This window comes from Hibiscus syriacus, unplaced genomic scaffold (assembly GCF_006381635.1).
Source record: "Hibiscus syriacus cultivar Baekdansim isolate YM2019G1 unplaced genomic scaffold, ASM638163v2 tig00111877_pilon, whole genome shotgun sequence".
In the NCBI taxonomy this organism is placed as follows: domain Eukaryota; kingdom Viridiplantae; phylum Streptophyta; class Magnoliopsida; order Malvales; family Malvaceae; genus Hibiscus; species Hibiscus syriacus.
In genome coordinates, this window is record NW_024063208.1 from 1669630 (window position 1) to 1781063 (window position 111434).

General features: G+C 32.7%; 4 protein-coding genes and 4 pseudogenes across 7 annotated transcripts; 3 read left to right on the plus strand and 5 right to left on the minus strand.

The window, feature by feature from the left end:
* Window positions 1–23625: 23625 nt before the first annotated feature.
* Window positions 23626–24465, plus strand: LOC120172651 (annotated as a pseudogene).
* Window positions 24466–29496: 5031 nt separating this feature from the next.
* LOC120172793 lies at window positions 29497–32120 on the minus strand. 4 transcript variants are annotated; one of them, XM_039180165.1, is made up of 5 exons: window positions 32035–32120; window positions 31069–31204; window positions 30824–30955; window positions 30338–30739; window positions 29507–29712 (listed from the first exon to the last, which is right to left on the minus strand). In XM_039180165.1, exons 2-5 carry the CDS (start codon window positions 31185–31187, stop codon window positions 29574–29576), a joined length of 792 nt encoding a protein of 263 aa, XP_039036096.1. In that variant the 5' UTR covers window positions 31188–31204; window positions 32035–32120; the 3' UTR covers window positions 29507–29573. The 4 variants fall into 4 exon arrangements, with proteins under 4 accessions (XP_039036097.1, XP_039036096.1, XP_039036095.1 ...); XM_039180164.1 differs by having other exon boundaries at window positions 29508–29712; window positions 31069–31253; window positions 32035–32115; XM_039180166.1 differs by having other exon boundaries at window positions 29497–29712; window positions 31093–32114.
* A 2036-nt stretch (window positions 32121–34156) lies between these two features.
* On the plus strand, window positions 34157–35884 carry LOC120172792 (annotated as a pseudogene).
* Window positions 35885–38900: 3016 nt separating this feature from the next.
* LOC120172762 lies at window positions 38901–51682 on the plus strand (annotated as a pseudogene).
* A 632-nt stretch (window positions 51683–52314) lies between these two features.
* Window positions 52315–57047, minus strand: LOC120172763 (annotated as a pseudogene).
* Window positions 57048–63892: 6845 nt separating this feature from the next.
* Window positions 63893–65150, minus strand: LOC120172764 (dof zinc finger protein DOF3.6-like). Its single transcript, XM_039180147.1, has 2 exons — window positions 65028–65150; window positions 63893–64867 (listed from the first exon to the last, which is right to left on the minus strand). The coding sequence occupies exons 1-2, from the start codon at window positions 65076–65078 to the stop codon at window positions 63893–63895; spliced, it is 1026 nt and encodes a 341-aa protein (XP_039036078.1). The 5' UTR covers window positions 65079–65150.
* Window positions 65151–79673: 14523 nt separating this feature from the next.
* LOC120172638 lies at window positions 79674–83998 on the minus strand. Its single transcript, XM_039180051.1, has 9 exons — window positions 83842–83998; window positions 83683–83744; window positions 82870–82960; window positions 82149–82235; window positions 81923–81976; window positions 81091–81275; window positions 80520–80602; window positions 80307–80407; window positions 79674–80071 (listed from the first exon to the last, which is right to left on the minus strand). Exons 1-9 carry the CDS (start codon window positions 83890–83892, stop codon window positions 79856–79858), a joined length of 930 nt encoding a protein of 309 aa, XP_039035982.1. The 5' UTR covers window positions 83893–83998; the 3' UTR covers window positions 79674–79855.
* A 2256-nt stretch (window positions 83999–86254) lies between these two features.
* Window positions 86255–86919, minus strand: LOC120172686. The gene has a single exon (XM_039180092.1). The coding sequence runs from the start codon at window positions 86860–86862 to the stop codon at window positions 86350–86352; it is 513 nt and encodes a 170-aa protein (XP_039036023.1). The 5' UTR covers window positions 86863–86919; the 3' UTR covers window positions 86255–86349.
* Window positions 86920–111434: the final 24515 nt, after the last annotated feature.

Sequence of the window (111434 nt, forward strand, 5' to 3'; positions counted from 1 at the left end):
CAAATTCTGTTATTATTAATATGATTTTTTTAGGTTAATTTGATTCTTTATTCTTAATGAGTATGTCTTTATAGTTATTTATATAACTTTGATATTGAACGCTATTGAGAGGTGTCAATAAAAAAACTTTAAACATGCGCAATTGGGTTGTTCAATATTTCATGTTGAGAGTGTATTAACAGGCTAGCTTACAGAATATACATTGTGGTAGGGTAATTGGGTAAAGGGTGGATCTTTTCAATTTGACTTTTGCGATACTTTAGTTGAATAGCTGTGAAAGAATGGTCAATGATCAATAGCAAAACTAAATTAACTTCAGTCCTTAGTTCCTTGTGTTGATTAAAATGCATGCTGCTTACAAAACTCGGTGCATAAATTTAATTTGAGCTTCTCACTGGATTTTCTAATTCCGCTGATTGATTTGTGTCAGGTGTTCCATTTATACTAAAGGCAGGGAAAGCTTTGAATTCAAGAAAGGCGGAGATACACATTCAATTTAAGGAGGTTCTTGGGGATATATTCCAATGTATGACAGTAGATCTATAAGATTATTTGGAACTTCATTTATATGATTGCTTGTTTCAGTAGAGTTGCAACTCTTTTGAAGTATTCTGACATTTTATTTAGGTCAAAAGCAAGGAAGAAATGAGTTTATCATACGCTTGCAACCTTATGAAGCGATGTACATGAAACTAACAGTGAGTTCGCTTAACTCATCGTATCCATCTGAAAGCTATTAGAGCTATAATTTCCATGTATGCAGAGTTTCCTGCTTGTAGAGTTTCCTTTATGCATCAAGAGAAATCAATAAGTTCTGCTATTTCTGTCCTAAATTTGAACATAATATATTTCAGAGCCAACAGTTACCTTTTCACATAATCATACATCTTCAGTTGTCGATCGTACATATGTTCTGATTCTCCTTGTGGAAACCTTTAGGCACTGTTGAGAACCAATCCTGAATACTTGATGTCCCTTCTTCATTTTATCATATTTTAGAAACATCCATATCGATGTTCTAGATTTTACTGATATTCGAAGTGGTGTTCTATGAAAACTGCTCATGCAGCTAACCATGAGTGTCAGGATCCTGCGTTTTTAGTTTAAGCTAGGAAACCGTTGCTATAATTTATTGCAAGATCTTTATGCATGTATGTTGATTTGCATTTTGCTTATGTTGTAGGTGAAGCAGCCTGGTCTGGAGTTCTCAATGGTGCAAAGTGAACTGGATTTTTCATACAGGCAACACTATCAAGGTGTTACGATCTCAGAAGCTTATGAACGTCTTATTCTTGACACGTACGATCCTTGCCTTTCCTGGTCGTCGAAATATTCTTATTCATAATCCTTTAATCTTCCTGCTTGAAACGAAATGCATCATTTTCATCTGAGCTTCAAACAATAGGGTTTAAGGTGCTGAAGTGATGATCGATGGAATCTGTTTATCGTTATGCAGGATAAGGGGTGATCAACAGCATTTTGTACGTAGAGACAAGTTAAAGGTAAGAATTTGTGATATGTATGCTTGGGAAGTTTAACCATTTGCGACCATTTTCATACTTGTGTTGGGATGTTGGTTGTATTTGATATGTTTAACCATCAGTTGAAGCTCTCTGTTATATGCATGTGAGCTTATTTGCAACTATTTGGTTTATATCTACCTGTAAATATTTGTTCCCTGTTATTATTGTATTTTACGTTTTCAACTTTGTTTTGACATGGCAACTCTCTTTTCTTGTGTTATAACTTTAATAATTCAATCAATATGTCTTTGACAGATACACCCAGTTATGCTAGATGTTGGTACTAACAATCTAAAGCTAATTGACAACCCACTTTGTGAGTAAAAAATGTATTTAATTACTTTGTTCTTATGTAGTTATTCCCTGCATAGACTGGAACATATGAAATGCTTTCTGTTACCTTTTTTAACAGATTGTTAAGATTTCTTTTGACTTTTTTTTGGGTTTGTACAGATTTAGGACTAAGACAACCTAGGTTAGAAGGGGAAAAGTATCTATCAATTATTGATGAGTTCATTGAAGCAGTTTTAACACGTTGGCCTAAGGCTATTATACAGGTTTCTTTCTTTCAGAAGTGAGGTTTTTATTTTATGCTTGTAGTGTGATGTTTATTTAATGGCTTCCCCATTCAGGATTCCACATTATAATCACTGTGTAGGAAGGCCATTTTAATCTAGGAAAACTTAGTTTAGATTTCTGGAACGATTTAATTGCTTAGGTATCCTATGCTTTGGCCTGCTCTGAATAGTACTCACAGTTTTGCATCAAAAATTGTGGGTTGATATCGAAAGTTATGGCGTTTAATTTGTATTTTCTCAAAACTTGTTCTTTTACCTTACAGTGTTAAATTTTGTTCACAGACACCATATTTGCTTATGGCGTGACAAGCAGTGGGAAGACTCATACGATGCATGTAAGAAACAATTTGATACTTCGTTATCTGTTTCAAGTGAAGCATTGAAGCGCGCAAGGAGTCTTCTTGGTGAACCGGAGCCAGGGGATTTATTTGGTGAATTTCTAGTGAATAGTATTTTTTTAATTGAAAGTGAAAGTAGCTAGACTAAATTCTAAAGAACAATATCAAACTACATTACTTTTAATTTTAATGTTTATAAATTTTAATTTATTTTGTTTAAATTTATGGTTGATGTCAATTAGATAAAGCTACATGATAATAAATTTAGGTGATGTAGAGAAGAAATGAAATATGCAAAATATAAATTAATCTTAGAACAAGAACGATAATTAGCGGCGTTTGCATCCAAAAACGCCGCTATAGATCTGAAATTTTACGGCGTTTATTCCAAAAACGCCGCTATAAATCTGACCTTTTGCAGCGTTTTCTCCAAAAACGCCGCTATAGATCTGACATTTTGCGGCGTTTTCATAGAAAACGCCGTTATAGATCTCGACCTATTGCGTCGTTTGTTCCAAAAACGCCGCTATAGATTTGACCTTTTGCGGCGTTTTCTCCGAAAACGCCGCTATAGAGCTCGACTTATTGCGGCGTTTTCTAAAAAAACGCCGCTATAGATTTAGACCGATTGCGGCATTTTTTTTCCACAAACGCCGCTAACTTTAGCGACGCTAGTATTGCCGGCGCTTCTTACGGCGTTTTTGCTATCGCCGCGTGTGCTTTTAGCGGCGCTTAAAAACACCGCTATAATACTTAAAAAACGCCGCTAAAGAACATTTTTGTTGTAGTGACTCAGTAAGAAGAATCAAATCCTGAACGTTTAATGATCTCATCAGAACGCACACAACTTATCCGCGGCTCCATGAGTGCAACAATATCCGGTTTGTGAAGTCTTAACAGTATTTTAAAGTAGCGATTAAAAGTAATGCCAAGAATGCCTTGTGTATTCCAAAATATAATTTTGACCATAAAAAATATTAAGGGAAAGATGCCAAAAAACTAGAAAGATCAAACCTTCCTGTCTCCTTTTGAAACTTCCTCAAAAGTTCTGTTTGCATGCTATTGAACTACTACATTCTCGGACAACTGTAGCTTCTGTGAAGAAACTTTACCGGGATCCGAGCTAGAACTTGCTTGATTAAGTTCATTAGTCAGTGAAGCAACCCAATCCGCCAGCACCCAGCAACGGTTTAATCGGTCTTTTATCCTCTCTTTTTCTTTGTTTTGAGGCCCATTTGGGCCAATCCTTTTGTTGCTGATATCGTTCGTGCCTCATTCTTCGAAGAAGATCTGTGTGAAGGTCCCAATAAGGACCGTCCATTATTGTCCTTTAAGGCTCTCCTATGTTTATCCGCTCCAATCTGTATAGCTATATGATTCCCTATATTCCCAATAGATCTGAGTTGAACAGACTTTTCCTTGGGTGCAATAATGGCCATTTCATGTTTACCTGCAAGGGAACTTCCTTCAACGTCCATCAAAGTGCGCGTCGCCTGACTTTCTTGCTTTACCTCGACATTCTCAACCTGGGTGCTCGAAGGAGCCTGGTCAGCTAAGTCGATTACCACAACGGTACTTTCCTTATCCTTCCTGCTTTTATCTGAAGCTCTTTTCGACAGGCTCTCCTTTATCCACAACGGGGCGCATATGGACTCCCTGTTGCGGAAGACGATTATCGGATAGAGCAAAATCGCAACTGATAATTTGATAAAATAAAAATGAAGATAAAAGAGACAAAATTTACATGAAAAACCCTTAAATAATATAGGATAAAAACCACGGGCAACGGTAGAAGAATTTCAATATGAGAAAATAGGAATTACAACTTCTCTCGATCTACCAAGGAGAAAACAATGATAATTCTCTCTTGATAAAAAAGAGAAAACAACTCTCAAGAAACTCTCTAAATTCTCTCTAGTATTGGAAGAAAGTTAGAATGTTTTGGGATGATTTTGAAGCTAAATGAGCTAGGGTATTTATAGTAGAAGCTTTAAGGACTAATCTTGAAAATACCTTAAATTACAATGACTAAATGTGAGATTTTGCCATGTCACTTTTCAACCATTATTAGTTACAACTATGAACCATTATTGTTGCCAACTTACAATGCATTATACAACTATTATTAGTTGCATGACAACTAATAATTTTGCATGACAACTAAAAATCTCCCACTTGAAGATTTGATTGGAACAATCATATCTTCACACCATTCTTTCTACCTTGTATCATCATGTTGCTTACGTCTCTGACAGGCCACAAGATGATCGACACCAGGTAAATTTATCAGCATTGATCGCTTTCGTCATGAAATCTGCTATATTGTCTTTTGTATGGATCTTCTGCATATCTGTCGTCCCTTCTTCCACCTTTTCACGAATGAAATGGTATTGAACTCGTATGTGCTTTGTCCTTGAATGAAATGATGTATTCCTTGCTAGATGCAAGGCGCTTTGACTATCACAAAACAGAGAGACATACTCTTGATTGTGCCCAAGCTCCTCCAATAGCATCTTCAATCAAATTGCTTCTTTACTGGCTTGTGTAGCTGCTACATATTCTGCTTCTGTTGTGGATGTAGCCACAACTGACTGCAACTTTGAAACCCAGCTTACAGCTCCACCAGCAACTTGAAACACATATCCTGTAGTAGTTTTGCTTTTATCCAAATCCCCTGTATAGTCATAATCAACATACCCATTGATAAGTAAATTTGATCCTCCGTAACATAATGCAACATTTGAGGTCCCTTTGATATATCTTAGGATCCTCTTTACTGTATTCCAATGCTCTTTGCCTGGATTCGCCATGTACCGACTAACCACTCCCACTGCTTGTGCAATGTTTGGTATTGTGCATATCATAGCGAACATTAAACTTCCCACTGCTGATGCATACGGTACTCGAGACATCTCCATCCTCTCTTCTTCACTGCTAGGACTCATACTGAAGGATAATTTGAAGTTAATAGGAAGAGGGGTAGAAATTAGCGTACAATCTTGCATGTTGAATCGTGACAAGATCTTCTTCAAATAATTCTTTTGTGAAAGCCAAATATTCCTATTACTTTTGTCTCGGTGAATTTGCATCCCTAGAATCTTGTTTGCTGATTCCAAGTCCTTCATTTCAAATTCCCTAGCTAGTTGTGCCTTCAATTCTTCAATATGATCTTTGTTGAGTCCTGCAACCAACATGTCATCCACATACAACAGTAATATAACAAAATTGTTATCACCAGACCTCTTGAAATAAGCACAAGGGTCTGCATTAAGTCTGTTGTATCCAAGGAACATAATGAAGGAATCAAATCTCTTATACTAACACCTCGGTGCCTACTTTAGATCGTACAGAGATTTGTTCAACCTGCAAACCAAGTTCTTCTTTTCTGTTTCTTCAAAACCTTCAGGCTGAAGAATGTAAATCTCTTATTCAAGATTTCCATGAAGAAAAGCTATTTTAACATCTAGCTGCTCTAGATGTAAGTTCAATGTAGCACACATTGCCAAAACTACTCGAACTGTTGTTAGTTGAACCACATGAGAAAATATTTCATTGAAATCAATACCTTCTTTTTGAGCATATCCTTTTGACCACCGGTCTTGCACGATACCTCTCAACTTGATCGTCACCATTTCGCTTGATTTTGAAGACCCATTTGTTACCAATTGGCTTCCTTCTTTGTGGTAGTGGCATAAGGTCCCATGTATTATTTTTATGAAGGGATTCAATTTCTTCTTGCATTGTCATCATCCACAGTGAAGCATCTGAGATGTTTATTGCCTCATGGTATATTGATGGCTCACCGTCTTATTAAAAGGCAATATGCAATATTACCTTCTATAACATAATTTGAGTGCCAATTGGGACGTCTTCTCACACGATCTGATTGACGAGTTGTTGGAACTTCAGAACTCTCTGGTTCTTGTTCATCATGTGTTGGTTTTGCTTCAGAAGAATCTCCTTGTTCAAACTTCTTTTCCACATGTATCTGTGTAGTCTCTGACTTTTCAGCGCTATCATTGTCTTCTTATCTTTGTAGCTTATCTTCTACAAAGATAATATCTCTGCTAATGATCACTTTGCGGGCAGTGGGATCCCACAAGCGATACCCCTTTACACCATCAACATACCCCAAGAATTTGCATTTCCTGGATTTTGGATCCAACTTTGAAATTTCTTGGGCGTTGTACATCACGTACACAATACTTCCAAATACATGGAGATTTGAATAATCAGTTGGTTTACCAGTCCACGTCTCCATTGGTGTCTTCAGCTCTATTGCAGTTGATGGAGCTCGATTCACCAAATAACAGGCGGTATTGACTGCTTCTACCCAGAATGATTTTTCTAGGCATGCATCCCTCAACATTGCTCTTGTTCTTTCTAACAAGGTTCTGTTCATCCGCTCTGTCACTTCATTTTGTTGAGGAGTGTTTGCCACTGTGAATTATCTTTTGATACCTTCTTTCTTGCAAAAGTCATCAAATTCTTCACTTGTGTATTCTCCTCCATTATCTGTTCTGAAACACTTGATCTTATTTCCATAATCAAGTTCCACCCGCGCTTTGAAGTTTTTGAAAGTGGAAAACACATCTGACTTCTTCTTAATAGGGTACACCCAACATCTCCTGGAGTAGTCATCAATAAATGAGACAAAGTATTTTGCTCCACCTACGGATGTAACTGGTGCTTGCCATACATCAGAGTGAACCAATTCTAGAACACTTTTGGCTCTAGAATTTGACGTGTTGAATTTCACCCGGTGCTGCTTACTTGATATGCAATGCTCACACAAAGGAAGTGATACCTTCATTAAGCCTAGAAGTAGCTTTTTCTTCACAAGGACTTTCATTCCTTGTTCTGACATGTGTCCAAGTTTCTGATGCCATAGCATTGCAGAATCTGAACTACATGAGGCAACAGAGGCTTCTTCTTCTAGCAAAGTTTCTCCCTTCAGCATGTACAAGTTTGCAGCTATCTTTTCGCCTTTCAGCACCACAAGCTCTCTACGGAACACCTTCATGATTCCTTTCTGTGTTTCAATCTTACTTACATTATTATCCAACAATCCATAAGATAATAAATTTTTCTTCAAGCCTTTCACGTGTTGCACATCTTGAACAACTTTAATTGTTTCATCATACATCTTCAATTTGATGGTTCCCACGCCAATGATCTTGAAGGCATGATCATTGCAACTATACACAGATCCTCCTGAGATAGGTTCATAATGATTAAACCATTATCTTCTTGAGGTCATGTGATATGTTGCTCCCGAATCAATGAGTCATATATCTGCAAATCTTTTTCTACCTTCCACGGTGGTTGACGCTTCACAGCATAAAGCATCTCCATCATCTGAAGTGTTTGCGGTATTGCCTTGTGGATTGGAGTTTTTATTTAGACTCTAACAATCCTTCTTCAAGTGACCCTTCTTTCCACAGTTGTAGCACTTTAAATTCTTCTTGCTTCTCGACTTCGATCTACCATGTTTGTGACTGCTGCTTTGGCTACGTTATGTTGATCTCACTCTCATCGTTGTCGACGCTTCTGCTTGTTGTAGATTTACTTGTCTGTCTTCCTTGTTCTTGCGCCAATTTTCTTCTTGTAGAACAGCAGCTGCAACGTCATCGAAGACTAGACTGGTGACATTACTGTTTGTCAAGTTGATGAAGAGTTGATCATACGAATCCGATAGACTTTGAAGTAGAAGTTCAACACGTTCTTGTTCTACTATTTTACAGCTTAAGGATTTAAGCTGAGAAAATAAAGTGTTCAGTGTGTTTAAATGCTCCGTCACTGAAGTAGATTCTGACATCTGGAGAGTGTATAATTTCTTCTTAAGGAAAAATTTATTGTGCAACGATGTGGCCTCGTACAATTTGGTGAGATGATCCCATATCTCCTTAGTTGTCTTCTTCTCCTCGATGCTTGAAATTACTTCATCTGCTAATGCTAGATGAAAGTTTGCCATAGCATTCCCGTCCATTTCGATCCATTTGTTGTCGTCTGTGAAATCTATCGGTCTTTCACTGATAGCTGCTAGACAACCGTCTTTCCTCAGGATGGCCTTCATCTTCAATTTCCACAATGAGAAATTTCTCCCATTAAATTTTTCAATATCAAATTTCGTTGCCATAGCTTCTATTATGTATAGCTCCCACTATTTCACTATCGTAAATAGTTCTCTGGACCTTCAAAGAATGGGCAATACCTTCTTATTTTCTTATGTTGGAGGATCCACCTTTTGGTGGCAACCACAAAGACAATAAGCATATATTACACACTCAAATCTGGCTCGGATACCAATTGTTGCGGAAGGCGGCTATCGGATAGAGAAAAATCGCAACTGATAATTTGATAAAATAAAAATGAAGATAAAAGAGACACAAAATTTACGTGGAAAACCCCTAAATGATATAGGGTAAAAACCACGGGCAACGGGAGAAGAATTTCACTATGAGAAAATAGGAATTACAACTTCTATCGATCTACCAAGGAGAAAACAATGATAATTCTCTCTTGATAAAAAGGAGAAAACAACTCTTAAGAAACTCTCTAAATTCTCTCTAGTATTGGAAGAAAGCTAGAATGCTTTGGGATGGTTTTGAAGCTAAATGAGCTAGGGTATTTATAGTATAAGCTTTAAGGACTAATCTTGAAAATACCCTAAATTACAATGATTAAATGTGAGATTTTGCCATGTCACTTTTCAACCATTATTAGTGACAACTATGAACCATTATTGTTGCCAACTTACAATGCATTATGAACCATTATTATGCATCATACAACTATTATAAGTTGCATAACAACTAATAATTTTGCATGACAACTAATACTCCCTTCAGTCCTTAAACCTTCCATCGTATTCCTTTCATTTCGAACCAAATTTTCCTCACGATCCACCACGGCAAAGGCCTCAAAACGAGAGCCACCAGCAAGGCTACCTTTCTTCTCACTATTGTTATTCGGAGACGCTTTCTTCTCCAATGCGGCCTTTTTCTTCGTTTGAGCCACTTGCATCCACGGTCCATAAGGTTCCTCCAGAATTGAATCTTCTCTTTGTTTAGCCGCATTAGCATCGACATGCTTAACTGCATTATCACAGGTTTCTTTTGCATGGTCATATTTTCTACAAGAATAACAGATGGTAAACCCTCATACTCAATACTTTGGTAAACCACATCGATCTATCATAATTCCTGGAACAAGTGATTTCTCTAAATTGATCACAACAGCCAATCGGGCGAACCGCCCCCTTTTTTCCTTCGGTAGTGTTGTAATCGATTTTAACTATTTGACCAAGTCTCCAGCGATTGCTCTAATCACGCTCTTGGTACTGTAACGATACGGCAATCCCGGTAACCGGACCCAAACTAGGATTGTCTTGGGTAGTCCTCAGAAGTAGAGAAATTCCTTGCCCGATGTTGAATCATAAGATAACTGTCGTACACCATCCATGGTCCCCCGCCTAAGACATTCAGATAGTCTTCCACCAAAGCAAATAGGACAAGGAAATACTCATTGTCCAGATCCACAAGTTGCATCTCCCCGTTCGGTCTCTATAGTGTTTGAATTCGATTTATTAGGGCTCTATATCCTATCTTCTTCCCGAGTAGGCGAACTATCACCAATTTTGAGAACTTTTCATCGATAGAACGATTGACTGTTTTTGAGAAACGTATCTCAAGTATCGCTCCATCCAGACCAATTTGGACGTCTCCCTCAAGCAATTCCACTTCAAGGTCACTAATAATGTTTTCTCTATTAGTGACAACAAACCTTCTAGCAACCATGTCTCTAAAGGACGGTTTCTCAGGAGCCAACCCTCTCGAAGCATCTTTTTCCTACCTCTTTCCAACCTGTTTTTGAGTTGTCGACCGACACATCATCCATTACTTCATCCATGTCACCCACATATTCTCCTTCCAGTCCGTGATCTGGTAAAGCAACGATATACCAGTATTTTAAAGCTCTTCCCTACCGCCGTCTCTTCTAAGGAGAGAACACCTCTGGTCGTTCCAGCACTATTGACCCACTAACAAGAGCTAACCCGTCTGGTGCCCGTCTCGAAGGATTGATCGCTAGAGATTCAGTAAGGTTTCCGAGATTCTCGGAGAGAATATTTTCCTTATCGTTTCTTCGATCATAATATTTTAATGGAACGACTTTGTGACTTAAATAATCATCTGATTAATAGACAAACAGTTTGAGCTTGATTACTTATTATTTTAGCTTATGTTGTATAAGTCTAAATAGTCCATTAGCTAGCTCAAATATAACTATTTTCATAAAAATACATGTTAAATTAAGACCATTAGACAGATTTTAGATGAGAAATAAATAATGAAAAATTACTTATTTAATGAAAATTTACACGTGTGAAAATCTTAAATACGAACACAATCAATGTGGCCTATAATGGCCTGCCAAGCGGTAGTGTCGGTGCTTTTATTGCGAAAGGGAAGTGTCATTAGTCTAAAATCATGATATATTCATCAATGACATTATTTAGTAAACTTGTTAATTAAGCAAAAACATTATATAATTAAAAGTTTATTTATTTATTTATTTTTATTTATAAAATAATAAAATTAGCATTGCAATCAATATTCTCATAAGCTAACTTGATAAGGGGAACCTCTTTGGCTTTTTGCTACCTAATTAACTATAAATTTTAGGTGCTTGAATTTACAATGAAAAGGGAAATGCATTGATTTTTCAAAAAAAAAATCAAATCATAATTTGAAGCTGGAGTGAGAATTCAATTAACTCAATTAAAAATTATTAAAATTATTTGATTAAGTCGGTGTTAATTTTGTTTTGAGTGTATGAACTTTGATAATACATGTATATGTTAGTCGAATAACCAGATTACGATAAATTAACAGATGTTATTGGAATGATGTTTTAGATATTTTTAATAAAATTTGAGGTTTGAATCTTGATATTAGTGATAGAGAAAATTGAATTGAGAGAATCATCTTATAATAAATTTTTGTGATATTCGATCTAGATTAATCGTTTAATGAATCATAAATTTGAGGGAAAATTGTTTTAGGCTCCATTGATTTTAGTTGTTATCAAGGGACATGTGAAAGTTGTATCCTATGAATGATTAAAGGCAATGCTGCCTGCCTTTTGAAGGAAACTACTTTAATGGGATGACTTATTGCTTTGCTTTACAACCCCAACCTACATGGAAAATGAGATTGGTATGCCTCAAATTTTATCATTGAAAACTCTGATTTCTTTTTTTTAGCAAGGGAGATTTATTTGCACGAATCAACTTATTTTAGTGGTTAAAGTAATTATTATTGTTCTTAGAGATCACGAGTTCGAACACCAGCGATTGTAACAGAATGATTGAACATTCATTGTCAAATAGTTTAGAGTATTTAAAACAAATGCTATTTTATAATCACCTACCTCAATAAAAGAATATTGATATATTAAATACGGATAATTAAACATAAAAAAAACTATATGTTAGACGAATATCATGTGAATTGATGTACGGGAATAATTTAAAAAGGTTTTTGGTACATAAAATTATAAATTAAAAATATGTTCGGCTGCTTAATAACTCCAACCTCATTTCCCCACATATAAATATATATATATATATATATATCCACTAAAAGTATTAATTTAATTGTTTCAAAATATGTATAACAAATATTAAAATACTATTTAAATATGCAGAGTTGTTTCCCAAAGTAATTTAAATAATAGAAAAGAACGGCAGTGTCCTACCTGGTAAATATTAAAAAAGATAGTAAAATATAAAATATAATAACAAAAAAATTATGCAAAAGTGGTATAGCCATAGCCCTCTTTTTGACCTTTTGAGATAATTCAAAATTTAATTTCATAATGGTAAACTATGTTTCTAGTGACTCAATTGTGTCTTTGTTTCTATTTTGATCAATCAATTTTAAAATTTCTAATTTAATCACTCAACTTTTAAATTTCTATTTTTTTTCTGGTTATCAAATGTTAAGTGTTTCACACTGGTTAGATTTTTGCAAAAAGAAAACCCTAAAACTTTTCTAATAAGCATGATTTTTTAACTCCTTTTGATTCATTAGTGTCAGAGTATTTTATTCGAAATCTGAATGGTGAAGAGATTGAAAATGGTAAAAAATATATATATCTCTCAATTTCGTGATGATCAAATGGTGATTATTGCATATCAGGCCAAGATAAGGCCATAACTTTGATTTGAGTTTTGTTAATTTTAAAAAAAAATCAAATTAAAAAAAGAGAGAAAAAAAGGAAATATTTTAGAATCAATTACGTCATAAATGATTATCGACAATAATCGGACAATTGTGGAAAAAATGTCAGTCGTGTGAATAAAATAATGGTAAAATATTAGGTTAATTTCATAAACAAAACTGCCCAAAATGCAACATTTTGCCATTTTTGTTAAATAATTGACACCGAACGGACATAAGATTTTAAATTAGGATGTAAACTTTAAGTTAGTGTGTAAATTTGAACTTATAAAATTTCAGGGGATGAATTTAAACTTATAAAATTTTGAGGTGTGAAAATAGATTTTCAATAAAGAAAATACGTAGAAAAAATCTAAAATCATAAAATTATTCTAAAGTATAAAGAAAAACAAAAGCAAAGTTGAGATTATTATTCCAAATTACAATTTTTGTAAGAATGATCTAAAATCTAAATTTGTCTTAATTTTTGAAAATGTATTAATTGCCCTTTAATGAGTCCTATGAATAAGTTTTTTCAATTAATCAAATACTATTTAAAACACGTGACAGTTACATGACAATTTATGTTTGGCGTTAGAAAATAATATTTTAAAAATTTAATATTATTATTTATATAAAAAAATAAGATTATTATTCTTTAACACGTTAAATATAAAATATTTATACAATGGTACATATATGTTGAAAACATTTTTATGTTTGGATATAATAAATTAATTGTTATTGGATTTTAAGATTTTATAATCATTTTTAAATGTATATTCGATTAAACCATTCGAATATCAAAATATTACTCCAAGTTTTTCAAATATCAAAAAGTGTAAAATTATGTTTCAATCTCAAAATATTTTTAAAACAAATATTACAAAGTATTTCGAGCCTAAATCGAGCAAAAAAAAATTTCAATAGAAGGGCTTTAAGAAAAAAAAAAACAGATTGCCCGGATGGTACCGATACCCCCCCAGATGGTACCGATACCCCATGCCAATTTTGGCTACGAGAAAAATAGAATGCTCGGATGGTACCGGTACCCCCCAGATGGTACTGATACCCCTAGTCACTTAACGGTCGAAATATTTGAATTTTACACTGCATGTACAGATACCCTATGGAGGGGTATCGATACCCCCACGCTCCTCAACTGTTTTATTAATTATTTTCACACAATAACGGCTCTATTGACTTCACCAATGATTCCCAACGTTCAGAAGTGATTCAAGGTGTATTTAAACAAGATTATGAGTCATTGATCAATAGCAATCAACAAGAATTGAGAGAGAATCAAAGAGAAAGCATCAAACCATAAGTTTGAGCATTTTCAAACCTATTTCATTCAATATTCATTTTGCTTTCAAGAACACTTATTGTGCTCAATTGTATTATTCTTGAGTGTTCTTTCTTTGTTCTAGAATTGTGCAAACATCTTGTCTTTTGAGGTTTTTCTGTAAGTTTGTGAAATTTGTATTGTTCTCTTTGAGAGAAAGTGTTCTCAAGAATTTGAGATATAATTCTTACGGGATTTGTAAGGTTACTCTTTGTCCTCAAAAGAAAGACAAATTAGTGAATTTGTGGAAAATCCTTAGTGTGGATAGCTAAGGTAGTGGACGTAGACTTTGGTTGAGAAAGTCAAACCACTCTAAATCGATGTGCAAATATTTTCTATTTTCTGCAAAAGCTTCCACCGAAATTTTTATTGCCAATTCACCCCCTCTTGGTCGATTCGTCGATCGATTAACTCAACAATTGGTATCAGAGTCTCGCTCATTTGAAGGTTTAATCACCTCTTGAGTCAATTCGGGAAGAGTTACATCGATATTCAAATCATCAATGGCCAGTACTTCAAACTTCGAACTTGTTCTCGATTCAATGCCCGTCAACAAGCCTCCTTTCTTCAATAGAGCTAATTATGCTTATTGGAAGAATAAAATGATGTACTTCATTCAAGCAAGTGACATGGGAGCATGGAATGTCATAGAAGATGGATACATCAAACCTTCCACTCATCCAAGATTGTGCAGTTAATGAGAGACAAGAATGTTCCACCTCAACTCAAAGGCCATCCATATTATATTTTGTGCTCTTGGACCGGATGAATACGGGAGAGTTTCATCTTGTACAACCGCCAAGGAAATATGGGATAAACTACAAGTCACTCATGAAGGCACAGACGAGGTAAAAGAATCTAAAATTAGTCTCCTAACTCATAGCTATGAAATTTTCAAGATAAAATCGGATGAAGATATCAAAGCTATGACGGATAGATTTTCAATGGCCTCAAATCATATGGAGAGATCATTACGAACAAGAAGCTTGTGAGGAAGTTAGTTTACCCTCTTCCAAAAGCTTGGCAATCAAAGAAAATGACAATAATCGAGGCCAATAACTTAAAGTCTTTAACTCTCGAAGAGTTAATTGGTTCACTCCTCACTCATGAAATGATGCTTCAAGATGAGGTAGACCTCGAGAAGATTAACGAGCCAAAGAATAAGACGGAGAAAAATAAGAACGTGGGAGTTGCTCTCAAATCCACAAGAGATGAGAGTGATTCGGATGAAGATGACGATGACGAGGAGATGACATTATTTGCCAAACGGTTCAGAAAATTGATGAAGCCCAACCGAGGAAGAAAATTCAAACGAAATGATGGCTTCAAAAACGAACCAAAGGAGAAAGACCCTATTATTTACTATGAATGCAAAAAGTCAGGTCATGTCAAATACGATTGCCCGCAATTAAAGAAAAAGGGCCAATCCAAGAAGAAGCACAATGCTCGTGTGGCTACATGGAGCGATAATGAAGGTTCCGATGAAGAGGAACAAGAAGTGGCAAACTTGTGGTTGATGGCCACCGGGGAAAACTCTCTGGTAACCTCTAACTCATCTAATTTTGAGGATTATTCTTTTGATGAGTTAGTAGAGGAATATACTGAGTTGGCTTCAGATTATGAGAAATTATTTTTAAAATAAAAAAATGATATTTCAAAATTAAAAAATAAAAATAATCTTATATCCAATACCAACAATGATCTTGAAAGTAAGATCAAAGAATTGCAAATCAAATTATATGAATTTGAAAAGAAAAAATACTGATTTGCATAACTTACTTTCAAGAGTAAATGTCGATCATCAAAAGAAAATTGATGATCTTAAAACTTATTTTGATAAAGTTGGAACAAAACGTTTTGAAAATGGAGAAAGATCAAAATCCAACTTTGTTAGAAAAAAGTTTTAAAAACTACAATCATGGAGGTCCCCGAAGAACCACTAATGGAAAAATCATTAAAAGTATATGGGTTCCTAAAGAACTCATTACTACTAAAGATAAGGATATCCTACACAAATGGATACCCAAGGGGACTAGAATTTTGGAGACTAATGAATATGGACCCAAAACAAATTGGGTACAAAAAAAATCAAAAATTAATCTATGTTTGTAGGGAAAGGAGCATTACTACAAGGCACGAGAAACAAGTTTAAACTTATGGTACCTTGATAGTAGATGCTGAAGACATATGACCGGAGACAAGACTCGATTCATTGAGCTTAACGACAAAAATGGAGGAGAAGTGACTTTTGGTGATAATTCAAAAGGTCACATTGAAGGTATAGGTACTATAGGTAATACCTCTTCCATACAAATTGAAAATGTTTTATATGTGAATGTGTTAAAGCATAATCTATTAAGTATTAGTTAATTTTGCGATAAGGGATTCAATGTCATATTTGAAACTAATGGTTGTAAAGTCATTGATATTGCATCTAATCGGATTATGCTTGTTGGTCATAGAATATGAAACATATACATGGTGCATTTAGATTCAATAAATATGAATAATTTATGCCTAGTTGCTAAGGATGAGCATGATAGTTGGTTATGGCATAGGAGACTAGGACATACTAGCATGAGTGTTTTAAAAAGACTAATTCAAGGAGATTTAGTAAGAGGGTTGCCAAAGCTAAAATTTGATAAAGATAAAATATGTGATGCATGTGCTAAAAGAAAACATCAAAGAGCTTCTTTTAAGTCCATTAATGATGTATCAACTAGTAGAGTATTGCAATTGATCCATATAGATCTTTTTGGGCCAATTAGAACTATTAGCTTGGGTCGAAAACAATATTACTTTGTATTGGTATATGACTATTCTAGATATAATTAAGTTCTATTTTTTACTAAATATGAAGCATTAGAAAAATTCATCACATTTTCAAAAGTAATCCAAAATGAAAAAGGTTACTCCATAACTAGTGTTAGGAGTGATCATGGTACTGAATTTGAAAATCTTGGATTTACTGATTTTTGTAATTCAAATGGTATTAGCCATAATTTTTCAGCACTTAGAACCCCTCAAAAATATGGAGTTGTTGAGAGGAAAAATCGAACTTTAGAAGAAATTGTTAGAACCATGCTTTATGAAAACAATTTGCCAAAATATTTTTGGACGGAAGCCACAAATACCGCTTGTTATGTTATAAATTGAGTAATGATTAGGCCAATTTTAAAGAAAACTCCATATGAAAAATTCAAAAATAAAAAGCCTAACATTAGCTATGTTCATCCTTTTGGATGTAAATGTTTTGTTTTAAACAATGGTAAAGAAAATCTTGGCAAATTTGATGCTAAAAGTGATGAAGGAATTTTTCTGGGTTATTCCTTAAATTCTAAAGCTTAGCAGGTATTTAATAAAAGAACTTTAGTGGTATAAGAGTCTATATATGTTGTTTTCGATGATAATCCCCTTCCGAGGAAGGATTATTGTGTGAATGATGATGTAGGTATTGTAAATGCAAATAACGTTAGACATGACGTTGTAGAACCATCATCAAAGGAAGACGTGAAAGATGAGGAAACTCATGATGTTCTCAAGAATCCAACCATTGAAGAAAAGGAAGTTTCTTACCCAAGAGAGTACAACTATGTCAAGGATGGTGAAATTATAGGTGATCCATCCAAAGGGGTAACAACTCGATCTTCTCTTAGAAATATGTGTAATTATGTTGCATTTATCTCATGCATAGAGCCTTAAAATATTAAAGAATCATTAATGATGAACATTGGATTATGGCTGTGCAAGAATAATTAAATCAATTTGACAGAAGTAAAGTATGAACATTAGTTGAAAGGCCTAATAATAAATCTACTGTAGATACTAGATGGGTATTTAGGAATAAGCTTGATGAAAGTGGTAATATAGTGAGGAACAAGGCTAGACTTGTTGCTCAAGGCTACACTCAAGAAGAGGGCATAGATTATGATGAAACATACCCTCCCGTAGCTAGAATGGAAGCAATTAGAATGTTATTAGCATTTGCATATTTCAGTGAATTTAAATTATATCAAATGGATATTAAAAGTGCATTTTTAAATGGTTTAATAAAAGAAGAAGTGTATGTGGAACAACCTCCTGGTTTTGAAGATTCAAAATTTTCAGATCATGTTTTCAAATTGACAAAAGCACTTTATGGTTTAAAACAAGCTCCTAGAGCTTGGTATGAAAGATTGTCAAATTTTTTAATCGAAAAAGATTTTTCGAAAGGGAACGTTGACAATACATTGTTTTTAAAGAGAAAAGGAAAAGATTTATTAGTAGTACAAATTTATGTTGATGATATAATATTTGGTTCTACTAATGATGCTCTTTGCCAAGAATTTGCTAAGCTAATGCAGAGTGAGTTCGAGATGAGCATGATAGGGGAGCTCTCATTTTTCTTGGGACTCCAAATCAAGCAAAATACGTCAAGGATATGCTCAAGATATTTGGATTGGAAAATGGGAAACCTCATGTCACTCCAATGAGCTCATCAACAAAGCTTGACAAAGATGAATGAGGTAAATGTGTGGATGTTAAAATGTATAGGTCAATGATTGACTCTTTACTTTATCTAACCGTAAGTAGACCAGGCATTATGTTTAGTGTTTGCTTATGTGCTAGATTTCAATCATGCCCTAAGGAATCACATTTACTAGCTATTAAGATAATCTTTAGATACCTTAAGGACACTCCTAGTTTAGGTCTTTGGTATCCTAGATACTCTAGCTTTAGCTTGTATGCCTTCTCTGATGCGAATTATAGAGGATGCAAAATAGATAGGAAAAACACCTCTGGTACTTTCCAATTCCTAGGAAATATGCTGATTTCATGGTTTTTAAAGAATCAAAATTGTGTTGCATTATCTATCACTAAAGTGGAATACATTTCAGTGGGTAGTTGTTGTGCACAAGTTTTATGGATGAAACAACAACTTTTAGATTATGGAATTGAAGTAGGTACCATACCTATCAAGTATGACAATACTAGAGCTATTTGTCTCGCTAAAAATCCCATCCAACACTCTAGAACTAAGCACATTAAAATAAAACATCATTTCATTAGAGATCATGTCACTAAAGGAGATATAGTTCTAGATTATGTTGATACTTTGCACCAATTAGCAGATATTTTTACAAAACCATTAGATAAAGAAAGATTTTGGACACTTAGGAGAGAATTAGGTTTAACTGACCTATCTTCACTTAGTGTTTAAAATAATTTTAACACTTTTAATTAGAATTGAAAAATGCTTATAAAAATAACTCTTTTGATTGCATTCTTTGCTAATAGTTAGGGGAGTTTATGATTCTTAGTGAAAATTAATTATATGTTCAAATTACGATTAAAGATAGATTTGATTGATTGAACATAGTTAATTTTCTTTATATGAGTTGTCAATACTATTAGAGCAAATTAATTTAGCATTTTGAGTGTTTAAATACAGATTTTTTTTAAATTTTCTACGTGCTAGGTATCGATACTCCCTTTGAATGGGTACCGATACTATCCTTGAACGGGTACCGATACCCCCCATGAGGGTATCGATACCCTCCACGGGTTCTGGTTATTAACGCCTAAAACCTTATTTTATTTCAAAACCCTCTTTTCTCTCTTCTCACATCGTGCACCTCCTCCTCTCACCCCTAATCTCTACATTGCCTCAAAATCAACGTTTCAAGTTGGATTTCACTTAGTTTTCAACTTCTAAACCTGCTAGCTTCATTAATTTTGTGCAAACAACATCAAAATCCACTCAATCTTCCAACTTCAAGGTAACTTTTCTAAAAACTCTATTTTATTAATTTTTGAACTTATGACTAGTTTTGATTAGTTCTAGGAAGAAATAATGATTGGGCATTACTTAGATTTTGGTTTAGAACAATAATCTACAACTAATTTCATCAAAAACACAAGATTTGATCAATTTATTTAAATTTTCGAAATAAAAAAATTTGTTTTGATTTTAAAATTGTTGTTTTTGATTTAATTATATTGTTTTGAAAACTACACATTGATTTTCAAACATTGTTTTCAAACATAGTTTTCAAAATTTTCCCATTAGAATTATTAGAGAACCTTGAAATATTGAGGACTCACTTGAGTTTTGGGAATTGATTATATTGCATACATATGTTTTAAATTTGTAGGTTACTCTTCTAATTTCTTAATCATGTCTCAAAAACGCCCTAGGACATCCTCTAGTCGTTCAAACCATCCACCTAACCCACCTCTCAATCCACCTCATATTCAATAAATTCCTAATCCCGATGAACCCGAAATGACTATTCGCAATTCGTGCTTTAACGAACCTGGTCGTAGACAAAATCTCTTCTTTAGGTATTCAAAGTATTTTTAGTCATACAAAATTCGGGAAGAACGTATTCATTCTCTTCGAGCTATGGATGCAATAAACTTTAGATATCTTCCTACTCTTCAAGAATAGAAATTTGATAAACTTTTTCATCTCGAATCAATAGTTTACCAACAACTCATTCGAATTTTCTATTCAAATGTCGTTTGTATTCAAAACCGAGCTAAAACCGAGACAATAGGAATTCAATCCTATCTTCTAGGTAGATTAATCCATATTAACTCGACCTACAATTCTAACGCATTTGGATTAGATAATGACGACTTATATAATGAAAAGGAAACAATAGGTTCTCCTTACAAGGTTAAGTCTAGTGCGAGTGTGCTAGATCACCAAGATCGTTTTCTTCATCTGATGATCTCTTGGTGGTTTAGACCATCTGGAGGCAAATACTTCACTTTTCGAGCCTTAGACCTTTGGTGGATACATTGTATCCAAAATAATAGGAAAATTAACCTACCTCATATTATATTTGCCGAACTCGTTGAAACTGTAAACCTTGTCCCTAATAAAAAACTTTATGAAACTCTGTTTACGGTTGTCTTCTGAGTAACTTGTTTATCAAAGTCGAGCTTAGAGTACAACTTGATGTAGCCTTCCCTCTCAAAAACTAAATTAACTTGACTTCTTTAAATAAATCGGGATGGAAAAATGAAACGGAAACAAACCAATGGGTTTGATCCCCTGAGAAAACACTGGGAGCTAGCTCCTCTCGAGCTCCACCTCCTCCTGCACCGGCAGCGAACAATGATCCAGAACTTCAGCAACTTATGTAAGATATCGACAATATTGACGATTAAGCACCCGAGGACGTGCCGACACAGCAAGAGGATCAAGTGCCTCCATATTTTGATCATTTATGGAGATATTTGATATGAGGTTCGTATTCATTGAGTCATATTTGATTGCTATGGGGGTTCAACAACGAGAGATGAACAAACGTTTAGACGCGCTCACACTTGAGATGCAGACACATTATCCTCATCCTCCTCCCGATCCTTCTATGGATTAGACATTTCCTTGCTTTGCTTTGTTTTTGTTTGGATTGAAATTAGGATTTATATGTTGGATTGTTAAAACCTTATGATGTTTTTGATTGGATGCTTGAATTTGTTTTGGATGATTTGGATATTTGAACTTACATGATTATCTTTATATTTTTGGTTTGAATTTTTAATTATTTTTTTGCATCATCTACATTTTAGATTAATATGACAAATTTACCATTGCACATTATTTATTAATATTGACTTATGAAACTAATGACTAATATTTCTCTTGATTGTGTTCTTAGCAGCTTAAGCTTTAAATTTTTAAATATCAATTGGCTAGATTTTTAAAAACCTTGTTTAAAAAATATTTATAGAGTCTTTTTGATTTAACAAAAAGGTGGAGTAATAATTTTTTCAAAACTTGATTTCAAAAATGCTTTTCAATTAGAAAATCTTAAAATTAATAAAATGTTTTGTTATATCAAAAAGGAGGAGATTGTTGAAAATATTTTTATGTTTCGATATAACAAATTAAATGTTATTGGATTTTAAGATTTTATAATCATTTTCAAATGTATATTCGATTAAACCATTCGAATATCAAAATATTACTCCAAGTTTTTCAAATGTCAAAAAGTGTAAAATTATGTTTTAATCTCAAAATATTTTTAAAATAAATATTACAAAGTATTTCGAGCCTAAATCGAGCAAAAAATAATTTTTAAATAGAAGGGCTTCAAGAAACAAAAAACAGATTGCCCGGATGGTACCGGTACCCCCTCAGATTGTACCGGTACCCCCCTCAGATGGTACTGATACCCCCATGCCAATTTTGGCTCCGAGAAAAACAGAATGCTCGGATGGTACCGGTACCCCCAGATGGTACCAATACCCCTAGTAACTTAACGGTCAAAATATTTGAATTTTACACTGCAGGTACATATACCCTATGGAGGGGTATCGATACCCCCACGCCCCTTAACTGTTTTATTAATTGTTTTCACACAATAACGACTCTATTGACTTCACCAATGATCCCCAATGTTCAGAAGTGAATCAAAGTGTATTTAAACAAGCTTAAGAGTCATTTATCAATAACAATCAACAAGAATTGAGAGAGAATCAAAGAGAAAGCATTAAACCCCAAGTTTGAGCATTTTCAAGCCTATTTCATTCAATATTCATTTTTGCTTTCAAGAACACTTATTGTGCTCAATTGTATTATTCTTGAGTGTTCTTTCTTTGTTCTAGAATTGTGCAAACATCTTGCATTGTGAGGTTTTTCTGTAAGTTTGCGAAATTTGTATTGTTCTCTTTGGGAGAGAGTGTTCTCATGAATTTGGGGTATAATTCTTGAGGGATTTGTAAGGTTACTCTTTTTCCTCAAAAGAAAGACAAATTAGTGAATTTGTGAAAAATATTTAGTGTGGATAGCTAAGATAGTGGACGTAGACTTTGGTTGAGAAAGCCGAACCACTCTAACTCGCTGTGCAAATATTTTTTATTTTCTACAAAAGCTTCCACTAAAATTTTTATTGTCAATTCACCCCCTCTTGGTCGATTTGTCAATCGATTAACTCAACAATATATATATATTAAAAACTTGATCAATATATTTTTATTAAATAATTAGAGATGAATGTAAAATATTTAATTAAAATAATATTTATCGGTAAATACTATCTCTTATGCTAATACAAATAAAATAAAGGGTAGATTTCACTTTTAGTATCTTAATTACTACTTTTGTTCTATTTTGATAACCTAACTATTTTTTTTCAAATCATATCTAATGATTAGTTTTAGATTCACTTTGGTTGTTGCTAAAAAATTAAGGATGATACTGACATGTCATCATAAGGTAATATTATATGATACTTAAAAAAATTAAAAATATCATGTCAGCAATTTTGCTAATTTTTTTAACAGTGAGTGATTAAAATGAAGCTAAAAAATTAAGGATGATACTGACATGTCATCATAAGGTAATATTATATGATACTTAAAAAAATTAAAAATATCATGTTAGCAATTTTGCTAATTTTTTTAACAGTGAGTGATTAAAATGAAATCAAAACGTAACATTATGTATGATTTTGAAAAAAAAAGTAGTTAGATGATTAAAATAAAACAAAAGTTAAAGTTGAAATACTAAATGTATAGTTTATTCTAAATAACTAACGACAATAAAGAAAAAACCAACAAACAAACTTCAGACCACCAAAAGAATTATTATTTTGTCATCACAGTCAAAGCAAAACCCTTTCTCCTCCACCAAACTTAGAAACCCGGAAAAAAGAAAGAAAATAAAAACAATGGAAGAAAAGAAGAAGAAAAAGAAGCAAAAACACCAACATCCAAATGGTCAAACACCAAAATCTGCAGCAGAGTTCTCGTTCAAGCCAAGCTCCGAGGTAAAAGGCCTAAGATTTGGCGGCCAGTTCATAGTGAAATCCTTCACAATCAGACGAGCAAAGCCACCGGAACTCGTCAAACTTCTCGATTTCCCACCATTCCCAAACAAATCAAGCAGCAACAACAATGTACCTTTCCCTTCGACGACGGCGTTTTTGCCGACGAATTTTACAATCTTAGCCCACCAGGCTTGGCACACACTCACTCTGGGCCTCGGCACCAGGAAATCGAAGGTACTCTTCTTCGTGTTCGAGTCGGAAACCATGAAGGTTGCCGTCGACGGGATCTGGCCGACCGAGATCCCGCTCGGGGAAGTCAATAAGAGGCTCATAAGAGGGCTGAAAGGGTGCGAAATGGCGAGGTTTAAGTTCAGGAAAGGGTGCTTAACGTTCTACGTTTATGCTGTTAGAGGTAATGGGAATCTGGGTTTTGTTGCGCCGATGAGCTGAGATTCGTTTGCAATCTGTTGTTGAACTCAAAGATTTCTTGGATCACACTGCCATGCTTGCTGTGCCTAATCAGAGAAGCATTAATTACAGTCATGATGTTGCAATGGCTCGCTAACTTTTTTTTTATCTTTTGAACTGATGAGGGAATTGGTTTATTTGTTGGATGATCCTTGTTCGTGTTAATCTTCTTCTTCTTTTCTTGAACAACTTTGCAGTAGCTTATATTTGTACCAGTTTGTTGTGATCTGCCATGGTTTGGATGATTTAAGCAAAACACCTATGAATTTTTATCAACCGAATATATATATATATATATATATATATTTAGATTAATCATCCTAATTTGATTAATCAACTGAATATATATATATATATATATATTGTTGGATTAATTCAAATCAATTATTACAAAAATTCATTGCAAGGATTATGATCCTTGTATTCTACTTTATTTTTTAAAATTCAATATATTAACTAACTAATTCAATTTTGTGACTCGGTCCGACCCGACAAGGTAAATTTTTTAGAAATTTCCCTGATTTTTTTAGATTCGAGTAGATAGGTCAACGGCTCGAGTATTTTTGCACACCTCTAGTATCCGCTGACCCGTCAACCCGGTTTCCCTTATTTTGTTATTACTATTTTTATTTTACATTTGATTTTTTTAATTTTAAAATTATTTTACTTTAACATTCTAAATTTATATATTTTTTAAATTATTTTACCTTAATATTTAAATTACTTTTTAAATTATTTATTTTAATATGAAATTATTTTAAATTTAGTTGTAATTTTATGATTTTATTTTTTATTTTTAATTTTTTTTAGATTATATAATATGAATTTATAAATTTTATATTTATTATGTATTATAAACTTTTAACTTTTATGTTTTTTATATGAATTTTACTAAAAAATTAATAAATTAAAAATAAAATAAATATTAATCGGGTAGTCATGACCTGAAAATATGGGTATCCAAGTTTTATGAGTACCCAATTTACGGGTCGGGTCATCGGTCAAATTTTTAACCGAAAGTCACGGTACCTTACTTTTCGAGTAACGAAAATATGGTTACTTGAATTGAAAACCTATACTTATAAAGACTCTAAATTAATTAAAAAAGTTAATTTATTAATTAGTTACATCAGAGATCTTTAAGTTATATTTTTAAATTAATATTTAATTTTTAGATATTTTAATTTCATTCTTAAACTATATACTTATTTTAAATTAATTTTTAAATTTTCTAAATTTCGATTTTAACTTAATATGATCCTTATTCTAAATAATCGTTAAAATTTTAAATGTTTTTATTTCATTTCAAACTTTTAAATGTTTTAATTTCATTCTAAATTACCTAAATGGTTAAAATAATTGTTGTTATTCTTAGAGGTATTCGATTCAAGCACCAACAACTGCAGCAATAATGATTGAACGTTCATTGTCAAATAATTAAAAATATTTAAATAAATACTATTTTTTGATCACCCTAACTTAATAAAAAAATAATAACATACTTACTTAACTCTCTTGTAATAATTGAAATCGGTTTTATAATAAATTTGGGTATAACAGAAAAAATTAGCAGTGTCAATAATCAGATGAATTTTAAAATTTGAGAAGTTAAGGTACTAAATTTTGTTAAATTTAAATAAGGAAATTAATTTTAAATGTACAAAGAGTATATGGATATTAAATTATATTTTACTTTTTATTATTTAAAAATGATTTTTAAAAAAGGCTAAATAATAGTTTATTAATTTCTACGAGGATTGAAAATTTAATGGCTAAATATAGAGTTATATCAAGCGACAATCTTAATACATTTAAAGAAAGGTATTATCAGTTTTGTTATTATTTTTTTAATAAAATCGGTAAAAAATTACCTAAAACATTATTATTTCTATCTAAAATATTAATGTTTTTAACATTTTCGGTAAAGTGTCCAATAATAACAAAATCAGGAGAAAAAAAATAATATTTTAGATAGCACTTTACATAATATGTTAACAAAATCGGTAAAACGTCCAATAATAACAAAACTAGTAGAAATAATAATGTTTTCAATAATTTTTTATTGATTTTATTAAAAAAATAATAATAAACGATAAACAATATATTAAAAATGTCACACGTCAAACTTTCTACTTACGTCCAAAGGTTTGCCTAAAAATCGACGGTGAATTTCTTGGAAATTGTGCACTGTGAAGGAAACGAATCGGCTGAGCTGCCTGCCCGACGGTGCCGCGCTGTCCCCCAACGCCGTCAGGCCTGCAAATTGGTTGGTGTTGCAGGATGTGATGAAGGAAGGGTGTACGAATGATATAATATAGCAAATTGCTAATGATTATTAAATATTTTATTCCAGGAGGAAATACAATAATAATAAGAGTTTATTGTATAATTTATCTTTAAGTTATAATTCTTATTCTAAGTTGATCCATAAACATTTGAATAATTTAATTTAATTTATAAACTATTATTTTTGCTCTAAATAATATATAAACTTTGAATATTTTAATTTCATCTCAAACAACCGGTATATACTAATTATATCTTATGTCAATAAAAGATTTGCTAAAATATAATTATATTTAAAAAATATAATTTAGTTTAAACTATGATTGAAACTAATTATATGTTTGGATGAATTTGAAAATGAAAATGAAACTTTCAAAAATTTGAGGATCAATTTAAAACGAGGATTACAAATAAAGTATTTAAAAGTTTAAGCACTAATTTAAAATTAGAGTTACAAATTAAGAATAAAATTGAATTATTTATAAATTTAAAATTAATTTAATATAAACATTTAGAATTTGAAGATATGTAGTATAATTAATTTTATAATAATAATAATAATAATAATAATAATAATAATAATAATAATAATAAAAAGAAGGAGAAGAAGAGGTGCAATACCAACCTATTCCCCAATCCATAATATTTTTTATTAATTTAGAGCAAGTACAAAGAGTATATGTTTAAATATAATTTTTAACTATTTGATATTAAATGTTTATATTTTGATATTTATAATATTCGAATATAAAACTTTAAGTAATAATAATAATTCATTTATTATTAAAGTCGTTTGATTCACACTTATAATCCCGAATGAAAAAAAAGGAAAAGTTCCTTTTTCTCTTGTCATAATTTGATTTGGTGGATTTTATCCTATTAAAAACAAAATATTAGATTTTAATTTAATTAATGATTATGTGAGTTTAAGTATATTTAAATATTTTTAATTTTTACAGTCTATAATAAAAGTTAATAATCTTTTTATGGAAAATTCTAGAATGTATGTCATTTATTGCAATTCACTACTAATTTTATAAGGTAAAATTTACAAATAGTCATTAAACTATGTCAAAATTATCCTTTTGAACATTTAACTTTTAAAGGTTACATAAAGAATATTAAATCTTAGTTTTGTCAGAAAATAGACACAAAACCATTAAGAAATATCTCAATTGACCCTTCAGTTATAACTAAAATTTAGTTTTGCTCTTAATTTTAATTGAAATAATTCTTAGTAGGTTCGTTGAATTGAAAATAAATAGATATAGACAAAATAAATATCATATTTTAATTTTATTATAATATTAAATCTGTACCATATAAACTAAAAATTATTTGATATGATATTATAAATTATGGATGTATGATTTTTAAATTACATTTAATTTGTTAAACAAAAGTTAAATGGTTAAATCACATCATTAATAAAAATGATTTATTATTTGATAATATAAATTTTCATGCGTCAAAAAATATAAATTTTTAATTTAAAATAAAAAACAATTAAATAAATAATTAGTTATAAAATAATTTTTACTTAATAAAAATTAATTTCATTATCTGATAAGTGAATTTTTTTAAAAGAAATTATAATTTTTAAAATAATTTATTTTCATATTTTTAAAAAAATTCTGAAATTCTAATTTTTAAAATTACTACTTAAAATATTGAAAAATATTAAAATGAAATTTTAGTTATAATTGAGAGGTTAAATAAGATATTTTTCATTAATTTAATATGTTATTCACCCCTTAATAACATTTAGCCATTGCTATTTTTTTTTAAACAAAGTTCAAAATTTAATGTTTATTTTGTAATTTTTAAAAATTCAAAGATAAATAAAATCAATTTAAAAAATTCTGTGACTATTTATGAATTTTACCTTTTTTATATTAGTGATGCATTTCAATGTGTGTCATTAGTGGTGCATTTCAATGAATGTCACTCATTGTAGACTCGTCTTTTTTTTATATAATTTATTTTGTAAGTTTAATCAGATTTATGACAGGGTTATAAGAATGCGATCGATCACGTTCCTAATTATTTTTTGTAAAATTATTTTATGATTTTTATTAATTATAATTAGTTTATATGCTTTTTTTTATGACCTGAAAAGATTGCGTATCAATTGAAATAATAATTGGGCCCAATCTGAAATCCTGAAGTTCGACATTAATAGTAAATAAGTTGGCCCATCATTTCAAAGCCTACAAAAAAATGAAAAACAATGAAAAGCAAAAAGCGCTGGGGCTCGAACACATGACCACAAGGTTAAAACCATGCGCTCTATCAACTGAATTAGACGGGTTTTGATTTCTAGGAATCCAGATGTTTAATAAAATAACTATTTCTGAGATTTTACTCCATAATGCAGTTTTGGGTTAGTCTGTCCTCCATCTATAGCATGATTGAACATTATCTTGCAATTTTGACGATTGAAAATGTTTTATTGTTAGACATGTTTCGTAGACATAAATTTAAATCTATTGTCCATGGTTGATGCTGAAAATACTATTTTGCTTATTAGTAGTGATGTGATGTTGATGCATTGTCTGTGGTACATGTTATCTGATGTTTTCCACTCCAGATGCATGTAGTTGCTGGAAAAGATTATGGATATTCAGAAGCTCGTGATACAGCCTTCGGAATATCCGATGTCCGAATAGCTGCATTCGGCTCTCGTGCTAATCGTGAGGAGAAAGATCTATTCTACATGCAAAGATTAGTGTAATGCCATCAGACAGACTCGTTTTCCTGGTGTTACGGTGCTGGAGGCATCTCGTAAGCTGGTTCGAAATTCCCGAATCCAAGGTAAACCTATTGAGCATACCAAACACGCTTTGAGAATTCACCCTGATGTTCGTTGGATACAAAATTCGAATGTTGATAATTACCTCCTAATGCTGCAGTTTTTCCGGATGCATTGATCACAAAAACTTAATTGCAATGATTCAAAGAAAAATCTAATATATTCTTTATATAAATGACATATAATAACAAGGACTGTCGACTTCAAGAATTCTATCTGTAAGACAGCAAAATGTTTCAAGGTAAGACTGGCAGATCGACCTTAGCAATGGAGAAGAAGCTGACACGCCCGTTTTCTATGTGACAGAACTTCAAAGGGATGGAGCCATGTTTTCTTTCGACAGCCTCGATTTCAACTCTGGATGGTGGATTGCCCCTGTATGAGAAGTCAAGTCGAGCAGAAAGTGAGGTTTCTATATAAACTATTAAACGGATAGTGAATCTTATGCACGAGAATATACATACTGCTAAACAGACAGAATACATGTTCATTTCAAGAATGCAAGACAGCCCTAAGTCCACAAATCAATCAATGCAATACATAATGTAACCATAACCGTATCCGATACTCACACCTGAGTCCAAGTAACTTAGCATAACAGTGTATTTAGCATAACAGTGTATTTATGCGTCGAACAGCAACTGTGTTCAATAATGAAGGACAATAGAATTGGCCTCATAGAGCCAGGAAAGCTAGCGTATTCTAGATAACAGTTGAAGAAAAGCTCTACATGAGCTGATTGCTCGTCTTTATCACAACAATTTTGCAGTCAAGCCAATACACCTCCGCTTTATGCGTCTCAGAATGCGACAAGTTTTATAATTCTTGTACACTTGCACCATTAGCCATTCAACATCAAAGAAAAACTATCTTCAGTTGGAAAAATCCAACGCAGAGACAGATCTTTAATAATATGAACTGAAGAAATGCAGTGAATCACCATATACATGAGTGTACATTGTACAAGAGTTTACTCTCGTAATAAGCAATATAATCTTACCTACTCATGCACAGAATAAAACTCGGATCACCCGGAGAAGACTTTCTAAACTTGCTGTTCGGAAGATAAACATGAAAAGCCGGAGTCACTTCTGTAATCCACATATTATTGAACAACTCAACGATGGAATTCTTGTTTTCTTGCTCCATTTCTAGCAGCTCATTACTCTCTTGGCTGCTCTTGAGTGAACAGGTTCCAGACTTGATCTTTTGACCCTTCACAGACCAAGGGATGCCATGGCGCCCAACTACATAACCAAGAGATTTCAGGTGCCTATATGCCTCAAAAAGCTCCCAATTGCATCCACTTTTTCCATCTGAAAGTTTCTCGTATAGTTCTTTTAGAGAAAGATACACACCATTTTGATCTAAAACATGCAAGGCCCCTATTTCAACCAAAAACCTAGAAAATTATTTCTTAAAAATTAAAATAAAGAACATGAACCTTCAATAACCAAAATTCTAAGTCAGGTTGGGTTTCACATACAGAGTTTCCTCGATGGAGCAATATGTGCTGCCATTGCAAACGGTCCCCATAGTCACCCACATCTTACCCTTCTTTTCAACAACCTCGGCCTTAGCCAAATCATCAATCCATAGAGCCTTCGAGATATCTTTCCTGAAAACAGATACTAACTTTTACTTTCTTAAAGATGTTTGCTATAAAATAAAAGCAAAATAACATGGTTTCATGCAAGGTAACAAAAACATTGCTAACAATACAAAGAATACCTAAACTGTAATGTGGATACGAACCCGGATGAGTAGCAATCCTCTTCATCATCGTCCTCGTTTCTGTCTTTAAGATAGACGTCATTGTCTGAACAACTTTCCCAATCATCATTGTCCATTGTAATTACAACAGTTGCTGCAGAAGATTAAAAAAAACAGAGATGATCCGTTTTATGAATTATCACCTGCAATGTATGGAAAGAAGATGAAAACCTATAAATGAGAGATTAAACCGCTATCAAAGCCTTTAGCGGTGGCAGACAATGCCACTACTGCTATTGAAAATCATAAAAATTAGGTTAAAATTTGGAAAATTGATTCGATTGACTTAATCAATATGATAACCTAAAACTGAATCAACCTTGCTGGAAACTGAAATAATGGCACCGGATTTTTTCGATCAGTTAACCGACTTAACCAAGAACATCATGTAAGGAAGACTGAATGTCTATCAACCAGAATGCTCAGATTCAAAGTAAAGTAACACTTTGTTTAAATTCCTTCTTAACCAAGTAAAAATAATGACTAAAGTTCTTCCTTTTTCGATTGACTTCATAAACATGATAACCTAAAACCAAATCAAACTTGCTGGAAACTGAAATAATGACACCGAATTTAGTCGATCAGTTAACTGACTTAACCGAGAACATCATGTAAGAAAGACTGAACGTTTATAAACCAGACCGTCAAATTCACAGAAAAGTAACACTTTGGTCAAAATCCTACTTAATCAATTAAAAATAATGACTAAGTTCTTCCTTTTGTTTTCTAATCTGTTGCTTTTAGTATACAACTCCTCAAAAAACCAAATTATGAAGGAAAACAAAATTGACATTTGCTAAGTGTTTCAAATGATAACCATTTGATATCAATAGAGTAACATGTGTTTCAAAGAAAGGTTGTGCTTGAATTTCAAAAAGGAACTTAGAGCGGCAGGGGAAGCGACGAGGAAGACAAGATCCGAACCGGCAAGGTCTGACCGGCGATGAGTTGTTGACGGCCAACGTTTGGTTTAGTACCAAAAATCAAGGCTGTTTAGGTTTAGGTTTAGGCCTGTAAGTGAGAGAGGCTATGAGTAAACTATAATTTTAGGGTTCTAGTTTTATAATTTTGGCATAATGAGACAATTAGTCTTAGATTATTACATTTTAATCAATTTAGTCCTATAATTTTAACTAACTTAGATTTCTAGCTTTTTAATCATTTTATTGCATTTTAAATAGAAATATTGATTAAATAGATAAATCTCTTATGACGTTGGTGTAAAATCTCTTATGTGCGTTTCATTCATGGAATGTAAAGATTATTTTTGGGAATAAATATTACACTGGGAATGTTATATTACTTTGTTTAGCTTATTTAGCAGAAATGTAAGATTATAATTTTTAGTTAGAGAATAAGATTATTTGGATATATATTTAATCAAATTATTCTTTTGATATATATATATATAACAAGCAAAACTTTAATATTAAATTATAAATAATTGAATGAAAATTTATAAATATATTTTAATTATTACACTGTCTAAATTTAAAGAAAAAAACACATTTAATATATAATTAATATAATTAGTATATCAAACTTTTAATTTTAAATAGTTTTCAAAAGTATCATATTTATTTATATAAAATATATAATATATGAAAAAATAATATTGTGATCTCAAGTAGATAAATATATTATTTTTAAAATATAAGATTTATTTTTTAATAATTCAAAATTAAATATTATTTTTAAATAATTACATTTTTTACAATAATAATATTTTCACAACATAAAATTATAAAATAATTAATATACTAAATATTAAAAATATAAGATAATTTTAACTACTCAAATTTATTAATATTTTATTAAATTAAACTATTTGTATATTATTATTATGTTTATAAATTAAACTCTTTGTATATTATTATTAATATGAAAAAAATATTATTTCAAGAACATTTGTGTCCAAAATAATGAGAATTGTTATTACTTAAGAATTTGGGACATTCACATCATTTTAACCCAAAGATACTATTATTGATAATAAATTAGATAATAATTTTTTTCGTAAACTAAACATGAGAATACAATTTTAAAAAATATTATTTTCTGCTAACTAAGCCTCTCCTTATGGGGACTAATTTACCTATAAAATAATATAAATTTTATTTAAAAAGAAGCAAAATACACCGTACATATTAAAAATACGAACATTAATTAGATAATAATAACAATTTGGACATGTGAACAATGTTTTCACCCCTCAATAAATATATATTAAAAAAAATAAGGGTTAATTTTATCCTTGTATAGATTCAATTTTTTTTATCTTCATTCCTATAATTTTTTGGGCATTTATTTAGCATTAGAAGTTGTTTAAGTCGTCATCTTAGCTCTCGAAGTCTGTTATGACGATACCATCAATTTTTATGTCATCTAATATTACTTATCTAAAGTAATGATGATGTGACATTTATTTAAAAAATAAATAATAAAATATTTTAAAAATTTTACTTAATACAACGGTTAGATTTTTTTTAAAATTTTTGATCTAATCCTTTAATCTCATTGAAATAAATAATAAATTTTGAGAAATTTTTCTCATCTTTATGTTTAATAAATATTTTAATTTAATCCCTTAATCCACATAACAGAAGACTCACAGTTCTATTAGTTAAAATAATTAACAGACTTCGAGGATTAGGTGATACCCTAAAAAACTTTGAGGACCAAATATGAAAAAAAAATTATAAGGATGAAAATGATAAATTGAATAAAAAAGTTTCCATTAAAATTTAAAAATTATATTTAAATACTTAAATGTTAATTTTTCAAGTATTTAAATATTTAATAATTTAAATATATATGTTTATAAATTTAGTATATTATTACTTTTAAATTTTCTGTGTAAATGATAAAATAACTATTTTCATATTAATAAAAAATAAAACAAATAAATTCGTTTTTATAAAATATTATTTTTAATCAATTAATTTAATTTGATAAAAGTATTAAAAATTTTAAAATTAAAATAATATTTAAAAAGATGAATATATAATTATATCAATTTATTTCATCGCAAAGACGTCCAGTCTCAATTCCGTTCCCACAGGTCTTCACCGGCCGCCGCCAAACAAGCATAAGTTAATCTCTTCCGCCGCCACTTCCTCCTCCTCCTCGTACAGTCCCAGACCGAAAATCTTCTATTGCCTTCAAGTTTCCGATAAACTAGGAAATTAAATAAGGTAATTTTTGAAACTCTAAAGTTAAATTGAAGATTGATTTCTAATTGAGTCATGCGACTTGAGTTATCTGGTATTTGCTATATCTGATTTTACGTTTTCGATCACATTGTTTGTCGCGTTGTCTCATCCGTTCTCTCTCTCTCTCTGTGTTTACTTAGTCGAGAACATGAACTTTAACAGCTATTGGTTTATCAGGAATAGCTTTTATGTTATCGCCTCTATTGATGTGAAATTTGTTCACACCGCTATTGTTTGAATCGTTATTCGTTATGTTTTTTTTCTTGTTCAGTTGTAATTTCTGATTATTTTTTCTCCGAACCCTAGGTTTTTTGACTTGTTCTCAGATGTGGGAAAACGATTTCTTAACCCCCAAAGCAATCGCGAATCGAATCAAAGCCAAAGGTCTCCAGAAGCTGCGATGGTATTGTCAAATGTGTCAAAAGCAATGCCGAGATGAAAATGGATTCAAGTGCCACTGCATGAGCGAATCTCACCAACGCCAAATGCAAATCTTCGGGCAAAACCCTGACCGGATTGTATCTGGGTATTCCGAAGAGTTTGAAAGGAACTTTCTTGACCTTATGAAAAGGAGCCACCGTTTCAGTAGCGTCTCAGCCACTGTCGTTTACAATGAGTTTATTAATGATCGACATCACGTTCATATGAACTCGACACAGTGGGCTACATTAACGGAATTGTTAAGTATTTGGGAAGGACCGGGAAATGTAAGGTTGATGAGACGCCCTAAGGTTGGTTTATTACCTATATTGATAGAGATTCAGAGACCCTTTTTAAGGAGAAAATGAAGAACAAAAGAATTAAGTTAGATATGGTAGTGGAAGAGAATCACGAGAGGGAAATTCAGAAGCAAATTGAGAAAGCTGAGCAGTTAAAAAACCCTTTGGATGCTGAGGAGAATTAAAAGAAAGCTGTAATCAAAGAGTTAAATTTAGACAGTGGAATGAAAATAGGGTTTTCTTTAGGAGGGGGAAGTGCTGCAAAAGCAGAAAAAGGTGAGAGTTCCAGTACTGCTCGGCTGGTTTTCGAAGAGGAAGAGAATGAGAAGATGAAGGTGAAGGCGAAGGCGAAGATTGAGAGGAATGAAAATAATGGGAGAAAAACTGCTCTGGAAGAGTTGATAATAGAAGAAGAGAAGCAGAAAGAGAGGAGTAATAGGAAAGACTATTGGCTCTGTGAGGGCATCATTGTGAAGGTGATGAGTAAGGCATTGGATCAGAAAGGGTACTATAAGCAGAAGGAAGTTGTGAAGAAAGTTATTGATAGGTATGTGAGTGAAATCGAAATGCTTGAGAGTTGACCAAGAAGAGCTTGAAACTGTGATTCCTCAAATTGGGGGTGTGGTAAAGATAGTAAATGGGGCGAATCGTGGGTCAACTGCAAGGTTGGTGGGAGTGGATACAGAGAAGTTTTGTTCAAAGGTGCAGATTGAGAAGGGAATCTATGATGGCAGAGTGCTCAAGGCCATCGAGTATGAAGATATTTGCAAAGTTGCTCAGTGAGTTGTGCCCAGAATTCTGGCTTGTAGTGATGGAATTTGATGTTTATTCTCTTTATCAGTTGTTCAACAGAAAGCTTTAAAACTTTGCAATGCATGGTTCTTGTTTTGTAACGCATCATTTGCTTGATAAATACTGATAATCTATATTAAAAACTTTCACCATCTTTAGTTACCTGGAAAACTATCAGAATTTGACCTCCACATTTGATTACTTCTTGTGATGCTATATGGAATTGCTTTGATCCTGGGAAACCTAATTTTGATTTTAGTTTGAGATTGAAATTTAATGCATTGGTTCACCTCACCTAAAAGTTGATATTAGCGAAGTTACGTGGATGGAAAAAGTTGAAGGCTATCGAGGACTGGGCTATATGCATAGTTTCCCAGTGGGTTTTATAGATAGAATTTTAGGTTATAATGATGGAATCTGATCTTCATTTTGTGTTAATTGTTCCTCACAGATTTCAGTAGCTTGTCCAATGCATGCTGCTTCTGTTTTATATTCATATGTTAGTTTTCTGGTTTGATAAAAAGCTCTGTTATTGAAAGAAGGATAAATGTGTTCAAAGTAAATGCATCTGTTTACTTCTTTTAATGATTCCAGTAGCTGAAGCGTATATCAAATTCTGTTGCTGATTGTTTGATGGTAATCATTTGGTTCTGTAAGTTCTTAAGCTCTACAGTTATGATGGTTCCTGGTTTGATGGCTGCTCTGATTCATTTTCTCTCCTTTTCCGGTTGTGGCTGGAAAATTAAGCCGTCCGTGTTTGAATTATTTTTTTAACATATACATTTTTCATGTTGAATCCGGAGTTTACTTATGTTGGAACTTCATGAGGTGAGAATGTAATGATCCATCTTTAATGGTCCTTCCTCTATCATGTGCAGAATTGTGTACCATATACCCTTAGCCAGTCTTTGCTTGATAGATTCTGTTTTGTGCATCATTTGAGTTGTCATGAACTGCCTTTATGCACTGACATGCTTTCTTTGTGGTTGATTCATCTGCCCTCCTACAGTCATTTGGTGTGTTGTTTTAACTGCCTAACCGTACCTAAGATCCTTGTGTTATTATCGAGTCTCTAGTTTCCTACGTTTAACTGCCTAAAACAACAATGTTCAGCTTTGCAGGGGAAGAGAGAGTGGTGCCGGTGGGATTGTAGGGTGACACCATGGCGGCAGCCGCCTCTACTTAAGAAGAGGCTGAGGATTGAGCTCTTACTTCTTACCTGCCACTCTTAGGTTAGTTGTCACTTGTCATAATACATGTATAGTTTCAGATCCAAAGCTAGGGTGTGAGGGGTCATGGCCCCCAAAATTTTAGGTCTAATTGTTTTCTAGTCCTTAATTTTAAAACTATATAAATGAAGTCATGATCCCTACCTATTGTTACGTTCAACTTCCTCAAGCTCAAGTATGGTTTCTTCAATTTTTGGGTCAAATTGCATTTTGAGTCCTTTTTAATTTTGAAACTAGACGAATTAAGTCATTATCAACCTTTTTTTCCCGCTTTGAATACCTTTTAAATTGATCACTTAAGAATTAACCAAGTGATTTTATTGGTTAAGAGATTGTTGTTATTTTTTAGGTACCAGATTCAAGCACGACGTTTACAAGGGTATATAAGTATTCATTCTCAAATAGATGAGTCTTTCAAATAAATACTATTTTGTATTCACTCTGGACAAATAAAAAAATTGATTACTTAATAATTAGTTTATGACTCTCGTTTTATTACTATTTATAATTATTTTCACGAAGTTTCTGACTCTCGTTTTATTACTATTTATAATTATTTTCATGAAGTTTCGTCCCCTTACATATTGAATTGGTCATATGCCTTGGAATGAATTGATGGTTCATTAACTTGTTAAATTAGTTGGGAAGTCAACCATAGTCATGAATGAATGATGTCAATGTTATATAATTAAATTTTGTTCATAAACTACATACCCTCATGAGCAAAAGCCTATGTCTCAATCTCACATAAGAAGTCCATACTTATGAATGATTTATTTTTATAATCCAAGTTTGATTATGGACATGACTTTAAATTTTACTCGTGGATCAACGTTCAACCATACTCATGAATGAATGATATAATTGCTTGCATAATTAAATTTAATAAGAAAATCTCATAAAATATTATTTTACTTTTATATTTCATCATTTAGTATTATTTTGATCATATTCATTTTTTTCCTTTTTAAAAAAAATATAAATTCATGTTTAAATTTATAGAATGGGTGGATATTAGGGATTAAATATTATTTTACCTTTATGTTGGTGCGTACGATTTTTTGTTTAATTGTTAAATAAAAAATCGATAATCAAATCGATTGAATCAACAACTGATTTAACATGTGTAACAAACTTATAGAAAAAAAGAGTTTTAGGGTACGCAAACTTAATACAAATTTAAAGAAAGACATAATCTAAAATATTATAGAGTGTAACTTAAAATATTATAAATAATATAATATTTTATGTTACGCGTAATTTAAAAAATTATATTTTTTAATATTTTCAGTTATCACCTAAAATATTATAAAATTGACAATGTTTTAAATTACAACCTAAAATGTATTTGTAACTAACAAAATTTAATATTTTTGATTATACACACCTTAAAATATTATATTATTTTATAATATTTTAAATCACCTGTTATATTATCATTATAATAAATGATTGTATCGTAGAATTCTCCCACAAAGCAAGATAAATCTGTAAAACAAGGTCATTTACTTTCTTCCATATGTAATACAGAATTTAATGAAAACGGCAAAGAAACAAGATATATGACGTGTCCAGATCACACCGTCGAAATGGCCCCCTGCTATCACTCAATCAATCACGTCAGCCATTAAAGAATCGGTCTTGGTTAATCGGCCAAGATAATTAGCTCTCCTACCCTAACCACACGCCTTTAATATCCACACTTATAATAATCTCAAAGTTCCAATCTTTGAGATCTATGGAACTCTAAAGATCCGAGCTTTTCCAAGCTCAAAGCTTCAAAGGGTTTGTTCCTTTTGCTGTTACAAAAACTGGGTTTCTTTTTGTTTCCGTAAAGGATGAAGGTCTCTAGTTTCTCGCAGTGGAGAGAATTCATCAAAGGTGGCCTCGAGCTTAATGAGTCGGTATGCATTTCTCTTGTGATTTTTTTTAAATGGTTTGCTTTGAGGAAAAATTGGGAATTCATTGTGTTTCTTTTCTATTTTGTTTTTCAGGCGACTGTGGCTGATCTGCAGGAGGCAATACACAAGAGAAGTAAGTGCTAACCTCAGCCTCTGAATTGGTGGAGAATAATTGCATATTTCTGGGAATTTCTTGTAAAATTGCTTTTGTTTTTTTTTTGTTTTGGGGTTTTCTCTTGCTTCAAATCGTTGCAGATAGAGTTAATTAGATACTCTTTTTACCCCTTTCAGTGCTTGTCATGTCTTTCTATTTTTCATGTTGTATTTCATGGATCATGGTGTCCTGATTGTATCGACTCTTGAGTAGTGAAATAACTGAAAATATCGGACAAGGCGATGTTTCCTTCGCGATAATTGACTGATATGGCGGAGGTTGACATATCTTTTGGTTACTACATTTCCTGTTACTGAAGCTTCTTTTCTTTTTTGTTCATATCCATAGTAGATCTTATATTTCCGTTTAGTGAAACTCGGTATGTCGATCTTTTGACTGACTTTTATGCCTTGTATATTGTAATCTTTAGCTTTTTCCCTTGATTCCTTGAGATGAGACCGATATCGCAGAGGTTGACATCTCCTTTGGTCACTACATTTCCGGTTAGTCAAGCTTCTTTTCTTTTTTGTTCATATCCATAGTAGATCTTATGTTTCCAGTTAGTGAAACTCGGTATGTTGATCTTTTGACCGACTTTTATGCCTTGTATTGTTATCTTGAGCATCTTCCCTTGATTGCACCAGTGTAGGTAGTTGGTCATTAGATTCGTTCTAATTGAGTTCTTGTGTGTTGTACTGCCAGCTAAAAAGTTCTATCTTTCGAGACAAAGACTAACGCTTCCCGTGCCATTGGGATTAAGGGAGCGGCCTGTCGTCCTTAACTACAAGAAGAGTCTCAAAGAATACTGTGATGGGAACGAGCATAGCTTGACTTTAGTGTTCAAGGACTTGGGTCCACAAGTGTCTTACAGAACACTTTTCTTCTTCGAGTACTTGGGTCCGTTGATCCTCTATCCCGTCTTCTACTACTTCCCGGTGTACACATTCTTTGGATCAAAGGTGTCACCCATCCTGTTCACCACCCTGTTCAAACATATGCTTTATATTACTGGTGTTTCCACTACTTCAAACGGATTATGGAAACGTTCTTCGTCCACCGCTTCAGCCATGCGAAATCTCCACTATCGAACGTCTTCAGAAATTGTGCTTATTACTGGACCTTTGATGCATACATTGCTTACTATGTCAACCACCCACTTTACACACCTGTTGGCGACCTTCAGATGAAGATTGGCTTCGGGTTTGGGTTGGCTTGTCAACTTGCAAACTTCTATTGTCATATCATACTGAAGAATCTACGTGATACTGACGGCAGTGGAGGATATCAAATTCCTCGTGGCTTTCTGTTCAACATTGTGACATGCGCGAATTACACAACAGAGATTTACCAATGGTTGGGTTTCAATATTGCTACTCAGACGGTTGCAGGCTATGTGTTTCTTGTGGTTGCTACTTCTATCATGACAAATTGGGCCCTCGCGAAGCACCGCCGATTAAAGAAGGTATTTCCTTTTACCACTTGAACTACTAACTCGGATATTTCTTTTCGCCTTAATCTGCCAAGCACATACAGTATTCATATTTCTTTGAGTAACATGTTAAGTTATTTCGTTATGTTAATCAAACGCTTAGACAAAGCTCCCTGCGTATAAACTCATATAAGTTCATGTATGGTAGCAAATTAACTGTATCGTTTAGTTTCTGTTGTGCTCATCATTCCGTCGTCTATTAATGTTTACGCTTGCCTTGTACTTCTTGTCGCTTGCAGCTATTTGACGGTAATGATGGAAGGCCGAAATACCCCCCCAAGATGGGTCGTTCTTCCCCCATTCCTGTAGAATGGATCAGTGAACGTGCTACTTATCAAGTCTTTTCGACATTTAGTTTCCGAGTTCATCGAAGATCGATTCTTGTTAGGTTCTGAATTTCAGTTTACTGTTAAATAAATGTAGTGCATTTGGATTTTTTTCCCTCTTTATTTAAATCGTTGCTGATTTACACTATTAGTGCTGGTTGTTACTTCGATTGATGAATTTTGTTCTATTATCTTAGCTTCAATTTCTCTTAATGTTTTCCCAATTCGAATTCAAGTTTCAGCAAACCCCGAATCTATAGGGTTGGGTCAAAACCTGTTGAATTCGGATAAAATGATCCTACTTAAGCACAAGTCAAGTCAAAACACATCAAAACAGAACGACTCCATGTTTATTTTCTCTTCTCAGAGCAGAATGTAAACAAAAGAGAACAACAAGGACTTTTTTAATCACAACATTTCAACAGAAACGTGATGTAAATGTGGCACACGTGAGAAAGTATTTGCTAAGATAAGAAAGAATCATAACCTGATGGTTGAGCGGTGTATGACGTTTAAATACCACGACGAATCGAGGAGTTGGACGAAGAAGCTTGTCCCTCGCAGAACAAAGCTTGGTAACAACTTCATTCACGCCCATCCGCTCACTTGGTGATTTTGCAGAACAAGTGAGACCTATTCCAAATATCAAATTCAAGCATTGCAGACTGTCATTTCTCATTCTGTTTTCATTGCGAGTGCCATATGCAACTGTTCCTCCTCTGACGCTCTCTTGAAGAAGAATGGGATCTATTATCTCAATCATTTGATCAGGGAAAGCTTCTCTAACAAAGTTAAGAAGACTTGGACCTTCTTCGAACCTTTCATCAGTTGGCCTTTTCCCTGTAAACATCTCTAGCAAAAGGATGCCATAACTATACACGCCACCTTTGGTTGACAGCTCACTTCCCATGTCATATTCTACAAGTAGTTCATCACAAATTACATATACAAATAATTGAAGAGAAATGAGTTGTGAGTAATTGTAGAAGAAATGAATACAATGTAATTACCTGGGGGTGCATAACCAATAGTTCCTCTTATGCCAAGGGAGCTTGACTGATTAGGAGGATGGTTAAGACTACTTTCATAAAGTACTTTTTCTAAGCCAAAGTCACTTATGAATGATCGAGTAGAATATTCCAGTGTAGATATTCCTTGGCTTGAGGTCACAATGAATGATCGACGTTTCACAACGATGGAGTAGATATTCCAGTGCATGAGCAACATCTTCAGCCAAGATTTATGGAAGAAGTTTATGGATGCAACCATAAACTAAGGCTTTGAAATCATTGCCTTTATAATCGACCCCTGAAATGGCTGTTAAAACCTTGACAAGATTTCGATGTCGAATGTTCTTCAAGGCCTCACATTCAGCCAAGAAACTCCTCGATGATCCACGATTAAGAAGATTAAGCACCTTTACTGCAATAGTTGCTCCACTCTCTTCGAAAATTCCTTTGTATAGAGAACTGAAATTTCCCGAACTAAACAAATTCTGTGTGGCGAATCCATCAGTAGCCCTTAGGATGCTTTGGTATTATAACTGTGAAAGTGAATTTTATACACAAGATGATGTTAGATTTTGCTCTTTCTTATTTCTAAACCATAAGATGAGGAGAGAAGTGAAAATCAAAGCCACCCCTGAAATCACAACAATTAAACTTTCAATTTAAGGGAAGTGTTTGATGACTTTTTCAAGTCACATCTTGACAAATGTAACTCAGGGATGCCTGCACAAAGCTTACAGTTTCCATCAACGAACGTAGCACTTCCATTCTTGCAGACTCCTTCACTCAGTAACACTCCCTCAAAATTAGTAAAAGAGAGGTTCAAGTACTTTAATGCCCTAAAATTTACAAGAAATTATGGGATCTCACCTGAAAGATTATTGTGAGATATGTCGAATGTGTCAAGGCCTCTCAATGAACTCAAAGATGATGGAATGGACCCTTCAAACAAATTGCCTTCCAAAAGTAGTTTCTCTAGACTTACACAGCAACCAAGGCTGTTTGGAAGCAGACCAGATAAACTGTTGTGAGAAAGATCCAATTCACCTAGATTTTTCAATTTTTCTACTTCAACAGTAAGCTCACCAGTTAAATGGTTTGATGATAAGATTAGTACAATGGTCAAGGATGGGATCCTAAGTACTTGAGGTAGTATTTGTGCGCTAAGATTGTTGTTAGAAAGATCAAAATATAGCAACATTTGGCACTTGCCTAGACTTGAAGGAATGTCGCCCTGCAGATGGTTAAAAGCTAAACCAAGTCTAGTTAACATTGCTAAATTTCCAATTGAATTTTGAATAGCCCCAGAGAGAGAATTAATATCAGCGGAAAAGATCCTTAACTTCTGAAGTCTCCCAATGTCAAAAGGGAATGGGGCCTGATAGTTGATTTCCTGAAGCCGCTAGTTCTTCCAAATTGATGAGATTTCCAATCCCATCTGGCATTTTCCCCACTATTTTGTTCGCCTCTATTTCTAACTGTGAAAGGGTTGTAGAAAAATTGCTAATGAATTCGGGAAAGGCCCCTCCAAAATTATTGAAGCCTAGATATAGAAATTCTAATTTAGTACTATTGACTAAAGTACAGAAGAAATTCAAGTCTCCTTCTCTCCCATGTCCCAAGTAGTTATGATCTAGGGTTAACTTGGATATTTTATCTAGGTTTTCTAATGAAGGTACATCTCCACTGAATTTGTTTTCACCAAATTGAAGTGCATTCAGATTTGAGGCATTGGTTATTGAAATAGGGATTTGTCCAGAGATTTGATTTCCCTCTATGGAAAAGAACTCAACATATGGCATAGTGATCTCTAAGAGTTAAGAGTACCTTCAATCTTGTTTTCACCAATATCAAAGACTCTAAGACTGGAGGGATTGAACATTGAGATAGGAATAGTACCAGATATTTCATTTTCATATACGACGAAAACTAAAAGGTTTGCCAGCCGTCCAAGGGGTTCAGGTATAATCCCACTTAACGCGTTAAAACTCAAACCAAGCATCTCCAGGGATGATAAGTTACCTAATGAAGGTGGGATACTCCCTCTCAAACTGTTGTTGTGAACTCCCAAGACTTTCAGGTTTGACAAGAGACCCAACGAAGCAGGTATTTCTGCTGTTAGCTGGTTGCCTCTCATATCAAACAATGTAAGCTTAGAACAAGTAGATAAATTGGAAGGAATTTCACCACTGATGGCGTTATTCATCGGTTCTAATGTTTCCAATCTTTTTAAAGGACCAATTTCTTGAGGAATCTCGTTGTAGAAGTTGTTTCCCACTAGCCTCTCATCACGCCACTGACAGAAGTGAATGGAACTATTCCAAGACTCCATAATCTTGAGCTGATCACCTGTTATCTTGGCCTTGAAGTAGAGCAAAGCTTGTCGATCGGTGTCATTTCCTCCAACTACAGGGTTGCTGTACCAAGCGAGTTAAGACCCTGCAAGTTGAAGCCTGTGAGAAGAAGTATAACTTCAAAACAAAGAATGAAAAAAAGGGGTGGACGTTTCCATATGGTGAATCGATTTCTTAATTGATGAGATAGATTTGCGATTGAGAGTGATTTGTTAATAAACCAGAACTGAAGCGCAGTATAAGAAGCCAACTCTGACTCTGAAAGTCATGCGGCTAATAAGTGCAGGGGCCCTGCTAAACTTGGTGCATATTTCATGTATAACACTGACATAAATTTCCTGGTAGTGGGAGACTTGGAAACTCAAGCTCATTTTAAAGAAATGGTAGTGGGAGACTTGAAGTAAACGCACTTTGCCACCACTTTCCACATTTCACATTAATGCTTTAAGGACTGATATTGTTCATTTGAGATGGAAATTTAATCATAAAATTAGACACACGATTGCAAAAACTATGAAACTGAATCAAGTATGTTTACAGATATGGTGAGAAAAATAAATGAAATACTGATTAACTGCATGCAGGTAGAGGAGAACATATTTAGAACGTTGTACTCTCAAGTCTCACGTAATTACATAAAGGGTAAACTACACAAATCATCACTCAACTTTTATTTTGATCACTCAAGTTTAAAATTTTGATGGGGAGAGATTCATAGTTTCACTAGTTGCCGTCTGCATGGAAGGTTTCATCATTAGAGTTCTATTGTTCATTTTCTTGGTTGGTAACAACAAAGAAATATATAACCAAAAAATGACAGACACTATATTATAACTTCCCTGTTTTTGCTTTCTATTTTTTTTCCAATTACCATGTTTTCCCCCTTTATTTACGGTAACTTCAACGTGGTAAAACTTCCATAACGAAACTGCTATTCTTCAATAGCAAATAAAGGCCACCTGCTAAATCCCGAGGATAAATATAATAAAATGCAACTCCTTCAGATTTAGGCGCTCCAAGAATCATAACATTACAAACTCTAAAGGCAAAGGACCCTTGACATTGTTGCTATATGCGTTGAAGATTCTCAAGAACCCACCCATGGAGAGCATTGGTTCTATCGAGAAATGGTAAATAAAGGCCATGAAAATACACCGTAAATAGCTTATTTTTTCCCAAAACCTGAATTCAATTCACAGACACTAATTAACATCTGGAATTTAGAGAAGATAGTTAGGGATATCATGATTTGATAAATATACCTGTTGAACAGTCATGCCATTAAGCTGTCTCGCTATGTGCCCTTCTTTGGGTGCATATTCCAGTGGACCATAGATTTCAGGATCCAACTTAAAGGTATTTCCTTTTACCACTTGAACCGCTAAATCAGATATTTCTTTTAATTAACATGTTAAGTTATTTCATTATGTTAATCAAACGCATAGGCAAAGATCTCTGCATATAAACTCATATAAGTTCATGTATGGTAGCAAATTATCTGTATCGTTTAGTTTCTGTTGCGGTCATCATTCGGTCGTATATTAAAGTTTATGCTTGCCTTTTACTTCTTGTCGCTTGCAGCTATTTGACAGTAATGATGGAAGGCCGAAATACCCCCGAAGATGGGTCATTCTTTGTCATGGTGGCAGGTGAAATGGAGAAGAGATTTGGGGGAGAGATGGAATTAGGGTTCAAAGAATTGGGAACTCAGAGGCTAGGGATTTGGGAGAAAGAGGGATCGATTGATTTACTAATGGGAATGTAATTCTGGAGCAGGCTAAAGGAGATAACAAAGCTAATGGGAACGTGGAATTGGAGTGGGCCAAAGGAGAGACCAAAGCAATTGAAGACTCTTGAGTGATGGCATCCCAACCGTGAGCCCAAGAAGTAATCTGTTGAAGGAATCTAGCAGAAAGAAAACAGTTAGACTACATGACAAAAGCATTGACAGCTGTAAACAAATAATTGGTTGTTGTCATTAAATATATGCAACATAATTGTAATTGAGAAATTATGTTGAGATTTCAATGCAATTCTTCTTCTTCATACTTTTTTCATTTTCTGAAATCCCTAATTCTATCATTTTCTATTGAGAATTGTGACAATTGGTAATCAGAGCCACGTTAATTGATCCAAAATTCAATTTTTTTTTTGGAATGCCTAAGAAGAATACCAAAATAGCTGAAACAAATCCTAATGAAGCAACATAAATGGTACCTGCAGAGCTGCCAGAGGAGGTGCCGAGATGGTGGGTTGTTCAACGAGATAAGTGGGAGGAACGTTTAGCTGCTTTGGAAGCTCAATCTTCAGAGAATACTGGTTATCTTCAGAAGATTATTAAGATGATAGCAAAAAGCGCGGAAGAAGATGATTCAATAACTCCAACAACCAGTAAGAAAGGAGCTGAAATTCCTGCACCAAAAATAGAAGGTAAGAGACCTTTTGAGGTTACTGTGATTAATGAGCATGAAAGATACTCTTTTAAACCTGGAGAACCAGGTATTTTACAATCTAAACCTGCTGATAAACCATCTGATCTTATTCTGCCAACTGTTCCATCCTTGAGACTGGTTAGTAATGGAGATGACTCAGGAGAGAATTCTAGTGCTATTCCTGCAAGTGTTGGTGCTTCTGTTTCATTTCCTAGACCTCGGATTGAACTTCAATTCTTTGATGGTTCAAATCCAAGGAGTTGGTTGCAAAAATGTCAAAAATATTTCTGAATATTTACTATTCATGAATCTCAACAGATTGAAATAGCTTATATGTATTTGACTGGGAAGGCTAAAACATGGTTTGATGGGTATGTTATGCACAAGCATAAGATTACTTGGCATGAGTTTGCAACTGATTTGTGTCACAGATTTGGCAGTAGTACATATATTGATGTGGTAGATGAGTTCAATAAATTTATCAAAGAGGTACTGTGGAAGAATATCAGGAACATTTTGATGAATTAATGCCTTTTATCATACAGCAGAATCCTCATCTTGGGGAAGAATATTTTATTTCTAGCTTCATTAGTGGCTTAAAGGATGAATTGAAGCATAGAGTTCAAGCACATGAACCAAAATCTTTATCTGCTACATTTAAACAAGCTAAACTTCATGAACTTGCTGGTGAAATTGAAAGTAGAAAATTTCGACCTCCTGTTCGGAATTTCTACAGTTCAAATCAAGCTTCTACAGTGAAGAATTTATCTTCTACAATTCTTCCTAAGACTAGTCCTACAATTAACAACACTAAGCAGAGTCTTTTAGATTATCGAAGAGCTAACAATCTCTGCTTTAAGTGTGGAGACAAGTTTGCTCCGGGACACCAATGTAAACAGAAGCAGTTGAATTGTATGAATGAAGGTGAATTTGTTGAAGATATGGAAGAGGAGAATATTCAGGAGACTGAATTACCAGAATCTGTTACTCAAATTGCAGGAGCTAAAGATTTTGAAATCTCTATGAATGCTTTAAATGGACATGCTAGTTTTTCAACTTTGAGAATTCAGGGGACTGTAAAATGGAGACCCTTAAATATTTTGATTAACAGTGGCAGTACAAATATTTTTGTAACTGCTGGGTGGGCTAAGGAAGGAGCAGAGGTTATTTCTACTAGACCTCTGTCAATCACTGTAGCAAATGGAGAGAAACTTTACAGCACACTCACAAGTCAACAACTCCAATGAAAAATGCAAGGACATCTCTTTGAACATGATTTTAGAGTTTTGCAGCTGGGAGGGAGTGATATGGTTTTAGGGGTTGATTGGATGCAAAAGTACAGTCCTATTCTGATGGATTTTAATGAAATGACATTGACATTCCAAAATGATGGACAATAAATTCTTTTACAAGGAGAGAAAAGGATGCCAACCATTAAATTACTTTCTGAGAGTAAATTACAGAAAATGGTTGCTAAGGATATTGCTTTTGCTGGTGAATTTTATCTGATGATTACAGAAGAAGATCAGTTTTCCATTTCAACAAATTTACAACAAATTTTACAGAAGTATGCAGATATATTTGCTGAACCTGATGGTATTCCACCTGAAAGAGGTCAAGACCATGCAATTATACTTAAAGAGAGAGCTCAACCTGTCAATCTACGTCCATACAGATTTCCTCACCATCAAAAAGCAGAAGTTGAGAGACAGATTAAAGAGGTGTTAGCCTCTTCTATTATACAAACAAGTAAGAGTCCTTTTGCCTCTCCTTGCTTGTTGGTTAAGAAGAAAGATGGTTCATGGAGGCTTTGTGTTGATTATAGACAATTGAATTCTATGACTTTTAAAAACAAATTTCCTATACCAGTGGTAGAAGATCTTTTGGATGAACTGGCTGGATCTCAGTATTTTTCTAAAATTGATCTTAGATCAGGGTATTGGAAGATTCGAATAAGACCTGACGACATTGACAAGACTGCTTTTAGAACTCACCATGGCCATTTTGAGTTCAAAGTCATGCCATTTGGTTTAACAAATGCTCCAGCAACTTTTCAAGCACTGATGAATGAAGTTTTTAGACCTTATTTGAGGAAATTTGTCCTTGTATTTTTCGATGACATTCTTATATATAGTAAGTCTATGGCAGAACACAAGACACATTTACAAACTGTTTTGGAGACTTTGAGGAAGCACCAATTGTTTGCTAAACGAAGTAAGTGTTTTTTTGGACAAACTCAGGTGGAATATTTGGGTTATGTAATTTTAGCTCAATGTGTGGCTACTGATTTTTCCAAGATAAATGCTATGAGGACTTGGCAGATGCCTAAAAATTTGAAGTCTCTTAGAGGATTTTTGGGTCTTACAGGCTATTATAGGAAATTTATACGCAATTATGGAATGATTAGTAGGCCTTTGACTGATATGCTCAAAAAGAATAATTTCATATGGACTCCTGAATCTAGGACAGCTTTTGAGACACTTAAAGTGGCAATGTCTCAGGCTCTTGTTCTTGCTTTGCCTGATTTTACTAAACCATTCTGTTTGGAAACAGATGCGAGTTCAACTGGTATTGGAGTTGTTTTATCTCAAGATGGATGTCCTATAGCTTATTTAAGTAAGGCCTTAAGTCCTAAACATGCTGATTTTCTGTCTATGAAAGGGAATATTTAGCTATTTGGCGACATGACTTTGAAAGAATTCCTTTTGTCATCAAAACAGATCATGAAGCACTTAAACATCTTTTGGAATGACAAGTCACTACTTCTATCCAAAAGAAAGGACTTACAAAGCTTTTGAGGTTAGATTATACAATTCTTTACAGAAAGGGCAAAAGTAATTTGGCTGCAGATGCTTTATCTAGAAAAAATAAAGTTGAATTACAGCAGTTGACTGTAACAACTATTATTCCACAGTGGGTTCAGGACCTTGAAAGAAGCTATGCAGAAGATGACTTTGCAAAGGCTAAAATTGCAGAATTGAGTATTTGCTCAGATGCTACCAGTCAATGGACTTTTACTCAAGGAGTTCTGAGATTTAACAAGAAGGTTTATGTGGGTGAAACTGGAGAATTGAGGCAACAAATTTTGACCCTTTTACATGCATCTCCTTTGGGAGGACATTCAGGTATTCATGCTACTTTCTATAGAGTTCAGCTTTATTTTTATTGGCCAAAATTAAAAAAACAGATTAAAGACTTTATTGCTTAGTGTGAGGTCTGCCAGATGACTAAAGCTGGCCATTCTCACAAGGCTGGTCTATTACAACCACTACCAATTCCACAACAGGCTTGGGATATGATTTCTATGGATTTCATTGAAGGTTTGCCATCTTCAAAGAAATTTACTTGTATTTGGGTAATTGTTGACAAGTTTACTAAATATGGCCATTTCATTCCTTTAAAACATCCCTACACAGCAGCTGATTTGGCAAAACTCTATTTGGCTCAGATTTATAAACTGCATGGCCATCCTAAGTCTATTGTGTCAGATAGAGAAAAATTATTTACAAGTGTTTTTTGGAAGGAATTTATGAAACAGGTTGGCACAGAAACTCACTTCAGCACTGCCTATCATCCTGAAACGGATGGCCAAACTGAAAGAGTAAATCAGTGTGTTGAGCAGTATTTGAGGAGTATTTGTTTTATTAAACCATCCATATGGGTTGATTGGTTACCACAGGCAGAATGGTGGTATAACACCAACTATCACACTGCCTTAGGGGTGACTCCATTTGAAGCTATGTATGGTTACAAACCTCAGGTTTTATCTTGCGGTGGTCAATCAATGGTGCAGAAAGTACAAGAGTTATTAGAACAGAGAGATGTCATGAACAAAATTTTGCAAGAACAGTTACAGAAGGCTCAGTCAAGAATGAAAGCATATGCAGACAAGAAGCGTACAGATAAGGAATTTCAGGTGGGGGATAGTGTTTACCTTAAACTCCAGCCGTATCAGCAAACATCCTTAAAACTTCGCAAAAACCTCAAATTGGCTGCTCGATTTTTTGGTCCATACACAGTAATTGAACGAGTGGGGTCAGTAGCATATAAATTACAATTACCTGATCATTCGAAAGTCCACCCTGTGTTCCATGTTAGTCTCTTAAAGAAAAAGGTTGGTGAACAAAAGATTACCTCGTTTGATCCTCCAGAAATTGATGCTGAAGGCCAGTTAAAAGTATATCCGGCTACTGTTTTGGATAAAAGAATTGTGAAACGCAATAATCAGGATGTTACCCAATTTCTGATTTAATGGACGAACTTGGGAAGGAGGATGCTATATGGGAAGATTACACAATCTTACGAACCCAGTTTCCACGGTTTGATCCTTGGGGTCAAGGATCGTTTGCAGAGGGGGTATTGTCATGGTGGCAGGTGAAATGGAGAAGAGATTTGGGGGAGAGATGGAATTAGGGTTCAAAGAATTGCGAACTCAGAGGCTAGGGATTTGGGAGAAAGAGGGATCGATTGATTTACCTAATGGGAATGTAATTCTGGAGCAGGCTAAAGGAGATAACAAAGCTAATGGGAACGTGGAATTGGAGTGGGCCAAAGGAGAGACCAAAGCAATTGAAGACTCTTGAGTGATGGCAGCCCAACCGTGAGCCCAAGAAGTAATTTGTTGAAGGAATCTAGCAGAAAGAAAACAATTAGACTATATGACAAAAGCATTGACAGCTGTAAACAAATAATTGGTTGTTGTCATTAAATATATGCAACATAATTGTAATTGAGAAATTATGTTGAGATTTCAATGCAATTCTTCTTCTTCATACTTTCTTCATTTTCTGAAATCCCTAATTCTATCATTTTCTATTGAGAATTGTGACATTCTTCCCCCATTCCTGTAGAATGGATCAGTGAACGTGCTACTTATCAAGTCTTTTCGACATTAAGTTTACAAAGCTGAAGCATGGGTTCCGAGTTTATTGAACATCAATGCTTGTTAGGTTTTGAATTTTAGTTTAGTGTAGAATCAATGTAATGCAATTGGATTTTTTTGTTGCTCCTATATATTTAAAGCCATTCCTGATTTACACTGTTAGTGTTGGTTGTTACTTCGATTGATGATTTTTTTCTATTATCTTAGCTTCAATTTCTCTTGTTGTTTCCCAATCCGAATCTGAGTTTAAAAAAATCACGACCCTATACGGTTAGGTAAAAAGTAAAAACCTATCGAATTCGGATAAAATGATCCTACTCAAGCACAAGTCAAGTCAAAACACATTAAAACAGAAGGTCTCCATGTTTATTTTCTTTCCTCAAAGCAGAATGTAAACAAAAGGGAACAACAAGCACTTCTCCAGGCCCAAGCCACTCAAGTTCATCCATGCGACAACTTAAATACCTGCAATTTATGAACAAGGACTTGTTTAATTACAACATTTCAACAGAAACGTGATGTAAATGTGGCTTAGGTGATGAAGTGATCAAGTATTTTGCTAAGATAAGAAAGCATCATAACTTGATCATTGAGCAATGTATGACATTTAAATCCCATGACAGAATCGAGTTGGACGAAGAAGTTTTTCCCTCGCATAACAAAGCTTGGTAACAGCTTCGTTCATGCTCATCCGCTCACTTGGTGATTCAGCAAGCGAGACCTATTTCGAATATCAAATTCAAGCATTGCAGACTATCCTTTCTCATTCTATTTTCATTGCGAGTGCCAACTGCAACTGTTACTCCTTTGGCATTCTCTTGAAGAAGGATGTGATCTATTATCTCAATCATTCGATCAGGAAAACCTTCTATAACAAAGTTATGAAGACTTAAGCCTTCTTCGAACATTTCATCAGTTGGCCTCTTTCGGTCTTCCCTGTAAACATCTCTAGCAAAAGGATTCCAAAACTATACACGCCACCTTTGGTTGACAGCTCACTTCATCATAAATTTCATATACAAATAATTCAAGCGAAAAAACTAAATAATTGTAGAAGAAATGAATACAATGTAATTACATGGTGGTGTATAACCAATAGTTCCTCTTATGTCAAGGGAGCTTGACCGATTAGCAGGATGGTTAAACCTATCCTCGTAAAATACTTTTGCTAAGCCAAAGTCACTTATGTGGCCAACCATTTCATCATCAAGTAGAACATTACTTGGCTTGAGGTCACAATGAATGATCGACATTTCACAACGATGGTGTAGATATTTGAGTGTATGAGCAACATCTACAACCACATTAACTCTTTGGAAGAAGTTCAAGTTTCTCATTGTCTCTGATTCATTCATGGTGATAGATGGATGCAACCAGTCCTCCAAGCTTCCATTTTGCATAAACTCATAAACCAAGGCTTTAAAACCATTGCCTTTATAATCAACCTCCGAAACAGCTGTTAATACCTTGACAAGATTTCGATGTCAAATGTTCTTCAAAGCCTCACATTCAGCCAAGAAACTCTTCGATGATCCACGATTAAGAAGATTAAGTACCTTTACTGCAATAGTTGCTCCATTCTCTTCGAGAATTCCTTTGTATACAGAACCAAAATTTCCCGAACCAACCAAATTCTGTGTGGCGAATCCATCAGTAGCCCTTAGGAGGCTTTGGTATGATAACTGTAAAACTGAATTTTCTGCACAAGATGATGTTGGATTTTGCTCTTTCTTATTTCTAAACCACAAGATGAGGAGACAAGTGAAAACCAAAGCCACCCCTAAAATCACAACAATAATTGTAATTTTCAATTTAAGGAAGTGTTTGATGATTTTTAAAAGTCACACCTTGACAAATGTAACTCAAGGATGCCTCTACAAAACTTAGAGTTTCCCAACGAACGTAGCACTTGCATTCTTGAAGACTCCTTCACTCGGTAACACTCCTTCAAAATTTTTAAAAGAGAGGTTTAAGTACTTTATGCCCCAAAATTTTCAAGAAATTCTGGGATCTCACCTGAAAGATTATTGTGAGATATGTCCAATGCCTCAAGGCATCTCAATGAACTAAAAGATGATGAAATGGACCCTTCAAACAAATTGCCTTCCAATAACACCTTCTCTAGACTTGCACAATGATTAGCGTTCTAAATTGTCTCTTTTTACTTGCTAATTCTCTTATTTTATGAATTCTTCACTACTGATTTGGGTTGTATTCATTTATTTTCTATGCAGTGACTTGTTTACTGGAATTGACAGTAAAAGGGAACATTTTGCAACTTCTTTTTTATTTTTGCTTGCAGTTGGAGACATGGGCACGACGCGGGTTTGACGTGGTAGATTCTAGAAGGTTTGATTAACGCGAGGAATATTCTGGAGACAGCTTAGTCAGCACGATCCGAGGAGATATTTTAAGAAATTTTTCTTTTAATTTTCAAACTTATGAAATTATTGTAATACTCTGAATTTTGGGTCAGTAGTTTAGGTCAATTCGAAACCCGTAAGCAGAGCCCATTAGATTTTTTTGACCAGTTTATTAGAGTATTGGACCTAAGTTTGGCCCAAGAGTTAAGGCAAGTGATGACTTTAATATGGGTTTAAAATAATATGGACCAAATTAGTAATTTACCCATAGTCGGTTTTAAAGGATAAACCCCCCTAAACTTAGGTGGCGTTTGGTTCGTAGGAATCCCTTGGAATTAGGTGGAATTGGAATCCAATTCCACCACTTTCTCATGTTTGGTTCAAGTTTTCAAAGGGAATTGGAATCCCTCATTACTTCAACTTTCCATCAAATGAGGGGAAGTGAATTTCATCTATTTTATGATGGAATTCAATTCCCTTGTTGAAGGGAATTAAAATTTGACCATACTACCCTCATCAATCTTTTGGTAACTTATTCATATATTGAATAAAAATATTTTTTATTATTTCAGGTCGGGTCAAGTTTCTAATTTATATATTCGGGTCGGGTCAATTTTTTTAAGTGTGATATTCGGGTCGGGTCGAGTTCGAGTTTAGGGTGAAAAATACCCGACCCGAAAATATATATAATTTTACCTTATATATTTAGGAATAATTACAATAATACCTCCTCTATATATAATTTTTTTTTTCAATTAAGTCACTGTTTTTATTGAATAAAAATATTTTTTTATTATTTCGGGTCGGGTTTCTAATTCATATATCCGGGTCGGGTCGAGTGAAACTTTATTTTGGTCAGGTCGGTTATTTTTAAGTGTGATATTCGGGTCGGATTTAGGGTGAAAAATACCCGACCCGACCAAAAAAATATATAATTTTACCTTATATATTTAGGAATAATTACAATAATACCCCTCTATATAATTTTTTTTCAATTAAGTCATTGTTTTTATTGAATAAAAATAATTTTTTTATTATTTTGGGTTGGGTCGGGTTTCTAATTCATATATTCGGGTCGGGTTAGGTGAAACTTTATTTTGGTCGGGTCGGGTCTCGGATGGAGGTTCCCTTGTTCTCGGGTCGGGTCGGTAGACCAAAAACCCGACCCAACCCGACCCATGGCCATCCCTAATTGGGATGATTTTAACTTATGATGTTTATTAGCATGATTTTTATAATTTATTGAAATGAATAATCAATCAATAAAATTAAAATTGAATATTTTTAAAAATTTTATAATATATTGCTACATGTAATTTATAAAACAAACTAAAATTAAGCAAAAAAAACAAGAAGGGCAATCCTGTCATTTTACATTACTGAAATCAAATTCATCTGACATGTCTGCGAAACAAACAGAATATGGAATTGGATTCCAATCCAATTCCTGACATATTTTAATTCCTGACAGATTCTAATTCCTTCACAGATTCCAATTCCAGCGAACCAAACGCTACCTTAGAGTTTTTCACGTGAAACCAAAGCCTCCTAAAATATCATCCTTTCCCCTCTTCTTCTTCCTTCCTAAGGGAAAACAAAGGTAGAAGCTTTAAGATTCTCAAGTCTAGTTTGAAGTAACCAAAGTAGGAACCTTAATCTCCATCCCTTAAGCTTTGATTTAAGCCCTAAATCTTAATTTTAGTTAAGGTTCCCAAAAATGAGTTTTGAGGAGGGTTAAAGAAATAAAAGGATTCAAGTTTATTTTAGTAAATTTGAGTTATTTGGAGTGTCCTTAACCATGTTTTAATCCTTAGATAAATTAGTAATTCATTTATCTAGCTTTGATTAGCCAAAGAGGTGGGAGAAAGTTCAAAGTCAAGAGAGAAAGAGAAAGTGAATCATAGTTGATTCAAGAAGAGTTCTAGCAGCAAGAGAAATCAGGTAACACACCCACATCTTCCTCATACTAGTTGTAGATTAGTAGAAATGAGTTTTAGCTAGAAAGTTAAGATTTAAGCATGTTGAGTAGATTTATATGGTAGATGTAATGTTTGCTTGCTTGGAATTTTGGATAGAACCGTATTTTCTTCCTCTAGTTTGCTTGGATTTTTGATGAAGTTCTAGTTGATCTAAAAAATAAACTTCCTCCTTTCGATGTTGTCCGACTTTTGATTTTCTCCCACCAAATTCCACCTCTTGATCTCTTACTTCAATGATCGATGTAGCCAAATTATTTACCTCATCTGACTTCTCTTTTCCAACATCAGCTAGGAAATACTCATGATGGAATTTATATCAACAATATCTCTTCCTGGACTTTATTTCATCTACCGGAAAGCCCATAGAATTTATTTCTTCAAATTTTCCCAATACTAAAAACCTGTAAATTATTTGGCCTAGTATGGCACACCTGTTTTTATTTTACAATCTGCGACAAAGCTACGGTATAAGACCATTAGATATATTATTTTAATGGTTCTAGTTTAGTGGGCTCCTTGTGGGCTATTATTTTAATGTATGTAAAGAGACTCGTCACCTCAACGTGATGAGTTTCTAAAAATTTAATTTTTTTCAATAATTTATAAAATTAATTAAAAAATTTAAAATAAAAAAAATCGATGAAACTCGTCACGTCGATGTGACGAATCTCCTTGAATTCAAAAAAAAAAATAACCGTTTAATTGGACAATGAACAACAACAACGATCAATATATAACTAGTCACCACTGAACACGGGTTTGCTAATAATGGATCAGCGGAGACGTGTACTTCAATTAAGGAACTATCAATCCGTTGGTCTGAATCGGCTCGATACCTTGATCTATGTTACCTTTGTCTACGATTTTAATTGGGCTTACATCTAGCTCTTCTCCAGGTTCATTGTGATTGGAAGCTGAATCGGTTGAAAATTTATCTTGACTATATCCTAATAATTCATTTTCCCCGTAGGTTCTAGATATCTCTCTGCCTTTTGATTTGACATAATCATGTGTCGCCTTCCCGTTATGAACTACATCAATTCCAACCAAGTTGTCCCCAATATCCACCTTCTTCACACTCTGTGAGGTGATAGTCATCAATTTTTACGAGGTGATATCCTTCATTGATCCACTATCTGTAATGTTCCGATACCGAGGTTACTTATTTCGAGTAATTCCTGGGTGAGTTGAGATAGCCTAAGAGATCATTAGGAAGTTTTGGGTCAAACATGAGGTAAGTTGGTTTGGGCCTTGGACCATTTAGACTTAAAAAAGGTGTTTTTGATTTGGGAATTAAAGTTGGAGGACTATGAGTACAATTAACCCTTTTTGTTACAAAGGTTGAATCTCTTTTATGGAAATGATATCACACGGCATGAATGCTCTCATTCCTCTTTTTCTTCATCCTTTGTCTTCTTCTTCATTTTCAAAGCTTCCTATCTTCTTCTTTTGATGACTTGATCAAAGGTGAAAGCTTTACAACCATTTATTCCCTATTTTGAAATCCTAATGTAAGTAGAGAAATCTTCATTCTCCAAGCTTTCATCTAAACTCTCTTTTTCAAGTTTTGGCTATGGGAAGCCATTGTTGGGGTTTAGAGTGGTTTTATAAACTCATGAGAAAACAACTTGTTTTGGAGTGGGTTTAGGCCCTAGGGAGTTTTCTTAAGTTTCTAAATGAGTTAGTAACTCATCTGTTTGTCTTTTGATTAGTGAAAGAGGCTGGGGAAAACATGTTCTTGGGTGAGCTTGGAGCGTTTTTCTACAACTTAATAGAAAGATAACGCACTTCTAACTCCTCTGTACCGTTTTTAGATCATTACATGTAAATATTAGGCTTGTATGAGAATACGAAGTATATACGGCATTTTCGTTTGAACGTGATTTTGGGTGGATTTGTTGTTATTAAAGCATGTAAATATTATCCATGTCAATTAGCCCATTGTCCATTTATTAGTTGCAAACCCAAAACTCTCAAAAGAAACCCAAACCCCACAAACCCTTAAAGAACCTAACCTAACCCAGATCATATCAACCCATTAAATCAAATTAGTTAAGCTTATAAAATCAAATTCGGTCAAATTGGACCAAATCGGATAAAATAGATTGAGCTTGATTAAAGTATTGAGTCGAGTCTAATTAAATCAGAATGACGTAAATCAATTGAATGGATCTAAACTAATCACAGTTAACGAGTCAATGTCAAGTTTGCTGGTCCATTGTTAATCAAAGTTAGATGAATCAATTAAGTGGATAATGGTTGATGCATGGAATCGCACAAGCCTATATTATTCACTTCCTCTATTTTCTCTTCAAATTTTCTGAGAAATCTTTATTGATTTAAGCATCAAAAAGTATTATGAATGTAAATTTTAACACGCACAAACAAGCTTCTCTTTAAAAATCCATTGAAGCTCCGACTAAACATAAGCTAATCTTCATATAAATAATTGAATTCGATATTAAACTTGAATTTGGCTTGATTAATCATTGTTTAAGACTTCAACTGTTAACCAACGTGTAAAATGGAAAATGAGTGAAGAAAACTGGATGAGCTTAGCTTATATGTACACCCACCTCTAGCTCAAAACCAATCTCTTGGGGATTTGATTACAAGGACAAAATAATTATGTTTCAAGTGACCATTTGCACAAATTTAAAGGCTGATCTAATCAACTTTAAGACTAAAGTGAAAGATTTGACCTAAATTATAAAAAAGAAAATGATTATGTAGGACCACCATGTTTTATATCACTAGAATTTTAGTTTAATTTCATATTGAATTTGTCTGGACCATCGTGTTTTATTTCAAATGACTAGAATTTTAATAATATGTTTTATTTTTATGTTTATCAACTTTACCTTTAAGCACAATTGATGGTCAAATAATAAGGGGTTATGGCTATACTACACGAATGACGAAATCAATGTCATCCCAAAAGTTAAAAGCAAACGTGGTGGCCCTACATAAGTATTTTTAGAAGGGAAAAAACTATTATTGTGAAGATGGAATATAAAAAAAGAGTTAATTTACGTGTAATTTTGAGGATCATAATATTAATAAATAATCAAGCATATTCACTCAATCTATCATCAATTAGAAATTAATTATTAAAATATCTACACATACGCGATTCGTACTTTATTTAATTATTGAAGTTCAATTAACCTTGATTGTATTAGATGATTTTATATGAATTAATCCAAATTATGAATTTGAAGGTCTCTACGGAAACTGCTCTCAACCTGGTGTTGGGGACAGTCTACTATCCTACATCCCCTTACCCCATTACATATGGGAATAAGGGTCAGTTAATTTAGATAATATGTCTATATACTCTAACATGACATCATATTCCATTAAGTTTCATAAAGTAAGCCTATTGGAAGAAAATAAGTCGATAATTAAGTATCTATTATAATATCGAATTGTTGACTCACTTCATTGGTTAGAGATGAAATTGGGATTAAATAGTAGAAGAAATCAATTTCCCTAAGTTCAGAGTTAACAAAGATTTAATAAGTATTTAATCATAGAATTTCGAGAAGCCACAGCTTGATTTTATATTTATTCAAACTAACAAAGACAAAAATTATGTTAGATAAAAAAATGGGTAAATTATGTGTTTAATACATAAACTATCAATTTTTGGTCCGTTTTAGTATCTAAATTTTTAATTTTTTTCAAAATTATACCCAAATTTTAGTTTTTGTTCTATTTTAGTACCATGTTCTAAATTTAACGTTAAATTTTGAAAAGAAAATTGAAAGTTTAGGTACTAAAACGGATTCAAACTGATAGTTTAGGCACTAAACACGTTAAGTTTTCAACGATATGGCACTAAAATGAACCAAAACTAAATATTATGTATGATTTTAAAGAAATTAAAAGTTTATGTACTAAAACATGCCAAAACTGATAGTTTATGTACTAAATAGATAGTTTACCCAAACTAATTGAAGGATCGAACCCCTCCCAGTCACTATATCCATTTGAGCATGATTCAATTTTTTAAAGAATAACTTGAATTATTTATTTAATAATGAGCAATTTTAAACCTCGAATATAAATATTGAGAAGAACATGATGAATGCTAAAGACATGTTCATTTCAAAGTATTTTTGTCACAAGAACCTTAAAAAAACCTATTTTAGTCAAAATTAAATAAATATATTTTTAGTGTGATTGCTTCTTTATGACATCTTCTTTTGTAATAATCTTATCTAGAGTTCAACCAAGGTAAAATTGCAAACAAAAGTTGGTACTTAATTGCGCAAGCTTCCAATATTTTGCATGCATGATTGATTGCATGGAGAATATACGTTAATAATACATATAAAACATTAGAATTATGGGTAATTGTTTTCCTTGTCCAAAGGTCTTTTCTTATAAAGATAAAATCATGATTGTTTATGTAAGGTGTTGCAGCTTCACCTTGTAACATTCTAAGTAATGTTGCATGAGTCTTTGAGATATTTGTACCTTTTTTTATAATCATTTGTATTTAGGGATGGATCCAAGATACGGGTGGGCAGATACAGATGCATGATTTTATGTTGGAAGGAGCGAACTTGAACTTATAAAATTTCGAGGGACGAATAAAAATTTAGGGGGCGAAAACAAATTTTCAATAGAAAATATATAGAAAAAATTAAATTTTTTTGTTAATTTTAGATTTTTAGGGGGCACGACCGCCCCCAGCCACCCCCGCCTAGGTCCATCTCGCCCCATAAGATTTTAAATTATCTTATATTTTAGATTTTATCTTTGAATTTTTTTATTTATAATCTATTTTCGCTCTCCGAAAATTTTATAAGTTCACTCCCTTCTAAAATTTTATAAGTTCGTTCTCCTCTAATATAAAATTTTGTGTTTGTCTCTGTCTGTATCTAACTTATTAATGGATTAGCTATATCATATATTATGGAGATTTTTTTATAAGGATGAACATACTATTCGAATTTTCTTCATCGTAGCTCACAAACTACTTAAATTAAATTATGGTCGATTTAGGATACTCACATTCAACTTAATCAAAGGCTTGAGTTATCTATGATTGAGCTTAATAACGATCATAATATAATTTCTAATATTTTTATTTGAATTTGAATAATTTATAAGCACAGTTATCTTGAAAATAATATTACTTGAAATTTGCTAATAAAATAATGGATTTTTATAACATTCTATTTAGATTAATCAATTAATGTAAGGTACCGATTATTATATCAATATTTTGTACGTTTGATTAGATAACTTAAAATTAAGTTTTATATACGATATTTTAAAAGACATTTTAAAATCTTAAACATAATATTATAAATCGAATATGAAAAATACAAAAATATAATAATGAAGTGATGGAACTAATGAAGAATTTATAGGAGTGATGAGAAAGAATCTAAATTGAGTTGTATGATTGAGCACATGGTCGTGACTAGGTTGTTGGAGGCCCTGTGCAAATTCTTGTAAAAGGGCCCTTAGATCTCAAACTTATTTTTCTGAAATAATAAATGACTAATTTCATTAACTTAAAAAACCTATTCTGGGCCCTGTGTAAATTTGAACTTGTTTTTTCCAAAAATAATTTTACTTGTTAATGAGATTTAAACTTAGAACCAACAAAGTCATGGGCTCAATGATCTAAACACTGCTCTATACCTATTTTTCTGCTTCTTAATGGTAATAAATAGATATACTCTATTTCGAGACCCCTGTTTTTTAGGCCCTGCACCGCTTAGCACATGCTCGGCCACGCCCCTGATTGAGCACATGTGGAAGAACGTGGGGGACTTTAACCCCAAACACAAAAGAGAATCCAAAGCAAGCAAAAGAAAAAGAAACACAACAAGGATGTTTCGAAAGTGAAATCTGCCTTTGGAAACAGGGAGAACCTATCACGATCATACATACATGCATACATATACATGCATAAGTAACAAATCTTCTATCTGAAATTTTGGAATTCATATCCTATTAATTCAATTTAATCATTTCATCTGATATGAATGAAATGATTCAATTACACTGTATAAAATTCTTTAATTTTATATTGATTTAAAATTATTAAATGAATATAAATAGATGACACATATATACAATTAAAAATAAAATGATTTTTACGAGTAAAAATGAATAATATAAATGCATAAAATTTTAATCTCAATCATCAGTTTACATTTGTATAATAATCCTAAATTAATGAAAAAATTAAAAAATATTCGATATGTAATTTTATTCCGTATAAGTGAATTACACCTATGTACATATTAAAGGGATAAATACTTTTTTGGATGACTTTATTCCATGGTAGTAAGCAGCTTTGGTCATTGCAAAAGCATATCCAAAACTCAGATTCCATTCTCTGATACCATTACTTTGAAACACACCCAAAACAAAAACCTTCAATTTTCAAATATTAAACTATTAATGGCATTAAGAGATTCACTCGTTCTTGGAATTTATAATTAATTATATCAAATATTTCAAATAAATTAATTAATAATTAATTGAATTTATAAAATTTTCTATTTACCAATTATTAATTTTGATTTTATAGTTATATTGAACCCTTAAATAAAGTTTGTAGTTAATTTATATAAAATAATTTAGTAAGATATAAAATTCTATTTAAATCTTTAAATAATATCAAAAGTTTGAATCTTAATTTTGTGAATGAAGAAAATTGAGTTATGAGAATCACTATTATAATAAATTTTTATCATATTCTATTCAAATTAACCAATTAATAAATTAGATTACGAGAATCCCATAAAAAATTAAAACCAAAGTCTTTGGAATATAATAAATCATTGTTTTTAATCCCTTCATGTACTTTTGACTTCATCTGTCCTTTTAGATTTTGGTCTTACGTTAAAAAAAATGCTGACAAAAATGTAGTATCCTTTGCATGGTTTTGAGTGGGATTTTTTTTGGCGGTTTTCTTTTTTTTTTGTTAAGATATGACGATTCAAAAATAATATTCAGTCTAAATATTTCTAACGAATTAACGATGAACTGCTATAGTTATTGGTACTCAAACCCATGATCTCTTATTATTTTTATTCATAATTATCAAATTGGTTTTTATATAAAAAAATAAAAATACGGAAAGAATGGCAATATGGGGATGGGCAAAGGACAGAAATGCAATGAATACAAAATAATTATTTATTATATTTTCGGGTTGCTGGTAGGGTGAAAAATAACTAACATAAGGTTAAAAACCCTAAAAAATGTGAGACAAAGCAACATCTTAGGAATTTGAAATTTGCCATGAAACATGATTAAAGCGACAACTGATTCGATGATCAGTCCTTTTCAATGTTCTTACGCGACAAATGAAATAAGTATTCAAACAAGAAATTCTTACTTTATAATAGCTGCTATAATCTGTATTAATTTTTTTTTTAAAAGTGAACCAGAAAATGGAAAATAATATTTTTTTTACATATATTTTAATAGAAATTATTGTCTCATTGCGTGAAACTTACTTTCAGCTATGATAGAAAGTATAGTATTTAACTCGACTGAGTGATCATAATGATTATTATCTAATATATTGATGGTGAAAAAAAAATATGAATGGATTTATATTGATGTCATTCATCCTATTCAAGATTTAAGGCTCAGAACATACGTAACTCTGAAGTTTAAATTTTATATTTTATGTGTATTAAATAAATTTTCGTGATCACTCTCCAAGAATATATTTCATATAATCAATTGAAACCTACCCGATTCCCTGGATCATTACAATAATATATAGAAACACAACAAGATTGAAATGAACAACAGCAAATTTGTAGTTTTTTCCCCCCAAGAGTAGAAATCTACCGTTAAATCTTCTAATTGAACTCCCTTGGAAACTTGAAATTTGCAAAAGTTATCTAACTTGATTTCTCTTTGATGAAACCTGTGAATAATTTAACCAAAGACAAGTATTAAAATTGGGTTTTGAGGGAAGAATATGTGTTTATGTATGTATATATGTAAGCATGCATGTATGTATCACCCGAAAGATCAGTGCATGAGTTGCCTGCATTGCCACCCCAGTATTGATGATCATTGCCTGAAATTCCCAAGAAATTCCTTGATAAATTCAATCCTTGAAAGTCTTCTAGTTTAACAGCAGTGAGCTGAGTAATAGTTCTCTCCGATGGCCTAGAGCGGAGCAGATGGTGACCGTCGTAACTCAGTGGCGGCCGGAAACCTTCTCTTTCAAATGGATACAGCTCATTTTGGCGCTGCTCCAAGCTAGTCAAAAATGGAAATTGCTGAACCTGTTGCAGTGATCTCCACTGTTCCACTAAACCATTTGTTGAGCCTTGAAAATCCATGTCAGTACCACCGGCTGTTACCGCCACATGAGGTTGAATTCCGCCGAAATTCAGCCGGACATCGTCGGAATCGTAGTCGCCGAGATGATGTAAAGGCGGCAATAGTGGCAATTGTGGTACTGTTAGGTTCATGTGGCCTAAAATATCTGTGCAACTATTAGAAGCAAGTGCACCGGAAGACGAGATCGAATCGGTTCGACGTGCAGAAACTACGGAGGGAGACTTCGATCTATTGCTTCCCTTGCTTCTTTTGTTTCTCCGACAACTGCCTGCGACCGGAATGTTCCTTAACGCGCCACCACGAGTCCAGTACCGTCTACAGGTTTTACAAAAGTGGCGAGGCTGAGAAAGGTTGTAATTGTTGAAGTAACAAAATTTCGTGTTAGTCGACTCACAACGAGGGCACTTGAGAGCCGACTCCGGCTGTGGTATTTTAGCTAGTCTGGCTCGTTCCACCATCGAATTAGGCCTCTTACCGCCTGCACCACGACCAACATCCGCCGATTGGGATGGTGGTGGAAGCTGAGAATTACCATGACTTTCATTATTGATAACTCCAGCTTGCTGATGAGTTTGTGGCTGCAAAAACTTCACAAAAAGTAAAGGAAGAAGATCAAATAAATGGTATATTCAAGTGAAGATCGGGAAAAAGGGTGAGAATATTACTTATATCTTTCCTGGAGAAGAAGACAGCCAAGAAAAGAAAAGAAAGTCTGAAAAAGAAAAAAAGGAAATTTACCTGTTGCCAATCGGGGGGATCTAGATAAACTGGAACAGAAGAGAAAGCCATGGCGTTTATTGAGCTTAAGCTTTCAATCTTTTTGTAAAGGATTTCTGGTGATACGGTGGAGAATCACATCAAAACAAGCGAGAGTTGCAGGAAGAAGAAGAAAATAAAAGGAAAGCAAAGGGAAGTGTTTGTTTATTTATATTTATATTTTGTTCTTTTTTTATCATCCCAGTCCAGCTTTTTGTTTGATTAAATTTCTTTTTAGGGTTTGAATTAATAAGGGTTAATACCGACTATAAATAAATTTGTGTACTATTTATATGATTGAGAATGTTATTTTTGTATTTTAAAGAGAAATAGATAGTTCACGACGATTACATAATGTATTAATATCAATTAATTTTTTTTAAAATAGTCTATAATTATTACAAGATAATATTTGTTTATAATATTTGTTAGTTATTAATAATATACACCATATAAATCTAATTGTTTGAATTTAAAATCTCTATAAAAACAACATTTTTTAACTAGAAAACATAAGCACGTTATAGGTGAGAGTAATGGTCTGTTTGATTCAAGTAAAATATTTTCCGGAAAATATTTTCCTCATTTTCTAGTGTTTGGTTTGAGAAAAATTGGTTGGTCAACGTAAAACATTTTTCTGGTCAATATAATTTCCTTTGTATTTCTTGAAAAATAACTTCTGGTCTGATTTTTCATAAGTCGTTTTGCGGACTTTTCACTTCAAAGAATAAATCCCCAAAATTAATTTTATTTTATAAATTTAATATTAATAAAATATTTTAATATCATTTTAATTAAAATATTAATTATTAAAATATTTAAAATATATTTATTAATATTTGTAATAATATATTATTATAATAAAATACTTAATTATATTATAATAATAAAAGATATTATATTTTTATTTTAATAATATATAATAAATTATTAATAAAATTTATATTATTTATTAATATCATAAAAATAATATTATTACATTATTAATATTGAATAATATTATTTATGTATTTAATATTAATATAATAATCTAATAATTGTTTAATAAATATATTTAAAATATATTAACTTATACTTTTTTAAAATATAATATAATACTATTATTATAATAAATAATTATTTCAATAAAATGAATTAATCTTAATATTTTTATTAATAAAATTATAGAAATAATATTTTTAATAATAAATAAATAAATGATTTTACTATTCTAAAAATAATAATACTAATTATTTATGATAAATAATATTGTTTTAGCTGACCCTATTCCCATATGTAATGGGGTAAGGGGGAGGTATGATAGTAGGTTGCCCCCAACATCAGGTTGAGAACAGCTTCCGTGAGAGACCTCTAACAATCAGAATTATGAATTGCTCACCGTGGAACTCGATCCCACGACCACAAGGTTAAGAGCCTTGCGCTCTACCAACTAAGCTGGACAGGCAATTCATAAATAATATTGTTTATTGCATTTAATATTTGTAATAAATATTTAAAAAAAATATCAACTAGTGTAATAAATAAATATTTTTAGTGAAACAAACGGACCCTAATTTTAAAAGTACTAAAATTAATTTTTTTTAATAATTCGAGGGACTACAAGTTAATATATACTTAAAAAAAATATTCAATTGATAATGCACACATATCTTATAAACGTAGTTGGTTAAATTTGGATCTTCCAAAGCGAACAACATTCTCCTTTATCAAATGAGACTATTCAATGGATTTTTAAAATAAGACTTAAATGCATCAAGACAAGATAATTATTTAGATGCTCGAAAATGTCACTTTCATGCTTAAAAAAAACGTATATTTACCCATTAAGACGACAAAGTTACATTAATCTCATATCTAAAAGGAAAAAGAGACAAAAATAAGAATATAAGATTTGGAGTTTAGAATTTAGAGTTAGATGTTTTTAAGATAAATTACATGATTGATAAATTTCGTTTAAGTTTTGTATATTTTTTTTTACTTAATTAAAAAAACATAATATTTGGTCATTTATTTATTTATTTAAGACATGGTCACTTATGATTAATTATTATTGGACCTTTAATAGATTACTGATGTGATACGATGAATTTATAAAATTAAAAAAGATAAATTACATAAATAGTCATGAATATTTGAGTAAGTTTTCATTTTCTCCATTGAAGTTGCAAAAATAACAAATTAGTCACTAAAATATCATATATGTCATGGAGGAATGATTTTACGTCTAATTTATTTCAAAAAAATCTAATTAAATAAAAATAAAAGTGGCTAAATTGTTAAAAATCTAACGAAAATTAACATTCAATAATTACATTTTAATTAAATAAAAATGATGAATCTTATAATTCAACCTTAATATTTTTATTATTATAGTGCCCGAAAAAGATATGAGTGGTCATGCATGTCTTGAGAAAGAGAAAACCCTAGATGAAACTTTGTAATAATAAATTAATAATTGTTTCTACTAAGAACATAATAATGAAAAAAAAGTTGGTCTTGGTGGGGCAGTCCTATGGGTGGATGTGTCTCAATCCAATGTACCTCTATTTCTTGGGTTCGTCCACCGTTGATGATTTTATTTTTTTTCTATCGTCCTTGTTGTCTCTTCATGTTTAATATTCAAGCCTTGTAGGTGAAGCTTTACATTCAACTTTTACTCAATATTCAAGAAAATGAGATTACGAAGATAATATATATATATATATATATATATATATATATATATATATAATATATATATATCAAATGATTTAAATTGAATAGTATAAAAATTTATAATAAGAATAATATTTATAATTTAATTTATTATATTCATAATACATTAATTTAAATCAAATTTTATTTAAAGAATTTAACGATTTATTTCATTAGACCAACTAATATTTTATTATGAAAATTTTTATTCCATCCTCAATATATCAAATGATATTCTCATTATTTTATTTTAAACTATGTTGAAATGACATCAAATATTCGTTAATATAGTTAAAACGATGAAACTATCGTAAGTAAAATATAAAGTTAATTACCAACAATCAGTTGGTCTAGTGAGATGAAATATTAAATCTCTCAAGCAAGGTTAAGAGTGTGAATCCTAATGATTGTGAATGGAACAAACTAGATTGAGAGGGTCGCTCTTACCTCTGCAATACCCGTTTCAAATTAGTCGATCAATAAATGAGACATCGATAGTAGACCAAAAAAATATGAAGCTGAGTCGGGGTTAGATGCTCGCAATCGATTTCATTTTCATTTTCTTTAAAATTTGTCAAGTTCCACGTAAGATTTAAGTGGGTCCCACAACACTTGCGTTTGTGCTTACATTGGAATAATATAATTTATATTCAAATTATAAATGCATACGTATATTACGATTGTTTTAATAAAGCTGGTGTCACACCCCCACATCACTCCAAGGGTCCTCCACATATGAAACATGAGGCCGAAATTTTCGTTGAAACTTTCATGGAGTATAAGATACATTGATCATGCAATGAGCAACTTTGTTGGCTTGATGATGAAATTTGGATCGTTCGATTGATCTTAAGCATGGTTTTATTAAAAGGGAAAAGTAGATATAAGTTTTATCCAGACCTCATTTTCGAATTGTACCTAAATATAAATAACATTTTCATTTTGTAGAAACTAAACTACTTTCATAGATGATAAAAACATATTATTATTTGGTCATTTTATTGATTTATCGTCGTGTTTCCAATTGATTGTTATTTGGTTATTTTGTTGATCCATATCTATTTTGTACTTTGAATTGGTTCTCTCATCTTGATTAAGTGTACATAGTCATGTTATATATGTCGTACTTAAGTTGTGTTAAAAATTAGTTGCCATACTTAACGGTTATGTCGGTGTTGATGATGTTTATCATTCATTATATTGACATTAAGTATTTGTTTGTATCTTTTATTTTCCTGAATTTTTTGGTTAAATTTTTTTCTCCTTTCTTATATAATTTTGTTTATAAAACAATAAATTATATTAAAACATATTCATGACTATGTATATAGACCAGAAATCATAATTAATATGATCATTGTTTCACAACAAATTGAGAAAAAGCTCAAAGTTTAGTTGTGACATGTGAATGCATAAAGAGACACATAATTTTATATTAGATGTATAAGCTTTTAAGAAATATATTAAAAATTTAAAAGATAAAAAATTAGATTATTAAAATAAAATATAAAAAATTTAAAAATTTTAGAGATGCAACAGCCGATTACTCCCTCAGACTAACCGTGTGAATATATGGATTCACAATTAGATCATTAAAATAAAATATAAAAAATCCACTTTCAAAAGAGACGGGGGTCCCCAACAAATGCATTTTCACATGAAATTAAGGACCAATCAAGCATATAGTTGGCCCACAAGTAGGTGCCACAAAATTAAGGACCCTTTTTCTTGAATGCGTTGAATCTTTTCCTTTCTTTCCTTTGGTAGGATTATTTATTTATTTATGAATATTTATTTTTGATGAAAACGTTTTCTTTTTCAAATAAAATTTAATTGTTTCAAATGATATTTAGGTATACATTGAAACTTTCAAAAAAGGTATACATGGAATGCCTCCTATTTGGATGGAATAAAGAGGCAAACTATGATTTCCATCACTCCGCTTTGACTATATTCTTATTTTGGTTACTAAACTTTAAAAAAAAATCCAGTTTAATCATTTAACTTTTGAATTAATTTATTTTTGTCACTTGGGCATTAAATACAAAATAATACGGTGACGTAGATTGTTTTTTTGCAGATGTGGAAGCCACTTCATTTTTCTCTCATTTTTTTTTCTATTTCATCATCTTCCCAGCAACAACTATTTTCAGGCCACTCTAGATATCGACGAATTCTAGATATCGACGAACTCATCTTATCGTCTCTTAGCACCCTATCAATTTATATTTTTTCAAGATATCTTTAAAACTCGTAAAACTTTAAATCTGAAGGGAAACGACTCTCATCTGCAATCTACATCGTCCAATAATCATGGATTGAAGATATTTTGTTCGTCTTCTCATTCTCCTACTCCTTATTATTGGGATTTGAAAGAAGATGCCTATCGCCAAAAAATCAAATGAAACCTGAAAAACTAGGTTAAAAATTTGGGAATGAAGATTTTGGGGTATTTTTACAAATTTAAAATGAAAATTTAAAGGGCTTTTCATAATTTCTAAAATATAGATGCTACGCTATAACGAGGTTAAATAATTAACAGTTGAGTGAAAAAAACCAAAGCAATATCAAAGTTGAGAGATCAATTTTTTTTGAAGTTTAGCATCTGAAATAAGAATATGATAAAAATTGAATGATAAAATTTGTAAGTGAATATAGGGTAAATTCAAAATACGTAATTTATCCTTGTAACCCTTATAAGTGAATGATAACATGAGTTTCAACTGTTTAATATTTGATGTCACTAAAACGACGCATTTATGAAGTATAAGTGAATAAAATATCCTTGTAACCCTATGTTATTGTTTAATATTTTAATTTTTATAATTCTATACTTGAATTAATATTATTTTATTCATAATAAAAAATATAGGGTAAATTACACATTTAGTAACTAAACTATCAGTTTTGGTCCGTTTTAGTTCCTAAACTTTCATTTTTTTCAAAACATATCTAAGGTTTAGCTTTTGTTTCATTTTAGTATCCTTGTTCAAAATTTAATGTTAAATTTTGAGAAAACTGAAAGTTTAAGTACTAAAACGGACCAAAACTAATAGTTGAAGTACTAAACGCATTAAGTTTTTAACGACGATGTACTAAAATAAAATGAAAACTAAACGTTAGGTATGGTTTTGAAAAAATTAAAAATTTAGGCACTAAAATTGATATTTTAAATATTAAATGCGTAATTTATCCAATAAATTATGTTAACATGGATGCAAGAAGTGACCTCTGCAAAAATATAGAAGTTGACGATTAGATGTGATTACCCCTTTCAATCGGCTTATATTATAGGGTAAAATCAACTAAACTATTACTTTTAGTTTGATGTAGTACATAAATTTTTAAATTTTGAAAATCATACCTAACGTTTAGTTTTTGTTTTATTTAGTACCCGCCGTTAAAAGTTTAACAGATGATCTCTTCGGCCTTCGTGTCTACAATAGTCGGTTGTCGCATCTGTCGATCGATGAAGCCCAAACTTTTCAGCCTGCACCTTCTTGACCCCCCTAAATGTGATTATGGCCTCCTTTTCATCAGAAAATGCTTCAATCTTCCCAAATCAACGATGGACTCTTCGACTTTTTCATCATTTAATCAATCAGAACATATATGATCATGCAATTCACCAATAATAACATATAACAAAATGCATACATGTACATATACCCACATTATCATCATCAATATCATTATCAACATCCTTATCTACATCATTATCATTAATCCATTTAAATATATATTTTTGTACTTAATCTTTGTAAAACATCATATGATACAAAAATTACAATACATTTCACAAAGCAAATCATATAACATTACGCACTATTTATTCATATTATTTCTTTTAATAGCCCATGGTACATTTCTGAGAACTAAAGATATGTGAGTGCATTGAGGTTGTGCACAAATACTGTCACCACAACTCATATAAAATGCACCGAAGTGCCGCGTAGAAAATGCATCGAAGTGCCACATAGAATGTCCCGAAGGACCACATACATGTCCTGAAGGACCACGTAGAAATGTCCAGAAGGACCACGTAGAATTATCCCGAAGGACCGCATAGAACCCTCGACTCTTGGCATACCAATTATAACCTCAGCTCTCATATCACATACTATGAGCTTTACCATTTATATCATTTATTATACCTTATCTCACATAAACTTTTAATCACATAGATCATATCTCATAGCATATATCTTATGTTCATGTAATCACATAGATCACATATCACATCAAATAACATATAACACATAGCTTATGTATAACAGTGCATATAACATATAAACTTATGCATGTACTCATGTACACATTTTCATATAGTCTCGTAGATTAATGACATATAGTTTATCTCACAGTTTTACATAATCACTTATATTATATTACATCACTTATATACTAGTTTCATATATTCACTTAGTTCAGTTTCACATAACTTGTATCACATGTTCATATAATAGCTTAGGTCAATAACTCGTAGCTTATTTCACTGTTTCACTTAATCATATAATTCCATTATACCAGTTCACATAGATTATCACACAGTCTTGTACTTACCGAGATCATGATCATATAGTTTATATCACATTTTCACATACTTACATAGACCATATCACATAGATCAATATCATACAACAGAGAATCTAACAATATATGTTCACATACTAACAACTACCAACTATACTTATATTTATGCACACATATAAATCATATTAACACATATTATTATTCATGTAATCATGAAAGCAAACATTGGAAACAGACTCATCGCAAGTCTAATTTCTATATAGTTATATACCATTGTAATATGCACTGACCTGGGCCTCACTAGTTAAAGCAATATTTATAACTCTTATCTCTCACTTGATCAATCTTATCCCATTGACTCGTCAGATTCCTGCTTCCATTAAATATCTACACGATACATATAATCGATATGAATGTCTTAATTCAAATTACTATTAATCAATTGTATATAACATAAACTATACAAAGTACTTAATTCAAAATTTTTATACGAGTAGTATCGGTACCCAAGTTACAGTACCGATACTACCTTACTGTAGTATCGATACTATACTTCAGTATCGATACCCTATTTACATACTGGAATTCGTCTCTCAAAATGCTATCGATAGTTAAACATTGGTATCGATAACCCTAGTATCGATATTATTTCTTCGGTATCGATACTACTCCTTTGGTATCGACACTTCTTAAAGATTTAATTCACTTTTATTTTATGATATCGATAATGTTCATCCAGTATCGATACCCAGACCCAATTTTCACATATTTTTGTCTTGAAGTATCGGTATTGTTCCTCTAGTACCGATACCTCTTGCCCAAAATTTACTCATTTTACCAGAAAATTTCCAAAACTTTGCTAACTTCCACTATTTACTCTCTTTTCAAGCTTTTAAACTCAACTACACTTATCCAAATCAACATATATCCCTTTAACACATCTAAACATCCAAAATCTCACTAGAACACTTGAAACTAAAAATCTTACCAAATATTCAACTTTGTTATTAATCTTCTCTAAACTCTTAAATCTCTTATTCTGACTAATGACAAGTCAAATATGGCTTAACAGTCCCTTTACAACCTCTTTCTAAAAAATTCACTTTAAAACCCCTTATATTCAATCTCTCGTAATTTGTAAATCCTTTAGTTTTTGCCTCTCTTTAAACTTCCTTAAACTTTCCTAACACTTCAAGAATAAAAACCAACTTAAAATGAAAGAAATAATCAGCTTGAGACCAACTTACCTTTCAATGGAGTTACGGGAAAAGAAGAAGAAGAAGAGAGCTGAACCCAAAGTCACCAGATATTTCTCTCTTTTTCATCCTCATTCTCCACGTAGATATATATATATAACACCAAAAAGGAATATTTAATTCATTTATTTATCAAATGACCATTATGCCCTTTCCACTTCCTAATTGTGCGATTAAATCCTATACTAAATACTCTAATTAAGTCCCCTGAACTTTTCAATTCTTTGAAACTAACCACAAAGTTTCAAAAACTTATATTTTAGTCACTAACCCTATTTTTAGGATGTTACAGTTAGCATGTTCATTAAGTTTTTAATGACAGGGTACTAAATGAAACAAAAATTAAATGTTAGATATGATTTTGAAAAAAAATAAAAGTTTAAGTACTAAAATGAACAAAACTGATAGTTTAAGTATTAAATACGTAATTTACCCTATATTATATTATATTATATAAAAGTACTCTATGTTCTTAGGTTAATAAGGACTAAATTGAATATTTGGATTTTAGAAGAGACTAAACATGTAATAGTCCTAATTAAATACACCTTTCACAATGAACAACCTCTATTAGTTTATGCAAATATATGAATCAAATTGATAATTTATATGTTATAAGTTTGAATGTAAAATTACAAGTACTTTAATTAACTATATTCTAATGAATTACTCCCATGTAGAAAAATAAAAATCAAAGTAACTATATATGAATTATTATATGATACAAGACAATGTAAAATTTATTTTATGTTATTTATTTTAATCTTATATCATAAAATCTAAAACAATATACCATATTCTCTAAAATCTAAATCTTAAACTCTAAAATCCTAAATCATATATTTAATGGTAAACTATGCCAATGGTCACTAATGTTAGCATTAGTGTTCATTTTTACCATTGATGTTTAAAAAGTCACAAATCAGTTATTAATGTTATCGTTTGTTACAAAATGGTCACTCACTCAACTTTAATAATTCGTTAATAGGCATGACGAAAAACACAGATGGATCGTTATCTGCTGAGTTGGATCGTTGACCGCTACAGCTGGACCATTTTGACCTGCTCTTCTTCTTCAACCCAACCCAATCTTCTTCCTCAACCTAACCAAATTGGTGATTGTATTCCAAGCCACACTGTCTGCTTGGAAACAAAAGTAAGCATTAAGCACAAATTCCCTTATTTTTTTTCTTTCTTTCTCTTCACTTTTCTTCTCCATAGCTCCCCAGTCATTGATTTTCTGACTTCTCAGTTCCCCTAGCTTTCTCTTTTTCTTCCCTCCCATTTTCTCTTTTTTCCAACTTTCTTTCCCATTCTTTGTCAAGCTCCAATCAAACATTATCATTTCTTTTCCTTTCACTCTTTCTCTGCCTCACGTTGCTCATACAGAGCCTCCAATTCCCTTAACTGCCATAATTGATTGGTTCACAAGAAATACGAATGTTTTCTCCAGACACTTTAACACTTTCCTTTTCTTTTTAAGATCCAACTCATTCAATTTGACTTCCTCATACAACAAACCATCATCCCCTTCTACAAGTTCCATGGAGGCTTCCTTTATCAAGACGAAAACCAAATTCGGATCGGATCAATTGTTATGGTGGAGTGAGTGTAAGGGACTCGATTACCCAGAAGTTGAATTCAAGAAGGCGTTTAGGATGAGCAAGTCAATGTTCGAGTTCATTTTGAATAGAGTTCAGATCGTGGGGAGCGAAGGGTACCCATTGATGGACTGGGTTTTGGTCCCTTACAATCAAAGATGGTTAACATGGATGCAACATGTGTTTAACAAGAAATTAGTGAGATCTAAAGAGTTGGTAAATAAGCGTTGATGAGAACGAAAGGGAGATGATGTTATTTGCAAAAGAAGAGTGATTTAAAGTTGCATGATTTAGGTGTTGTTGTTTGAGTATGTAGTGTTTTGCTTAATATATGTGAAATGAGAGGTGACAGGTTTGAGTGTGAATGGGGGTCTGAGTTTGTTATTATTGTTGATGATGATGAAGACGATGAAGATCATGAGTTGGTGGGTGAAGTTGATTTGAGATTGGTGAGTTCCATGGATGCTTGATAGGTCATTTATTTAGTTATTGTTTTGCCTTTAAATTACTCTTTAGTTGTTAGTTTTTGTGGTTGATTCATTCATTTTAATTCACTTTCTATACAGGGCGCTAGATTCTAGAAATTATACTAAAATGACATAATTCTGCAGTTTTTTTTTTTGTTTTCATAATCAAGGTTGGATTGCATGACTCTGGGAATGACACATCTAACGTGGCGTTGAGTCAGCACATTTCAGAAGGTCCAGTCAGTGCTTCTAGAAAGACGAATGGGTTTTGAAATTTGAATTTGAGTTAATCTCATGTTTTTAGGATTTTAGTTAATTTTTTTTAAGAATTGTCTTTAGGAATTATCTCTTGTTTTTAGGAATTACGTTTTCCTTGTTTTTAGGATTTTTGAAGGCTATAAATACCCTCTCGGGGTAAGCCTAAAAACAAATTTAGATTTCATTCTTCTTCTTTCCTCTGGTTTTATAAAAGTTATATTTTCTTTTTCAAAGTTTTTCTTTGTTTTATTTTTATTTTTATTTTCAAAGATGCTAAGTATGATTGTTATACTTAGCTAATTTCTCCATAGCCAAGGAATGAAGCGATGAATCGATCCCTATTGTGAGGATTGAAAAGCACTAAAATAACTTCGAGTTATTTTCTCAAGTTTCTGGAGGAATAAGATTGGTAATCGACCTATCTTTTTAAAATCAAAATGCTTTTTAATTAAAATGTCGACGTTGGTTCAGAAGTTGTTCTGATTTATAGTTGGGAGGAAGAATCAGTTGGTAGCAAGTTCGACTTCTTGTGAACATACTTAGAGACGGTCCACTAAGGGAAATTGAGATCAGGCTCGATTCTCATTGAGGCAACATAGTCCGAGTCGGGTTTTTCTAGATCTATAAAATAGTTTAGTGCTGAAGGCGATAGTCGTAGTTAGTCTCCATAAAAGACTGATATCCAAAAATTGATTTTAGGTTATTGATTCATAAAAGAGAAAAAACAAGTTACAGGGTTTGGGCCCTGTAGATTGTAATCGACAAATAACCGAAGCAAAAATTTGTTCCGAGGATCAACTGGAATTGAGGCAAAAGCTGAAGCTTGAGGCTAATTTCACTATAAGTTTTTTTTTAATCTAAATTACTTTAAATTTATTTATTTATTTTATCCTTATCTTTTATTTTAAAATAATTTTAAAACCACCTATTTAATCTCATCTCTATCCAAATCTCATCCTTATCCAGAATCAGAAAGTTCACTTCATTAAAAACTCCAGAGTCCCTTTGAGAAGCTAGAATTATTTTTTACAGTAATACGATACCTGTCAATGCTAGAGATGTTATCGCTTATAACCTTTTACATCATGCATGCTATTAATTTTTAGGATAATGTTTGGGTTAATTATAAATTTGTTTGATTGGGAAGCTATGGAGAAGAAAAGTGAAGAGAAAGAAAAAAGAAGAAAATAAGAAAAGAAAGGAATATATCGCTCATAACCAATTTGGTTGGGTTTAGTAAGAAGATAGGGTTGGGTTGAAGAAGAAGAAGAGTCGGTCAAAATAGTCCATCTATGGCAATCAACGATCTAACTCAGCAGATAACAGTCCAACTGTGTTTTTCATCACTCCTATTAATGGTTGTTAACGTTGAGTGATCATTTTGTTACAAACGATAACGTTAATGACTGATTTGTGACTTGTAAACATAAGTGATAAAAGCTAACACTTACTCTAACATTAATGACCATTGGCCTAGTTTACCTTAAATTTAAACCCTAAATATTAAGGCCTAAATATTAAATCCTAAACCTTAAGCTTTAAATCCTTAAACCAACTTAAGTATTCAAGCTTAAAATTTAAACCCTAAATTTTAATTAAAACAAAGGATAAAGTACACCATTTCACGGTGAATTTTACTCTCCCATATTTCATTCGCTCTATTTTCAGTTTTTTTTTATTTACTCATTGAATTTTTGAATTGATTTTGTTTTGGTTACAACAAATTATTTAATTGTAATTATACTATGATGTGACATTTATTATTATTAAATTATAAAAATAATTTAAAATAAATAATAAATAATAAATTATTATTATTAAATTTAAAAAATTAAAATAATCATTGTCCCTTCCTTGTCACCGTCGACCACCGTTGGCCTTCGAACCTGGCAACTATTTGATACCAAACCAAGAGACTCGTTTTGACATGTTGAGTCTGAATCTAGTTGACTCACCGGAAAATGTCCCAAAACCTGTAAATCTAGACATAAATATTTTTTTATTTCCTCACTTTTGATCTCTTATTCGTGGACTTCGAAGCATGTTTCGATAAAATGGAGGTTGAATTCGAACTCAGGAGGTCGAGACGAAGCGATCCATGAATTCTAGGACCGAAAGGACACCATCTACTACATTTGACATTTCAGTTTTCTCACTTCAGAGCATGTTACGACAAAATGGAGTTCAGATTTAGACTCAGGGGGTTGAGACGAAGTGGCTGATGAAATCTGAGACCAAACAACCACCATCTACAGTTATCAACAATGGCGTCCAACTACAACGAATAGTGGGCAACCACCATCTATTTTAATTTTATATTTTAAATTATTTTTATATTAAATAATAACAAAAAATGTCATGTTATATCAAAATAATAATAAAATAATTTAGAATGACCAAAACATAAGCAATTAGAAAGTTCAGAGAGTAAACTGAAAAAATTAAAAGTACATTAAATGAAATAGGAGATAGAGTAAAATTCAGTGAGGAATGATGTAGTTTACCAAAAACAAATAACACTAAATGAGCCCATTATGTAAGGGCTTAATTAGAAAATAAGTGTCCAAACTATACTGCTTTTCCCAAATAGGTGCCTAAACTTTTTTTTATTCATCCAGGTGCCTAACGTTAGAAACATTATAATTTTAGGTGCTCAGACTGCAATGTCCGTCAAAAGACACGTGCCACTTTTAGGTAATTTTAGAAATTTTATTAAAAATAATAAACTTTAAATTATACTTTAAAAACCCAAAATTTTTGAAAATCTTAAAAAACCATATAAACTTTGAAAACCCTAAATCTAATCTCTATACCTATGTTGTCGTCGCTCTTTACCATCATTGTTACTATTGATTGAACCGACCCCCGACCACACCTCCACCAAACGACATGGTAAGATTTAAATCGATCGATGGTGCGATATTTGTGAAAATAATCGCAACATTTGCACTATCTGACAACACGAGCAATGAAAAGGACAATATTGGCCGAAAAGGGAGGCAATGTCAGCGGCATCAATCATGGTTGGGATTTAGGGATTTGTGGTTAGAGTCATGGATTTAGTATTGATTTAGAGATTTTTAGAGATTTAAGGTTTTTTTGGTAATTTTAGAAAAATAAGTTTTTTAAGAATATACAAATATTTTTATTTTTTTAATTTAAATAAGGTTTTAAAATTTTGTAAAGGCAACACGTGTCCTTTAACAACATAATTTAACTGCAGTTACGACTCAGATACCTAAAGTGGTAACGTTTATAACGTTAGGCACCTCGATGAATTGAAAAAATGTTTGGGCATGTATTTAGAAAAAATGGTATAATTTAAATACTTATTTTCTATAAGCCTTATGTAAAATAAATTTTACGCAATCTATATACCATACAAATTTCCTATATATATATTTTCTCGAATTTTGCATAAAAAATGGTTATCCCTTGTTCCCATATGTAATGAGATAAGAGGGATATAAGATAATATGCTACCCCAACACTAGGTTGAAAGCAGTTTCTATAGGAAACCTCCAAATTATGAAATGCCTTCTATGAAACTTGATCCCACGACCTCAAGATTAAAAACCTTATACTCTACCAACTGAGCTGGATGGTCATTTCAAATTTTGCATAAATATTACATATATACTTCAGAAAGGATAGAGTCTAGACAATGAGTACATAATATATTCCCAAACATGAGATTGTGAAGGTTGTCAACATCATGCAATATGGTCCACTGGATCTAAGAATATCAAGTTATGTCCACTGCCCATCTACGAATTTGTTGAGAAATTGAGCTAAGAAACTGACATTACAATTCAGGCATTTCAACCTTCAACCAATTTGCTCAAATTTTTCTTAAATCCTAATTATGTTCTACATGTTGTATTTATATAAGTTTTGGCATTAAATATAAATATCCGTATCCGACACTCAAACTCGAATGTCACCATTTTGGATGGTGAGGAAACAGGGTTGGAAGAGCATTGTAGTATCTGCTTTACTTTCTATCCCAGACCACTGTAGCTAGAGACCATTTTGATGGCCTCTTCTTCCATCTCCACAAGTTGGAGACAAAAGGACTCGACGTCCCAAGCCTCTTCTTTGAAAGGGATCCGGAATTGCTTCCATTCGTATTCGCTTTCTTCATCCCCGGGAGCTTTACTAAAAACCTTCCCCAAGACGTCGAAGCCCTTACGATCAAGTGAGAGCATGTATGCATCCTACAAAGAACGATTAGTCAGTTATCAGACCACAGCAACCCGAAGCTACATGCAAGGATATGCAGTTTATAATGGTGGAATTCACAGCCTTAACTATATAATCTCATACATTTGGTCAATCCATGCTTAATGAGGACATGATACACTGGATAACAACATCGAATAAAACCGAATGCTTGCGGTAACACAAAGAAAGTAGTACTAAATCGAAATTGAAAAAGATAGTAAATCTCACTCTTGCATTTACGTTCAAGTATATGAAACAAAAAAGGGTCAGTCCTCGGCGTCGAGCCTCGCTTTGATTAATGCCATCAATGAGCTTAGCAGAATAAGGTGCTATAAAAGAAACAAATCGAAAATAAATGTCAAAACTTTGTGGACGTAGTTCTATGCCCGAACTATCCATAAGATACAGAATTCAACTATTTTTCCAGCAGTGACGTCTTACCTAGCAAACTTGCTTTACATTTTTCCACATCTTCGAAGTCTACTTCACGAGTTCCTCCGTTGCCATCAACAAACATGCAAGAACTGTACAGCAGATATTTCATTTCAGATGAAGTTTGCGTTTCATGTGTCTCTTTTTGTTTTCCCTTTCTCTCAAACTAAACTACTTTCTGATCATTTATATTCTAAATCTATCAAGCAAAGAAATTACAGTATTTAAATGCAATTACTCGACCGAAATCAAATCGAACAGGAAACTACAGTAACATGGAAGGTTTAGTGCATAACAGAGGGATACCTATTGGATTCTCATTCAGAAAGCATTTCAACCAACCATTACTTAATCAGCAAAAAATATGCAATATAATGTCTCGAATAGAAAACATCATTCTCAAGAAAATGCCAAGCTACAGACAACTTCATTTATGAATCCTTTTTTCTTCATGATATGGTTTAATATCACCCTTTCCCGATTCAACAAAGAACAAGCACCATTGCCACTAGAGTTCATGTGATGACAATTTTCTACATTTACAATACGATAAATTAACAACCTCGGTGGAAGTTTATACCTCAGATTGAACTTATAAATCACATATTTTTCACTCCCGTCAATCAGCTCCTTGAGGTTCTTGCTTCGAGATGTGGAAAAGTGATCAGAAAAACTTAGTACACCAGAAACCGTATAACTAAATTCTTTAACTGCTTTCTCCTCAGCCAGCATGACTTCTTTAACGAATTCTGCAACAGATTGAGCCTATAACATGAAAAAATTAATAAAGTTGGCATCCATTCAAAATATATATTCAATCTAGATTACCAAGATTATTACTTCTGAATAAACGTTTAATTTTTCCTGAACGAGCATAAAAAAGTAGCTTAACAAATCTAATACTCAGGAGATCAGTCCCCATATTGTTAAAATATCAAGTGACGGTGGTATACTAATTTTTTATCGTATTTGTTCAACAAACTAGAATCCCCAAAAGTACTTATACTCCGATCGTTTAAAAGTATCTATAATAAATGATGTATAATCACCGTTTTTTTGCAAACATTTGTTTTAAGCTTATGACAGAAAGTCTTATCTTGGTTCCTTTGATACTATATGCCCAGGAACATTAGGAAAATTGGAAAGCATAAAGAGCATACTAGTTACTGAAACCGGAAGAAGTATTTGACCAGCATACTCTGTTTCTCTCAAGTCTCGAGTCTTGACATACAATGAATACTTATATGAAGGTTTCCGCAAACAATGGCTAATCCAATTTTACCCTCTAAAAGTATACATGCAGACACAACTGAATTACCATGGTGTGTTTAGTTGCAGCAGCATAATCCTGGATTTATACTCATAAGTGTATGAAATTCCTATGATCAAGTCAGTTTTCTAAATAGAATTACCTTTTTATCTGTAAGAGGCACAACATCCCCAGTTAGAGCAACCCGAACTGGAAACTGCAGCAAAGAAATATAACAAATTACACCATCACTTTGCTTCAATTAGAAAATACACGCTCAACACAATTGTCAAATTATATGCTACCAAAAGAAAGGAAGTGACCTCTAGAGACTAAATTACTGCTTACAGAAAAAGAAAAGTTGAGCAAAAGTTGATGCAGACACCAACCTTGTTCAATGATTTGAGTAATTTTCCAAGAGGCCCGGGGAACGGGCTGGCTACGGAAAACGAACCACGTTCATCAATAATAGTATTCTGTGTACAAGAAGGAAATAATGAAATAAATGAGAATTCAGTTGCCATGGTGAACAGACAGTTCCTCGAAGTTCTAAGAACTAAAGCAAATGAAAAGCGTATGTTCTACATTCACAAGTGTTTTTATCAACAACAAAAAAAAACATTCACAAGTGTTTCAACTTTCAAGACCGACAAACATTTCGAGAAAGGAATTTAAATTTCATATAAACAAGTACAAAGGATAACATTTAACCAAAAAGAGAACATGTATGCTTGAACTGTTCAACATGTGACACAAATAAATACAATAGTTTTCCAAATAGTGCATCAACCAAAGGAAGAATAAACAGTTCAACAATGTCATAGCCCTGAAATAAGTACAAACTGTTTTACCCCCGACATATAAAAGAATACAACTCTTCATTTCCTTTTAAGTATCCATATCTGATACAATTTCGTACATGCGTAAGAGTATATGACCTTCCAGGGACCCTCCCTTATTCGAAGATGCATTTATCGGACGCATACCCTTATTTGACACTTCCGGCGGAGTCCAAATGACATAGATTACGTGGCCACAAGGTACTTGAATATTAAGGAAACATTACAAAAAACAAAACAAAGTAGAGCCATAGCAGCAAGAGAAAGATACCACATTATGCAAGTCGTGTTCTGGTACCCAGATAAAAGGTTTACCCTTCTTGACAATGTACTTAACCTTCGACGTGTATATGTTCCCTTTGCTGTGATACAAAACATTAAAAGCAATCAAACACTATATATCAAAATGCAGCTAACCTCAACTATTTTCACTAAAACTCTTCTTTCACTCTAACATTTGGGGGTTTTCAACCATTCAACTAGGGCTGTAAATGAGACAGACACATCGCAAGCTACTTGAGTTCGACTCGATAAAAACTCGAATCGAATGGACTCAACCAAAGTTCTTGATGAGCCAAAGCTAGATACTTGATACTTGAATCGAAAAAACTCACCATTAATAATATTTATATTTATATTAAAACTTAAAATACAAGGCTTTTGTGTACTTAAGATTCATGTTCGAACTTGAACCGAGCTCGAGTTTGAGCTTCAATCGAGCTAAGTTTGAAAATGTTTCGAGTTCAATTTTTTTTAGCTTCAACATTTGATTTCAAGTCGAACTTGAATATTTTAAACCTGCGAGATTTTGAACCGAATCAATCTTTAATTTTTGATTTCGAGCTGGAGTCTGAACTTGACAATTCTAAGTTTGTCGGCTTTTAAGTCGACTTGAACTCAGTTTTAAACTTTTCAAGTTTCAAGTCAAGTTAAACAAATACTCTCAGCTCATTTACAGCCCTACATTCAACAAAGCTGAAGGATTTGATTGATAAAACCCGAAACACAAAACAAAAACACAACCTAATTGAATTAAAAAGAAAGGGGAAAAAAGTAAAATTGAAACGAAATATAAAAAGGGTACCTTCCATGGGCATCAGTTTTGATGGTATTAAGATGACCTTGCCAGTTTGATGCCAATATATTCTGCACAAGGGGGAAGAAAAGTGAAAGTATTTAAATGCAAGAGTAAGAGTAAATCCGCGAACTTGTAGATTGGAAGAAATGGTGGAGAGTGTTGAACCTTGCATTTATCGGCAATAGTTAAAACAGTAGCTTTGTTGCTGCCTTTCATTTGAACATCAGGTGTTCGACCAAATTACTCTTTCAAAATTGAGTTTCTCTGCTTTCGAAAGATGTGATCTTTTCCTGGGTTATTAGAGCGACGCCCAACAGAGGTTTTATGGAGTTCAGCAGCGTTTTAGGGATTTATTTTGTTAAATGTGTCAAAGATTCCTCTATTATTTTAAAATTTAAGATTTAATCCTTATAGTTTAATAATTTTAATTTTTATATTTTAAAAATAAATATTTACAAAGTAAAACACATTTAGAATCTTTCACACACATCACCAAGTTGTTTGAATCCGAATCTTTTTAAAAAAATATTATCTTTTATTAACAAAATGCGCGAAAATTTAGTTAAAGTCTATAAAAATTAGGGTAAAATATATGTTTAGTACCTAAACTATCATTTTTGTTCCGTTTTAATACCTAAGTTTTTAATTTTTTTAAAATCATACATAACGTTTAATTTTTGTTTCATTTTAGTACTCGTCGTTAACTTTTTATTTCATTTTAATACTTTGTTGTTAACTTTTTGATTCATTTTAGTACCTAAATTTTTAACGGTTGAGTACCAACAATTATACCACAAGGTTAAAAACTTTCATGAAATTATTTCATCAAATTAAATCAATTATTCATGCATAACAAGATTAACTCAAGCTTGTAAACAAGGGATGACGACAAAACTAACAAACCAACCAAGGTAAGCAACAATCATAAGCATCGAAATATTCCATTAAACCAACATGAATAAGCAAGGAAAAAATATCATTCCTCCCCTCACTTAAAGAATGTTGTCCTAATACGAAATAAAATAAAGGAGGAGGGATAGAAATACTCCTCATGTCTATCAATGATCAGTGGCGATAATCATCATGTCCTTGGTTACGAGTTTGAGCCATATTGGTGTCAATGGATGGTGAGTGAGTGCTCAGAAATGCGGAAACAAAACGTGGTCGGGTTCTACGATGGTTCACATTAGGGGTGTGTAAAAAAATATGATCCAACCGACTCGATCCATTGATCCGTTGATCTGATCCAACAATTCGGATATCTGATCCGTTCTTTAATTTTTGGATAATTCAGATCGGATATATGAGGAAAAAATCGGATAATCGGATTGGATACGGATCGGTGAAATTTCAGTTTCCGATTATCCGAAAATCTGAAAAAAAATTGTACCTTAAGATGATTTTATTTGGGCCCAATAATTCCAGCCCCATCCCTAGCAGGCCAGCACAACCCCTCCAAGTAGCGCTCCAGCCCGCCCCCAGCCCGCACGCCTCTGCTCCAGCCAGCTTTTTTTTTCAACTTTTAATTTATTTAAACTTAAATTTTATATTTTTAATCCTATAAAAGAGAGATGAATTATTTAGTTTAAAATTGTTTTAATGTATATATATATATATATATATATCAGAAGTAGAAAATATATTGTATAAAGTTATAAAATATTAGATTAAAAATTATTTTTTATCAAATTAAATTTTATATTCTGATCGGATATCCGGTTATCCGATCCGAATTTCGGATACTCAAAATTTTGGATATCCAATTTTTTCAGATAAGATACAGACCACGATTCTAGTGATCCACAATTTTTAGATATCTAAAATTTTAGATCAGATAATATCCGTATACAAAAATGCACACCCTGAGTGCACATAGGTTGGGTCTTGTTTTAATGAAATGGTGAGTAGGAAAAAGTATGAATCCTATAAAAAAGAATATAAAAAGAACGGGTTGTGAAATTTAAAAAGCTTCTTGAGTTTTTTAAATGTAAATGTTAGTGTTAAAATTGAAAAAATTAAAATGTTAATGATATAAATGAATCGGTGCTTAAAAAATGGCGCTTTTGAAATAATTAACCTTAAAAAAAAGATGTTTTAATTGGAAAAGGATTTAAATTAAAAAAAAAAGGTGGTGCATTCACTATGACCCAAAATAACAATAATCATTATTACCAAAAAAAAAATAAGAATAATCATCTGGTTGAAGAATACCACCATGCCAACATCAACAACAATGTCTCCAAGAATTAAATCAATCCTTAAATTACCCCAAATTTTGAAAATGTCATATTCGAGTCTTATCAATAATCTTCTATTTTTTTTTTTACTGAAAAAGTGTGCAATTTAAAAGCGAAGAGTTACGTAAGAAATTTACAGTGCCAAAGATGAATAAAGAAAAATCAGTAAATCAATTAACTCATTGAAATGATTACACGTCACTTGTACCAAACAGCTAATTAAACATGGAGATTGAAATTCAAAATACTAACCGCCTCCCACTAAAATATTGTTATTTTAAATGGGAAAAAAAGCTCAAAATATTGTTAATTTAAATGGAAAATAGGCAAAGTAGCTGTTAAACCCTGTTTTTTTGTTCTTATCTGCGATAATTGTGACAAATGATCCATCTTCTTCACCATTGTCATCAACTCCTTCAATTAATGTAAGACCATTTTAGAGCTTCTCCTCAGCCTCTTGCAATAACTTGAACTTTGGAGGAGGTGATGAAGACATGTTGAAATCCCTACCATTTGAAGATTCAAACAAAGGGTTGAATGATCTATGGTGTTTGTAACAAGAAGCAGCCTCTAGTTGTGTAAGTGGAGGCGAAGCCAATGGGGTCAAATATGGGGTTTCAACACTGAACACCACATCACTCAAGCTCCTCCCTCTCTTTGATTTAGCTTCCTCAGACTCCAAATCCTCCTTTGTTTCTTCAACGATGGTGAACAATAACCTTGGTGACCCATCGCCATCATCATCATCATCATCGTCATAGGGCTCGAAGAACACATCTTTGTTTGATTGCAGATGATGAACCTGATGAGATGGTTGCTGTTGGATTTCCTGTGGATTCAAAGCGGATTTCTTCCAGCAAAACATGTAATACAACTCCGCAATCAATGCTAAGAACAGAAGAACAAAAACTAAGCTCAAACCAAGCCCTACACTGCTCAATGATTTCATCTTCTTACATCACAAAAACTACTGAAAAAATACTTCAAAATCTTCCACTCAAATCTACCCTTCCATCAGTTCAAGAAACAAGTGAAAACCCCAAGAAAAAACCACTAAAAACTAAGAAAAAGCAAGGGTTAATGAGATTACCGACAATATATCAAATAATTATTTCAATATCATTAATATTATGTATATATACATTTAGAGCACAAGGTTCTTAATCTTGAGGTCGTGGGATCGAGTCCTATGGAGGGTATTTTCATAATTCGGAGGTCTCCTACGGAAGCTACTCTCAACCTAGTGTTGGGGGCAGCATACTATCTTACCTCCCCCTTATCCCATTACATATGGGAACAAGGGACAACCCCCTTACCCCATTACATATGGGAATAAGGGATAACTATTTTATGTATATATACATTTAATTTAAATTTGAATTAATCTAACTAATAACGTTTTACATTCCTTTGTTTTGGAGAGCCAGTAGGTAAAAGATTAAAGAAGGGGTTGAGAGGTCGTTGGCCTCGAGGGATCCTCACATGGGATGGGATCACAATGAAAAGGACAGTAACGTATAATTGGCCAAACCCAGGGTAACGTAAAATGTTTCATCAATGAGTTTTCATATTGAGTAAAGTGCACAAATGGTCATCGGACTATATGATATTATTTTGGTGAGTCATTCGATTATTAAAAGTTATAAAATAGTTATTCTACCGTAGGGCATTGCCTTGTTGAGTCCCTCGATTATTAAAAGTTATAAAATAGTCACCCGACTATTTATATATTTCAAACTCATCAAACTCATCGTTTGAGTTGGAAGTTATCGTTTGAGTTGGAAGTTAACGTGTTGATTGAGATATGGTAAAAGCTAATATCAGAATATCAAATGATTATTCAATTCAAACAGTTATAGAATCAGGTTTTATCATATCTTAGTCAGCAAGGTAACGTCCAACTTAGATGATCATCAATTTTTTTAGCAAAAACTGACGAGTTTGGAACATATGAATAGTTGAATGACTATTTTGTAACTTTTAATAGTCGAGGGACTCAACAAAGTAATGTCCTATAATCGGGAGATCATTTTGTAACTACTAATAGTCGATTGACTCAATAAAACTAAAGATGTACTATATAGTTAGATGATCATTTATGTACTTTACCCTTTCATATTTAGGATATTTAGAGGTCTTTTACAATATTTCAACTCGACCAAACCCTATGGTATTGTTTCGATAACATATTCAACTCTTTGTCCTCTTCGAATTGAGACAAATACAGTATACACATTCCATCATCATCGACCATACTTGTGCCCTTTCATCGTCACATGTTGTTGATCTTGTTGTGTTTGTTTTGATGTTTGGCCTCGGACGTTATTATTATATCGGTAGATCATTACGACCAAGGCGGCTGATCTCGTGTCGACTAAAACGATGGATGATGATCTGTTGTCTGTGAAACCGTCATCGTAGTCATTTTCCATTATAGGGAGTGAGCATGGAAAATGTTGCAAACTTCTTTTTATGGGAAGGAAGTCTATGTAAGTTTGGGCATTGCTTTCGTGGATGAGTGAAAATATTACCAGGGATGAATCTAGGTAGGGACGGGTGGAGGTTGCTGTCCCCCTAAAAATTTAAAATAATTATATATTTTAGATTTTATCTTTGTATTTTTTATTAAAAATTTGTTTTCTCCCTTATAATTTTATAAGTTTAAGTTCGCCCCTTATATTTATAAGTTCAAATTCGTCCTCCTAATATAAAATCATGTGTCTGTCCCTAAATATTAACATTCTCCTATGAAGAATATTAAAAAGTTTAGTGAAAGCTACATTATAATGTGCTTTTATATGTAAATTTTTACGATTTAATTCATATGATTTTAATATTTTTTTAATGAATTATCCTTACGATAAGTAAATATGTACTTATAATTTACGGTAAAGTACAAAAATAGTCCCTTGATTATAGGGTATTATTTTATTGAATCCTCTAACTATTAAAAATTACAAAATGGACACCCTACTATTCTTATATTCCAAACTCATCATTTTTCGTTAAAAATTTGGTGGTCGTCTTAACTGAATTTTAACATGCTCATTGAGATATGATAAGATATATGTTCTCATAACTATTTGAATTGTATTTTGTTGATCGAGTCTCTGTTTACATTATGACCTTGAGTCAGTACTTGAAATATTATGTTGTCAAGCTAGTGCTTGAAATCAACGGCAGTGCCAATAGTTATTATTAAAATATATTTTTATCATATCCCAATCAGAAAGTCAACGTCAAGTTCAAATAGCCGTTAATTTTTTGACGAGAAGGAACGAGTTTGAAACATATGAATAGTCGGGTGATCATTTTATAACTTTTAATAGTCGAGAGACTCAACAAGATAACATCCTATAGTTGGTGACCATTTTGTAACTTTCAATAGTCATGGACTCAACAAAAGAATCGTTCTATAGTCGGGGACTATTTGTATACTTTTTATTATTTTTATTAATCTAAGGTGGTTTAGTGGTAATATTTGTTCTATATACTCTCAACTCTTAGATAATGAACGATCAAAAACCCTACAATCTCTAGTGCTCGAATAACAACCATTCATTTATTTACGTGTTATAAATTTACTCTACGTAATATTCAAATCGACAGTCAGAATATATATATAACCCAATATTAAGTGCATCAATGAAAATGAATAAATTCACGCTCAGATTTCCCAAAGTAGTTGAACAATATATATATATATATATATATAAAAGTAGAAACATTGAAAGGATTGAATCCAACATATTCATATTCATGGCTTGGATGGTGGATGCCTATTTCCTCCTGGATTTGGAGCAGATGGAACCTTTTTCATGTTTTCATCCACCTTCGTTCCGCTTCCCTTCATTGTCACACACAACAATATTCAGACAAATAAATATTCCGATCATGTAACAATCTAACTCACATGTAATAATCAGGGACGACGGATACAAGATTTTATCTGAAGGGATGAATTTATAAACTTTTAGAAAATAAAACACATTATCGATAGAAAATACAAAGAAAATATCTAGATATGTAATAATTTAATTTTTTTTATAGGAATGCATATATCAGAAAACATACCCAAGTGGCCAACAAAAACCTGTTGACAAAATCTGGGTTCGGCTTTGCAGGTTTGAACATCTTCATAGCATCGTTAACTGCAAACACAGATTATTTCAGTGTTTTGTATAAGATTGTTCGATAACATTTTTTTAATAGTACGAATGATTGTAAGATAGTATATGTTTAAAATCATTTCTTAGTCATTGAGAATGTGCACATCTTGTAAACACATATGTTCGAACTCAAGACCTCTAGAGGGAATAACACTTCATTTTACTAGTGAGGTCATTCAATGAGTTTCGAGACAAAACAAAGAAAGCAGAGAAGAACTTGCCTGTTTCCATGGCTATCGAGAATTGGGAAGATGTAAGAAGTGCAAGGAGCAGATAGGGGAGAATGAGTTGGGTTTTGATCTTCATGTTTGTTTGGCTCCGATTGCGTGTGCATGGGGTGGGGTATTTATGGAGGGCATGAGTTAATTAATGATGACTTAGTTTGAAAAACATGGCAACTGTTACTATATCTGTCTGGGAATCCAATGCCTTTTTATTTTATTTTTTACAAATTTGGATTATGTATGTAAAGCTGGCTAAAAAATGTTGGATTTTTATTCCTTGGCGTTTCACGTTGACTCCACTTGATGCGGGCAAACCATGTGATCGATCTATTTATTTCCTCGAGTATAACCAGAAATAAAGTGAATGTTTAATCGAATCGAGTTTCAATAGAATTCATAAATATATTTCTATCATTCAAATTTTATTTGAATTATTTTAAGTCAGGTTTATAAAAATTCAAATCGAATCAAATTTAAATAATTCAAAATTTTATTACCCAAAAGCACAGTCAAGCTACAACCAATAACCAATCAACAAAATAACAAAAGCCTAAATACACACCAATGATTGGTTAGACTATACCCCAAACATTACAAAGGTTAAAGTTAGTAATATCTAGTCTGTTAATAGCTTTGTCCCTAAGTCGGATACCAACAATATCAATGATGTCTTTGAGAATTGCGTCAACAGCCCGAAACGACCCCGAAATGTTCTCTGGTTCCGTTCCTGCCACAAGTGATAGATGAACGCATTCCACGAGATTTTTAAGATGGTGGTGAGTAAGGACTTCCCCTTCCAAGTTAAGCCAGCACCATTTACCATATCTTCCCATGTCAAAAATTTATGATTAATCCGTTCAAGTTTAGGGATGGACATCGGTTGGGTTTTTGATCAACTAGATCATATTCGAAAAATTTACACACTTCACCTAAAATTCATTTTGACCAGTGTTTAGAGTGACTTCATACATTCTACCTTTTAAGATAACTCGACCCAACACAAATATATTTATAAAGAATATCTTAAATTTTTTTCGATAAAACAAAAATCCAATTGAAATAAATGATATATAGAAGAATTATCATAATTAATTATCGTGATTTTCTAATTATGTAATAGAATTGTCCAAAAATCGTTGCTTTTGCAACGTGAAATTGCCATCCCAATGTTCCTTACCACTTGTTGTTGGGTAGAAAACCTAATCTGTGTGTGGTATAATAGTTCTTAAAACCTGTTTCTACTTTTAGATTATTATACAATCCGTGACCAAAAACTCTATGGCTTCGATATCAAACTAATTCAATTTAAAGCACAAAATCGATAAATCATTAATAATTGAATGATGTGATAATTTAATGTTGATATAAAAAAATTAAAAATAATTTTTTATTTATATTATCATCCTCTCTATCAAATTTAGAAGTTTTTCATTTATTTTTATTTTAAACACTTGTGAATATGTCTCACGTCTTCTACCACTTTATTAGATTAGATTTTATCAAAAACTCTTTTAAACTCACAAAATTAACCATGAAGTTTTTTCGGTTTTTTATGGAATTTGAGAAATACTTTTTTTTTTGAGTTTGAAGGGTTTCAGGTTTTTGTTCGAAAATCCAAATGAACAATATTATAAAATTAACCTCATAGAATATTCGTCCGAGAAGACTGAAGTATTACAAACATTTAGATAATTTCTCGTTGATTTTTGAGTAAGTTTCCTAAAAATTCAATCCTAAAAAAATATAAGTGAAACGTAAATATTTTGATATCTATCTTATCACTGTTATAAGATATATACACCATTGAAGGGAATGATTTTCAGCTCTTTCAAGGAGTAGAGTGTGTTGACAAAAACTCCATTGGAGTGGAAACTCCACTTGGAAAATATAGAAAAGAAATTCAGCCCTTGAAACCTGGATCTGCGCAATAATGGTGTCCTGCCTCATTGACTTCATAAATGAGACAAACCTGTAATCATGAAATTTTTGTTTCTATGCATCTCTCTATCTGGGATTTTGTAGATTTCATTACCTAATTCATTACATGGGGGTTTCCTGTTATGCTTGTGGTTCTTGTCTAACTCAGCTTTTTGTCCGACTTATCCACTTCGTCGTACTAATTTGGAGTTCGAGTCGGGATAATTTATTTTAGGATAAACTACGTATTTTGTCATTTAACTATTTGTATGATTTTATTTTGATCATCTAACTATTTTTTTAAATCATATTTATCGTTATATTTTTAATTTCATTTTGATCACTTACTGTTAAAAAATTAATGGTAATGTTGACTTTTCATTATAAGATAATGTTACTTCAGTAGTTATGTTAATTTTTTAACAGTGAGTGACAAAAATAAAACTAAACAGTAACATTAGATATGATTTTGAAAGAAAAATATAGTTTGATGACCAAAACAAGATTGGATGAAAAATTGGGTGACTAAATATGTAGTTTAGCTTTTATTTTATCATAAAATGATATTTTGTAGGTAAACTACATATTTAGTACCCCAACTATAACTTTTGTTTCATTTTGGTCACCTAATTAATTTTCTCAAAACATACTTAACGTTGCATTGGTTTTATTTTGGTCACACATCGTTAAAAAACTAACAGAATTTTTCACGTAATTGTTTTTGTTAAATTTTCTTCAGTGATGATGTGGTGTTATCTTATGGGGACGCATCAGGATCAAGATTAATTTTTTAACGACCTGTGACCAAATAAAATAGAAACTAAACGTTAATTATGATTTTGAAAACAAAACTAGTTAGATGGTCAAAATGAAACAAAAGTGGTAATTAGAACACTAAATGTATAATTTACCCTATTTTATATTGATTAACATGAACATATAGATCATATTCATAATAAGGACCAAATGTGTGATTATCCCAAAATATTTAACTGTCAATTCGCCTAAACTATTAACTATTGACAACAGTTAACTCATGGCTATCACATCTTAATTAAATAAAAATAAAATTACTATATCTTAATTAAATAAAAATAAAATTATTATATCTTAATTAAATAAAAACAAAAGTAATTATATATATTATATTTTTTTAAATTAATGAAGAAAATGATAAAACACAAACATAAGTAAAAGTGAACAATCATGTAGTTAGCCTTATATTTTTAATTGATGTGATCCACTTATTTGTTCTCATTTTTACCCTGATGAAGTGGAGAGTTCTGTATTCTTTACTTTATTTTTTATTGCATTAATAACTTATTAAACACGGTTTACTATATTATTTACAAATATAAAAATTTTGATGTCTAAATTATCTATTCAACGTCACTAGCCATGGAAATTAATGAAGCATAACTTAGATGATGTGCTAGTCTGTAACATCCCAAAAAGCAGGCTAATCACTAAAATGTAAGTTTTTGAAACTTTGTTGTCAATTTTGAAAGAAAAAAATGAAAAGTTTAGGGGCTTAATTGATATATTTTTTGTGTAGGATTGAATAGCAAAGAAGTAAGGATGGAAGGGTATAATGATCACTTGATAATAAATTAATTAAATACTTCAATTTAGGGGTTAAATTATAAGTTTTCGAAACTTATAGACATATTTAGAAAGTGAAGGAAATTCAGGGACCCAGTCCTGAATTTACCCATTTCCATAGATGTTGAAAAATAAAACCTCTTTCCTCGTATAATCTGGTTTTCTCTAGAACTTACTAAATTTTCCCCAGAATTATCTTCCCCATCGACTTTTCTTTGTCGCCTCGATTCTTCACCGTCCGGCCACTGTTCGTCGATATGACACCACCAATAGACTCACCATTAAATGATGAACAAAACCTGACCTTTATCCCGTTGTGAATCGGTGTCGTTCTCCGTAAAACTCAACCGGAAGTTTCGTCGGTTTTAACTCAATCACCAGGTTGTTTTCGTCGATTCCAGTCGATCCAGCCACCCGATCATCACACTTCCTGCACCATCGGACTCATCGTCACCGTAGGCTCAAAACCCGATTGAAATTGTCTCGTCGTTGTGGCTCTATCGTCATCACTCGTCGATCCTCGTTAGAAAAGTTGGTACGTTCTAAAATTCTACAATCCGTTATTTTTCTTTGGAAAAAAAACACTTTCACGAGACTTCCGGGGTGTCGATCTACAAATTTGGAAAATTTCACGTCGAACCGACGATTAGAGCCGCCACACGCGCCGCCCCTTGACAATGGGCGTCGTCTGCCAACAGGAAATGTGTTGAACCAGTCTGAACCGGCGGATCGATCTGATTGAGCCAAATCGGACCAAGCCGAAACGAGACGTTGACCGTTAACCGCCGTTTACTGCCTGTTGACTTTTTCCAAGTACTACTATTCTGACGTTTTTCGATGTCTTGAGGTCGTTTTGGGGTCTATTTTGCCAAATTTGAACATGATAAGCTATTTTCACTAATTAATCACCCGATTCGATCCATCGCAATTAAGCTTCGTTTTTGATGAAATTCCTACTATTATATATCTAAGAATTATTGGAAGTTGGTTTCAAGTTTGAGAGGATCGAATGGAGATTAATTGGTCGATCGATATGGAACAAAAATCGAGATATAGATCGAAAGCAAGTAACGGATGAGTCAATGAGATAAGATTGATCAAGTGAGAGATAAGAGTTATAAGTATTGATTTGACTAGTGAGGCCCAAGTTAGTGCATGCTATATTATATATGATATTTATGGAAATAAGACTTGCGATAAGTCTATTTCCCATGTTTGAATGCATGATTTCATAAGTACAAGCATGTGATTGATATAATGCTTATGTGTGCATGAATATATGAAAATGTAATATAAGCTATGTGATGAAAATCTAAGTTTTATATGATCTATGTGAAGATATGAGAACATGATGTCATCTATGTGATATGTCTGACATGTTATTCTACATAACATGATCAGTGTGAACATATGAGAATAAAATATAAGATACATGAATCTAATATATGAGAATATATGTCTATGTGACAAGCTATGTGAAACTAAATTAAGTGAATACATGAAAATGGGTATATGTGACATGATTTACATGATTACATGTATATGCGATATGTGATACTGAACAGCATGAATATATGAGAATATGATATAAGTTATATGGCATTGATATACGAACTATATGGAAGTGTGTACATGCGTACATGTATAAGTTTACATGTTATTCTATGTGTTATTTTCATATATATATATATATATATATATATATATGAACATATGTGAGCAAGATGTGACATACGTGTTTGTATGATCACATGATAAATGATATAAGCTATATGATACGATCTATGTGATTACATGCACATGTGATATATGTTATATGACAAGGATCTATGAGATCGTACAAGAATGTTACATAAGCTACATGATAATAAATTATGAGATTATATGTTTATATGATGCAAGTGATGTGAATTGTCATAAAAGATAATGCCCATGTTATTTGTTATGAGAGCTAGGGGTATACTTGGCATGCCATTAGTTGAGTATTTATCCATTATCAGCTTTGATACATTCGTTTATCAATGCTATCATATCAGCTTTGGTACATTCGTGTATCAATGTTATCATATCAGCTTTGGTACATTCATGTATCAATGTCCAGCATCGTTGGTGGTTATTTAGGTTATGATGGCACTGAAGTGCATCATATCTTAGTATCAGTTACGATTTGCACCGTGTTGTGCATAGTTCGCACCTTACTCACATATCTTTAGTTCTCAAAAGTATACATGAACTAGTACATGGATTATTAAAAGAGATAACATAAATACACTGTATGTGATGTATATACTTTGTTATGTGAAATATATTACACGATTTATATGTGATACTGAGTGTATTTGTTGAAACATGAAAATCCTTAGTGTGGATAGCTAAGGTAGTGGACGTAGACTTTGTTTGAGAAAGTCGAACCACTGTAAATCGCTGTGCAATTACTTTCAATTTTCTGCAAAAGCTTCCACAAAATTTTTATTGCCAATTCACCCCCCTCTTGGCCAATTTCGTCATTCGATTAACTCAACAGTATTGCTTGGTGAAATGTATTATCTGATATGTTACAAATGTTAAGTACAAGATGACATGTTACAAAGGTTAAGTACAAGATGACATGTTTTAAATGGGTTAATGATAATGATAGATATCATGATAATGATGTTGATCTTGATAATGATGACATATGTGCATGTATATATTTTGTTATATGAAATGTTCTATGGTTTATATTATATGTTTTATATGCCTCAATAAGTCAATGACTTAGCGTGTGAGTGTTTCACACGTAGGTTCCGAGAAGAAGAAGGAGCAAAGTTGAGCAATACATGTCAGTTTCTCCTTTCTAAAGATCAGATCAGAAAAGAATTGAATAGTATGTATTTTGTAATATTGATTGTAGTTGGCATGTAAATTTTATTTAAATCAGATATACTCTGATAGGTTTTGTAAAAATCATATGATTGTATTTAATGTAAATTATTTTGTTTAATTTAAACTACAAATTAAATTTTCAGTTATTTTGTAAAAGTAAACGATTTGAAAAGTTAATGTGACACCTTGGACTCGTATCCGGGTAGGGTACAGGTTGGGGTGTTACATTTAATGGTATCAGAGCTATAGTTTAGCCGATTCTAGGCTTAATCCGAAGTCAAAAGTGTTTTTAAAAGGTATACATGCCAAAACAAAGTAAAAAAATCTGATATGATAGTGTAAGGAGTGTGATGTCTTGTTAATAGAGTTAAATTGTTATGTTATATTAGATGTCTGATCATGAGAGCTTCTAAAGTGAAGCGGAAGGCGATAGACCTGAAGGTAATAGCAATTCACCTGACCTGGTCAAGCAGGATGAAGAGCGAACACCTCAGGGAGTGCCTGTATAAGATTAAGGAATGTGTTTATGATGTTGAATGATATTCTGATGTGTTTTCAATTTTCTATTCCTTTAACTCATAGAATGAATGTATCGAAATAGTTAAAAGCGTTAAGAGCACTCGAGTTCAAGGGTGAATTTGAAGAAGGTTATGTTGTTACAGACATTTAATTAAATGATATGAAGAAAATGTTAGAAAGTTTTCACTGCTCTGAAGTGGAGAAGTTAGATTGAGTAGTTTCGTTACTACGTGGGCAAACTAGTTGAGGAAGGTTCTGTTGTTACAGATATTTGATTAAATGATATGGAGATAATGTTAGAAGGTTTTCACTACTCCAAAGTGGAGAAGTTAGATTGAGTAGTTTCGTTACTACGTAGGCAAACGAGAGTATGGTGAACAAATGTCACCATGAGAATGTTAAAGAATCAAGTGAAATGGTTATTGTTTGTAGAAGAGTTCAAGAATAAGTACATCGATGACCAGTTTGTAAGACAATTGAAGCTAGAATATCTGAGGTTGAATCAAATGAATTACATCTTGTATTGGTATGAATGTAAGTTTAATAAGCTAAGTAGATTTGTTGTTGAGTTAATTCTGCTGAAAAAAATACAAGTGATTGGATGTTTAGGGCTTGCGCCTTAAATTAAAAGAGTGTTACTGGTTTTGAATTTGTTCTCATTTTAAGAAATAGTTAATAGCGCTAAAGCTCTAGAGAGAGCTCAGAATGAAAGGTTTGGAGAACAAAAATATCAGATGATTAAGAAAATTAGTGCTTTATAGAGTTCAACACCATCAAAGAGAGGTAGAGATTCTGGTTTCAACTTCACACCATGTATGAATTAGTTGCATTCTCTGCTAGAGAATCAAGTCTGATGAGAGTCAGACAGACTCAATTAGTATGGTATGGTACTGGTATATTAAATAAGGAGCTAAGAATGTTTAATTGATAATAAGTCAGGTTTAAAGACAACCTTTGTGAATTGGATTAAAAGCTCTGTTAGAAATTATGTAAATTGAAGAAGAAAAAGTAATTTAAATGGATTAGGTTAGTATTTGAATATAGTACTTGATGAATCAAGTGGAAATAATGTAAGTATAAGAAATGATAAAGAATAAAGTTATGTACAAGTAGTGTTGACTAATAGGGTTATGAAGAAGTGATAAAAAATAGTAATCAAATATGAGAATAAGTGTCATAATGATATTTCTCATACCGATATGAGAAGAGTAATGAAGTATGAAGAAAAGGATATGACCTAGGTTACAAGGAGAGTTTGATTTGTGAAGGAATAAAAAGCTAAGGAAATTAAATGATGGTGTTTAAAGGTTCAAGTATGAAAAGGGTTATGATGAGGTATAAAGTATAAGTTTGGTATAAAGGTAAGAAACTTTATATCTGGTTATATCATGTTATTTTATGGTAATATGGATGATATACAGGTAAAATGATCATATTGCATTGAATTATGATATGATCTTGTTCTAATATTTTGATATAAATTTGTTAGAAAATTTAATATGAAATGATATATGGATACATTATGTAAATGTTTTCTATGTGAAATGTAATATGAATATGTACTAAATAAATATGTTCTATGGAACATAAATGATAAGTGAGAAATTGTATAATGAATGTTAGGAATGAATCCTCTATGAGATCTTTGAGAGAAGTGGATTCGTAGTATAACAGTGAAGTGCAAATAAGATTTGAGTAGACAGTTTCCCATCTCTTTTTGCAATGAAAATTTGATGACGAATTTTCTTAAGAGGGAGATTTGTAACATCCCAAAAAGCGGGCTAATGACTAAAATGTAAGTTTTTGAAACTTTATGGTCAATTCTGAAAGAAAAAATGAAAAGTTTAGGGGCTTAATTGAAATATTTTTGTGTAGGATTGAATAGAAAAGAAGTAAGGATGGAATGATATAATGATCAGTTGATAAGAAATGAATTAAATACTTCAATTTAGGGGTTAAATTATAAGTTTCTGAAACTTACAGACATATTTAGAAAGTGAAGGAAATTCAGGGACCCAGTCCTGAATTTACACATTTTAGATGTTTAAAAATAAAACCCCTTTCCCCGTGTAATCTAGTTTTCTCCAGAACTTACTGAATTTTCCCTAGAATTATCTTCCCCATCGACATTCCTTTGTCGCCTTGATTCTCCACCATCCGGCCATCGTTCGTCGATCCGACACCACCAATAGACTCACCATTGAACGATGAACAAAACTTGACCTTTATCCCGTTGTGAATCGGCGTCGTTCACCGTAAAACTCAATCGGAAGTTTCGTCGATTTTAACTCAATCGCCGGTTATTTTCATTGATCCGGTCGATCCGGCCACCAGATCATCACACCTCATGTACCATCGGACTCACCATCACCGTATGCTCAAAACCTGATCAAAATCACCGCGTCGTTGTGGCTCTATCGTCATCACTTGCCAATCCCCGTTGGAGAAGTTAGTACATTTTAAAATTCTACAATCCGTTATTTTTCTTTGAAAAATAACACTTGCACGAGACTTCTGGGGTGTCGATTTACAAATCTGGAAAAATTTCACGCCGAACCAACGATTATAGCCACCGTAAGCGCCGCCCCCAGAGAAGGCGTCGTCTGCCAGTAGGAAATGTGTTGAATCAGTCTGACTGAGCCAAACTGGACCGAGCCGTTGACCATTGACCGGCGTTGATCGATGACTGCCCGTTGACTTTTTCCAGGTACACCTATCCTAACATTTTTCGACGTCCTGAGTCCGTTTTTGGGGTATGTTTTGCCAAATTTGAACCCGGTAAGCTATTTTCACTGATTAATCACCCGATTCGATCCATTTTTTATAATTAAGCTTCGTTTTTTATGAAATTCCTGCTATTATATGTAACATCCTCAATATCGGGTTAGTGACTAAATTGAAATATTTCAGAATTTTTTGATCAAAGTAGATAAATTGAATAGTTTGGGGACTTATATTGTAAATTTCGTATAGGATTAAATAACAAAAAATGAAGAATGAAAGGGTAAAATGGTCATTTGGTAGATAAGATAATTAATTTAAAAGAGGATATATATATATGGTTCCACGTGGATTGGAGAAGGAAAAATATCAAAGTCTCTAGAGTTTTCTTCTTCTTCTTTCTTCCAGCCGTGAACTCCAACTTGCAAAGGTAAGATTTCTTAGTAGTTGATTATTAGCTGAAATTTAAGTTGGGTTTTGATCATTAGGTTATACTTAAGCTTAAGGAAAGCTTAAGTTGTCTTAAAATCATAAGATGAAGGAGTTGAGAGAGCTTAAAGATAATGAGTTTTTAAATGAAATTCTAGGAAAGAGTTGATAAGTGGATTTTGAAATTAAATTTGACTTGTCAATAGTTGAATTAAGAGATATGAAGTGTTATAATTGGATTTAGAACAGGTTGAAAATTGATTTTAATTTTTGAATTCCATGTGGTAGATATAATTTTGAGATTTAAGATGTGATAAATGGGTATTAATAGGTTTGAGCATGTGTATGTGAGTTAAGAATATGATAGGGAATGAAAAATGAAGTGTTTAAGTTAATTTGGAATGATTTTCGGGTTTTAAAGTGATTTCTGGGCAAGGTGGTATCGGTACCCATTCATCCGGTACCGATACCTCAAGAGTAAAAATTCAGGAAAACATTCAAAGGGTATCGATACCATACCATAAGGATGGTATCGATAACCCCTTGAAACGAAAAATTATCGAATTTAATTTGGGTATCGATACCTAGGCAGTGTACCGATACCTCTGTGAAGGAATGTACCGATACCCTATAGTGGGTACCGATACCTCTTTAAAGGGAAATTGAGAATTGACTTTTCTTTTGGCTTAAGAAATTAAGGATTCAATTATAATTATTGGAATGTATGATTATGTAGTTATCGAGCACGAACAAGTTCCAGATCGATCGAAAGGTTAAAATTGATCAAGAAAATAAATTAAGCTATAGGAGTAATTGATAGTAAGAGAAGTCAAGGTGAGTGCATACTAGAGATGTAGTTCAAAGGAATTATGACTTGTGATAAGTCTATTCCTATGTTAATATTTATAGCATAGTGATTATGAACATGCATATATGATGGGTATTATAAATATATGCATAATTTATATATGTTTATAGTATTTTTTAAATCATATATAATTCAAATGAATAGATGTAAGTACACATGTTATATGATACAAGATAGATAATTATATGTACACGTGCCATGTGATAAAAGAAAAGACATATGGAATACAAGAGAAATGATATGAATATATATAAAGAATAACAATAATACCCATGTTATATGATATGAAAGCTAGGGTAAGTTGGCATGCCAAGAGGGGTTTCATAGGTCCTTCAGGGCATATTCATAGGTTATTCGGGACAAATTTCACATGACCCTAGTGGGACCCCATATGAGGTGTGGTGACAGCATGAGTGCACAACCTCAATGTACTCGCATACCTTAAGTTCTCAGAATATGCATGGGCCTATAAATAATATAAAGAGTATGTATGTCTCTTATATGATATAATGTTAATATGGGTTATTATGAATCATATGTAATGGAAGGCAATCATGACATGATATTGATGTTATGAGTTGAATAGTTGCATTGCATGTTCACATTTATAAGATACATATTATGATAGTTTTATGCCTCACTAAGACTATGACTTAGCGTGTAAGCGTTTTACACGTAGGTTCAGAAGAGCAAGAGGATCAAGGTTAGGAGTTTGCAGAGCAACATAATTCCACTCAAAGATCAGTTCAAAAGTAAATCCATAGTATGTATTTTGTTGGGTCAAAAGTGTTGGCATGTAGAAAAGTGTAATTTAATAATGCTCTGATCGATTTTGTAATTTTTTGAACTACAATGATATAAATATAGCTTTTGTGTTAATAAAAGTTTAAATATTGTATAGTTTTTATAATTGTATATGTTTTGAATAGTCAATGTGACACCTCGGATTCGTATTCGGGTCGGATATGAATTGGGGGTGTTACATTATATATCTAAGAATTATTGGAAGTTAGTTTCAAGTTTGAGAGGGATCGAATGGAGATTAATTGGTCGATCAATATGACATGAAAATCAAGATATAGATCGAAAGCAAGTAACAGACGAGTTAATGAGATAAGACTGATCAAGTAAGAGATAAGAGTTATAAGTATTGATTTGACTAGTGAGGCCCAGGTGAGTGCATATTATATTATATATGATATTTATGGAAATAAGACTTGCGATAAGTCTATTTCCCATGTTTGAATGCATGATTCTATAAGTTCAAGCATGTGATTGATATGATGCTTATGTGTGCATGAAAATATGAAAATGTAATATAAGCTATGTGATGAAAACCTAAGTGTTATATGATCTATGTGAAGATATGCGAACGTGATATCAACTATGTGATATGTCTGACATGTTATTCTATGTGACATGATCGATGTGAACATATGAGAATAAAATATAAGATATATAAATCTAATATATGAGAATATATGTCCATGTGACAAGCTATGTGAAACTGAATTAAGTGAAAACATGAAAATGGGTATATGTGTCATATGTTATTATATGTGACATGATTTACATGATTACATAGATATGCGATATGTGATACTGAACTACATGAATATATGAAAATATGATATAAGTTATATGATATTGATATATGAACTATATGAAAGTGTGTACATGAGTACATGTATAAGTTTACATGTTATTTTATGTGCTATGTCATATATATATATATTGAACATATGTGAGCAAAATGTGACATATGTGTTTATATGAACATATGATAAATGATATAAGCTATATGATACGATCTATGCGATTACATGCACATGTGATATATGTTATATGACAAGGATCTATGAGATCATACAAGAATGTTACATAATTTACATGATAACAAGTTATGAGATTATATGTCTATATGATACAAGTGATGTGAACTGTCATAAAAGATAATGCCCATGTTATTTGTTATGAGAGCTAAGGGTATACTTGGCATGCCATCAGTTGAGTATTTATTTATTATAAGCTTTGATACATTCGTGTATCAATGTTATCATATCAGCTTTGGTACATTCGTGTATCAATGTTATCATATCAGCATTGGTATATTCGTGTATCAATGTCTAGCACCGTTGGTGCTTATTCAGGTTATGATGGCATTGAAGTGCATCATATCTCAGTATCAGTTACGATTTGCTCCGTATTGTGCATAGTGCGCACCTTACTCACATATCTTTAGTTCTCAAAAGTATACATGGGCTAGTACATGGATTATTAAAAGAGATAACATAAATACACTGTATGTGATGTATATGCTTTGTTATGTGAAATATATTACAAGATTTATATGTGATATTGTGAGTATTACTTGGTGAAATGTATTATATGATATGTTACAAATGTTAAGTACAAGATGACATGTTACAAAGGTTAAGTACAAGATGACATGTTTTAAATGGGTTAATGATAATGATATAAATCATGAAAATGATGTTGATGTTGATAATGATGGCATATGTGCATGTATGCATTTTTTTATATGAAATGTTTTATGGTTTTTATTATATGATTTATATGCCTCACTAAGTCAATGACTTACCGTGTGAGTGTTTCACACGTAGGTTCCGCGAAGAAGAAAGAGCAAAGTTAAGCAAGATAGGTCAATTTCTCCTTTCTAAATATAAGATTTGAAAAGAATTGAATTGTATGTATTGTGTAATATTGATTGTAGTTGGCATGTAAATTTTATTTAAATCAGATATACTCTGATAGGTTTTGTAAAAATCTTATGATTGTATTTATTGTAAATTATTTGGTTTAATTTAAACTACAAATTAAATTTTTAGTTATTTTGTAAAAGTAAACGATTTGAAAAGTCAATGTGACACCTCAGACTCGTATCCGGATAGGGTATAGTTTGGGGGTTACATAGTCTATGTTACTCGGAACTCAAATGTGAGTGTAAGTGCAACATCCTCCATACCGGGTTAGTGATCAAATTGTGAGATTTAAAAATTCAGTGACCAAATTGGATAAATTAAAAAGTTTAAAGAATTGATTGAAATGTTTTGTGTAGGAGCAATTAGCAAAGAATAAGGAACTAAAGGGGTAAATAAGTCTTTTAATAAGGGAGGCAATTAAATATTACATTTGAAGAGATATTTTAATACCACGTGGAAGATAATTGGGGAAAAACAAAGTTCCAGATTTCTCTTATTCTTCATTCTTCTTCTCCACCGTGAGACCAAGCTAAAGGTGAGTTTTCTTGTTGATCAAATTCTTGATGAATTTAAGGTTGCTTAATGATCATTAGATGATAACTAAGCTTAAGGAATGCTTAGATTATCTTAAAACCATAAGATGAGGAGTACATGAAGAATTAAAGAAAGAAAGTAGAAAAGTGAAATCTTGGATTAGAGTTCATAATAAGAATTAGACGTGGGATTTGACTTGTCATCAAGCTAATTAAGGAATAGGAAGTGTTAGAATTAGATTAAGAAAAGTTGAGTGAGATTCTTAAATTCTATATGGAGAATTAGATTTCTAAGTTTTAGAGGTATGAAATGGATAATAATTAGTTTAAGTAAGAGTATGCAAGTTAGGGATATAAAAATAGGGGAAATATAAAGTGTTGAGAAGATTATTAAGAGATTTTCGTGCTAAAATGACATTTCTGGGCAATGTGCATCGATGCACATTCATGGTGTACCGATGCAAAAAGGATAAATCCCAAAAATTGTTCAAGGTGAATCGATGCACATGAAGTGCATCGATGCACTACTTTAAAATAAAAACATCGAATGCCATCAATGTATCGATGCACAAGTAGTGCATCGATGCACCCCCTTAAATACAAACATCGAATAGGATTTATGTATCGAATCATAGATAGTGCATCGATGCACCCGTCAAGGGATGCATCGATACATGGTGTAGTGCATCGATGCATACCTTCATTAAAAGATGAAAATGACTTTTCTTTTAGCCTAAGAAATGATAGTTTAGAATATATATTAATTAGTATACTGATAAGTATCAATGAATTACTATGTAGATATAGAGCCTAAACAAGTTCCAGGACAATTGCCTAGTAAGATCGATCGAGGAAAAAGCAAGGAAATATAGGTGAGTGCATATGCATAACATGATTATAACGATATATTTAGTTCTAGACTTGTGAGAAGTCTAGATTCAATACATTGATGCATGATTCATTTCATATTATGAAGCATGATATGAATTCATAATGTGTGCATTGTGTAACATGTTTTAAATTAATATGTATGCAAAGTTATATGAGCCATGTGATGAAGGTAAGGAAATGATATGTTTATGTGATATACTATGTAATTTGGGAAAAGCCCATGTTATGTAGATGAGAACTTTAAGTATAGTTGGCATGCCAAGAGTAGAGGGTCTACGAGGTCCTTCGGGACATATATGTATTCTTTGGAACATGTGTGAGGTCTTTTGAGAAACATACTTGATCCTTGGCATATGTATATGATTCTTAAGGAATTTTCTACGTGGTCTTTAGGGACAATCTTATATGGCACTACGGTGCAATTCTATGCGGCACTTCAGTGTAATTCTATGTGGTACATCGGTGCATTTATACGAGTTGTGGTGACAGCATAGTGCACAACCTCACAGTACTCACATACCTTAGGTTCTCAGTATGGTATCATGGGCCAATAATCTTATTAATATGAATTCATGAATGTTAATGTACTATGCTTACAGGTAAGGAACATGGTTATATAAACTGCATGGTTAAGTATTTGATTTCATCTCATTCCATTTTATTATGGCATTTTAATTACATTTCTTTGTTGTTATTATTATTATATTGCCTCACTAAGTCGATGACTTAGCGTGTGAGTGTTTCACACGTAAGATCTGAGAAAGTAGACGAGACAGGTTAAGCAGCTGGACAACACTACTCCTGCAACTATCAGATCAGAGGCAACTTAATCAGTAGATCCTTTTGTTATGTAAATGAATGTTGGCATGTAATCAAAGGGTCAAGTTGTGTATGCTCTGAGTATTTTGATAAACTTGTATTAACATATGTATATTATTGTATTTTAATAATATAAGTTCAAATGTTTTATCGTTTTTTAAGAGTATTATTTTGTATAGTCAATGTGACATCCTGGACTTGTATCCGGGTCGGGTATGGGTTGAGGGTGTTACATTTAATGGTATCAGAGCTATGGTTTAACCGATTCTAGGCATAAACCAGAGTCTACAGAGTCTTTAAATAGAATACATGCCAACAAATAGTGAGAACTTCTGATCTAGTATAGTATGAGTATGTTGTTTTGCTAATAGAACGGTGTGTTTAATTTATTAGATATCCGGACATAATAGCTCCCGAAGTGAAATGGGAGAAGATAGGCCTGCTGAAAGTAGTAATTCACCTGCCATGGCCAGACAAGGTGAAGGACAGGATCTCAGGGAGTGCATGTACAAGACCAAGACACTCTCTTCAGGACGTTGAACGCTATTCTAACACGTCTTCAACTTCATGCCCCACCAATTCAAAGAATGAATGTAGCAAAAGAGTTGAGAAGTTTGGGAGCTCCAGAATTTAAGGGAGAATATGATGAAGGTCAAGTTGCGGTGGATCTTTGGTTAAATGATTTGAAAATCATGTTGGATGGTCTCTACTGTTCTGAAGTGGAGAAGTTAGATGGAGTTGTCTCGTTACTGAGGGGTCAGACGAGGATATGGTGGACGAACGACGCCATAAGGATGTCAAGTGACCAGTTGACTTGGTCTTTATTCTTAGATGAATTTAAAAACAAGTATACAGGAGATCAGTTCATTCGGCAGATGAAGGAGGAGTTTACGAACTTGAAACAGATGAACCGCTCTGTATATGAGTATGAATGCGAGTTCAACAAGCTGAGTCGGTTTACATATGAGCTTGTGCCTACTGAAAAAAATGTGTGTGAATGGTTTGTGGAGGGCTTACACCCTAGATTGAAAGAAATACTGATAGTATTGAATTTGTCCTCGTTCCAAGAGGTGATTAATCGTGCCAAAGCTCTTGAAAGAGCTCAGAATAAGAGATTCGGGGACTTAAGAGTTTAGACATCAAAGAGGACAAGTGCTTCTTCCAGCTCAGCACCATCAAAAAGAGGAAGAGACTAAGGATTTTGATCACAAGTTAGATCAGAATCAGTTGCATCATCTGCTAGGGGAGCAAGTCAGGCAAGGCCTAGACAGACACAGTCAGTGGGATCTGGTACTGGGAGATCCAACCAGGGTCAAGCAAGACAGTGTCAGTATTGTGGGAAAAACCATTTTGGGGTGTGTCGGATGGCTGCTGGGACTTGTTTTTAATACGGAGATGCTGGATATTTAATCCGGGATTGTCCGTTGATGGTTGGTGAACCTGCACCATCTGAGAGAGTTGGTTCTGCCTCACAGAGAGGGTGAGGAAGAGGCAGAAGAAGGAACCAATCTGAATCCTCTGCTTAACATGAAGTTCGGTCAACCGCACGGGTATACAATTTAAAGACAAGTGAAGACCGTGATGATCCCGATATTATAGCAGGTACTTTTCAGCTGTATGATAAATTAATATTGGTATTGATTGATCCTGGTTCTAATTATTCTTACATTACAAGTAAATTAGTAAAGGAATTGAGGATCCTCTTAGAAGCCACGAGTAATGAAATTATAGTAACTAATCCTTTAGGCTATAGTGCTCGGGTGAACAAAGTCTGTAAGGGGTGTCCCATAAAGATTCAGCGAATTGAATTCTTTGCTAATCTGATGGAATTACCCTTTGACGAGTTTAAAGTGATAAAATAAGTGTGATCAGTGAAAGGTTTAATCCTTTAGCAAATGTAATATCATTAATGTCTGCTAAGAAGCTATTATTACAAGGATGTCAAGGTTTTCTTGCAAATGTGATAGATACAAGAGCTAAAGAGAAATGATTAGATGAGATTTCAATAGTTCGGGAATTCTCTAATGTTTTCCCTGTTGAGTTGCCAGGATTACCTCCAGATAGAGAGGTAGAATTTCAAATTGAAGTAATGCCGGGAACAGCTCCGATTGCAATGGCACCTTATCGAATGGCTCCGAAAGAATTGCAAGAGTTAAACAATCAATTGCAAGAGTTGTTAGAGAAGGGATTTATTCGACCAAGTGTGTCACCTTGGGGAGCTCCGGTGTTATTTGTTAAGAAGAATGATGGGTCCATGCATCTCTGCATTGATTATCGACAGCTTAATAAGGTGACCATCAAGAATAAGTATCCCCTCACGCGTATTGATGACTTGTTTGATCAGCTAAAAGGAGCTTCGATATTTTTGAAGATCGATCTACGTTCGGGGTATCACCAATTAAAGATTCAGGAGAAGGATATTCCAAAGACTGCTTTTAGAACGAGATATGGCCATTATGAATTCATTGTAATGTCATTCGGAGTAACGAATGCACCTGATGCTTTCATGGATCTCATGAACAAGATTTTTCAGCCCTATTTGGACCAGTTTGTTGTTGTATTTATTGATGACATACTAGTTTTCTCGAAGTCCATTGAAGAGCGTAGCGCACATTTGCGAATAGTTTTGCAAATTTTCAGGGATAAGAAACTTTATACCAAATGGCAAATTTTCTCGAAGTCTATGTGCAGAGTTAAAACTTAAACCATCATGGTTGGACCGAATAGAGAATTACAAAGCCAAGATGAAATATGTTCAAAAAGAATAAAGCAAGTAAAGAATAATAGCGCACATTTGCGAATAGTTTTGCAAATTTTCAGGGATAAGAAACTTTATACCAAATGGCAAATTTTCTCGAAGTCTATGTGCAGAGTTAAAACTTAAACCATCATGGTTGGACCGAATAAGAGAATTACAAAGCCAAGATGAAATATGTTCAAAAAGAATAAAGCAAGTAAAGAATAAGGAAATTAAGGATTTTGAGGTGAAGTCTAATGGGAAATTGTATTATAAAGAAAGAATTGTGATACCAGACGATATAGAGTTGAAGAAAGATTTATTGACAGAGGCTCATTGCAGTCCATTGACAATGCACCCGGGTGGAACCAAGATGTATATGGATTTAAAAGGTCGGTATTGGTGGCCAGGGATGAAACGAAGCATTACTGAATTTGTGTCCAAGTGCTTAACATGTCAGCAAGTCAAAGCCGAACATTAAGTTCCGTCTAGATTATTGTAAACACTTTCCATTCCACAATGGAAGTGGGAAAATGTAACGATGGATTTTGTTTTGGGGTTACCCCTGACTCCAAACAAAATAGATTCGATCTGGGTATTTGTTAATCGATTGACCAAGTCAGCACATTTTCTTCCTGTCAGAATAGATTTCTCTATGGAAAAGTATTCAGAGCTGTATATTAGAGAAATTATTAGATTGCATGGAGTGCCTGTTTCTATAATTTCTGATTGAGATCCTCGATTCACCTTGAGATTTTAGAAATCCTTGCATAGAGCGTTGGGGACTCGCTTAAATTTTAGTACCGCCTTTCACCCTCAGACAGACGGACAATCAGAAAGAATAATTCAAATATTGGAAGATATGTTGCGAGCATGTGTCATTGAGTTTAAAGGGTCGTGGGAGAAATACTTACCACTGGCGGAGTTCGCTTACAATAATAGTTATCGGTCCAGTATTAAAATGGTACCCTATGAGGCGTTATATGGGAGGAAATGTCGTAAGCCATTAAACTGGTATGAGCTCAAAGATCAAAATGTACTCGGTCCAGATTTGATTCAAGATATGGAAGAAAAAGTTCGGGAAATTCAACATAACCTAAAAGTGGCATTTGATCGACAAAAGTCCTATTCTGGCCTTAAAAGAAAGGAGATTGAATTTGAAGTTGGGGATAAAGTGTTTCTGAAGGTATCACTATAGAAAAAAGTATTACGATTTGGTCGGAAAGGAAAGCTAAGTCCTAGATTCATCGGGCCATATGAAGTTATTAAAAGAATAGGACCAATGGCATACCAGTTATCTTTGCCACCAGAAATGGAGAAAATCCATAATGTTTTCCATGTGTCCATGTTACGAAGATATAAGTCCGATCCCTCTCACATTATTACACCAGAACAAGTAGAAGTTCAACCTGATTTGACCTATGAAGAGGAACCAATACAAATATTGGCTCACGAAGTTAAGAAATTGAGAAGTTAAGCAATTGAGAAATAAAACAGTTCCATTGGTCAAAGTTATTTGGAGAAACCACAAGGTAGAAGAAGCCACGTGGGAACGTGAAGAAGATATGCGACTTCAATATCCTCATCTGTTCGTACAATGAAAATTTGAGGACGAATTTTTCTTAAGGGAGAGAGATTTGTAACATCCCCCATACCGAGTTAGTGATCAAATTATTAGATTTAAAAATTCAGTGACCAAATTGGATAAATTAAAAAGTTCAAAGAATTGATTGAAATGTTTTGTGTAGGAGCAATTAGCAAAGAAGGAGGAACTAAAAGGGTAAATAATTCTTTTAATAAGGGAAGTAATTAAATATTACTTTTGAAGGGATATTTTAATACCACATGGAAGATAATTGGGGAAAACCAAAGTTCCAGATTTCTCTTCTTCTTCATTCTTCTTCTCCACCGTGAGACCAAGCTAAAGGTGAGTTTTCTTATTGATCAAATTCTTGATGAATTTAAGGTTGCTTATTGATCATTAGATGATAACTAAGCTTAAGGAAAGCTTAGATTATCTTAAAACCATAAGATGAGGAGTACATGAAGAATTAAAGAAAGTAAGTAGAAAAGTGAAATATTGGATTAGAGTTCATAATAAGAATTATAAGTGGGATTTGACTTGTCATCAAGCTAATTAAGAAATAGAAAGTGTTAGAATTAGATTAAGAACATGTTAGAAGTTGAGTGAGATTCTTAAATTCTATATTGAGAATTGGATTTCTAAGTTTTAGAGGTATGAAATGGATAATAATTAGTTTAAGTAAGAGTATGCAAGTTAGGGATATAAAAAGATGGGAAATATAAAGTGTTGAGAAGATTATGAAGAGATTTTCGTGCTAAAATGACATTTCTGGGCAATGTGCATCGATGCACATTCAAGGTGTACCAATGCATCAAGGATAAATCCCAGAAATTGTTCAAGGTATATCAATGAACAGAAGTGCGTCGATGCACTACTTTAAAATAAAAACATGGAATGTCATCAGTGTATCGATGCACAA

Excerpts from the sequence above, each read along its gene's own strand:
- LOC120172793 (XM_039180165.1), bottom strand. The coding sequence starts at position 31,187 with ATGGACAATGATGATTGGGAAAGTTGTTCAGACAATGACGTCTATCTT. Across the intron at positions 30,956-31,068 it reads GTATCCACATTACAGTTTAG|GAAAGATATCTCGAAGGCTC; the intron begins GTATTCTTTGTA and ends ATCTGTTTTCAG. Across the intron at positions 30,740-30,823 it reads TGCTCCATCGAGGAAACTCT|GTTTTTGGTTGAAATAGGGG; the intron begins GTATGTGAAACC and ends ATAATTTTCTAG.
- LOC120172764 (XM_039180147.1), bottom strand. The coding sequence starts at position 65,078 with ATGGCTTTCTCTTCTGTTCCAGTTTATCTAGATCCCCCCGATTGGCAA. Across the intron at positions 64,868-65,027 it reads ATCCCCCCGATTGGCAACAG|CCACAAACTCATCAGCAAGC; the intron begins GTAAATTTCCTT and ends AAGTTTTTGCAG.
- LOC120172686 (XM_039180092.1), bottom strand. The coding sequence starts at position 86,862 with ATGAAATCATTGAGCAGTGTAGGGCTTGGTTTGAGCTTAGTTTTTGTT.
- LOC120172638 (XM_039180051.1), bottom strand. The coding sequence starts at position 83,892 with ATGAAAGGCAGCAACAAAGCTACTGTTTTAACTATTGCCGATAAATGC. Across the intron at positions 81,276-81,922 it reads TGCCTCTTACAGATAAAAAG|GCTCAATCTGTTGCAGAATT; the intron begins GTAATTCTATTT and ends TTCATGTTATAG. Across the intron at positions 80,603-81,090 it reads ATTTATAAGTTCAATCTGAG|TTCTTGCATGTTTGTTGATG; the intron begins GTATAAACTTCC and ends TCTGCTGTACAG.